We start from the raw sequence: 141,372 nt of genomic DNA, 5'->3' as shown, positions 1-141,372 counted from the left end.
CCATTAGTACTGCAGGCATAGCCACAGCCCCACCTGCAAGCAATCTATTTGTGTGCAGGCACAGGCAAATCACTGTTCAAATGTTCACTGATACAACAAATATGTATCTGTAATCACAATGCATCCAACCACTTCACATCCAACCCCAGCAGCTTCTAAATACAGTACTTAGAATTCAAGTGCAGGAGGTTGGTTGCTTCCATAGTCAGCATGCTGCCACAATTCTGTTGTCAAGCGAGAGTGTGTCATATAGAATCCAACCGTTGCTACATTATGAGCAGTCTTGTTTAAAGTTAATGTTCTTAATATTAATGCAATAGTCTATTTGTAATATGGTTTAATTTATGGTAATGTAAATATTATATATAAAAAAGCTGCATTACACCACTTCCATTATTTTTGAAGGTGATGTAATAGTGTGTGACTAATATTTCAACCTATTTTTCCATAATTGTGCTTATTTTCCCATAATACCACAATGCACAGTTAATTCACGACTGACCCAGGACCTCATATCCCATAAAGCCCTCACGTAATATTGAGAGTTCTAAATTATTGTCTTTCCACACAATAGTCTATACATAGGATGTTGTGCATTGTTTTTTTGAGAACCCACTGAGACCTAATGCTTATTTGGCATAAGCTACTTGAGTGGCTAGTTACGAGGAAACAGGCAAGATGTTGTGACATTTGTTTGCAGTTAATGTTTAAATGATAAATGTGGAGGTTAAGGTGACGTCACAGGACCACATTTACAACCCCTTACATATGATATAATTAATGGGTTCGTGGTCTTTGTTTCACTTTACAATTAATCAATTTGACCATGACATTTTTAAATGTTCAGAGCAACTCCGGAAAGTATGAGGTATTATTTTCCTGATGGCAGATACACACATTTGTGTGGACTGGCAGTAAAATACCACATTTCCATAATCGCCAGGCTTTTCACCTCTTATTTCTACATTTGAAGCTTTCGTGACTGCAAGGATTCATGCTCTTAGGTTTTTTTAGGTAAAGTCACGTAGGTAAAACATATTAAAAGTAAAATAATAATAATAAATTAAAATAAATAAATTAAATCACGACGTTTCGGAGGCAACACAAGCTTCCTTCATTAGGTGTAAAAAGGCATAGCAAAATAACTGTAGCGCTACAGTTATTTTGATTGATTTATTTTCATTCATTATTATTTTACTTTTATTATTCTTCACCTCTTCCCTCACTTACCAAACACCCCACTTAAAATCCCACTGGATTAACCTAATTTGTATACATGACGTAACAGCAGCACGTATCACCTTTAGGGAGGTTTTAGAGCAAAGTTAAGTCATTGCTTCCAATTTAAATTAAAGTCTGAGACATCTGCAGAAGAAGAACAACTCAGGTAAGGTACACGATGGAAAAAGGCTCCCTGTAGAATACGGAACACGGCTCCATGGCCACCAGCAGCGGTCTCGGCTCAAAATCTCTCCTGCCTGACGTGATTCTGGCCAGAAATAGAACTTTCAACCCCACCAACCCCAGGAGACTTGTCACCATCGGCTCAAAATGGGCCCGACAGCAGGCTTCTAATTCCAATGGCAAGGCCATCGCGCTCTTGCTGACTTCCTCGGCTGCTTCTCCCAGCACTGCTATACAGAGCAACGCTCGTATCAGCTCGCGTGACCCTAGGGCACATTTCGTGTGGGGGGGGTCATAGGAAACTCAAGTAGCCACTGTCTTAATGGTTATCATGAACCTTGGTCAAGCCACTGCTGGATGAAGGTGCTTGCCAAGCTGTCATGATGCTGCAGGGTAAATAATCCACTGAACACCTGTGCACGTAGCTACTCTGCCTGTCCAAAACTATGTTCTGAATTTTCTTTACGTCTTAATTCTCAAAACATTGGTTGCCACTTGCATTCACATGCGATTGTGGCAGAGGTACGGTTGAAGTAGTCGACGTCTGACCATGATTTGGCCTTAAGACCTTCTCATGTTGACTTGCCCAGATAAGGGTATTATATAAAGATACAGTACATATTAAAAACTCTAAATCTGATGTTGCTTTCGAAAAGTTTATCAACACATTTTCTTTATAAGGACTAACTTGGTAAGGTTAATTCCTGCGATATTTTTCATCCAATGGCAGGGCCACCTGTCTGTTACCTGTGTTGCTCTCGCTATGTATCTTGGTGATATCTGTCTGCTAATATGTCTGTCTATAGTTTTCTGGTTAGATTTTATGTCGCTATTTCATTATACCTGATGATGATTGCTTGTGTTGCAATCGAAACGTCGTATTCTATTATTTAATTTAATTTATTATTTTATCTTTAGACGTGACTTAACCGAAAGAAACACATAATAATTCCTGCAGTCACGAAAGTTCTAAAATTAAGATTGATTCCACTGTCTGCGTTTGACCAGGACAGTCCAGGAATTGGAATGTGTGGCATGCGGCAGGAAATGATTTGTACCGAAATCTGAACCGGTATCGTGTTGAACTTGATTACACTGCACTGCACAGTTTTGATAGATCCAGGCTGAGACATGTCCGTGTTTGTTCTGTGGAAAAGGTTGCAAGTCTGGCCAACGGCCATTCAAGAGACACATTCGGACACACAGTGGAGGCATGGGCAAGCTTCATCTTTATGAAGGCTCACTAAAGAGTCACGCTGATAATGTTCTACTATGGACATCAATAGTGATATAGATGAGACCATAGCTAAGCAACGGGGCCTCGCAGAGGTCTAGTTACTCTAATAAATTGCCATATTGTTCCTGTATTTAACCCTCAGTCGGTGTGTTTTACAGAGGTCAATGTTTAAGATGAAAATATTAGGAAATATAGATTTTTTATTCTTATCGAAATTGATTGAACCATTTATGGGTTGTTGGATTTTGGTAAATATTCACATCTCGGAGAACACTACAATACAGCATACACGGTATAACTAATGACTCTATGATGCAGAGTGACCCACATTTTACCACACCACCTAGTGGCTGAACTGATGTAATTTTCAATGGAGCTAATGAGGCCACCCGCTCACGAGTTTCAAGGATTGCCTTTTCACAACAGCACCCGATCGAGATGATATTTCTCTTTTCTCCGTGGCAAGATTTTGAATTAGTCCTCATGGCAAACATATGTGTGTGATTTATACTATCTAATTATTTTAAACCGTTTCTGAGCACAAGAAATGTCAAGCGGTCAGCAACAAACATCACTCACTCTCAAAGTGTCGTTGTAGTAGTAAAAGTTAAGAGTTAACACGTTTGTTAATTTGAGGGGGGGGGGGTTATAAATGCTTGGGAAAAGAGAAGATGGGAGGAAATTCCAAAGTTGAACAGGAAGAAGAAATTAGTGATTTGACCTGCAGTGTGGTTGGTTGAACGCAATGTGGATGAGACGAAACAGTCTGGGGGAGACCAAGACCTCAACATGGGTGGAGGAATCAACAAAGTGAAGTTCGTGGAAACGGTAAACATGGTTAGTTGTGGTAATAGAAGAGGAACAAGCAAATTCATGATCCATTACGTACGATTGCAACTGTATTTGACATATATCCTCATCTCTTTACACACTCGTGCAATATAATTAGCTTACATCCATGCTGACTTTCGTTGCAGGAAAATAATTCACTTTCGATTTATGTTTGTTCGCTGTTTTCGATTTCTTCCGTGACGCAGATGTTCTTTGCTCCAATTTTTATTTTTGGCTGCACTTGCTCTGATTTCTGGTTGCTTCATTGTTGCACTTTTGTTTTAACGTGACACAGATCACTCTTGAAAATAGGACTATCCTGGTCTCTTGAATTTTCATCTGGTTAACAAATTAAGCTGATCTCCAGCTGGGATATATAGTACATTTTAGTTTTATTAAGTGTTGCTTATCATTAACGAGTTGATTGTGAAACATTAACGTCAACTGAAACCGTATTATATACACGACCAGCAAATTATTGGGATGCATGTGACCTTATTCATTGAACACAGACACAATCTACTACATAATATTATAGTCGCTGTAGCATTACAGTATCGTGTCCCACAATATGCTGCAGTGAGATCGTAAGACCTCAGATCTGGAATGAATACATCTAAAATTGTCATTGAAAGGCCATACGTTGTGGTTTGTTGTCTCATAAGAGAATGGAGACTGCTCAGTGGGACTATTTTTTTATCCTCAAACTTGACCTGGCATCTTACGCACTGCTTACCATGTACTCATTCTCCAATATCGTTGAAAATCGGTAAAACTACACTCAAACATTAACATAGTATGATGAGGTATTATGTGATATGATTATAACTCTTTTGAATGTTGCTGACTGAATTGCATTTTATAAATCGTTGTGGGCACAAGCGTTAATGTAAAAAAAAATTGGATTTCAAAAGAGATTGGTACAGTTGTACTATATTTCCACCACAGCCTGTAAGGGAATTCACGAGTATATGACCATGCAGATCGGTTTGCTTTGGCAGCAATAATGCAGTTTTTTCTCTAGTGAAGCAATCATAATTATGTTTTCTACACGAGTAAAACAAAAATCACTGTAGAGCAGCAGCCAAAATAACATTTGGGAAATCTCCCAGCATGTAAAAAAATGTTAACACAAAAGCAAATACAGTATCTCAGTTCCCATACAGGAACCGAATGAGAAAACATTGACAGAATAAGTGAGTTCAAAATTATTCACTTTTTTCCCAACACGTGGGGTGCACGTATAATTTGCAAAAGTGTATTACCTAAATATATATTTATGGTTTCGTGTTAAAACTTAATCCTTATAACTTTTCCACAGTCCCAGTATCCCATACCATACCGAACTCATATTTATTGTACAATTAATTGTCTACACGAAATATGACTTACAATACATACTGCACACATGTTAATGCATTTAGTTAAGAGCCACCAATTAAGATGTGCTGTTGCCAAGATGTACTGTTGTTAAGTATTCACATTTGTCTCTGCCAATTATCAAGCATCCTGTGTATACGAGACGTCATCTTGATAAGGGCCGTGGTGTTATTCTGTTCTAGCCTTGTTTTGATGTTTATTTTTTCCCCTCCATAAAAGCCACGACACAAATCAAAACTTTTAGTTAAGGGAAAAAATAAAAACTTGTTTTCTTTGAGGATATATACAATTATTTTTGGAGGTTTTTCATCTGAAGTAAAAGCTTGCCTTGTCGATGCTAAACTTTCCCAGATCTTCCTTACAAAAGAGAAACTATCTCCACACACTTTAAGTTACATTGAAAAGTGCGTGTGTGCGTGCTTTAACCACTGCGTGGGGAGTGGTAGTGTGGTGATTAGCGCGCTGCGCTACGAACCCGGCGACCCGAGTTCGATTCCCGCTTACGGCCAATACCAGTGGCGATTATCTGAATCGGTCCTGGGCCTCCCCTAGGTCGACTCAGCCTCAATTGAGTACCTAGTACTATATGAAAAAGCATTGCCACTAGGGAGACAAAGGTGGCCGGGCATAGTGTTGGCCACCAACCCCCTCGTGTGCTGTAGCTGGCCTTCCTAGGTGCTCGCTGACAGCACTTGCCCCAATAGTTTGTTTAGGCTATACAGGGGATTTTTGTCTTTGTTAACCACTGCAGTGTGCATGTTTATACACACCACAATGGAGTGCTTTGCTTTAATATTCTGAATAAGGAATCATGGCAGGATTTTCCCGGTGCCTAACATGGTCAGCAAATGTACCTCGGCTACCATCGAGATTTGCACTGACGGTTCTAGCTGCAAATCAAAGAAGAACTCCTCCATATTGCGAACTAGATCTCAGCATCACCAGTGCGACACTTAGAAGACCATGCAGAACAGCAAATGCAAAGTCAGAGGCACTGCCCATTCCTCATCTGTTCAACATGCAGTGATACTCTGGACATTGAACACATTTTTAGCAGAGCACCATCATGTAAAAAAACAAATACATGTAGAAACCAACAGCATCCATTATCTAGCTACTGCTGGATGAAGACCTCCCAAAGCCATCACCATCTCTCACGGTCATGCAATGTTAAAAAAGGCGAGATCCGGATTCCTTTCAAAAGCTATGCTCTATAACAAAGATTATGATGGTACTAAGTTACTCATTTCTCCGTGAATGCAGGGATAGTAACAAATAAACAATTTTGTAGGTTGACTCAATTCACTTGCATAACATTTTTTGGGAGCTAAAGTGACTATTTTCGCAGTGTACGACAACATTAAATAATGTAGCATCTGTCTCTGTCTCTCTCTTCTTAATCATGTATAACATGTTCGGAAAAACACAGTTGCTGCCAAATGTGCAAAGTCTATTTGAATGTGTGTGCTTATATCCCTTCCAGCATTCCTTCACTTTAACTCCAGCTCAGCAGTTCAATATATTATGAGCTGTTCGATTTTAAAACATGTCATGTCCATAATGAAAGTGCACATCTTTACTCATTGTGCCATTGCTATTTTGACATTTGCTCTTTCTGCAGGTATCATAATTGTTACCTCAATAATATCTGTACAAACTATAAAAATAGCTTGTGAACAGTTAACTGTATATACAGATATGACCAACATATATTAATTGAAGTACGTATAAAAAGATAACTCATATCCCCAGATGGCACATTTATTTCAACAACTTAACTCAATGCTACGTAGAGTGCTAAAACAAGTCTTCAAATTAGATTTTTGTTTCCAGGGCATCTGATTATAAAATGAATAAACTGATTCACAATATTTTGATTTAAAGCTTTTGTGACTGCAGGGATTCATATTCTTGGTTCTTTCGGTAAAGTCACGTAAAAGGGAAATAATAAAATAATAAAAATATAAAACAATATTTTATATGATTCACAATACTTGTCCCAACCCAGCCATCATCACAACTAACACACAATATGCGTGTTGTAAACGTTTGTATGTAAACTTTTTCAGTGCAGTTTCATTCGACGTATAGAAAGTGTGTAGGCCGATGAATGGAACGTGTCTGAGAAACCATCCACCGAGGAGACGGAGCAACGAAATCAGCGCGTTGGTGCCAATTGTTACATCACAGGATCGCGGGAGCCGTTTGGCGGCTTGGAGTGGCCTCCATCCAGCATTGGATAGACCACAACTGATTATGATGACGATGAGAGTTAACCTTGTACTATGACAACAGTAGGTGTACTGGTAACTTAGTCATCATCTTCTTCTTCTTTCGGATGGCTGATGTAGATGCAGAGCATCAACCACAATTTCACATTGAGGTGGTCGAGGCAGACAACCGCATCACGAGGAGCGGGGTGTAATCGCTGCGATGTCTCCGTCGTATTTGTGGAGCGGGCACTGCGTCGTGATATGTTGTGTGGTCTGTTCTGGACGCCCTCACTCGCACACTGTAGAGTTTTTGATCGACATGTGTGCATCAGGTGTCCGCATATGCCATGGTTTGTAGCGGATGCGATATAGGGTGGACCATGAGCTTCGTGCAAGATCAAATCCAGGGCTCTTCTGCTGTTGAGTGTGGATATTTTAGTGATACGATATGTTCAATTATTTCTCAACATTTGTCGTTTTCTTTTTTCTCTCCAAGTCAAGAGTGTAAGACGTGGACGTAAACAAAGAGGTCTACTATCAGTTACATGGACACATGCTAAAAGCACTAGTTCTATTTTCGGTTTTGTGACGTTTCTACGACTGCATCAATGTCTCGTTGAAATGACACTGAGATCGTGAGTGCTTTGTCAGTTTATGCTGGAAAGCAGTTTTGAGGACAGATGTTCAAGTGTGTTTACCTTTTAGCCCAGGGGGGGAGGGAGGGGAAGGAATCGTAATCAAAACCCCCTGCTGTAAACAAAACCAATCAATGCTGGGGCATAATAATTCCAAGAAAAGTAAACACCAACCACAAAGAACAAGTGCAATGTTTATACGTATTGTGTATCAATGGGAATGTTGCCGTGGTGCAATAGCACATTGGACTTGCATTTCAGAGGTTCCCGCTTCATCGGATTTCTCCGGAATAAATAAATAAAAATCTGATTCTGATGAAATACTATACCTTTTTTGGGGTGCGCTAAATGCAGCAATGCTGTACAAAAATTAAACATCGTTGACTCAAATTTCGATTTAAAACTTTCCTGACTGCAGGGATTCATATGCTTGCTTCTTTCAGTAAAGTCACGTAGAAGGGAAATAAAATATTATTTTATTATTTCCCTTCTACGTGACTTTACCAAATATTCTTTTATTATTTCCCTTCTACGTGACTTTACCAAAAGAACCAAGCATATCGTTGACTCAGTTGTGAAAGAAACTAACAATAGCGATTTGAAGCTTTCGTGACTGCAAGGAATCATATTCTTAGGTTTTTTCGGTAAAGTCACGCAGGTAAAACATCAAAATTAATGAAAATAAAATAAAATTAAACAAAAAATCACGACGTTTCGGAGGCAACACAAGTCTCCGTCATTTCGGCTGTGACGGTCCCACCTGATGACGGAGACTTGTGTTGCCTCCGAAACGTCGTGATTTTTTGTTTTATTTTATTTTATTTTCATTAATTTTGATGTTTTACCTACGTGACTTTATCGAAAAAACCTAAGAATATAACAATAGCGACTTTTCTGCAACATGTTTTTTTTTTGCGAGCCAACGCAGTTTAGCGAACAGCCATGAAACTCTCACTTAATATTTTCACCAACACCGTTGACCACATTGTCTGCAAAGAGTATATTAAACCCAGAAATAAATCCCATCCCTGAATTACATTTCTGAACAGCCAAAGGTTAAACTGTATTTCCAGTGAAGTGAGCTTTAGCTTGAACGCAAGAAAAATATGAATAGGCTAAATGTAAACGTTTCCACCAAACGCTTCTGTCAGACATAACTCCAATGACATACTTCCCTTGGCATTGTATTATTTAAAATATACTTCATTTGACCATATAGACTCCCACAGGTCGCTTCATTATTTTCACAGTCATACGCTGAGTAATGTTGTGCACACTATATATAGATAAATGAAAGAGGCCATTCATGCTGTCCTTTGGTGATATATTCGAAGGTTATGCATAGTTGTGGTATATTATAAACACATAACAACATTATAGAGCTGTAACTGCAATAGTTTTTTTTAGATCAGTCTTACTGTGCCAACACAACACAGGGTGTCGCATATTCAACGTGTTCTTGATATTATCGTCTGCAACGTACATGGTCAGACTCATCTCTGGGAGTAAACAAAGCAGATCACTGAGCTTTGTACCATGCCTACTCACCAAGTGTGCGTCGAAACCTTAGAGTTGACGTGTGTTTTCATACGTGTGGTAACTGACCATATTCTCTCTTCAGACCAGAACTCATTCTCACTCCTAGTTCTCCTCGACCTTTCTGCCGATTTGGATACCAGAGATCACTCTATCCTCCTTGAGTGCCTCCATGACCATGTGTGTGTATCTGGCACACCTCTCTCCTGCATCAGGTCTCAGCTCTCGAACCGTTCGTTTCACGTTTCCACACAATGACCTCTTCATCGCATGAACCACAATGCTATGATGTCCCAAAAGGCCCTCTCATCAGTCCCATGCTCTTCTAAATGTATCACCTCCCTCTTGGCGAACATTTAATCAAGTTTGAATGTCGACAATCACTTCTATGCTGAGACCCGGGTCAAGATTGTTATCGACACCATAAACCCATCCTCACTGTCCTCTGACATCTTGTTTTGACACAGTCTCATCTTGGATTGTTCTCATTTCTTCCAGCTAAATGTTGCAAAAACCGAAGCATTCTTCATTGGCAAAGGTCCACTTTTAGCAAAGACTCCAATTTCATATTTTAGAAATCACGTATTTACATATTTTATCAAACGTATATAGAAGCCAAGTGATGCACAGAGATGATTCTGTGCCTGTACTTAAAATCAACAATCATTTATTACCAGCTCGTAGACTTAAATTATAAGGTGACAGGATTCCAATATTTTGACACGAAAGCAAAGTTAACTTGAGAGGCATCCATTAGTGAATGCATTTTTCTTTCTCCACACTATACTTCGTTTTTTTTCTCGTGAATATTTTAGTTACTTCCTCCCTATCCCGAATCTTTTGACATGCATCAGCAGGGCTGGATGTGGAGAGGAAGACGCGGCAGGGAGGAAGTTGCGTTTCCTTGACACGAGTGGAGGGAAGTGGATAGGAGGGGAAACAAGGAATAGCGTGGCAGTCCCAGAAAGTACTGCTGTACATGGAAAGTGTCTGCCATGAGAACAATAGCAGTGCATGGTTCAGGTTGCCCCACCAAGAAAGGCTGCGGGAGCAACAACTTTAACAGTATTGGTTCTTTTTTTTAATTCCTCGAAAGAACTAAGTGTTTTTTTTATATTTTACACAATTATACTTAACTCCATGTGTACCCAATAGGACAAAAACCAGTGTTGGAGATGGAGTGATGAAATCCATTCAAGTGCAGGATGGTGTTTGGCATGGCAGAACTGTGAAGGGTGGCGACAGAGGGTAAACCTTCATCTAGCAGTGGATAGAAAATGGCTGATGACGACAATTATGATTGCTTGAAACTGAAACACTACATTACAATTATGAATGTGAAGATGTAGATTTATATATATAGATGTTTTTTTTGTAAATGCCTTACATTAAAATTCAGTGTGACAATGCGGTTAGTCGTGGATACATTCCCAACAATATTCCAATTTTCACAGTTTTCACGCGAAAATAATCGTAGGGCAACAGTGAAATGTTGATATGTTTAACTTGACAAGGGCTCAACATGAGTGCTGTAAAGTAATATGATTTGTAATAAGCACATTGTGGGTGGTCTTGAAGCATGCCCACCTCTAAGCTAAAGATATAGCGTTTCAAATGCCTGTCGTGTTCGATAATAATTATAAATAAACACTGGCCAATTATTCCCAAACCATAAATAATCTGCTCTAACATTTGCAGTGATTAGTATATGAAGACTCAATGGGAGAAAACGTAATGGCACTAAACCATGCACATGTGCTTTCAACGTTCAGGCGAAAAATCCAGACAGCTGTTCAGTTTCCTTTAATTCTCACTCTAAATTCCCCGCTAATCCTCTCAAAAGCCTCAAAATAAACAGAAAATGTGAAGAATTCTCATTGGACTGAAGAAAAATACAATATCAATCCAACTACCTTCTTCTGATCTTGATTAAGGCATACTATAGGCTGCCAACAAATGCACACATGTTGAAAAGAAACATATCTAACATTCTGCTTCAGTAAATATGCGTAGATGATAATATATTACAAAATTAAAAATATAAAGAGATGTACAGTACATTTTCAAATGTCGGAATTACACAGCGTTAAACCCCCTTTCACTTGGCGCACTGATAAGTCTTTAAAGTGACAGCAGTGAAAATTATTTCCATCAACAAATGAGCTCGGTCCTCATGGTTCTAGACCAGGGGTCGGCAACCTACGGCTCCGGAGCCGCATGCGGCTCTTTACGGGCTGCTTCTTGACGATATGTACGTATGTACAGTATGTACATAGATGCATTGCGGCTCTTGAAATACTGAATTTTGTACCGAATTGGAAAGAAATGGCTCTTCTTGTTATTTTGGTTGCCGACCCCTGTTCTAGACTAATGGTGCCCCCCCCCCCCATACAACTAGGCCAGCACACTGCAGATGTACTGCGTGGAAGACACGGTTGGCTACGTACGGTGCGAAAGAAGTCGAACATTCATACACACACGATGATGCATGCATACTGAATCAGTAGGAATAGGGCATTTGTTTTTGAATAACCATGTATGCATTGGGGCGGTGTGCATATCCACTGAAATGTTTAACTCAGTGTTGGAAATTCCACATTTTCAGCATGACAAAGGCCAATAGCTTCATAGGACGACCAAAGTTGATTTGCAACAAAGTTGTCACACTTTTTTATAACCTTAGTAGGGATGATGGACTTTGTCGAGTGTCAAGCATTATTCTCCAGTTATTAATGTTTTACAATTGTACTCATCTGTTGATTGGCGAACAAGGGAATCTCATGGGGAAGTTTCATGATTAGAGGCTGTGAATAGGATGGTTTAAAAGAATGTGAATTTCCAGAGAACCTGAAATAAATCACCCATATTAACTGTCAAGAGCAAACAGGAACCAAGACGGATGTTTCATCCCACTAATTTGCTATTCGGAAATGTGGATGTATCTGTAGATCATTCACCATATGTTTAAATAGCTTCATAGCAACTCAAGGAGCCTTTGGATGATAGCTGTACTGGAGGGCTCATTCATGTGGCTTTTGGGTAAAGTGCTGCTCTTATGTCATTCATAACACAAGGCTGTAGAGAGTGCATGGTGTATTCCTCTCTGGTGTTATAAGCGCATTACACGGAATCATTACAAAGAATGTTTACTTTCCATTTTAGCGATAATATACATGGGTTAATTGTTTCAATATATTCGGCAAAAATATATGTATTATATGCTTCAGTACAAGTATCCCTCCCAGGACGTGTATAATATTGTGTCAGATTGACAGTCTTGGATTCAAGGCCAGAACCCACGCGTCAAATTCCGAGATCAATGCTGTAAACCTTTTAGGTCACGGTTGAGGCCTGTGTCAAGCCCAGTTGAGGCCGGATTCATCAATGTCGAGTTCGGTGTCAAGGTTGTCGCCACGAAGCCAAGTCCTCGGACCGAGGTCACAACCACGAGGCCAAGGTCAAGGACAAGAGCTGAGAAATATCCTGGTTGAGGCCTGTGTCAAGCCCAGTTGACGCCGGATTCATCGATGTCGAGTTCAGTGTCAAGGTTGTCGCCACGAAGCCAAGTCCTCGGACCGAGGTCACAACCACGAGGCCAAGGTCAAGGACAAGAGCTGAGAAATATCCTGGAGCCTCCTTGGAGGCAAGGACCAGTCTCAGGGACTCGAGGCTGCATGTGTAAGAAATTTAAAAAATGTGTCCGTGCTTATGGTTCCCAAATATCCTTTTATAGTCATGTCTCAGCTTTAATGTGTTTTGTTCACAAGCATTAATAACACCGGCGAACATTCAGCACACGTAATATGATATGAAAACATGCTGAAATGTTGATAATGCCAGAAATTTACTCTGAGAAAAGCACGAAGGAACCTGGCAATCAAAAACTCTTCAAGTTGTATTCCCCAGTGGTAATTTTTGTCTTGAGTTACAGCTTATAAAAAAGTATTTTATTATAATTATTGCCATGCTGCTGAAATTATATTTGTTCCCTCTTTGGCCAAAATAATGACTGAATACTTTAACTGAGATACACTTTTTTATTGCCAATTTATACATATCAATGTGGGAGCAGTTGTAGATGTTAATGCGCTATGCTATGATCCCAGTATCCTGAGTTTGATTCGCAGCCATGGCTAACATTACACTGCAGAGATGTCAACTACCTCACACGGTATACAGGAGGTCGTGGGTTCGATTCCGACCCTGACGCCTGTATTTCGTGTAGTTTGCATGTTCTCTCCGTGGTTGTGAGTATTTTTCTCCGGGTCCTCCGGTTTTTGCCTCCACATTTATAAATGCGTTTAGAGAATTTGGCTGCTATAAATGTCCACGTGATGAGCCACTTCATTGGGCTATCATATGTGGCCAGGTCGCTTCTGAAAAACAGCTATATAAGTGAGTGGGCCTTACCTGGTAAAATGAAAATAAATGTAATAGTAACATCAGTGATGAGTGATATGCAAATTAGTCATGAGCCTCTCTTAAAAAGCCTGCACAAATAGAGCTGCCAGTTGCGATTGATATTTACACTTTTGAATAGTCAATGAAAAAATATATGACTGTGATTGAAACCACAATCATGTATGCACTGTAATCGTATATACAATATCTTATATTGGGAATATAATATTGTACTGCACAGCTTAACATCGACGCATCTTACAATAAGCCCCATGGAATTAATTTAGAGATATATATACATACACTGGTATGAGAGAACAGGAATATTCTAACGACTATTTTAGCAACTGACATAAAAGTGTCTTTCATTGTTAACATTGGTGTAACACAACGTTTATTTTGCTCTTAATTGCCTTCGACAGAAGGGGCCTTAAATGTGCAAACTCCCTCCCGACTGCTGGAGGGTAAAGCAGCGATGCATGAGCCTTCTGCTCATCCCACACATACCAAAAACAGATTTTAATTAAAGTGTACATTTGGATTAAATGCACGCTTTTATTATTGCCATTGTTATTTCTATTCATATGGTAGCCTGGCAGTTGTCAGTCCTGTGCCAACATGCTATCTGGCCATGCTAAGATTCCACAGATGAAAGCAAAAGCAAAGTCTACTGCATATGTCACTGGGGATTATTACAATTGTATCAGGAATCCAGGTTTAAATTGCACAATGCTTCCTTTCTGGAAAGCCAGATTTTTTTTCCTTGTGTATGGAATGGAGTGTTCAGACCCGACCTCTTAAACATTGCCAGACAATCATGCAAATATTGAAAGCGGTAATCCTGCTTCCGGCAATCACCGCGTCTCATCATATTTCCCCCTTGCAACTTAGGGAAAGCGACATCACCACTGGTGGCAGAGTCAGTGCACACAAAACGGATTGGGGGTCTCCACAATACACTTAGTCGCAAAACACAGGACAGCTGTTGCACACCATGATATGTTTACTTGTATGTAACGGCACTGATGCTCTCGCATTTACCCTCCCACCACATCCGCCCCGCTTACTAAATTGGGTCAGCATCCTCTGCTGTGTTATCACATCACCAGCGGGTGACCCAGCATCAGTTACAAGTGCTGATACACGAAACAGGCCCGCTGTTCACGTTGGGTTAGGATTTCCCATATTTGGTGACATAAGGTCAAAACAGAAACTCGGAATGAAATCTTGCCTTAGTCTATACACGGCAATTTATCAACAACGCTTTCCTTCTCTGTGCCTAATGGAAAGCTATTAGCAGAAACGTTCTTTAGCTGATCGTATCTCATAATCTCCGCATGCTTTTAGCGATATTAAGCTATGTGTATAAAAAATTTACATTGAAGTGAAATGATTAGCATTATTTTAAACTGTTCCTTACGGAAATTGCTTTCTGCTTTTGTCATGGCAATGCAAATTTTCACGTTAATTTATTTGTCTGCTTCTAAGCTGACAAAATACCGGAAATACTGTGAGTGTATTAACCATAAAAATGATTCGTCTGCTTCACAGTGGATGCAAGAGACCCTTTGACGTCATTAAGAAGAGGCTGTCATTGCATGCCAGCGCAATGGTTAAATCTTGACAATTTTTTTTTATTTCCCGTAAATTACCCCATTGGATATACACAGCAATCGCCACTGCTCCTTAAATGCAAAAAAAACAACTTGGCAGGACTCTCCTGACAAAAAGTCAATAGACTGTGAGGCTTTCCTCGGTAAAATAAGCGTACAAGAAATATCATCCAGGGCTTACTTTCTAACTGAATATCGTCTAGGTGGCTATAAGATGGCAGTAAGGCATCCGACGAGTAGCCACAGTGAAGAGGTACATTTTATGTGGCATGCCCGGGTGCAAAATAAGCCGTGTACCATTACAATTTGTATTATTATAATACTTATGCTTGTTTACCCGGGAAAGGATCACTGAGGCTCAAGACTCGTTTTCAGGAGGGTGCTGTCACGTTTTCGCAGTGGGGGGGGGGCGATGTTGCTAAGTGCTCTCCCAATTGTGTAATGTGCATGGAATTTTTCAACATGGGTTTTATTTTTGGGCCAATTCCAGATACAGTGGTTTATTTTTTTTTGGCTATGGGAGGAAACCGGAGAACCCAGAGGGAACCCATGCAGAACAGAGCCAGAACATGTAAACTGCACAAAGAAAGGCAGCCCAAGTTGGGAATCAAACCCAGACGCTTCTGGTTGTAAGGCGCAAGTATCACGCTGCCTCCCAATATTAATCGCAAGAGATACGTAAGTGTGTGTTTTGCCTTTCAAAACAATACCGCAAAATGCATCCTGCTAGGTCCGCCAGCTGCTGTATTACAAATAAACAGTGTAGCTAGCAGCAGTCTCTGTGTGTACGGAGGTCTGCCCAGGAAAAGGCCAATTTACACGACGGTAATTGATTTTTATCAGACACGGCAAGGAAGTTGTGCCTGCGTGCTGTTGAAAAAAAAAACCAGCGAAATAATTTTTTTTATTTGCAATATGTGTTTTGCCTGTTCAGCAGCCTTCTGTCAACACAGCAAATGGTACACATCCAGGCAGATAGCCTATGTTGATGAATTGTGATGTAAACATAAATACGTTCATTGCCAACTATGGAACCCTTTGGGATGCTAATTCTGAAAGTGCTGCATTGCCTCGTGCTATATATAAGTATACTATCATACTCAGCATCAGACAATCTGTAAAATGTATACAGTATAGGATATAGGGAAGTAATCATTTCTAAAAAGATTGGTTGAATGTGGTCATCAATAGATATTATTCACATTTTATCAAACTCGACACGATTAGATCCACCCACATGGCATATTTAAAGTTTGTTGCATGTCGGGAAGTACGCTAAACATTTTGAACAGACACACATAATCACATATATATGGAGATATCATCGTGGAGGATACCTACAGTATCAGTCGTGGCTTGTGTTTGTCGTGGTAAAGTTGATGTGCTGAGTTCGTTTAGTACTTCAGATCTGTTTAACACGTGGGCTTTCGCGACCATTATTATCAATAATAGAGGGGTTTTTTGGGTGACATCGCGTAAATATCTCTTTCAGAGCTTTTTATGAATATGTTTGCCTTGAAAGAGACACAGTTTAACAACAAAAACTGTGGATGTATTTAATCCTACTATTGGTGTGTCTAATACTTCATAGAAGATTGCTGATAATAATTAAATGACAAATCACTAGGGACCAATTAGATCATTCTGAGAGCTATGTTGAAAAATAAACATCTGGCAATACCATCAGGGGACTGGTGAAGAATGTGGGGACGTGAGATTTATTAAGCGTGTGTGCCGAGGTTAACAATTGCAAGAAGTACAATGATGCACATGCAATAGAGCTATAGTTTTTGGCAATCGCGATTGTCTTAGGATTGAAAGGTCTCAAAGAAGACTTTTGAAAATGACATATTTACTTTTTATTATGTTTAATGTTTATTATTTTATTATTTCCCTTCTACGTGACTTTACCGAAAGAACCAAGAACATGACATATTTACTATTTTTTGCAGTGTTTAGACCTTTTAATAAAGTACATATTTACATTAGAATTTATACGAGGTGATGTTTAATGGAATGGCAGCCAAGGACTTGAACGCGTCCAAGAGGACTCCGTCCAGGAGATGGAGTGATGGAATCAGCTTGTGTGCAGGCACTAGCAAGGTGGATTATTACATCGCATGAGAGAGGGTGACGCGCTTGGCAAGGCCTTCATCCAGCAGTGGATTGATCATCGCTGAAAATGGTTATAAAGTAATGTGTATATTTGAAATTCTAGATTTGAAGCTTTCGTGACTGCAAGGATTCATATTCTTAGGTTTTTTCGGTAAAGTCACGTAGGTAAAAACATTTAAATTAATAAAAGTAAAATAAAATAAAAACCACGACGTTTATTAATTTTAATGTTTTTACCTACGTGACTTTACCGAAAAAACCTAAGAATATAGTTGAAATGTTTATGGTGTGATTACCATAGTCTATGTATGAACAATTGTGTAAAAAAAGAATTTGCTATTAATTCAATCATGCATTGCGATTACCAAAATTATAATAATATAACGTTCGTATTATTCATCGGTTCAAGTTGGACAACTACATTAAGTGGACAAAATTACAGGAAAGCGCATTAAACATTTTAATTTTGTATAAACACTTCCCCGGAATTGGTGCAATTACGTGGCATTTACGAGAGCAAAATGTAAAACTCTCGAAAGCACGTCAAATTGCATTTCACCCTCATCCACAATGACCGAGATATGACCAGAGGCACAGCCACACGTACACTTTGCTTGTTAACGGTGCACAGTAAGACACGAGACGATATAGCTTACATTGTACCGATAATGTAAGCAGGGAAGTTCAATGCCCCATGTTAAAACCCACAAAGCAGTCTGTTCTCCTATAACGCGGTAGTTGCGTTCCTGAAGAAAACCGCGTTCTGGAGAAACTGCGTTATAATAAATAATACGTAATATTGGGCAAAGCACAGTCTGCAATAACACGTGAGATGTCTACCCAGGCTTAACAAAGACTGAGGCGCGTGGGGTAGCATCTCGAAGCATCCAGCAGCATCCTGCTTATTCCCCGCTTATTCCTTCTCGTGTTGTATCCAATTCGCATCCGCGTTATATGAAAAAAAAGTGTTCCCAAATGCACTCGTCGCGTTATATGCGATTCACGTTTGCGAAAACGATGCGTTATACGAGCACAGACTGTAATAGGTTTCTACAAAATCTCTTGAGCTCAAACATACCAGCTGAAACATGTATGTGAAATTAGACCACAAAGCTATACTGTAAGGTTGCATGCTACACATTGCTTGAAGGTTACTCTCTGGAGACAAGGTGTCAAACCCACAGACTGGGCACGTGAAGAGACTTGTAAGCAAACAGCCAATCAGCCAATCACAGCCAATCACTCAAGACATTTCGTGTGGTTTTTTTGTGTGTTTTATTGTCACGTATTTGTGGATAGCTGTAAGCTGCGAGCTGTAGAAAATGCATAGCATTTGAAGTATACATTTTTTATGTGTTCTATTCGTAGACACTGGCTTTATTGCAACAAAAAAAACCTGTATGTTTCCCTTTTGAACAAATTAAAGTGATTTCATTTGAGTATTTTTTAAGTCTTGTGAGGCTACATTATCCACATCATACGGCAGAAATATTTTTTTCCACTGGATTTAAATTATAAGACGTGCGATTGCATCCTAGCGTAGCATTGGCTGAGATGATTAGGACCACATACATCTCCTGACGATGGCATTAACCATCAACATTTTGTCTTGAGCTACAAAAGTGACCTAAGACCCAATCCAACGTTCTTCTGAAACAACATTTCAAGCTCTTGACCTTTAAAAAGTGGCCGTTTGCTGCCAAGCCTTAACACTGTGGCATGAATCACTTCGAATCTGGCACTGTGTTATGCACATACGATGTAATTGTGTAACTTACAACTTTCCAGGGAGCACTCAGTTGCGTGGTGACTTGGCTTTCGGACAGCCCCAATGCTGGTCATTATGATTTAACACTCAAAGACCATCGTGAGCCCCATCCGACAGGCACATTTAAACCGAAAGGTCAAAACGGGCGGTAGTGGCGTAGTATGGTTGACATGGGCCCTTGGTGCAAGGAATGCAAACGGACTTCCCTGTCCAATGTCACCCCCCTCTTCCGAGCCCAGGACCTGGGCCCCGGTGCAGTTTCACCGCCTGCACACCCCGATAGCGACCCCACTGTACGCACGGTCAATGGCCTTGCAGCGGAGAAAGGCAGCGCTCGCAGCGCGGGGCAATTTGAACAAAGGGCGACTGCAGAGAAAGCGAGTGTCGCCTCAAGTCACAGCACGCGGACAAGGAGAAGGAGGAGTGAGATGAATTGAAGCGGCGCATTTCCCTCGGCAGTGTCATCGGCAAATGAATAGCCTTTGTCAGCGATGGATTGGGAAGGCTGGCGGGTGGTGAATGATAAAAGAGAGAACGAGTCGAAGTAGCGGTTGACTGAAAAAAATAATGAGGTAAATTAAATGGCAAGGTCTACTCAACACTGCGCCATAGCAGAGTGCATAGTTAAGGGAGGCAATTCATGTTTTTGTTTGCGATATCACACAAAAATTAACTGCCACGTGAAAATAAAAAAACAGTCATGCGACCTCATTTCAACATTCAGGATACGGTATTAAGGATTAAGCATTGAACATTGCTGGTGACTGCAAATTAAGTCATGCTTTCTAAATGTGTGCAAGTGCACATGGTTGTAAATGTAATGTAGTTATTTTTTCAGAATCATTACTCCATTCTGTTCTCGCCAAAGTATATTAATGCCAAGACGAACTGAATGGGGGCTCAAAGAACGAGTTATCAAGCCAAGTCTGTAATGGAATGGGAAATAATTATTTGGACGGGGAAAATACATTTCCCTTGAAAATTACAATTTAATATGTTACAGTCACGCAAGTAATGTAAAAAAATATATATATACGGCATTTTTTTACGCAACATTGGTTTCCTTGTAAAATACAATGTAGGGCATTTAGCTAAACAAGTAAACCAAAAAATGTAACATTTGGCGCGTTGCGAAAGGGCGTTAGAAATTCTCACGAAAAAAATCTAAAACTCACCATTACATGTTAACAGTGTCAAACAAGAAATCGAGTTAACATAGCAATTATCAGCAATCAAATGACAATAAAAGACACATTTTAATGATCAACCTTTTTGTATTCAATCGAGAAGTCGCATGTAGTCAGATGTGGTTTTGCTGGACCTTGAAATATGAACTAAATGTTTCATATTCTCCCTGCATCTTGTCACATTTTTTTTCCTTAAACATCGTTTCGGCTTTTGCTTATCTTGGTAATTGTGTCCAAACGTATCTTGTGCTACATTTTCTGCATGATTCCATACCTTTTGTCACATTATTCACAACATTGCCAGTCATTTCCACACTTTGTTTTCAGGAGACGCTATATTCGGCGCTGTGTTGACACAAGACTGCCAGATCAGATATGTCCAGCATTTCGACTTAATGGCTCTCCCGCACGCTTGGCCGTGCATTATGGAGCACTGGGCCAGCACAGGAAACACAAAGTTTGACACTGCAGCAAACCCTTGTTTTTTTTTCCTTGTAGAAAAAATAATATATCAACAATCAATGCCAGTTTCCCATTTCCACCAACTTAGACAACAAAAACAGCCCCCGTACATTTTTGATCGAAAAGTTTTTTAATGTAACACCTTGTGTCAGTCATGTCCATTGGTGTATATATAGTCCTCTACTTACCAACACGCGCTTCCGAGTCGGCTTCCATGAAACGCTTTTTTTTTTTACATTGACTTATAACGCGAAATCCCACTTGCAAATTGAACCACGGCACTATTTTATTCAGCTGAGCGATCCCACTGCGAGATGTAATTGAGTCGGCCTCGTGCTGGCAACGAGCGTTTGTGTGTGTGTATGGGCATTTAGAAATGCAGTCGATTTCTGTGCTCCAACCTACGAACCGTTCGACTTACGAATAGGCCCCAGCAACAAATTGTGTTTGTAAAGTTCAGCACTGTCCGTAGTTCCGAAGCCAGGTGTACCGAGAGGTGAGATAGCAGGACTCGGTGTGCCCAGTTCTGGGCTGATGGGACCTGAGCATGTGGGGCTCTCATCGTCACCCTAAATCGGATTCCGAGTTGATACGAGCCGATGCCTAAGCGTTGTAAAAATGTAACACATTATTTTGCTGCGTTGGCAGTGGTCCACAAGCACAAATAACGACAAACAAACAAAAACTCGAACACGTCCGTCAATTGCACGGCCTTAAAAAGGGACAGCATACCCGGGTGAACGAAGGAGTTTGTGCGCCCAAAATGTCATCCGTTATATACTTCCCCTTGTAAGGTCGTTGTTATTCACGAATGCGTTTGATTTTTCGTTTTTTGGTAAAGCGTTGTCGGATCTGATCGGCCGCTCAAGTAAAATATGTTATCCTGGTCAGGTTGAAATAGCACGCAATAGTGTCAGTGGGTTAGCCACCTGCAATTGAGGTGCAAAGCGCCCGATTAGATACCCAGTTGAAGTATGTTTGTTGGTTAATATTCTTGAACAATAACAATTTCATTTATTTCATTGTATACGTATATTAATATATGAGATGAATATTTATAATAAACGTATTTTGGGCTAGATCGCATACATTTGTCGTACACCCACCTCGACCCAATACAGCGAATTAGCAAAAACATTTTATTAAAAATATGCAAGTTGTAATACTGTCAAAACATGTAACAATTTAAACAAACCCCACTTCGGAATTAAAACCAGAGAATTGTATTGCAGCAGGAGGGCGTATGTGTAGGCCTCTACACAAGAGCAATGCTGACTGCTGGGGCTACTTTGAATGAACAATTCTCACGGATCCGTAGATGATCAGATTCATGGTCCAATTGTTATTTTGTAAAATTCTGATCCATGCACAATTGGTCTAATCAGCCAATATAAACCGAATGTGTGTCATTAATATGTAGATGAATTCTAGAATCTTAGGTTTTTTCGGTAAAGTCACAACATAAAAAAGTAAAAAAAAATGTTTTTCATTTTATTTTACTTTTTAATGTTTTTTACCTACGTGACTTTACCGAAAAAACCTAAGATTATGTAGATGAATTATAATTTACACTACGCTACGCACAAACTAAGCGCAATGCAGATGCCACTGTAAATTATGTTGAGAACCTCTCGGCAAACGCGGCGTGTTATCATCGCCATAATGATCATAAAAAAACTTAATTTTAAATAAAGCAAAGGCTCAAAGACACTACAAGGACCATACTATAAACTTGGCTAAATGGCAGACAAACATCCATTGGCAGCTTCCTCGCTGTTAGTAATGGAGACATCCACATATTTTTGGTCAGAAATTTTACGTGAACTTTTGCATGGAATATTTTCAAAACTATACTCTATATGCAGAAAAGGGTCTTGTACAAAACGTCGCATCACCAACCCACTGGGGACTGAGGCATAGGCAGATATGTGAAGAGGTTGTATGAGTGAACAGCTTTAGAAAATGGCACTTACAACATGCACATATAGGTGACTGAACAAATTAAACTAAAACTATTTTTTTTGTATTTTACTAGGGAAGGCCCACTGAGCTACATAGCTCTTTTTCAGAAGCGACCTGGCCACAAATGATAGCTCAACGTCGTGGCTTAACGCGTCGACGTTTATAGCAACCAACTATTCTAAGCGCATGTTTATGAATGTGGAATGGAAAACCGGAGGACCCGGAAAAAAATCCGTGAGACCACGGAAGAAGGAGAACAAGCAGACTGCAAATATACAAGCGTCAGAGCTTGGGATCGAACTCATGACCTCCTGTATACCAGGCGAGGTAGTTAACATCTCGCCACCGCCGTGCAAACTGCTTGTACACATGGGAAATTATTGACTGCACTTTAGACGCACATTGTTGAGAATACATTGCTGTATGTGGAATGCTTAAACAAGTGAACATCGATGGAAACAACGATTGCTTCCACCATACATAAATAATGTACTGCTCAGAGTGTGGGTGGTTAATTGGTCAGGGCAGAAAATAATAATTTTAAAACATTTCTAAAGCGCCTTCCACTAATGTCTCAAGGCACCTTGTAAGAATAAGGATAAGGAAATGCCAAGGGAGAATGAGAAGCTAAATCGAATATGCTGACTTAAAAAATGTACTCTTTAGAAATAAAATAAAACAAATCACGACGTTTCGATTGCAATACAAACAATCTTCATCACCTGATGTGACTTTACCGAAAGAACCAAAGAGTATGGATTCCTGCTGTCACGAGAGCTTCAAATCAAGATTAAGAAAATGTGTGTTTAAGACGAGACTTTAAAGTAATCCACATCATCGGTGAAACGAATTTCCAACGCTATGGAATTCCACGACCGGTAGCACAGTCACACCAAGTGGCAGTTCACCACAGGAACGCAGCCGGGATCGAGGGACGCACAGAAGGGCAGAGTCTGCAGGTCTTAGCGACCTTGAGGGAGTGTACGGATGGATCATCTCGTGAGTATAAGATGGTGGTACTGGCCCATGCAAGGCTTTAAAACCCAGTAGAGGGCTCTAAAACTCTACTCGTTTCAAGATCGGAAGCCAGTGTAATGATAAAGAGATATGTGATGGTTGGAAATACGACATTGTACATACTGTATAATGACGTAACATGAAACGTTTTAGAACTAAAAAGCATTGGATTTATTTTTTAGAAAAAACGACTCATTGTCTGTGCCAAAAACAGACTGAATAATAGACGATAAGTGCAAGACCGCAATGTAAACCGCACCTCTGCATAAACAGAACCTTGCAGGCTGGGTGGTCCACACACGTGTTGTCAATGTTTGTTGAAGACAAAGCGGTCCAGTTTATTGACAGGTAGTCGCTGCCTTTGAATCTTGCTCTTCGTCTCTGCCTCTGACTGGCCCAAATGCCATCAGCTTAACTTTGAATGTGATACACCTCAGATCATTTGCGAAAATAGTATCACCGTAAATGAAATGGTTATATTTATATTATCCCCATTACATTAAGCTTGCCTTGACAGCAAACCCATCTGGTTTGAAATGAGCCACGTGATTTCCACAACAGTCATTGGGCCGAGTAGATTTCATATTAATGTTGTAGATGATATTCGTATTATAACTATATCTTATCACTATAACACAAATACACAATTAAATCACAGAATATTGACATCCACTTTACAACAGATGGCTCATTTTAATGCCTCATAGTTATTACTGCCTACAGTCGGATTTAATCATTCAAATGATCAAACCCTTTCACACTGCTTAGTCTTCTAGATTATTTAGTAACTTGGCTACAATCAGCCAGTTGTAGAAATACATTAAAAGAATATTGTAAACTTTCACATTTACATGCTTATAATGTGCCGTTACCACATGATACTTAATAAAGTAAATACAGTGCATTTTGCAATTAAAACTATTTCATTAGAATAATACGATTTTAAATAAATTGTTCAAATACTCAGCGAAGATACAATGCTGTTAATCACTTATTACATTTCTCATGGGGAAGGAGGGGGCGGGGCACGAGAATAAACAAATGTATAATAGGGTAAGCAATGCATCATTTATGTTTGGGTCAGATTGTAAGTATGTATGTTGAACTTCTTTCACACCGTACGTAGCCACCCGTGCTCATCGGAGGCGCGGGGGGAAAGATCACGTGCCAACAATCGTTGGAGAGCGATATCAGGGCGGGGGGGGGGGGGACACAATTGTGTCCGACGTTTCACTGAGAGTTACAACCAGCAACGTCAGGCAGTGAAGTGTCTCTGTTGCGTCACGGTGTGCTGCAGCGGTAATACATTGGCACCTTTGTTCAACACATCGGCGTGTTTGTTTGGCTGTGTCAGGTGGTTGGGAGGGTTTACGACACGCATTTTACCTCTGCGATCTGACCCGAAAAATTGGTTACCAATCATAATAATTGGCCGCGAAAGCCTACGTGTTATGTTATGTGGTTTATAATAATAGTTTTTTTACCCTTTTATCTGGCGCCAAAAGGCCAAAAGGCATCATCTGATCCAACACCATGTGAGACTAGGCTCTAAAAAAAGCTGTCTCGGGTGTGGACCAATCAATTTCAAGGACAGTGCATACATTATCAGAGTTGTATTTTTTGTTTGCATTCCGACCGCAGGTATTGTGGTCAATGCAAACATGACTCCTTGTAAAAAAAAAGGTGTCCGTTTTGTTGCCAGATAAAAGGGTAAAAAATTATTTTCATATTTTGCTACTGGCAAAGTAGGTTCCAATAGTGTTGTGGTTTATTTATTTGCTTTACCTCAAGGTACATTTAACATCAGAAATAATCGTTGAAATTACAGTGTATAGACAAGTAAAACATCTATATATATACTTGCACTGCCCATGCATTTGCGTGGGATATTTTCTGGCAGTGACAGCCAAGGTTGGCCAAGTCTTCATGTAGTCATTAAGGTTCCCACATTGATGGATCAGCTGGCACAATTCATTCACGCCAAGTGCTGCCACGGGCTGAAAGTTTCCACAAACACCCTCCTTGCTACTCGCACATCCGATGAGCACAGTTGGCTACTTAGGGTGGGAAATAAGATCAACAAACATACAAATGGTCTCAAGGATGAAGCTTATCAGCAGAGGTGGGACAAAGTCATTGTTATGCAAGTCCAAGTCGAGTCGCAAGTCATCAAATTCATGACTCGAGTCTGACTCGAGTCCAAGTCACATGACTCGAGTCCACATCTCATAGGTGGGACAAAGTCATTGTTATGCAAGTCCAAGTCGAGTCGCAAGTCATCAAATTCATGACTCGAGTCTGACTCGAGTCCAAGTCACATGACTCGAGTCCACACCTCTGCTTATCAGAATTACCATTTGTTTGGCCCCATGCACTCAGATTTCACAAATGTTTTACTGCATTTACACTGTTACAATGACCCCAATTCTGTATGCCATGCAAATAACAAATAATAGGGATTTTATGCGGTTATTTTAATCAAACTGGTGCCCAGAAAATCTTCATTTTGACGAATGATTCCGATATTTCAGAATGTTGGGAACTCCAACTCACAGGATTGACTCCTGATGCCCTCTTACGTTCCTTGTAGTCTTATGGATATACTCCAAAGCACTCCCCATCTCAAGATGTACAATAATGCATGAACACAATGTGTCTCTGTTTTACTCTGGAGCGAAGGAGGTCTCCTCTTCAGGTCACTGACAGAACAACGGATAATCTTTTTTTCATATCAGCGAGAACAAAACTTTCAAGCAAGGTGAGATGGGTTTCATACGCTTGTTGTGGACGGCACAGGCTTCATTATAAAACACTCTGGCACAGAGTTATCCTCTCTTTGAACTTTTGTTCCAAGAGAGTCTCTCTTCCGTCTGCTTTACTTACTCAGAGCCTACACAACAGTGCGCCTGTCAGATCTTACCACAACAACGTACAGTGCGATTTCTTTTTAGACTGTTAAAATAAAACGTCTGCTGTGCACTGAACTGGTATATAGTTAATCATTCAACAAAGATGAATTAAATATTCAATAAGGAAGGTAAACTGTGCCCACCAGGCATACAATATTCAACATTCTGTTGTCCAGGGAACATGAGGGTTTTTTTTCCTGGGAATGGCAAGTGTGATGACAGCCAAATGTGTGGACCGTATCGAGGTCCGAACAGAACACATTCCTGCGGAGAAAGCTGGTAGGAACGTTGGGTTGCTCGGTCAATGGGCAGGGTCAACGGCGGCGTGGTGTATTCCGCAAATATGGCCGACTGTGAGGGCGGGCACAAGCCGGCGTGAGTAGGTTAAACATTGAGTTTTATAAGGGCACCACGGGGTGACCAGCCCCTCCCCACCCAGCCCCACCGCTCCCACCCCCCACCCAGCCCCACCCTCCCCACCCAGCACCTCCAGACCCTCCCCACCCACCCTCCCCACCCAGCCCCTCCCCACCCTCCCCCACCCAGCCCCACCCTCCCCACCCAACCCCTCCCCACCCTCTCCTCCGCCACCCAGCTCCTCCCTCCCCACCCAACCCCTCCCTGCACGACGGACGGACGGACACAGTAATCCCCTGTGGGCTGGTGGAACCAGTGGGTTCCTACCAGTATAAACTCATGGCTAGCAGTCTCATCTGCTGACAAGGAGTCCCACAGATCATCACTTTAATTACTATGGAGTTCCATGCAATTGTGCTCATGTGTTAGCATCGTCAAAGTGGCATTGGGTTCTGACTCGTGTTGCTCGGCACGACGTTCGACGTTTCGCTCCATGCAATGTTGGCTTAATCATGTCGGTAACTCGTTAAGCAGATATAACACACCTTCCAATTTGCAGTACTCACATGCCTGGCTCCGCCCTATAACAACGTGTCAATCATCCACTTCGTAAATATGTAGAGTATGTATGTTGAATTTCTTCTGCACCGTACGTATCCAACCACGCTCATCGGATTTAAAAGTGCATAGCTCCAGTGGCTTCCTAACATCGGAAGGGAGAGCGTTCCAGACGGCCGCTGAAGCACATCTGCAAGCGTTTGATGCAGTGACGATCTTTGTTCGATGGCAAGGCAAGACATCATCACAATATGTTTTAAAAAAAAAACGTTCCTGGCTGAGTGTGCAAAGTCGTCATGAACTCCACTGGTTGGTGTTTATCCGTGAAGTTGTGTGTGGATAAAACTTCCCCAAAATCACAGTGAGTTCTTGACGCTACTAACACCTTCTCCTGCTCTCAGTTCAGACATCTCTCACACCCAAGACTTCTTCTTGGTTATTTCGGTAAAGTCACGTAGAATTGAAGTAATAAAATAATAAAAATAAAAATAATAAAATAATTCTCACGACGTTTCGGCCACAACGCAAGCAGCTGTCCTCAGGTGGAGAACAGGTCTTATTTTATTATGTTTTTTTATTATTATTTCCATTCTACGTGACTTTACCGAAAGAACCAAGAAGATGAATCCCTGCAGTCACGAAAGCTTGAAATCGAAACCCAAGACTTCCTTTATCAAGCACTTCTGTAAATATAACTAGTTCTCAATCCCAATGACAGACTGCTTTTATCAGCTAATTTCTTTGAATGCCGCAGAAAATGTACATTTCTCTTTTCCAAAAATATATTTAAAAAATGACAGAAACTAGATTTGAAGCTTTCGTGACTGCAAGGAATCATATTCTTAGGTTTTTTCGGTAAAGTCACGTAGGTAAAACATCAAAATTAATGCAGCTAATTCGGCTGTGACGATCCCACCTGATGACGGAGACTTGTGTTGCCTCCGAAACGTCGTGATTTTTGTTTTTGTTTTTATTTTATTTTCATTAATTTTGATGTTTTACCTACGTGACTTTACCGAAAAAACCTAAGAAAATGACAGAAACGTTTCATGATTGACCCCCCCCCCCCACACAAAGTCTCCAAACATCTCTCCACGCGGACCTTGAACACAGACATCGAGACACAAAAACACGCATTGACACAGACTACCCACTAACACACAGACTAGATGTACACGCACACATACGGCACTGTATTTAATATTGAGCATTCGTCTGGCTCTAAGAAAGGTAAGAGACATCATGCTGACAGTTATAGTGTGTCATACGTGCAGCAACAATGTCCATTTCCTGCCAACTGCATAAAGGAAGCTCTGTCACATTCACGAATCCTGTTCTGGTCACATCACTATCTACCACAGTGATTGTGATGGCATGGGACTTCCGCTCCATCAACCAAGTGGCTTAGTTAATACCTTGGGTGTTCACACACTCTATACTGTCAAAAAAATAAGTCAGTGCATTTGCAATTTGTACAATTCTTACGACATGAGGATATTACGAGGACCCGACGTTTCGCACACATAGTCCGCAGCAGTTTAACAGCTAGGGGGCGATGTCGCTGCGTGCAATCCAAATTAACTCATATGTGAGTCATTTGATCGCGTTTGGCAAATTTACACCACGATACCCGCACACGATGTCCCACTCATTTCGAATAACGTCAGGCAATTCTTCCGCGGCCACTGTTAAGGCCGATGTTGCATACTTTATGGTTAATACTCCCGCAGTCGTTCCCAGGGCGACCTGCCCGTGTCGAAACCTCGAACCTCTGCAGTAAGCGGTGAACGCACGAACACTCGGCCATGTCGCGCTCAGTACACACAAAGTGCTCGCCACGAATGAACCACGATGCCTCGCTGAGCTCGTCAAGGAGCATAAACCATCATCACGCAAACTCCGGTCCATCCTCGCAGCAGTGGCTTATGTCTGGCCATCGAACAAGGACGGTAACCGCATCGCGCGCTTCCTGATGCGCTTCTGGAACGCTCTTCCTTCTGATATCAGGAAGCCACTGGAGCTATGCACTTTCAAATCTAAATTGAAAACTAATTTCTTGAGAACTGCTTTTGGTGTTTCGTTTGCTGTCCTTCCCTCCGCACCTCCTATGAGCACGCTTGGCTACGTACGGTGCGAAAAAAAGTTCAACATACGTACATGTCACCGCCCAAATACCGTACTGCGTCATAAATGAATCACTAATTTGACCGACGATTACTTTATTTCGATAATACCTATCCGCATGATGCCCTTTACTAAATTTCGATCACGACTAATGAGATTCTAGGATATGTACCTCTGTTAATATCATCACTTTTTCATCAGAGCTAAATGCGTGTTAAATCATTTGTGGATGCCTCTTGGCAAAAAAAAACAATACAAACACATGTCGTCTGCTGCTTTGTTTATCATTCATTAATGTAACTAGATTTGATTAGATAAAGTCTAGTGTTCTGCGCTAATGTTATTACTGTAATGTGGTTAATTTTTTGAAAGCTCAAATATCTAATTAGACCCTGCAATTTGTTGATAAGAAGCATTTTAATGCTGAATTCTTGGATTTCACAAGCATGACTGGACCCAGCTCTGTCGACCTACATTTAGCAGCAGCTATTTTTATGCCACTTTGTAAGTAATGCTGGCAATTGAAACCTTTGACACATCATATTGATTGTTACCGCATGTCACCAAAATGGGTGCTCCAATGCCTTTCACTACATTTAAACCAAAAATACATTCTATTCTGAGAACTGGTTAATATTTTAACAATAATGATGGCTGCTTAGCAAGGATATTTACACATGACCAACAAATCATTGGCGTAATTTTGTTACTAATCAAATGTGTTGTTCTTTCCTATTTAAATTTCAAAGGACATTACATCATTTCACAAACATTCACAGGCAGTACTGCAATATGTTATGAGTATTAGGTCATTGCAAAAAGAGCTGAGTTCTGCTGTGGACAGATTTATATACAGTCCTTAAAAACAATGTACTAAACCATTTCCCCTAGCATCGCAGGATATAAAATCCGCGTCGTCGCCTTCTGACTCTTTGGTGTGATGTCAAGTTTTTTTTCCCTCTCTCTCCATATTCTACCGCTGTATTTCCATGAGCCACGGAGTACTACTTTGAGTTGTTTCCCCCGGCAGCGCGTTTTGACACATGTTTTGTCAACTCAAGTTGGCTGCCACTTCGCGCTGTGGGGTTCTCATTGTCCAGGAATTTTTTTTTTGTTTCTGGTCCGAATTTTCCAACATTACGATTTGGGCAGAGAAGCCAAATGCATCACTTGAATGTGTTAGAATCCAACATTTTCGCGTGTTTTTCAGCAATTCATGTATGCACCGTTTGCTGTTGTAATGTTCTGACCCGCACCTACTGGACATCCAGTATAAATAAATATTCAGATTCTATGTGTTGAATTTCTTTGCACCATACGTAGCCAAATGTGTTAATCGGAGGACCTTTAACTTGCGTGGGTTTCCGACAGAGACCTGCCCAACTGACGTGAAAACTCAATTACTGCAAATTAAAAAAAATCGTGGAGACACCACTTTTTATTAACCAACTTCAGTTGTCCTTCATCTTGAGTTCTGGCTGACTGGCATGTGTTTGAGTCAACCCGAGTTAGCTGTTCATGGAAAATAGCAATTTTTTTTTTATCAAGCTTTCAGTGGCAATTTCAAGCAAAGAAGAGAAATTAGTATATTTTAGAATTTTTGCCGTGTTTTATGTCAACCACATTCATTTAAGACTTAACAAGTCCGTTTTTAGACCAGTTATATCATACAAATTGCACGTCAATCCAATATCTATTTCGAATACTTGCAATTACTTCAGACAATAAGAGTAAGGTGCTCAAGGTAGGTGCATGTCTACAAAACACACACCCCTGAAGCAGCCGCCATGGCACTCTGGATGCCCGTAAGGTCAAAGCGAATCCAAGGGAGGTCGATCTTTTAGCAACAACAAATTAAGTGGCATGTAAAGCCCTAAAAATATCGAGTTCGGCTCATTCACCATTTTTCATACACACATTCGTCATCTGAATACCATCGACTTACTTTAAACCATTAAGAATAGTGCCCAAACACACTTTCAGTGTTGACACAACCGCTCTAAGATGTAGAGTGCATGGCCTCCAAATGCGTTATTAAATATTCAGACTCCGGTTGCCTGCTTTTGTGTGGGGCTCCTAAAGTGAGCACCTCTTGAGGTTTCGTGTGTCCTTGCTAAACTCAATTCACAAATGAATAGGAATTCTAAATATTTTTCACGTATCAATCTTTACAGCTGAAAAGTGAATATCTAACATCACAAGGACAAACATTTTTTAAAAAAGTTATGGAATGCCCGAATCAAAACATGTGTTTTATTGATATGGCTCTTACCAGAATATAACTTGTAGCGGTTTACATATTCTATGGGTCTTTCGGTAAAGTCACTAATCGCATTGTTTACAATTGCGATTTCGATTTGAAATCGATTAATCGTCCAGCCCTAGTCAAAACTGTTGTGTTTAAACATTTACGTAATAATAGACAACATTTTCAGGACACAATAGGCCTTGTCATCTGTATGTAAGCAAAGTTAAAGAAGGTAGCAATGTCAGGGTACTTCAAGCCACTGCATTGTTTAAATTAATTAAATTAATTAGAGGGCTGCGTTGTGGTATACACGGGTAAGTTAATCCCAATTTCGAATTCAGTAAAGGTTCAACATCTGTTGGTGTTCCTGAGTGAGTTGTGAAAACTCTAAATTTCCTTTGGTGGGAACCCAGACAACCGTTGACTCCTGCTGACTTTGCTGTATCGAAGAATTCACTCAATAATTATGACAACAATAGTCTTCGCAATATTGCAAATGCAAAATGAGTTCAATCGTAGGTTCAAATAAATCCGCATTTTCATTGCCTCAGCACTGTGATCCATCCTGCACAACAACGAACATCGTCCCCTCCATCGTCACCGTGCTGCCATTGTGATCACGCAGTCAGACAAGAAAACAAAGATCCACCGTGTAGCCTACGCAGTGTTTAGTCTGTTGTCCCCCCCCCACCCGCAGCTCCACTTATCACGGTTGGCTACGTACGGCACGAAAGAAGTTCAACATGCATACACAGGCTGATGGGGCGAATATTGTTAGTCAGCATCTATGGTGCACGAGCGGGCGGTGTATGGGCAGAATAATGTTCGGCCGCGAGGGCTAATCTTTTCCACAGATGTTTAAGGCTGAGTTGACCTAGGGAAGGCGCGGAACAGGTTCAGACAATCGCCACGAGAAGACTCGTCCCTCACGAGCCGTCCACAGATATGCACGTGCGGACACTGTGCATAGGAAGAAAAAAAGACCCCGCGGTGACGGGACGCACAGCAGCGGTGCACTCGAACGGGTTCAGTTTTCAGTTTCATTTATTAGGTATAGCCCTGTGAGCCATTCGGCTCTTGAATCGGGTGCGACCGCAACAAACAAAAAATGAACAAGAAAACATCTTAAAGTGACTGTGTGACTAAGCGCAAACAGAAAATCCAAGAAAAGACGGCAAAATATTGCAGTAAAAGCACCGTAGACCAACGCTGTGTGTTCAAAAATCCGAGTGGGATGCAAGTCACACGGGACAGCGGTGTCGGCATAGAGGAACACGGGGTGCGTTTTATTTTTAAAAAGGCATGCAGATCGTGGAGCTGCTGAACATTGATATTGACCTTGACAGCTGTTACCCCACAGTGATTGTCACGGGCTGCAATTGTTACACCAGTGGCATCCGAGTGCGATGCAGACATCATTATAACAGTTGTCCAAACAATTTATGTTCATTGAAAATTATGTTTTTTTTAAATCGATTAATCATGGGAGGGGGGGGTCATACGACTTTATTTATATACAGTACTGCAACTGTAAATATTTAAAACGGTCCTGTATTTGATTAAATATTTAGACAAAAAATGAAATGTCAGAAAACTAAACCGCCGTTGTGGAATGCCGTTGTGTACGTACGAGTTGTAAGAATATAGTGCACAATGCATTTAAAATACAGCACATGCTATAATGTACATGTGTATTGTGCACCTTAATCTGTGCTGTGCCTACACGTGTAAGCCATTGTGTGGAAAAGGAAAAACAAGCGGTATATTTGTTGTCGTGTGGTGGAGTAAAGTGTGGGTATGCCTACCTCTTTCAAGGGTGACGAGGGAGGATGGAAAATGGGTGATGTGATCAACGTACGTACGCATGAATGTTGAACTCCATTTGCACCGTATGTAGCCAACCGTGCTAATCGAAGGGGCTGTGGGAGGACAACAAAGAGTTTTAAAAATAGATGATTAAAAAGTGCATAGCTCCAGCGGCGTCCTAACATCGGAAGAAAGAGCGTTCCAGACGGCCGCCTAAGCGCATCTCAAAGCGCAAACGACGCAGTGGCCGTCTTTTGTGGGATGGTTAGCCAAAAGCCGCTGCGAGGGTGACCGAAAGAAGAGCCAGACAAAAAAATGACCTCTAGAGCTCCCTCGAGTAGAGGCCCTTCCGCCAGCAATGATATGGGCAAGCAATTGCAGGGCTGCACCTTTACCTTTTAGCTGAGAAACGAGGGCAAATGTACCACGCGAAAACCTGGGCCTCCATGCCACACGTGTCAATCAGTGCACTCATTACTAATTTTCCACTGGAAACACATTTGGTTCCTGACTTTTGACACCGGTCATCGATTTGAAGAATTGTTCACCGGTTTTCAACGGGCCGGTTATTTAGCAACTATTGTAAACGGCACACACCCCCCGCCTCCGTGCCCCACCACCAAGGGTTTCTGTGCTCTCCCAAATACATTTACCCAGTGACTGCCACTGCTCGATACGTTGGGAGTCTGTTGATGATCACCTCCTTCACAATGAAGCCTCCATCTGTTTTCCGAGACGCGTGAAGTTTTTACATTTAAACATTAAATATCGACAATTCGCCGAGGAATGTATACGCCATGAATGACAAGATTCCATTATTGCCAAGGAATGATTCTGACTGACACATTATTTAGAACCAAGAACTGGACGAGGAAGAATACTGGGAATTCGATTTCATTAGTGTTGTCCGTATTGTGCAGTGGCGTGTGTCATCGGACACGTACCTCAAGAGAATGTTCTCCCACTGTAACAGTAAAACACTCTGCAAAATTTATAAAACGGTGGAAAATGGGTTGCATTAGTGCATGGTGCCATAACTAAGTGCAAAGGTCTTGCAGGAACTGAGTGCACCATCCCCTTCAAACTCCATCACCCATCTTCCACCCTCCCTCATCACCCATCTCCCACCCTCCCTCATCACCCATCTTCCACCCTCCCTCATCACCCATCTCCCCCCACCCCTCATCACCCATCTCCCACCTCCCCTCATCACCCATCTCCCACCATCCCACATCACCCATCTCCCACCTCCCTCATCACCCATCTCCCACCCTCCCTCATCACCCATCTCCCACCTCCCTCATCACCCATCTCCCACCCTCATCACCCATCTTCCACCCTCCCTCATCACCCATCTCCCCCCCACCCCTCATCACCCATCTTCCACCTCCCCTCATCACCCATCTCCCACCATCCCACATCACCCATCTCCCACCTCCCTCATCACCCATCTCCCACCCTCCCTCATCACCCATCTCCCACCTCCCTCATCACCCATCTCCCACCCTCATCACCCATCTTCCACCCTCCCTCATCACCCATCTCCCCCCACCCCTCATCACCCATCTTCCACCTCCCCTCATCACCCATATCCCACAATACCACATCACCCATCTCCCACCTCCCTTATCACCCATCTCCCACCCTCCCTCATCACCCATCTCCCCCCACCCCTCATCACCCATCTTCCACCTCCCCACATCACCCATCTCCCACCTCCCTTATCACCCATCTCCCACCCTCCCTCATCACCCATCTTCCACCTCCCCTCATCACCCATATCCCACAATACCACATCACCCATCTCCCACCTCCCTCATCACCCATCTCCCACCCTCCCTCATCACCCATCTTCCACCCTCCCTCATCACCCATCTCCCCCCACCCCTCATCACCCATCTTCCACCTCCCCTCATCACCCATATCCCACAATACCACATCACCCATCTCCCACCCTCCCTCATCACCCATCTCCCACCCTCCCTCATCACCCATCTCCCACCCTCCATCACAGGGCCAGCGCTAGGCCGGTGCTGGGTGGGTATCCCCGCACGACCAAATGTCCCTTTGGCCCACCCAAGTTCACTCTGCTTAGCGGTGACTATCACTGTCATTATGGTGGCTCCCCCGCGCGATGGCTCTATGTGGGATACGCATTATTCAATTCTCTTTCATGTCGTTTAAAACATTTACGTCTTTACAGAACAGTTTATTTTACATGATATATGTAGGAAATTCCAAACGGTGGACGTTACGGGTTTTCAAATAGCAATAAAACAGACTTATGGTGGCAGAGTATGCAAAAGAACTTAAGTTACCACTCTGGAAGTGAGAAAACATATTGTCAGATTTAACAGTGGATTTCAAGGCTTGCTTTTTTCCCATTGTCTTTTAAGTCTATGATGAATATTTTTTTTGCTCACGGATGACAGTTGTGTACTAGGGGGCCGAGCAGTTTCTGGAAAAGGTATGAATGATTCTTCAGGGAGGTGGGATCGTTTACATCTATAAACAAACGTGGCATTGCAGGCCTTCAATGGAATGGTTTCTGGGGTCATGAAGCAGTAGTCAAGATGTGGAACATGAATGCAGATAAGTGAAGGAGACAGATCCCTATTGGGGAGGAATAAGGTTTGTGGAGTAGCAGCAGATGGCCGAGGTAGGGAAAAGTAGACATGAGGTGGTGGTGGTCACTCACGTGCCAGGCAAAATAGTGGTGAGAAAGGTGGACATGGTGTCAGAGATAGACAAGACCATGGGAGTGAGTGCGAGATGAGAGTAGTTGGGAGGGATCCGTGAACTCTCATAATTAATTACGGGAAAGTGGTTGAGAAGGAATTAGATGGACAGCCAAAGTGGAGAACACCTCCATTCTTCTCACTTACCGGACGTATTGGGAGAAAACGCATGCATGTTCAATTGGAATGGTCTGATGATAACACTATGTAACACGTTTTTTGTTCCTGGGTAGTAAGTGTTGCTTTCTAATTGCTTATGCCTCAAAAGTATAGAAAATGGCTGTTATTCCCCACAAACTTTGCTTTTGTGACCAGGACTTTATGTGAAGGAATGACACAAATGCACACCACGTTTTCTTATTGAAAATATATACATTTGTAAATATCACTGTCCTGGTCACAAAAGCAAAGTTTGTGGGGAATAATAGCAATTTTTCTGTACTTTTGAGGCATAAGCAATTTGAAAATAACACTTACTACCCAGGAACAAAAAAATCATTGTTTTGATACACAGCGTTATTAGTGATGGCACGCCCCCTGGTGTTGGAACCAATGCGGCACTTTGTGACGTTAGGAGCCTCGTCCAACGCTGACTTCCGGTGGTCGGTGTAAATTTGTTGTTGTTGCTGTTCTGACACTGCTGGACCGAGAGAGATGGTGACAACGTGAGGAGGGCTGCGTCCAACAGTGGGAAAGAACATGGCCGATGATGAATCGAACCAAATCCATGTGTATGTTTTTAAAGGTTACTTCTTAATCCGAACTCACAGCCCTAGAGGGTGGCAGTGAAGTGGATGGGGAAGGAAATTGACGAATATAGGAATGTAGTTGGTGGAAACAAAGCCCATGAACCCATCCTTGGTGCGGTTCCTTGGACCAGACCTGGATCGTTCATGAGCCGACAGGCACCAGCTCTTAGTGGAAACAAGGCACCTCAGATTCACACCGTTGGAATGTGCTTACTTGTTAGAGAGTCTCTCAATGAAGCAACCTTAGTATGGTGACAAGCTGCTGGACATCTGTTACTACTGGACATATGTGAAAAAGAGTCTTTGTAGCTCATCGGATTCCTCCAGAATAAAGATTATGATTCTTATAAGTGGCGAAATTTAATATTGTTATTTGCAGGCTCCTTACGGATTAGGTGCAGTTGTACAATGATTGCTCGCGGTTATTCTTACATCTGTAATAATTCTCCGGAGACGGATTCGGAATCGGTCTTCTTTATTTTCACTTCACGGTACACTTGTTCCCACACGCTCCGTTGCTGGCAGACAACGGAGAGCGGCAGACTCCCACAACTCCCACCGCGCACGTGGCACCCGGAGCCCCGTTCGCGCGTGGCTCTCACCCCGTTCAGTTCCCCGTCTCCTCTCGATCATCCCTCTCTCCTCCCTCTTAATCCCTTCGTCACGTGGTCCCCCCAGCCAATCCTCCATGGGCAATCTCGACCGTTCTCGATGGTTCCCTGTCACTCCCGGGACCACGCCTCTTATCCGGATCCCCATTAGCTGGGGCCCCAATGGCTGGGCCAATCACCCCTGATGACATGCCGTGATCACGCCGGCCCCACGCTCCCTATCTCGACCCTTATTGGCTACAAGCAGGACCGGCAAGCCAATCCCCCACGTGAACCCACTATAGCTGTTATTACACATACATAGCAGCACCTTGTGTTTGTGCTCAGCTCAGTAGCTTTGCTCATGTGGGACAGGAAGTGATACAATCCATAGATTTTTTTGTAAGTTCAACGATTTGCACTTTTCACCAAACGATATTCTAAAACAGCCGCTGTTCTTTGTCAGATGATAAATAATACGATGATGAGTGTCCCCCATAATTATACAAAACATAATTATACAATTACAGCATTTGAAAGCAATTTCATGATTCTAAAGATAAGGAATATGTAAACAGGTACATTGATATAATTGCACAAACATGTTATTCTAAAATATTAATTACCTGCCTTTTTCAAAAGACATTACATTTGCAGCGCTTTAATTTTGTTTATGAACTGAGTAACAAAACACAAATTTTATTACATTGCAATGTATAAAGTAGTAGAGTAGAAGCAAGCTGAGGATGTAAAGTCTTTCTTTTATTAAGTGAGACAACTAGCTGACCTAAAGAGACTTTAAAAAATCACCCAGCTAAAGATCAACATGTAGATGGACAATTCTCAAAATTTGCAACATCTTATATATATACCACAATGAAGGGTGTTTAAAGCTTAAGGAAAAAAAATTCTGAAATCTGGATCGCCCAACTTTTTATATATTTTAAAGGTAAAGATTTAGCCCTGCGATGATAACACCTGCCCATGCCACTGTTCGCAAACGGGCCTCCAACTAGAGTGGAGCTCGAGAGAGTCCCTCTGTCAGGTATTTGGCCTACTCTTCCACGCTGACCATACATTTTGGATATAGGTGGACGTGGCCCCACTTCACCCCACCGCAAACGACTTTGCCAATCGACGAATTGTGTTTTCCCCATTAATACTGCCACACCTGCAGCACGAACCGGCAACCTCTGTATCGCAAATCCAGTGTGCTAACCATTACACAGCGCCCCTTGTGATGCTAGCAGACGTTTTGTTGGAATGTAGCCAAAAGAGAGAGGAGATGCCGGAGAAGATGTGGAGCATCGTGGTGTGAATTCGTGTGCGGAACGAGGTGTGTATTATGACATGGTAAGTCCGTGAGGATGGCGAGGGTACCGTCCTCAAGCAGTGGGTTGATCATTGCCGCTGAAGACGATGATGTAAAGGATGACTGTGTGCAATGTGTACGTGTGCATAGGTGTTCGCTAACAACACTTGTCCCTCCAGTCTGTACAGGCTATATGGGAGGATCTTTGTCTTTGTGTCTGTTCAGGGTCTACAAACAACAACAAAAACATGCCATCCCTGCTCCAAAGCCGGTTATGAAATCATAAAAGTAATGAGAGAGGCATTCGATGTTCCTGTTTAGATTATGTTTGAGCGTTTTTGTAAAGCGTGTAGTATTGCCCGCACTGTTATAAATACTGCGGTGACATCTCATTCGATGTTTTCTATCTGCAGCCACGGTAATCAATCGGTCTGTTTTTTTTTACGATTTGTGTAAACCCAATGTACAAATGCAGTTTTAGCCACATGGGGGTGAACGCCACACACGCACACGGTGCAGTAACACCACGCACGGTTCACACGTTCAGTGACACGTTCATGCGTTGTGGGCACGCTTGCCCTTTGTGCAATGTGTAATGTGATGGTACCATTGGAAAACATTTTGCAACAATGAAGTTGTGCTGAACAATGCTTTGTGCGTACATCCCTCTGGGGATTTATATAAATGCAGCCCAGCTTTAAAACAAGAATAATAGAATAGGTGATGAAAGTTTTTTTTAAAAATCCTTCATTATTTAAAACAGGAGCACAGGTATATATAGAGGCAGGGCAACACACCTGTGGTTTGTTGTGTATCGATAAAGGTGCAGCGCTGAAATTGCTTACTCATGCCACTGCTGGTGAACAAGCCTCCACTAGCGGGGAGTTATAGAGTCTCTCTCGAGGCTATGTTGGCCTAGTCTTCCATTGTGGCCATGATGTCTTGCAAGATGTGACAGTACCCACACTTTACCCCACCACACACATGCTAGCGATCGACTGCAGTGGACCTATCTATACCACGGCAGCGTCTACGTGGTTACATATACTCAGAACCGGCCCTAGACCTTTGGGGGCCCTAAGCAAAATTTGGTTGGAGGCCCCTTTGATGTATGATTTTTTTCACCCACTCGCTAGCAGTGACTCTAGGGGGCCCTCTGCTGGCCACGGGGCCCTTTGCAATTGCAAGGGTCGCTTAGTGGCTGGGCCGGCTCTGCATATACTCTAGGTATTCTCTGTGAGTCTACGTCAATTAACTACAGTGGTTCCAACCGGTATCAAAGCACCGCGTCTTCGTGCTCATATAAGCAATGAGGTTTCGCTCGTCTTATTTAATGAGCACGAATGGTAGACATTGACATTCCACCCACATTGCCTTTCCATCCATAAGTTGGTCTTTCCATCCACAAGACAACCGATGATAATTTCCTACCAAGAGGTACTCATTTTATCTACCTGCAAAGATGATAGGTGAGTCGACCCCTGTCTGGGATTTAAACTTGTACCCTGTGCGATGCTTCAATAAACTGTACTCATTATGCCCTTGCAGATGGCACAACACACACATGGTGTAAAGCCATTTTTGCTATTGTGGCGATCAAGGTTTGTACCTAACATAACTGCCAGATCATCATCATTAAGTTTGTCCGCTGCTGGATGATTCTTGACATCGTGTCACCATCTCTCGGTGGCCCTGCGGTGCCACAATGATTCTAATTTCCGTGCATAAACCGATCTCATTGCTCATTCATGCGGTGGTTGTTTTCCATACTTTGGCTGCCATTACGTCTTGTCTCTCACCCATCATGACTGCGACACGTGTCCTTAGGCAAGCCTAATTGCTTACATAAACAGTTAATAAGATGTCTCTCAATTCAATGTGTTCCCTAATCCACGTGTTTATGAATCACACTGAAAGACAACAATCTCTCACCACGATGGCGCTATTGGTGCTTTATTTTCTTTGATCAGACACTGATGCATGAAATCTTTGGTGACTTCATCAATTTCCTTCGAGTCAAAATTTTTCACAAAAATTACACGCATAATGGCGCTTAATACTCATTTATTCTTTCTGGAATATGATTAATTATATGCATGTTCTCTATTGTGGCAAAAGCTTTCCAAAATCGAGCTTGCTCACATTGTTGGTTGGCCAATTTAGGTTGCATCTTGGTTACATCCTGGTTGCATCTTGCTTAACTATGGATATCAATGTTGTAGTTTGTGTCCCTTTAAAAACAGAACAAAATATTGAGCTATCATTCTCTAATTATTCTTTTCATTTTTGTGAAAAACAATTAGTAAACCATCACCAGCCAGTGCCGGATTAAGCTAGTGTGGGGCCTGTAGCATGGCCCTAAATACATGAATAAATAAAACATGATTATTAAAATACACATATTTTTTACTTAAATGGTAAAGTAATTGTATTTTTTCATTTGCTATACAGCCAGATAATAGGACAAATCGCTAACCTTAAACACCCAGTCGTTCATAAAAGCTGAAGGCAGTATAGTACTATAGTAATAGAGCGAGTGCAGAACCACTGAATCAAAATTGATAGCTTGAAAGCATTGTCGCCATCCTTCTCGGTCCTGGAATTCCACAATCCAACTCACTCCTGCTCATTGCTCCATCTCCTCTGGAGTCATCCTCTCAAGCGCTTCCCTCCTTTGGCTGCTATTCCATCATCGGTATGTCCTGCCCAAGCCTGCTTATTTTCCTGAATAAGAAGTTTCTATTATGCAATTAGTCAACGATCCATGCGTTCCCCTTTCTGTTTGTCAATGGCATTCCCAGCATTTATCTCACCGTACCTATACACACTTTTCAGCTCCTGTTTCCACGTTCTTTATCCGACTTTATATTTCTGATAAATGCCACGGCGGATAATATGCAGGGAATGAATCCTGTTTTTCTTTACGCACAACGATGTCGTTGCTTTTAATTGTCAAATGTAATTTTCCAAAAAGCACTCGACGCTGCCATTGGCTTGCCTCTTTTATTTCATCACTTTGATTCCAGTCGGCCTGCAACACCGTTGTGTGTTTCCAGAAGGAGCCCTTAAACATTTTTTTTCTTGAATCAGTGAACATGTTTAATCAGTGACCATGATCATGTTTATTTTCCGCACCTCCGATTAGCACGGTTGACTACGTATGGTGCGAAAGAAGTTCAAAATACACGTTATACGTCACTTAAACCTTGCTTATATTTATCATCTTCAGCTCCACCTTACAGCCTTCCCTGTCAAGCTCTTTAATCATGTTTTGTTATACATTCCATTATGCATTCTATTAAGTACAACACCAATGAAACCAACCATTTACCTTACGGTCATAAAAGCAAATGCCTCACCGGTGTGTGTGAGAGAGAGAGGGGGCGGTAGGGGGAGGGGAGATGGGTGGGTCGGCGTTGGGTGATGAGCTGGGCTCTGGATACGACGTGGAGGGAGTTACAGGCTGAGCCAGGTGACTCTGTGATGAGGATGATCTCAGGTTCAGGGCTGTTTGGCCTCGCCACCTCTCCCAGCTCTGGGCTCCTGTGCTCGGCACCCGGAGCGAGAGAGTCATTGACCATGCCATGGTGTTCCAGCGATACGCAGGGTGGCTCCCAATCCGCTCGGCAGGTGAGCACGCTTCCTGTCAATCGATCATACCGGACCGTGCGACTGGAGCTGCGAAATTCGCATTCGCGTTTGCATCAGAATGTATTTGTGAGCTCACAGCGTTCAAAGGTAATTGCATGTCTGGGTTTCGCATGGCCAGCAACACACAGGGTGGCTCCTAAGCACGCTTCCTGTTGAACAATCGTGCTGGACCCTGCGACTGAAGGTCACTAAACGTGTGTTCACATTCGTGATAGTGAAAACTATCAAAGTACATTAGAGTTCGGTGTTAAAGCCATTAGCCTTCTAATTAAAAAGACAATCCTACCGGACGTTTTTGTTTTATTTACAAAATAAATAAACGCTTAAATGTATTTGATTTGAAGCTTTCGTGACTGCAGGAATCACTCTTTGGTTCTTTCGGTAAAGTCACGTAGAAAGAAAATGAATTGAATAATAGAATACGAGGGTTAGATTAAAACATAAGCAATCGTCATCGGGTAGAAAACAAATCTATTACACTTAGAAATACAATGTAATATAACACAGAGAGTCGGCTAACACAACAGTCAACACCCTACCTGGTTGATTACGTTCTTCCAAAGATTGCTAAATTTGAGAGAGAGAGACAAAAGACAGACACGGAGACACACAGACAGACACACAAGAGTTTAGGGAGCAACCCTCTGTATTTCTGCTCCCTAAACTCAACAAAAAATGCCACATACCCCCCCCCCCACCCTTATATTTGCAACACATTGTAATTTTGAACACTGTTGTGCTTTGAATTTCTATGGGAAACATTTAATTTAAAACAATATTGTTGGGGCTTTATATGTAAATGCTGTACAACCTCTTTAAGCAATTTTTCAAGACTTGTGGTATTTGATAAATGAGTTACCCTCTATTAAATGCAACATCGAGCAATATAATGATATAATTACTAAGACAGTATTATACTCATATATATTGCACGCAAATGTACCTAAATGCAATGTACTAAAATTAATTACACGGATTCCCTATTCACAGGTCTGACGAGCATTAAAATGACAAAATGGGGAGTATGATCCTCAGTTCCATGATCCAGTACGTGCTGTTCGTACTGCTCAGCGCCAGAAGCACTATCAACGCTCTTCACGGGACTCCCGTTCGCCAGTGCTTCAGCGAATGCACGTGCTTCCAAGGTGCAAAGTTTGTCAACTGTACGTCGGCAGGCCTCTCTGCCATTCCGAGTGACATTCCTCAAGACACGGAGCACGTGGATTTTTCCAACAACAACATCACCCGCATCGGTCCCGGAACCATGACCCTCCTGCGGAGGTTACACATCCTCGTGGTCAGAAACAGCAACGTGGCGCACATCGCAGAGAGCGCCTTCCAGAACCTGGACAACTTGCGGAAGCTGGACATGAGCGGTAACAGAATACAAGACCTCCCGAATGGATTCTGTTATGGCCTGTCCGAATTGACCGAGCTGAAATTCACCGACAATGAAATTATGAACGTATCGTACGCGCAGTTTCATTGTCTGGGGCAGCTGGAAAGTCTAAAATTGGACAGCAACAAGATAGCACACGTTGAAGTGGGTGCCTTCCGTAGTCTGACTCGACTTCGCCACATGAATCTCAACAACAACTACCTGGAGGTGCTCACAGATGGGATGTTCTCGATGCTGCAGCACTTGGAGGTCCTTGAACTTCAGAACAACAGCATTTCCACAATCGAGCCCACCGCCTTTGTGTCTCTGCGCAGCTTGATCATTTTGGATCTGAGCCACAATAACATGAGTGACATAACATTTAAGGTAACTGAAACTGTGTGTTTGCTCTGGATAATCAATGCAACACCTTTGTAGAGAAAAACTAAATCTGTGCTCACACGTGGCATGATTGTTTATGGTGGAAACATCCTCAAGGAATATACAGAGAGCCCAAAAGTCAGGGGACAGAGTGTTATTATATTTTAACAAATCACAAAGGGTTATTTCATTTATTTTAACCAATGCTCAAACTGACTTCCCTTAACATTAATGCACGCATGAATTCCCTTTTTAAATGAATTTAGGACTTTTTTAAGGTTACAACTGGCTTCTTTAGCATAAATGAAAAAACGAATTTAATTCGTTTTTCTTTAGTGAAATTTCTTTCCATTTTTAAATGCAATTTGAAAAGGAACAATACAAATAGATATTAATAATGATAAAGATCAAATATTAAATGTAAAACTACACTATTAAAATGTTTTAATGCTAGGTGTTCTTTCTTTTGGGTCACTGTTTATTAAAATACATACATTCTTACTCCGCTTGCTACACCTTCAGATCATGATATACAGTATACAATGGAACATAGTTTATTACATAACATACATGTGTTTGTCTTACCTAATAAAACACTAAAACCACTTTTATATCAACTTGCCTTTGGATCTCCTTGACCCTTGACCAGTGTTTTCCAGAGTCTGTTTAAGCAGGGAAACCTCAGACTGGTTTCAACTTTAACTGAGTATCATCAGCAGAGTTTAGCGTGGAAAACATTGGTCCAGAAGGCCCATACGCTGATGGACCAAAACCTTATTTTCTTCCATTGCCTACGACTCATCAGCACAACAAATAAGACATTTTATTTCCAAATTTATATTTTCAAATAGCTTAATTTGACTTTTTTAAACCTACACTGAGAAAAAAAAGTACCCATTTAAAATATATTATCGTTAAATCAAACCAACTCCTTACAAAAACAACCAATGTCATTTATTTCAGTGAATAACCGCGCTGTGGCTTTAAAAGTTCAGCTCACGTGTGAATGCCAGAGTGTCTCATGCCTGCCCTGTCCATCGCTACGTGCCACGCAGGTGTTCGTGAACATCGACACGCAGGACACGCAGATTCAGCTGTCCCACAATCCCTGGGCGTGCGACTGCGAGCTGCAGCGAGTGTTCAACAAACTGGAGCAGGTGCGTCGCCTGGCCATCGAGGACTATGGCCACGTCGAGTGCCACTGGCCCCCGTCGTTGCAGAACAGGACGCTGGCCAGCATGGACAGTCAGCTGTGCGTCGCCGAGACGGCCACAATGCTCATCATAACCATCACCGTCGCCGTCGCCATCGTCGCTGCCATCGTCGTGGCTGAGCGCAACCGCAAGAAGCGCACGGGCAAGCATTGGACGGAAGACAACGATATGCCCTGAGTGGACATCCCCAACAGAGGGAGGTTGCATTCATTCTAGATTTGAAGCTTTCGTGACTGCAACGATTCATATTCTTAGGTTTTTTTCGGTAAAGTCACGTAGGTTAAAAAATAAAAGTTAAAATTATTTTTATTTTACTTTTATTAATTTGAACTTTAATTTTTTACCTACGTGACTTTACCGAAAAAACCTAAGAATATGAATATGAGGTTGCATTATTGTGCGATATATCTGTCTCCGATGTGACACGTGTTGTTGGGAATGCTGTCCCGGCATTTTGCCCCACATGCCGTAAAGCTTCTCGCGTGCAACCAGACAACACATTGGAGAGAGGGGGGTTGGTTGTATTTGCTGTTTTCCTCAATATCCAGCTCTTTAATAAGTTCGGGGGCACTCGAACCTGAGGGGTCACAATGTAGTGGCAGGGTGCAGTCAGTGCCAAGAGGGCTTATTGGTCAATGTCTGGAGTTTGTGCTTTGCTCATGAATAGGCTATGAATGCACACCCTATAGATGTACGACTCTGAATCTATATAGGCTATCATGCTAGATAATTGTGCTGGTATTTAAAAATGAATTTTCTTTTAATCTGTAAGATGTGCAAAAACAAAAGATTGAGTAAATATTCCAAGAAAGAAAAATAAGTGAATTCAAGTAAAGCAATCTTTTACGTGATGATACAATTGTACGAAATGGGATTTGAAAATGGGTGAGAGTGTTATGATGCTTGTAATTGTATTGCATTTTAATAATGGAGACTGTTTTTAGTGGGTTATGTAGAAGAAAATATGAAAGCATGGGTTAATTGTATTATGTTTAACAAAAATAGTTTCCCCATACTTTTGTGAGTAGCTAACGCTAGCGTTGTGTTTTATGAATGAAGACAGCATAAACAGCTTCGTAATGCAGAATATCAATCCTCAGGGGGTTTCACTTTGAGACAAAGAACATCTATATTGTATGCATTAAGTAGATTTTAGCCACCGAGGCGTGCTGACTGGCAGTGATAATGATGAATAACTTACACGGACTTTTTCAGTCAAAATTATGATTCACGATTTACGTTTTGGGTCGCATCACGTAATGATCTGACCAAATTTGTGTTGTGAAAGATTCTGATTTCCTGGATTGTCGCTCAAACTTCCTGGGTTTGTCCTGATGATGTGTAAAGTAGTTTCAAACGAGACGTCGTATCCCATCACCAAATTTCATTCTGATGATTGTGAACCAACTTACCGGTCAACTGAAACAATAAAAATTGGTGTATTATACACTTACACATGTGTGTCGGGTGGCTGAGGGTTCTTAACGACACAAATTGTATCATATCGTTACATGGCCTAACTCAAATATCAATTATGAATCATAATTACGCATATTTAACACAATTCCTTTGTTGCCCTCTGTGCACAATTACACAAAACTGTGGACAATATATTAATAATATTTTATATTCTTAGGTTTTTTCGGTAAAGTCACGTAGGTAAAAAATAAAAATTAATAAAAGTAAAATAAAAATAAAATAAAAATCACGACGTATTTTTAATTTACTTTTATTAATTAAATTTTTTTACCTACGTGACTTTACCGAAAAAACCTAAGAATATGAATCCTTGCAGTCACGAAAGCTTCAAATCTAGAATTAATAATATCTTAATTGCCCATTTATTCAGCAACTTCAGCCACCATGAATAATGCAATATCAGGCAAAGCAATCGAGCATAGGTAGTTCACAATATCAGGTGCGGCCATTGATTAGAGATAGCTATCAACAACATCTACTTAATTCCCTCAAAAATACTGTACAATAAAGTATTTAACTGCATCCGCATACATTTTAATTAATTTTCATTTAAGTCCAATAATATTTCGGAAAGTCATATCTTCGGTATGTGCAAAAGAAAAAATGGGTAGGCATTTAAGACAAATAATTCATCTGATAATGTCTTCTCCATGTTTTTAAAAATATATAAATAAACCTCTGACTGTTGCATTCCCAGTATATATTTTATTCTGAGCATTACTGGTCTTGTGAACAGCTCAACAGGCATGTTGCCATGAAAATATTTGGTTGAAAACTGCTATTCAGTGTACAGTACTCTTATATTCTATTTCCTCATTTTATTTTTATTCACAGCCGTTTGTCAATCCACTGTTGAATGAAAACCTCCACGCACAGTGTCAGTCATGGGGATTGTTTGACCATACTTCATCATGCTGACGGGTGCAAGTTGGTGAAGGAAAGATTGGCAGGACCAGATCAGATATCGCTCACCACTTATGTTAACCTTGGCTGGGAATTGAACTCAGGTCACCAGGTTTTTAGTGTAGCGGGCATAACCACTGCGCCGCCACTGAATCTATTTTATAATCGAGCCCTTCATATTGTACTACATTTTAAAAGAAAACATTTTCATTGTCAAGACGGAAAAAAGTAAAATGTACTGTAAACAAACATGTAATTCTTAACTTTTATCAACAATTGCTGTAAAAAAAGTGTGACAAATGTGTCATTGTTTTCTGTTGATTAAAGATGGTGGATTCTCCAAATGCAGTAGTTCACATCAGTTATGATTATTTACAGCGGATTAAAAACAACGATCGTTTTCCGACATTTCAAATCGTGCCATTAACTGTTGCCCTTAACCAAAAATCCGTCATGGAGCTGAAAGGAAATGTTGTAACGCAGGAGAGAACGCACGCACGCGTGTGGGTCTCAAAGGCTCACACTTTGCGTGTGGCACAATATTTAAGATGAACCGCCATGGCCATCGATGACGGATGCGAGAAAAATAGTTTTTTTATGATGACAACACTGAAATAGCACTGCCAAGTCTTGTGCTTCCACCACAATCAGAGGGCCACAAATAGAATGTCTGAAACATCTGCGGTGTGGTCATACGGTGCTGCATTACTCAATGTGGAATTATTCTTATTTTAAATCTTTAAAAAAAGAATCTTAATAATGGTATTTAACCCAGCCATCTATCTGCCGCATTGGACAAGAATCCCATTGTCGAGTCAGAAATTATACTGGCTTCGCATTACCTCGCCCGGATGTTATTGAACCCTATAAAGGACAATAGCAGTAGCTTTTCATATAGCATCTCAGCAATTTACAAAAAACATGCAATCATACTCTGCACTATTATGCAACTTGGTGCATTTAGTGAACAAAGCAAATGAGGCTAAATACCTACTAAGGTGATTGTTCCATTTCCTGAAAGCCAGTTAATGATTTATTGCAGCAATTAGTGTGAATAATACATGAATGGAAAGCAACGTTTGGCTCTTCCCACAATAACCCCATCCCTGTAAGCAGATAAATAACTCATTTTGATCACCTTACATTTACCTCGACAACTCACAACTACAAAACAATATTATTCACAACGCGGTCCAAAAGCTACAGTAATGTTACAATGCCCTCAAAAGTGCAGTCGTACTTAATTGAACTTTCGCTTGTATACAGTAATACGATCAGAACAATGCACATTTAAAACTATTGTATATACAGTAATACATATGCTAAATACTGTATGACTCAGGGTGTATTTGTTAAAATAAGAATTTAATCTTATTATTTTTATCCTGCACTTCAATTTAGCAGAACTCCAAAAATCCGCTTTGATGTCGGGGAACCGTGCAGGTGAAACAAAGAAAATGTAGCCCAGCGAGGTGTTCCACGGGATGATGTGAGGAATTAGCTGCATACATTCATGCCGTGTTCCCCTGGAAATGCAATCTGTGATAAAATCGCGAATTACAGGGGGAGCACGGCAAGCGACTACCAACGAGCACAAATGGTGGATATATATTTTTCATATGAGTCAATAGTAAAGGATTGTTTTTTACTGGGTATTTAAAAAAATCAAAACATCCTTTACGAAACAATTCACATCACCACAACTAGCTGTGCAACGTAAACCACTTTTTTTCTAGGTGATCCACGTTTTCCCTCTATGGCTCCACCATCTCCCCTATACAGCTCCACCATCTCCCCTATACAGCTCCACCATCTCCCCTATACAGCTCCGCTATCTTAACAATTACAATGTTTTAATAATACAGTATTCATAATGTAATGGCCTCTTAAAGAAACACTGTTTTTGTGTGTATACGATCAAACAATAATCCGACTAAGGCTAGAGCAGTGGTAGAGTAATTAGCACACCGCTCTTTGAAACTCGTGACCTGAGAGTGATTTTTGACTTTGTCGTTGGTTCCGTGTGACCAGCAGAGTGAAGTATGATGAAGACAGATCGTGTAAATGACCAGCGTGGAATGGAGAGGCCTTCACCCAGCAGTGTTGTCGGCACAGGGTCTGTAAGTTTCTGTATTAGTTTAATGATATAATCCCTCTGTAGAAACATAAAGTGCATCAGACCAGTTTTTTTTTATCCCGATTCACTGTAGTTGTATCAGACATTTGTGAAATCAGTGTTTTGACCCGTTAATATTAAAACCTGAGGTGTATTATAAATACGGCTGATGTTTTAGCATGTACTGCCTTTTTGCATTTAAGTTCTCATTTGAGTGTAATCCCAATGTGTCGGATTAAATAAAATCTCCAAATACAACTAAGCAAACATTACTGTATGTATATATAACAAAGCCGCTTACGACGTTTGCTCAGTTTTTATTCATTTGATCAGAAGAAGCAAGGTTATTCAATTTGACATGTGCATTGAAGTGAAACAAATTAATAAGATTACTCCCCTTAAACAGCATTGTACAATTCAATCAAGGACTTATCTTGTAACATTGCAACGGTTTATTTTACTTTACTATTTTTACATCCCATTTTAACTTTTTTCTTTTTTTAAACAAAGACATTCCTAACCCCACTGCCTGTCCATCCAGACATTCACAGCAAATGTATACAACCAGTCATTTGACAAGGCTCATGTGGTAAAGTGTGAGTGGTCGTGGCGCGGTTAGCACCTTGTGCTACGAACCCAGCGACCTGAGTTCGATTCCTTTCCATGGCTAACACGAGAGACAATTACCCGAACTGGTCCTGGGCCTCTCCTAGGTCAACTCAGCCTCAAATTAGTACAACCTTGTGGCGTTATACATATATTTCCATGATTCCCATCACGCTCCTCAACCAGGTGTGCCCTATCCTATCCCATTTTTTCAACTTCTCTCACCACACCCCACAACATAACACACAACGTGCTTGCCACAAATGAACCACAATACCTTGCTGATTTCATAACAGAGCATTAACCATCACGCACACTCCGGTCATCCTCGCAACAGCTTTTGGCTAGCCATCGAACAAAGATGCTTCCGCGGACGTCTGGAACGCTCTTCCTTCCGATATTAAGAAGCCACTGGATCTATGCACTTTTAATTCTAGATTTAAAGTGTTGCTTTTAAACTACTTTTGTCTTTAGTTTGTTGTTCTTCCCCCGCACCTCCGATTAGCGCGGTTGGCAACGTACGGTGCGAAAGAAGTGCAACATACATACAAACAAAAGCCAACTCCACACACTCTCTTATATCCCCACACAAAGCTTGCCAGGCACTTCTAGGTCTCTAACGCCATAATATCCTCCAACACTCACACGTGCAATCATATTGACTTCAACTCTTGATGATATCCGCAGTAGTGTAAAGTATAACTACGCCTCATCATCATTATTATACGTGTTTTAGTAAGCACTCATGAGAGATGACATGCCACATAAGGCAGGCGCCAAGAAAACTATTGCATTTACCAGCTGGCTGGAGTGGTCACTGCAGCGAGTGCTCATGTTTGTCAGTCAGCAAAAAGGAAAGGAAACCTAGATTTTAAGTCTGTAGCAAGTTCCAATACCGATCACAACTAGTGCTCATATTTGGGAACATGGGCCCAATTGCCTGAGGCCCATTGCACAGTATGCAAGCTGCCAGAGTTAATTAGGAAAGTGCATGGAAAGTTGCATCTGAATGCAAGCCGAGGGAAACGTTGGGATTAGGGGCAGCTGCTGAGAGACAAGATGATTGATGCCTTTGTGTGCAGATGATGACCCTTCTAAGCCAATGACAGAACCAGTCCTGACAGCTTCCACCTTAACTCTTGCCCCTATATTTAGTGGCTGCTCACATTAAGAACAAAGCCTTTCACAGAAGCGGTTTCCTCCATTAATGATACTGTAGTTGGGCATTCACTGCATGCACTCAACCCGCTATTGCAGTCCCATTAATATATTTACTGTATAGATGAATACTTGTTGGTAGTAGTCATCATCGGTTATAAATAATAACATCCAAAACACATATTTGTACTTGGGGTTTTTAAAAATGCATATTAGTTTTGCTATTTATAATTTCGCAAGACACTTTCTCCCAAACTAAGCATTACTCACAATTACATTAAAATGACAAACTGCTCTCATTCATCACCGTCAGCCATGATCTATGCGCTGGTGGATGAAGGCCGTCTTATACTGGTAGGAACGAAGTGGACCAGACCACCAATAGATTATATCGTCCGTCCGTCCGTCCGTGTATCAACATCGCCCCCTACTGCAAACACTTGGCATGACCCTGTCCGACAAGATGGCCGCCCGCTCCCCCTGCGATCTGTGAATTAAACAAGATGGCCTTCGCTTCCGGCGCCTCACGGCGAAACTTTTTGATCGACTGACTATGGGCGAACTCATTTATTCTGGTGGGTGAACAGTGGCGGGGAGGGGTGGAGGAGGAATTGATGATAAAAACAAACTTGCACCATCGTTACAGCTGCCGCGACGAGAGATGTGGGAGGAGAAGCGGCGACCGCTGCCTTGCAGGTGAGAGGTGCGTGTGTGTGTGTGCGCGTGTGTGCGCGTGCGTGCGTGTGTGTATGTGTGTGCGTGTGTATGCGCGTGTGTGTGTGTGCGTGTGTGTTTGCGTGTGTGCGTGTGTATGCGCGTGTGTGTGCGTGTCTGTGTGTGCGTGCGTGTGTGTATATGTGTGACTGTGTGCGTATGTGTGCGTGCGTGTGTGCGTGTCCGGCCCACTCGAGCGGCGTGATGAATGGGCGCTATTGGGCTTCGGATCGTTATTCACGGCGAACTGGAAGCGTAGCAACACAACTTCATTACGTGTGCGTGTGCGTGCGTGCATGTGTGTGTACGTGTGTGTGTGTGTGCGTGCGGTGTGTGTGCGTGTGTGTGTGCGTGTGTACGTGTATGTGCGTGTGTGCGCGTATGTGCGTGTGTGTGTGCGCGTATGTGCGGTCGATATCCCTGTACCGGTACAGTATTAGTATTATTCCTACCAGCCCACCCCGCAGGGTCCTGTTAAATGTCACCATCACAATGCAACAATCCCTCAAACTCCTGCACATGGGCTGATTTCATCAACTTTCTCTGCAGTGGATGTTTTCTAGAGTTTTTTTCTTCTTTGGCTGCCACTCCATCAACGGTGACATACATGGGCCATCATCCCATGCACTTCCCACATAGAAATAGATCTGGGGTTCTTTTTTAAACCACTCAATCAGCCGATAATCTTTCTCTCTCTCTCTGAAGTTATGGATTATATTATATCGACTTGGTTGTACAACTCGATGTAGTTTGCAGAGTCTGTTCTCCTATAGCACGTGTTTTCATAACGCTTATTTGATGTAACGCGATCGAGTGAAGAGAACTACGTCGCGCGAGTAGTAACAGGCGGTTGTACGACTGCTTCGGCATAGCATCACACAATGTGGGATGCTGCTGGATGCTTCTAGTTGCGTCCCACGTGCCTTGGTCTTTGTTCAGCCTGCGTACGCATCTCACGTGTTATCACGGACTGTGCTTTAGGGGCCGTCCATAAATTACGTCACGCACCTGGGGGGGGGGGGGGGTCAGACATTTTTGACGATGTGTGACGAGGGGGGGTGAGAAATGTGACTTCTTCATCAAAATGCGCAACTTTTAATAAACATAGACTTTTAAAAACATGTTTTCTCCTACAACATCAGAGTGCAGCGCCACATTAAATACGCACTACAATGACAATAGTTTAAAGCGATTTGAAGCATGTTTTATTTTCAAAATGGAAATATGGTTTTGTGGGGGGGGGGGGGGCAGAGCTTTGTGACGTCATATTTGAGGGAGGGTCTGACTTTTTGTGACGCCGTGTGACGAGGGGGGGGGGGTCAACATTGTAAAAAAAATCTTAAAAGCGACTTTTCCATAACGCGGTGTTCATCAGGAACGCAACTACTGCGTTATAGGTGAACAACCCGTGTTTGGTTTTGTATTCAGTCCTATATTTCCCTATTTGTCATCATTACTCTGTCCATCACCAAACTTTAAAACATGTCCAGCTTCCCGCCCGCCTAGTGTGGTGAAGTATGGTCATACAACCCCGTGATAGACACGGCGAGATAAGGCCTTCATCCAGCAGTAGATTGCTGAAGTCATGTCAACAACGAACGTGTTCTGGAGGTGGAGGTGGCAGGCAACGCTTTGGGATGCTTGCCGATTCTTTCTGAGGATTGTGTGATATGTGGGGGGGGGGGGGAACTGGAGCACAGTGCCTTACTTTGTTGAAAACAACACACGTGCATACATGCGAAAATTAACATATCTATAATGTACATTCTTCATTGTTTCGCGCTTTGTCATGTCGTATTGTACGTTATGTATTTGTAAACATATTTAAATTTGCTGCTTTGCTCTACTCGCTCAAACCCTAGATGTCCCTTGCAATAGACAGTACTGGTCTCAATGGCCTTTTAAATTAATCTGGTTATCAATAAAGGGCTATTCTCATATTATCACGTCAATTATTGACTCCATTGCGATACTGTGTATACAATTTTGATCCAAAAACAACTTTGAAAAGCTTGCATCCAATGTTCCATTGTTGCGTGGCATATTTCATGTTTGATCAATACCACTGTCATTCACTGCAGTCCCGAGTTTTTATCTGAGCAAAACAAATTGCCGTGGTAAATGTGGCGTACGTCAAAATCTAACCAGCAAAATTAACACATTTCCGTCATCCACAGGCAAACCGTAGTGTACACGCATCACAAATAATCTGCTGTTTACTGAGAATAAATGCAAAAAGTTGTTTTAAAAATGTGTACACACACAAATGCATGCACCTGCATGCGTACTGCACCGTTTTTGTTGTTATCTATGCCATCATCTGTCGAAGTCAATTCCCGAAATTGACGTATTTACCGGAAATTATGCCTGTTATTGTTGTGGGAATTCGTAATGCAGGGAAACTACGGAAAATATCAGCAGCATTGTTTACACATTGTTGCAGATGGCTCGGTAAAAGGTTTTTTTCATGTCTTCCACATTTTATTGACTGTATTTTTTATTTTACATCGTATTTTTCCACACAAAAAATGTCGACAAGATGTACATTCTTTATTTGGCATCACATATCTCCTTGAAAAATATACTTTTGTTAAAATTGTGTAGACATTGCTATCCTTATATAGTACTGTATATACATATGCTTTCGCGACCAATATTATCCCCATAATCGATGGTTTTGGGTTAGATCGCGTAAATATAAATGTGTCGTGAAATCCGCCACCACCCGACACAGCCAATTAGTAAGGTTGGTCACGTAAACAAAACATGTCAATTCATTACTAGTTCAGCACATCGGTGTGTTGGAGAGTTAACCAAATTTTAGATGTTGTTGGTCGGGTGGTGTCAGGTTTAACGACACATTTATACTTACGCGATCTAACCCAAAAACATACATTATGGATAGCACTGTATATATGAAGTTTCATTTATTTACATTGGCGGTAACTTGTATACAAATCGTACACACAATGTACACGTCAAATTGTATCCAATCTCGTGAGATCTCGCAAGCTAAGCAAAATTGATCGTAAATAGTGCTTGAACGGGTGACCACGATGTTTAGAGTATTTGGCAGCTGATTTTAATTTCCGCACAATAAGACACTTCATTGAGACATCGCTTGTGATAGTCAAGTAGCTTCTGAAAAATCGCTCCGAATCTCAGTGGGGCTTTACCTGGTAAATAAAAAAATATTTATATTTTTAAAAGATGTGTAACATGGTGTTGTGGGCAGTAGAGGGCAGTGTTGTACATCACGTATTGTGCTCAGCACTCCCTTCGCCTGAATTAACCCGCACTGACTGGCCAGCATGGTGAAGTATGGTCAAATATTCGTCATGGCTCGCAAAGGTGCAGGGACGCCGTCATCCAGCAGTGGAGTGACAGGGCGGGGGCTCTATGTTTTACTACGTTAAAAATGAATCAATTAGGCACATTGTCTTTAAAGGGCAATACTGCATTCAGCTCACAACGTACAGATACAGTTGATAAGATCATGCCAGTGCACAGTTATTGTGGACGAAACTAAATGTTGTAGTTTTTATTCAGTTCAGTGTATTTTTCCCGAAGGTGAATTGCAACCTTACAAATGGATTGTGACACTAAATTATACACGTGTAGTGGGCACAAACGAACACTCAGTCGTACGGGTTGGAGGCAACGCAATTATTAACCAACGCCTAACACGAAGGGGCAACTTGCCCCTTTACCAGATGCTGAACCTACCATTTTTGACCCCCCCCCCCCCCCCATCGTCACATGGCGCCACAAAAAGTCAGACCCCCCCTCAAATAGGACGTCACAAAGCTTTGCCCCCCCCCCCCACACAAATAAAACATGCTTCAAATCGCTTTAAACTATTGTTATTGTAGTGCGTATTTAATGTGCCGCTGCACTCTGATGTTGTAGGAGCAAACATTTATTAAAAAGTCTATTTAATTAAGTAGAACGTGTTGTCTATATTTATTTAAAGTTGCGCATTTTTATGTGGGGGGGGGGGGCAGAGCTTTGTGACCTCATATTTGAGGGGGGTCTGACTTTTTGTAACGCTGTGTGACGATAAGGGGGGGGGGGTCAAAAATTGTCCAAAATCGCGTGACGTCATTTATGGACGGCCCCTTACACCGCACGCCGTGCCTCTCTAGGGTCGGCACTGCACGTGGACATCCTGCACATGACGTCACTGCACTTGTAATCCGTGTAACCGTGTAATAGCCACCACTCAACACGACTGGAGAAGTGCAAAAATGCTATTCCAATACAGAACGGGTGGGGGCGCACAATCACAACGTGTCACCTCTGATTACGACGAAGTCTTCAAACAGGCGCCGTTCATTCGGACGCTGTCTTTCACCTGAGGACGGCTGCTTGCATTGTGGCCGAAACGTCGTGAGAATTGTATTTTATTATGTTTTATTTTTATTATTTTAAATCCATGCAGTCACGAAAGCTTGAAATCGAAATTTAGGCGCCAGCTCGCTCCCGGCGTCGGCTGAACGAGGGAGAATCTGTGCATGACTCACGCGTATAACACTGAACACATTTCCAATGGAAAAGTATACATTGCTCAATATAGATTCGTGTGACGCATGCCCATGCCACGAGAGAACTTGAAATCCTGCGTGTTTACTCTGTTTGCATACAAGGAGTGATGCGTTTCATCAACATTTCGCACCAATAGTTTCGCACACATGCAATCAGTTTTGTATTTAAATGTGGACACTCTATCATGTACACTTTACATTCGATTCCCAGGGCTTGTTAATTTCATATGCTTTTTATAATTGTTCTTAAATATGTGAAGTGCCTAAAATGGCCTCTGGTATGTTGGCAAAGCCACTTGAATCAAAATTTTGCTTTGCTGTGTTACATTACAATAGTTTACAATAAATATAAAATTACAAGTATAGTATTACAAGTCTATTGTTATTATATCTTACGGTAAATAATTGGCCACATTCTTTGAATGTTCAACATGGCATATGCCACGTGTTTTTTTCCTGCTTTATAAATCCTGCACGAAATATATACCATGATAAAATTGACATCACTTAATCGTAATGAAATCAAGTTAGTCACGCCATTAAATGTGTCCCTATTTTATAGACTCAGAGCTGGAAGCGCACTTACGCTACATGGCACAAAGCAAAATTAACTCGTATTTTAAATCGTTATTTATGCTGTCTTTTGCACTTGAATGTTCTCAGTGTGGTGGTAAATCCATCATTGTCGCATTGCATCCACCAGGAGGGATACAATGAGGAACCTGTAACCCTCCACAATGCAATAGTAGCATTAGAATTATAAGGTACACGTGCAGCCCAGCAATTAATTGTTCACGTCACTGCTGGCAGCAATTTACTCGGGGGCGCTCTAGAGATCCCCCCTAGAACACATTCCTGCGGAGGGAGCCGGTAGGAACGTTGAGTTGCTCGGTCAATGGCCAGGGTCAACGGCGGCGTGGTGTATTCCGCAAATATGGCCGACTGTGAGGGCGGGCATAAGCCGGCGTGAGTAGGTTAAACGTTGAGTTATATAAGGGCACCACGGGTTGACCATCCCCTCCCCACCCAGCCCCACCCCTCCCACCCCCCACCCAGCCCCAACCTCCCCACCCAGCCCCTCCCCAACCTCCCCTCCCCACCCTCCCCACCCAGCCCCTCCCCACCCTCCCCACCCAGCCCCTCCCCACCCTCCCCACCCAGCCCCTCCCCACCCTCCCCTCCCCACCCAGTCCCACCCCTCCCACCCAGCCCCAACTTCCCCACTGTCCCCTCCCCACCCTCCCCTCCCAGCCCCTCCCCACCCTCCCCTCTCCACCAAGCCTCACCCCTCCCATTTTTGGATGCACGACGGACGGACGGACACAATAATCCCCTGTGGGCTGGTACAGCCAGGTGGTTCCTACCAGTATCAGAAGTGTAGAGTTCGGCATAATAAGTACAACTTTTCAACTCAACAATGTTTTTATTCTACCAGGTAAGGCCCACTGAGCAATATCGCTATTTTTCAGAAGCGACCTGGCTATAAATGATAGCCCAATTAATTGGCTCATCATGTGGAAATCTATATCCACCAAATACTCTAAATGCATGTTTCTAAATGTGGAGGGAAAAAACCGGAGGACCCGGGAAAAAAAATCCACGCGACCACGTGGAGAACATTCAAATTCCAGGGTGGGGATCTAAACCACGACATCCTGCATAACAGGCAAGGTAGTTAACATTTCGCCACGCAGCTTTCTTTATTATAAATAAAGAATGTGATCACATTTCCACTTGTGCATAAACACAAAATGTGTTCATTTGCAATACATTTTCACCAAATACTGGACAAATGTCAATGAAAACATGTGCTCAAGACAAACGCGATGTTTGCTCTTCCTATCGCAACATTCAAGGAATATTGCATAAAAGGTGGGTTCAATTAATCTCCATATATATAAAAGGCAAAGTTGTGATTATGTGTGTCTGTTCAAAATGTTTAACGTACTTCCCGACATGCAACAAACTTCAAATTTGCCATGTGGGTACTTTCCAGACTGTACACCATGCAAAAATTATAACAATACACTTTAGTTTTTTTTTGGGGGGGGGGGAGCTCAATAATGCATCTTTTTTTTGCACGGCAAGTGAGCTGTGACATCAAATCTGTCACGTGCCCCGCGCACGTGGAAGCGTAACGCATTGTAGTGTAGCGGTTAGCGCGCTGCGCTACGAACCCGGCAACCCGAGTTCGATTCCCATTCACGGGCACCACCGGTGACGATTATTTTAACCTTTCCTAGGTCGACTCAGCCTCAAAGGAGTAACTGGTGTGGTGTGTGAACATCGCCACTGGGGAGACAAAGGCGGCCGGGCGTGGTGAATGCAAGTCCCGGGCGAAGCCGGGTAGTCCAGCTAGTGAGGCGTATAAAGCCTAAAGATGCCAGCATGTTATCAAGTAAAATGTAACCACCGGCGTTGTTATCAGCGCGAGAATGAACCCGCGGTATCGCGAAAGGAATGTGTGGGAACTGTTGTTGAAAGTCGGGTATTTCTCTGGGGAAGAGTTGCCTGCGTTTTAAACTTAAGGACGTGCTAACTGAAAACTTCCATCGCCCCACCACACTTGCAGGCATCGCTTTTCCTGCAGCGTTCCATTGACCTGGTTGTCTGTGGTTCGTACACTTGAGCAAACTGTTTTTGTTTTTCGATTTAAAGCTTTCGTGACTGCAGGGACTCATCTTCTTGGTTCTTTCGGTAAAGTCACGTAGAAGGGAAGCAATAAAATAATAAAAATAAAACACAAAATAATTCTCACGACGTTTCGGCCACAACGCAAGCAGCCGTCCTCATGTGAAAACCAGGTCCGTCGAGGCGACAGACTCTGTCGCCTGGTTTTCACCTGAGGACGGCTGCTTGCGTTGTGGCCGAAACGTCGTGAGAATTATTTTATTGTGTTTTATTTTTATTATTTTATTGCTTCCCTTCTACGTGACTTTACCGAAAGAACCAAGCAGATGAAACTGTTTTTGGTTGCTTGAATATGGCTTTGCAGGCAGGTATACAACTATTTAAACACGTTCCTTCGGAGTGGGCAGGTAGGAACTTGATTGGACAGCGCATTCGTGCACGACAGACAGACAATCCCTGGTGGGCAGTGTGGAACCTGTTGTTCCTACCTGCAATACACTCGTGCAGTAGGGGTGCGAGACATGCAGGACTTTTTTAGAAGGTAAATCATGGAAAGACAAATTAAGCACGTGCACGTAAATAAAGCTACTTAATTTCATCAAACCTCTGTATGTATTAACATTATTTAAAAAAAATAGAACGATTGAGAATCAAAGGGGTGCAAGGCTGCAGTAAAGGTTAAGAACCACACGTCTTTAGCGCCGTACAGACTAAAAACAAAAAGCAGTTCTAAAGAGTTGAGTTTTCGATTCAAATTTAAAAGTGGCTTCCTAATTTATATGCGCAAGCTTTGTAATGCAGTGCATTAAAACAACACAAACCAAATAATTAGACACTGCAGATTGGCGTAATGAAACATACTTAATGTAACTACTGAATGGTTAGTTAATTCCTGAAATTAATCCACACGTATTCACATAGTGTACGTGTGTATAAAGGGCCTCGACACAGAGGCGTGGTTTCTCTGTGTGCCTATGTATGTGTCTCTATGTATCTCTGTGATATCTGTCTGCTTATATGGCTGTCTATATGTCTCTGATTCTGTGTTTTATCTCTCTCTCAAATTTAGCATTCTCAGGAAGAACGTAATCAACCAGGTAGGGTGTTTGACTGTTATGTTATCCGACTCTCTGTTGTATTACATTAAATTTCTAAGTATACTAGATTTGTGTTTCTATTTCATTTATACCTGATGATAATTGCTTGTATTGCAATCGAAACGTCGTATGCTAGTATTTAATTTATTATTTTCTCTTTATACGCGACTTTACTGAAAGAACCAAAGAGTAATTCCTGCAGTCACGAAAGCTCCAAATTAAGTTTGTATAAAGGGGTGTTTGAAACGCAGACTCCAGTGTAGACTGCAGTCCAATGTAACGTCAGTCATTGAGTCTTTTTTCAAATGAGACGCCAAAAATAAACCCGTGTGTTCTTTCTCCGGCGTACATTGGATTCATTACACAATCACAGCCAACAGGTTGTTCTTCCCAATTGGCATTCTTTATTCTGAGCAGTGACTAACTCTGAGTTGTAGAAGGGTTGCATTAAGGTTAGGCTGTTTTTACAATAGCATATTCAACATTATCTTAGCTGAAATTATAACTATCATTCAAACATTACAACATCCCTTCAATGGTAATTTTAAGTAAACACAATTATTCCTGAACAAGGGGGATAACGTTAAGTGGCATAATTCACGGCCCTCTGTGAATCCACTGCTGGATGAATGCCTCCTCCCACACCATGCCAGACATGAGGGCTGTTTGATCACACTTCATCACGATAGCCAGTGCGGGTTTGTGAAGTGGAAAGAGGTCCCTAGGAATAATTTAGACATGAATTACCACTGACGCTGCTAGTCATGGCCGAGAATAGAGCTCAATTTACTCAATCCACATCCCAATTTCCAAACCACTGCCCCCACATTTCCCTGCTCCTCTCGATGTGCGTTGATAATGTAAACAAATTTAAACCTTCTTTGTGTAAGAGGCAAAGTGCCTAAGCTCTTGTGAATTGAGTAGGTAGAAGCATACACAGCGGTAACAAACCACTTTAGTGTATGCACTCCTTCAACGGGGGAACAGCATCAGCACACATTCTCTCCTGAAACCCTTTCGTGGCAAGCAGACCTTGACACTGGACTTTAACTCCTGAACATACTGCTATACGCAAGAATAATATTGTTAAATGAGTGTTGGCTATTTCACGGAGCAAAAAAAAAGTATATTGATGTCTTGTAAAAACAATATTTATGCACGTGTATCATGCTGCATTGGGTTTAACAATACTCTGTGTGCGGAACAACTGGAGTGACTTTTGCAAAGTCACACCAATAGGTGTGTGCCGAGAACATGTTTATTTATAATGCAATGAGTGCACTTGTTTATATTTAAGATACAAAAGAAAGCACGTTCCCTTCTCTTTCCCGGCGATAGCCACACTCGTTAGGGAGACATTTCAAAAGTTCAAGGACAATAACATGCGAAAACAGTGGGCCCACGGTAATGCCCATCGTCTAAAACGTCTTAAATCACTGCTGTGGGGCGTGGGGGGGCTGGTTGTTTTTTCAATGTTCCTTTATTTCCAATCCTCTCTGAGAACTCTACTGGCGGTTTACTTTAACTGGGGCCCCCCGGCCTGCTGAACAAACTGAATTCTGACTCTTTGTACTCTTAGGTTTTTCGGTAAAGTCACGTAGGTAAAAAATAAAATAAAAATAATATAAATAAAATAATTATTTATTCTATTTATTAAAAATAATGAATTATTATTTTATTTAAATTATTTATATTTTTATTAATTTTTTAGCTACGTGACTTTACCGAAAAACCTAAGAGTATGAATCCTTGCAGTCACGAAAGCTTCAAATCTAGAATCTGACTCTTTGGTTTTTTCGGTAAAGTCACGTGGGTAAAACTGAATTCTGCCTCCGTATTTCGTAAACAGGGGACCGCCTAAATGTCTTCTGTCACGTGAAAACAACACTGACTCACTGTGCCGTGCATAGTAGGGTCCTTCAAAGCCCACACCCCAAACCTGCAGTGGTTGGCTCACACTGCATGCAGCAAAAAGGTTACGGAGATAATGATGCTTTGTGGATGTTTTTTTTTCCTTCCTCAGGATGTACGAATGTTGCACAAACCTAAACCACCGCGGTGTTTGGAACTGTGTAAAGTTCAACGAAAACAAACAGGACAGGTGTTTCTAAGCATACCGCATCATTACTATTATTATTAAAAACAAAACAGTGTTGTATATTTACTATGTCATCATCATCACGATCCATGGGCAAATAGCACGTAGGTGTCCATTGCACATTTCGTCATTTCCTATGTACTATGCGAAATTACAACGCAATTTATTAATGCTATGTGTTTTTTTAGCACCAATTGTATCACAAGATGTCATCTGAATGGCAAGCAATGATCTTAGTCTACACGGTGTGATGTGCAAACTGTTACTATAAAGGTGGCGTCACTTGTGCGATCCAGACGGGCCCATCAACTGTGCCTAACCGTCCACATATCATATTTTCACAGTGAATCCTCTACTTACGAACATTCAACTTACGAACTCTCCAGTTGCCTGTTCGGACCGAGAGTCGTAAGTTCAACCGCCACACAATAAATGGCGGTTGTGGCATCTACATATGCAGAACATTAAGAACCAGTGCCATCTACATCTACAGGCGATGATACAACTTTTAAAGCCATTCCCCGTGTTTAGTGTACATGCCGCACAACATATTTGGAATCAAGAGGAGTAAAGTTGGACTTCCGAACAAATCGATTTACGAACAGACCTCTGGAACCTAACTCGTTCGTAAGTAGTGGAGTCCATGTATTTGAAAACAAAAATGCTTGCTGGCTTTTATGTTTTAGTTTAACTCTGTGCTATGGTTTAAATGTTATGGTTTTTCATAACAATTGAAACACCCAGAGCTAACATGAAAACCAATAAGATGTTTATTACAAATTGCGTTTCAAGTAGTTGTGGTTAATCCAGATGTTTAACGTGGATACTGGAGTAAAGCATTTTGTTATTCAGATTAATTTTAAAAGTGTATTTTTGTGGCAATTTAAAAATGAATAATAGTTGTAATAAAATGCGGTTACAGACAGCAACATAATTTGGCGCAGAGTATTTTAGATCACAATGAAATTTTTACCAAGGCCATTTCCTGTACAGTATTTTTGTGGCACTTCAACTAAAAACGGAGATATGGTTCAGCCATAAAATACTGAATCATAAAATGTATCCTCTAAAGAGCAGGCCCTCTTCCTAAAGTGCGGGGTGTTAAGTGCAACATTGCACTCAACACTACTGGACATCTGTAAAGAAACGCTTCATAGCTCTTCGGATTCCTCCAATACCTAGAAATAAATATTCTGATTCTATACCAATACCCGAAGCCCACTGTTCCCACGTAAAAAGCCAATTTGATCACACATTTAACGTGGAAGAATTAACAGCGATTAAACAGATTATATGTTATGAACATGACTGTATTTTAAGTGATTCGGGTGACGTCCATTCATTAAAACCAAGAACATGAAAATGTGAGAGAAATTATGTACAGTACATACAGTACTGTATTTTGTTTTTATATTCAAGCAACGCATTGTGACACAAACGCTCGACTGTGAATGATAATTAACAGGGGGCTTTAAGGTAATTCCTCGAATCTTACCGTTTCCCGAATTACATGTGCAATACTGTAATGCTTTTTTTAAATACATACGAAGAGCAGGTACGTCTCAAAAACCAAACCATGCCACCAGCCCTGCATCTCGCAATACTACAGGGGCTGATTGCTTCATCTCCAAAAACGATTACCACATATGTACTACAGTACATGGCATTTAACCACAATGGTTGTGTTATTTGGCATGACACCCCGAGTTATGCAATACATATTCGACAATGTTTATACTTGCCGCACGACACCACTCTTCTAGGCACACAAATGCAGCTCCTTCGTCTCAGGGTTCCATGCACCGTATTTACGAACCCTTAAACAACTTTAAATGATGGGTGTCGTCTTTAATTCTACTTAAGAGCCATACGTTGCGGAAGTGAAGTGTGTATTCCCCTTTTCATTGAGGTATACACTACAGTGGCTTTTAAGACCGGGCTATAAAGATTTCCCACCCACAAAGTGTGTGCTGTCTGGTGCAACGCGCATTGAGAGAACACGTGTTTACAGCTCAATACTGGGTGGTGGCGTCAGTGAGCTGTTTTGCATGCAAACCGGTTTGGCTTTCTGTGGCTGCATTTGCAGTGAGTCACAGAAAGATAGTGAATGCCATTTTCTGCAGACAGGTCCCACCGAATGACTTTTTTTGTGTGTATTGGCCGGATGGACAAATCATTTACCCAGTGGCTAGACATAAATGTGGACTCAATCATTCTTTAAGTTCGTTGATTAGCCCCAATATATGCAGGCGGATCTTACAATGGGCAAATCAAGTCAACTCAATACGTAGCGGAAATATCGCAGGTAAAAATTGTGCTCAAAGTATCCCCAGAAATTCACCCCTTCTGCGAACACCACGTGACTGCCGTACACCGGCAAAGCCATATCCAGCGTGTGTAACCATCACACTTTGCTCACTTCAGTGCTTGATGCAGAGCAGCAGGTAAATAAAGACATAGGACGCGCATAACTACGTAGGTAACTTCAACGATAAATAATCTGTCGATAGAACTTATTCATTAAAAAAAAAGGTATATTCTTGCCAAAAGTGCCTGAAAATCGTGTGCACGTAGCACATCCAAACATGTCTGCAGGTCAGTTAGTCACTGTCCTTTATTTCACCATGAGATTTTATAAACCCATTGAGACACATGAAACATTGCCTGTTTAGTTAGGGCGATCTGGGTTATGTTGATGTGATTTTAACATATTCATGTATTACTGCTTTACATGAATGGGCAGGCCCCAGGTTTCCAATGAAGTGCGAAATGAATTCAATGACAAACAATAAAGGTTCACCGATAACTAAACTGAGCTTTTAATTATGGTTCACGATTCACCTACAAACATTCAGGGTTTAGGGGCACATACGACTCCCGCTTTCTTCCCAACATCATTATTTAGAGTACACGCACAATTACAGGCAATGCTTTCAGACATTTTTTTTTAGAACGGCATGGCCTTCAGCCTATTATGGGGTTTTTCTCCGTAAAACTCGTTCCTATACTTTCATGAAATAGGCATGACACTACCACATTCCAAACTACCAACAGATCAAAGCCTTACAATTAATTATAAACAAGCGTTTAACTAGATTATTAACTTATAACCGTGTAGTGACAATAGTGATTACAAGGTGCACATTATAATGCACACATACAATGTACAATTACACATTAAAGTGATATTGTTTTAATTTGATGTGCATTCAACTACATTTCAAGCCCCTGGATAGGGGACAGGTTGAGGGATTACTCTTTGGTTCTTTCAGTAAAGTCACGGAAAAATATAAAATAATAAATTAAATAATAGCATACGACGTTTCGATTGCAACACAAGCAATCATCATCAGGTATAAATGAAATAGAAAACAAACCTAGTAAACTTAGAAATGTAATGCAATACAACACAGAGTCGGCTAACAATGATGATTGCTTGTGTTGCAATCGAAACGTCGTATGCTATTATTTAATTTATTATTTTCTCTTTATATGTGACTTTATCGAAAGAACCAAAGAGTAATTCCTGCAGTCACGAAAGCTCCAAATTAAGGTTGAGGGATGGTAATGCATGGGAGACTTCACACCCACAACCTGTAAACGAAACCATATCATCCCAATAATCCAATCCGGGATCAATTTCAAGATCACTCACAATCAAGGTCATCCATGGATGTGTCCCTGAATACCTCTCTGCTGCCATCTTATTCTACTCCCCTCCACACGGTATATTTGAGCAACAACGTATTTATGTCAACCGTCGCTCAGCGGGAGAGGTCACTCATTCTCCTCTGCTGCCACCATGTCTGGAATACCTTTATTATTTAACTTTACCTATGACCGACTGCCTCTCTCAAAAGTAAAATCCCATTGTCTGCACAGTGCCTTGAAATGTGGTCGAATTTAGATGCTGTACAAAACCAAATTGTTTTCTTATCGTATTGTGTGGCAAAGAAGGCGTGGGGGGTCATGCTGAGGTATGGCCTGAGGCCAACAAGCACTGGGCAGGAAGCAGACTGACCGGATTCAGAGCAAGAGGGTATGTGGACATAACAGAAACAGGTGGTGGCAATTGAGATCCAGGTGCCTATGGGGGTCCTCAGGGTAAGCTGAGGCCAGCAGAGGTTGAGGGAACATGAACCAGGAAGAGGGTTGAGGCCACAGTGGCCTATGGCCAATGAGGCACAGGAGCCAAAAGGCCGGTCGAGTCAAAATCCAATAATATGGGATGAGCAGATGCGAGGTGTTGGTGATGAGCAGCAGCAGCAACAAGGATGGGAAGTCGGGAAAGAGGTTAGCTGGAAGGTTTGGGAAAGTGCTTCGTAGCGAGACAGGAGAGAGAACATGTATAAGACAAAAGCGATGGAAGGGATAATATGGTATACTGCAGAAAATGTAGGGTTGGGCAGTGGCACCTTTCTCTCCAAATAAATAGTTTTTTTAGACATTCCATCAGCCACAAGCAAACTCTGGACCGGTTTTGACAATCAGTGTCTAATCAGTAGTCAGGCTTACTTTCCCCAATGCTGCTCAATTACCAGAGTTGTATATGGATTCTAGTTTGATGTTAAACTCTATAATACATAACAGAAAATCATCATGAGTGCCAGTCTAGTTTGGTTTAAAATAGCAACTTCATAGCTTCCTGAATGAAAAAATATATATACTTCAAAAAGTACTTAATGTACATCTTATGAATAATAAAGCACACTTAAAGCGCACATTAGTAATACCCACGTGGTAGACAAGTGACTATAACTTAAAACATTACCAGAGAACAAATTATCCAAGTCACCTCGGGACAAACAGAAAGTTAATCAGTAAAAAAAAATTTCACCAATGAACAACTGATGAAACCACAACAGAACAAATACAAGGCAAGCTTAAATAGTAGAAACACAGCAATGACCTTCCATTGACGAAAACAACTCAAATATGCAACTGACCATGATCTTGGTAAATGTGCACTTTAATTAATGAGAAATACAATCCATTTCAGTGAAAACAATCAGGTATATATTATAGCTCAACATGTCATTAAGTATACTACTTGTCACAGGAAAAGTAAGAAAAATATTACAAATATTAACCTCAATGTGCTCAGATTGGCTGTGATCTTTGAATTGACATATTGAATTGAATTAATTAAAATACAGTATCTGTACTGCATTTGTGACGTTATAGTTAAACATTATTTGAGTGCTGGTGAATAAAAAAACGATTGTGTATTTTACTTAACTAAATAAACACCGATTCAGAAATGTACATTCAGTATTCTGCTTTTGAAAGGATCAAAGGTATTTTATTGTTTTGTAAACATGGAATCACATGTACAGCACTGGGATTGCCGTTGCCAGTACAAGAAAAGCATGAGTTGTATATTGCTGTTATTTGTGATTTTTTGTTATTTTCTTTGAACCTATCTACGTGACTTTACCAAAAGACCCAAATAATTTGTATATTGCTATTTAAAAACGATTTTGTAAATTCAACTGTACGCAAGGAAACTAAAGTATTAGGTAGAATTCTGTAAAGAACAATGCTTTCTTTGCTATCTTATGAAATGCATTTGGTAGTAGGGTTTTAATTTGCTTGGATGTGGCCATATATGGGATTTGGTCCTTATATATAATTAATGTACACCATTATGGGATGCTCTTAGCATGAATGACGATATATAAAATGAAAGTAGTATTATCTCATCATACTATTAAAGATGTACACAAAATATACATTGCTAGATTGCCTGTGGCACAAACCCATGTGCAGTACTTAATTTCTTATAGGCATGGGACACATGCATTTTCATAACATTTGCTTGCACCTACTGATACAATGCTTTAATTATAAGTCCAACAACATTCATATAACTGAGCTTACACACAACTTTGAGCATGACACATTACTGTGTTTTTCAAAAATATTCGCACGATCAAATCAATAAAGTATTCATTGGATCGAATGCATTCATGATAATAAGTTCACTCGGTGGCGAGGATAAATGAAAATAAGAAATAAAAAGTCAAAAAAAAAACTGCCAAGTACAATTTGCTTCATATGTACTCATTAAAAAAAAATACTTGTCGGTGCTTTGAAAATCTATTAAATATAGCACAGGTTGTTTGGCTCTCAAGATTGTGGACTGAAGCTGAAATGAAGGATAAAGTACTACATGAGTTAAACACCTAATTCACGCACAAGATAGAACCTCGCGTACAAGGCAAACATTAAATTACGGTGGGGACCTTTTTTGCCAGTATCAAAGTGATGAAATAACAATAGGCTTTACCCTTTCTGGCAATTACTATAAATTCACCTCAAAAACCAAACAACTAAAAGCACTATAACTAAAAATACTAATTTGTCATAGTCTAGGACCAAGTCAATTAGCATTTAGCAAGGATAAATAGTTGAAAAACAATTAATATTACTCGTCATCTCACTGTTAATAGTGCCTTTATTGAAAATGAGTTGAGACAAATCTTGATTACCGAGTTTAGACAGAATTGTATTACATAAAGCACAGTACTGTATATTAAAATCCCCAGCAGAAGCTGGTTCAAGCTGTTCCACGAGAAAATGCACGTGATAAAAAACACCAACACGTTCACCACAATTGGCACTTATCTTTCACAAGAGGCAATGCTTAGGTTAAAACTCGAGCAATAGGTGGAGAAATGTGACAATGGATAAAATCCACACCTTAGCAAACAATTAGACTATACTTTTGATGTGTAACATACATAATTAAAACATTTACTAGCAGTGTTTATACTACATAGGACGCATGATGCTAATTCTACAGATTTCTGATGTTAACATGCAATCGTCTATAGCTTTATGTTCAAGGGTTATATCTGACCTATTTTATAAATGAGCATACAACTTGGTCAAATATATGAGCCAGCTGTCGCTCCAACGATCCATACAATATTACCATATGTTGTACCCTGTAAGCTTGTACAACATACCCCATATTTCAAAGGAATGTACAATTACAGCAGGCTAAATATATAGATTTTTCTGTCGCTTCTATTATCACTTTCAAGGCCACTGTTATGTACAAATATTTATTTTAAAATACTAAAAAATATATATACAAACTGGCAAGAATAAAAATCTATTTCAAGAGTTAAAAAAATAACTAAAATGAATAAATAACTGTTTCTATTCAAATGCAGTCATGTCGAGCTCTGGGTAAAATTGCAGAATTTGTAACTGGTAAATTTGGTTTTAGAAGACAAGGGAAAATAGCTTCTTTATCAGGTTTGTTTATGTTTTTTTAGATCCACATTTTCTTACCTACATTGCAATACATCCACATTTAACACTGTAACAATATAGCAGCACTGCACAAAAAAGAGCCTGTCCATACAACCGGATAACCTTACACATCATTATCAGCCTGATATAGCTGGCGCTGAGAGTTGTGCAAATCAATTTAACACATTAGCACAAAACTAGTTAAATCTTAGCAAATAGTCAATCCAGTTGTGCTTCGGCAAAGAGGGAGTTCCTTTTGACAAATGCGGGACAATGCAATTATGCATTGCAATGACCGCTTGATTCCTCTCCAGGTGTTATATTACCTTAATGTGACACCTGTGAAGAGTTGTTTTCTAAACATGAGTAATTGATACATATTTACACTTTTGATCACAATGCATGTTAATATGTCAATGTTAAAAATCGATAAATGTTACAATTAAGTGACAATCGTTTCAAGAGAAAACCTTGCTACAAGTAGTCACATACAGTAGTTATAAATAAAAGAACATTAAATTGTGTCAACCTTTCAACACATTTGATATTTTTAAAACAATATTGCCAAAGTCCATACAAAAGCAAAAGTTAAAAACAAATTATCAATAGAAAAATAGCACTAAGATATGCAATATTTAAACTATTACAGCTACTACGTGTAAGCCTTTGTACTTGTATGGGTATATTTAAGTAAAAATATATAGTCTTAGAGATTTTCACTGATTTTTGCAAACTAGTTAATCTGGACTGCAACAGTGCATAAACCCAACATGTTTTTTGGTCCTGGCTAACCAGCCTCAAAGTCACCACACGTTAACACAACACAACCACTCCACATTCTTCTGTTCTTATGGAATAAAATAAAAAAATAAAATAAAAACCTCACTTTTCACCACCGCGACCCTTAAAGAGCAGGCCAAATTGCGTGACGCCGGCTCACGCACTGACGCATCAGGTCGTGCTGTCCTCCAAACTCGGGGAGCTGAAGGCGGCCCCGCGAAGGATGTCCATGGTGTGTATGAGGAGGAGGGTGCCGGTGAGGTGGCGCCACTGCTTGGTGATGGGGTTCCTCATCTTCTCCAGTGCGGCGTGCAGCTCCTGCACCACGTCCCTGTAGCTGTCGCCCAGCCTCGCGCTCCACGTCAGCAGGAACGCGTACGCTGGCTTCCACATGGTCTAATCACCGAGACAGATGCACGATTAACACACACACACATACACACTGGTTAGCGCCAATATAAATGCTAGAATACACGTCTATCAGAAATTAAAGAGGTTCCTGGAGAGCGGAACAAGTATAGTGTCTTATGAATTCACCAGATATTGTCAGCTTGCCACATTGCTCACATATTCAGATGTGTTATTTTGTACATTTCAAGGTAGAGCTGTTAACACTATAAGAAAAAATAGGCGTGTACTGATTTTGTGCATCATATTGCAGTAATATATGGAGAATTCATTTCTTTAAACCTACTTTTTGTGTTTAGTTTGTTGTCCTTCCCCTGCACCTCCTATCAGCACGGTTGACTTCGTACGGTGCGAAAGAAGTTCAACATACATACGATGAATGTGCCGTGGGCAAGTGCACTTGCCTCATCGTCAATTTCTCCATTCTTGTCACGGTGAGGGACCTCAAAGGCGTCCATCTGCTGCCGCGTCGCCTTGGAGAGCTTTTCAGCGAGCTCCCTCCAACGGGTCCCGGCCTCGACCGCTGTGGTGAGCAGCACAAAGTCCTGCAGGAGGCGTGCCACCAGACCCTGGCAGTCGATCTTCAGCAGGGCCTGATATGTCAACACATGCACACAAAACATTGAGTTAGCAGACAATGGCGTTTGCGCTAATTCTCCCAGTCATGCGAAACATTCATCTCGTTAAAGATCATTACCGATTTTAAATCACTCTAGCATGGATGTCATGGAGATTACAGTAAAAATTTGGAAAATGTTCTTTGGCAAGGCATTCCACATGATTTAGCCTTTAATATGGAAGGTACCCGGAGTGTTTTGGCAGTAAGCGTTATAAATTGTTTTAACTTTAATTGCAATTTTTGAAGCATTAACATTTGTAAACCCACATATTATTAATTTAAAGTTGTAGTATGACATTTTATGTAGTTTTACTATTTACTACTGTTTTTAAAGTGAATAATGTACCTATCATTTACATTACAGGTTTAACCTAAGGAAAACTTTAGTTCATTTTGTTAACATTATACATAAACCACTGATGGTGCTCATAGAAAAAATATTGAATCTTTCTACTAGAAAAACTGACTTTGCAAAGAAGTGATTAATATTAATGTATACACGTTTCATTGGTTCAGGAGCACGTTCAACTATTTCATTAAGTAGATGGTAATAGTGTGTGGTTACACAGGTTGAATTATGTTCTCAACTTAATAACAATGCAGCATGTCACAATGCACAAAAGGAAAATAACCCATCATTCTAGATGACATATAATAGGGAACGTGAAAGAGAAACAACACATTTTCTCTGAATGAACACAGCAAAAAATTATTTTGACCAAAAAGGGCTATAAGTAAAAAAGGGAAGTCATAAAGCTGGCACAAGACCTGGAACAAGTGGAGAGATCTGATTCAGCCCCAATGTCTCTTAGGGAAGAGAGGTGGGAACTAAATAAAATTATTGCAAACATTCCGAAACATTTAGCCGGGAGATTTAACTTACCGTGAATAGCTCCTTCTGGAAAGACTTCTTTTTCTTGGACTGTAAGGTGCAGTTACAGTCCTCCTTGAGTTTCTCGAGCACACACGCCACCTTCTCTGCTTCATTTTCCACTTCCACCCGACAGAACTCGCTCAGTGGTACCCCAGCATATCCCAAGGAATCTGCGAATGTTCTCCAGCTCCCAATGTTCTCCATTAGCTGGGTACGCACCGAGGAGTACACGTAGGTCAGGAATTTGCACGGCTGAAGCATCTGTTCGAGCAGCACTGCTGTGGTAAGCTTCGGCCCAGGTGCGAGCCCAGAGCGGTCTTTGTCAAGCTGTAGCACGTTCCGGCAGTGGACGAGACCCAGCTTGCCATCGTAGAAACCCACAAACCAGTCTTTGTTGCGAATCTGCCCACGCACACGCACCCTTTCCTCACTCAGCAACACCATCATGTCCCCCTTCTTGTACTCGAGCAGATACGGATGTTTTTGCTGCCGGGTCACGGTCTTGGTGGCTATGGCGTACTTTAGGTTTGGCACTAGTCTATCCTGGAATGTTGGGTATTTGGCGGTGATGGCAGTCGGGGACAGCACGATTTTTCCCACTTCTTTCTTCTTCAGGAACCTCCTCTGGCCCGTTTTTATTGCCGGTTTTGGTGCCACTTGAGGTGTTTGTATGCAAAACTGAGACAATAGTGTATCTTTGTCATCCTTAAATTGGACACATAGGGTGAACTCTTGCATGTCTTCCTCATTTATAACATTGACAGAGAATGGAATACGGCTCACCATACCCAGCTTCATCTGGAAGCCTCGAACCAAACTGTTCTGGCCAGATCGCTTGACTTCAAAGTTGGCATCATTTGAGAAGAGGCAAAAGCTTACATCTTGAGGTTTCTCTACGGGAAATTTATACTTGCCCCAGAGCTGCAACGCCAACGGAAGGCCAGTGATTTTCCCTTTGGTGATTTCATTCAGCGTGAGAGATTTTGGTGCACTATTGTGACCAAACATGGCCACAACAGTAGTGAATGAAGGGTGAATGTGCCGTGGGCCGTACACACCAACAGTGAGATGTTTGGTTATACAGTCCCAAATTGTGGATGGATGTTTCAGACTTGAGGCTTGAGCTACAGCCACAACATAGGTACATGGTCCCAGGTCTTCCAACTGGACTTGAATGGTGTTGCCATACGTGTAAGTAGTTGGGATATTTATGTAAGAGCTATCTTTGAGTGAACTCCTCATGCAAACTATTTTGGCAGCTTTGTCTTTTATTTCTGTATCGACACTCATCTCTAGCGTAAAGAATTTATGCACGTCCAGATTATTGAGGCGTATTTCGATGAGCGGACTGACCGTGGTACATCTGTCACTATTCAGCTCCAAGGGTGGCTCAAGCAATGCTTTCACAGAGACCTCTTGGTCTTCTCCAGCATCTACGTGGCCTTCGGGGATGTGAATAACAATGTCTGTGTCTGGCAATTGAACGACTCCCCCAGAGCTGTCCAGCCTACAAATCATGTGTGTCTCTACGGGCTGAGTCTGTCCCCACCCGGGACTTTGCTCGAGGGCACCCAAATCATGGCACGAACGTGCCAGCTTCCGTCGGTTTAACCAAGCGGTTCTGAATGCATCTCTGTCATTTTTAAAGCTCTCAATGTCCATCGATTTAAAAGTCGACGTGAAATTCATCTGGCTAGTTTTACTTGGTTGTGCCTGCTCCTGCAACACTGACAGTTCAGACATACTGTAGCAACGATTTTTGCTGCTTGTGAATGGGTTGCCTCGAGTAACTGGACGCTCAAAGAAGTCCAGATCTAAGTCTGTTGCGGATTTATTGTTGTGTTTTATACTGCTGCTGGGTTTTAGAGCATCGAACATAAACCATTCAGTTGACGATATTGGTTTTTGCACTTCATCAGCGCCGGTAGACATCAGAGATATATCGTTAAGGAAGGGATTAGAAGCAGATAGGTTTGGCCGAAAAGGATTGCCATTAACAGCGACCAAATTAGTCTGCTTGCCAATGATTTCTGGCCAACCGCTGAGCAAATCCATTTCCTGCTTGTAGCCATTACTCTCAGGAATGTGATCCACCATGCCACTATCACTGTAGGTGCTGGTCAACGAGCCAACAGGTCGCACATAGGAGGCCGGTATGTAACCCATCTCCTTGTTGTTGTGAGCGTACCACCATTCAGACCGAGAGTTGTCCATCACGTAGAGTCTTTCGCCTTTGGAGAACTTCAATGTGGTGAAGCTATTGGGACAGTAGTCCTTGATGGCCACGACCTCGTGGGCGTTTTCCATCGTAAGGGAGCCCTTGTCAAGCAAGCCATTTGGAGAAGGCACTACAAAGAGAGATTACAAAACAATTCACTTGCAGATAGTTACCAACATGAAATTAATTCAGCACAGCAAATGGCAACTGTGGTATTGTTATTTTATAACAGTGCTAGTACACAATTAAAAGCTAGATCTAAACTGTAGCCAATGTTATTAGAAATATAATACGAGATGACAAAGTGTGCTATGAACCAATTTTAGCACGCATATGTACCAATGTAAACAACTTTGATACACATGGGATTCTACGTTTTGCTTATTTTAAAGTGAACAATTTTAACAAAAAAACACAAATGGCGAATTATCTAACGTAGGATGATGTGTATACTGATGTACACTGTGTACACTCCAATATTTACAATATGAAAAATATGATAAAAAGATCAGTTTTCATGATATACTCAATCAAATAAATAACATATGAAAATCAAATTATAACACCGTACTGCTTTGCGGTGAGAAAATACATTCAGCTTTCTTAAGAATGTTATTATACACATAAAAGTGAACTTTCAATGAAGCCACTTTCCTCTATTCTCAAAAACATTTTTTGGCTCTGAGCAGCGGTTGTGCTTATTATCACATTTGACACCTTGGCACAAGAGAAGTGAAGAATTCATGAGCGCACGACAGCACAGCTAAAATGGAATGTGAAAAGGGTGTGTAAAAATTTTACCCACCATCTAAATCATGGAAATTTGGCTCCGATGGTTGATCTTCCAGGTCAATAAGAGTCCCCTCTGACTTGCACCTGGGCAAGCCTCCACCAGTTGCAGCACGGATTCTGTTGGCTGCCATTATGTCAGCACCAGGATCTCATGTCACTGTGGGATAAAAGTCCGCAAATGTAATCCAGTCCTCGACACTCAAGAGAAACCTAATGTGGCATTTTGCATTAAATTAGTGTTCACTTATCTATCTTGATTTGATCTTGGTTTTTATCTAGTATGTATGCGCAATTAAATTTGCATCAAAGGAATTATAAAACGTCAAGGTGGAATCGCCCCATACCACTGCAGTGCATTTAGAATCTGTAATAAAACTTCAAGGAATGAGTGACCTGAGGCCTTCTTTGATTTTACCCTCAATCAATGATTTCGGCGAGTCTGCTTTACCTTAAAGATGTACATAGGTCAGCATCAAAATCACAGGTCCTTCTGATCAGAATGAGTAATTAATTAACTCTGCATGACAAAGAATACTCAAGTGTTGTGACTCAGACTGCAGATAGTTACTGTATTCTGGTAGGTGGTGTTTCACATGTAAATGAGAACAACAAAAGGATTGCATTTTGATTTAGGGTCTTTCTGCATTTCGTTTTGGAATTAAAAGTTAAAATTTACCGTAGCTTTCTTTATAGAAGCATGAATGTTTTGATTTATTAAAATACACATTTTCCTTTGCACAAAATATAATAACTCTATAGGGCTCACATCGTTAAATAATAACATAAATACAATACATAAAAACTGGAAATTGATTTAAAAACACGAGCCTGTTGCCCATCCAAGGATGGGTGTAGTGCAGTAAATTTGAAACTTGCAAGCGAAAAGCAGACCGCGACGTGATATTCATTGCATCAATTCGTGTGCAATTTGTAAGGCCGCGGTGACACAGACATATTTCATCATGACGTCCTTGTTACTTCTATGTCTCAATAGCGTTTAGGAGATAGCGTGACGTGAGGGTTCTGCCTTTGTAGTGTGGGTTGTAAGTTGACGCCGAGGAGGGGGGAGGAGGCACCTCGTCCCCCCCCCCCATGTGGAGTGACGTCACCCGCTAATTATTATTAATGAGGGGGGCTGGCCAACGTGTAGTGACGTCATGCGCGGGACACACAGACATTATTGGCTCATTATAGTAGTAAATTGGAAAAGGTTTGATATATGGTCTTGTTGTATAATCCACCAAGAGTATTCAGTAAATCATGGGCTTCATAAAATAGTTTAGAATGCTCAAAAGCTTACTTCTTTGCACGAAAAAGACAGCATGAGTGTGGAAAGAAGAGCAGTGGAAAGACACCTCATCACCTTTGCTGATAAACAGTAGATATTCACTTGTCCCGGTTTACTCATCAATCCTTTAGGGCACTTGCCATAACAGCCCATCAAAACACCTCAGCCATAAAACTAAACTGTTTAAATCCAAAAGGCCGACTTACGTGCCAAGCATTTCAAGTACAAGCATTATCTCGTTCAAAATGAGCAGCGCATGTACTGCACCATAGTGACTTATCTGAGAAATGTAATCAACATTCTCTCGCAAATATGAGTACGTGGCAGAACAGCCACAATACATCGTACTGTATAGTACTCTATGGTATCAGATGTGCGTGCAATATGTAGGTGCCAGGTTTAATTATTGAGCCAGATTAAGCTTCTGTGGATTTGATTTCTTTAATCTACACGTGTCTCCATTCACCAGCACTTGGATATTGTTCTACAACTACAGTATGTACCAATACTGATACATGAACACATCCCTTGTTGCATTAACCTTTGAAAAATCACTGCTATATTAAGGCCTTCCCTAAACCATACAGATAATGGGAGTTGTTTGACCATACTTTACCCCACTGGTTTGTGCGGGTTGGGCACCAAAACTCGGTTCAGACATCATTCGCCAACTGATGTTTGTCTTTGCCGGGCCAGGAACCAAACTCAGGTATCCAGGTGTATGGGGCAGTACAGTACAGTACTTACTGAACTTCTACAGAGATTGTTTTCCATCGTAGGTACATTGGTAACGAATGGCTCAAGGCCACCAAAGAAGATAAGCACGTGAAATAGATTTTTTTTCAGTGTGTATGTATACAAGCACAGGTACACACAGCACAAGGCTGGAGCGATGACACAGTGGGGTCAACACTATGAATCCGACCATTTGCGTTGAATTCCCGGCCATGACTAACTGTTTTTGAACCGGGCCTGGATCCCCACTTCACCAGCCCGTACTGACTAGCGTGGTGAAGTATGGTCAAACAAACCCCCTGACCAACACGGCTTTGGAAGGCCTTCATCCAGCAGTGAATTGACAAATAGCTGTGAATGATACTGTAATTCTGATTACACGCAGTATATGCTTACATACTTGGGCCTGTACAACATCAGACCACCAAAGCAAGCGTGCCTCTGCAAAAATGTATCCAGCCTGATTGCAAAAGAAGTCCAAGAATGTCAACACCGTTTCACAAATTGCTTATTAAAACAGATGCTGTCAGATGTAGGTCTGAAAAGTTAATAGACTGACGGTATTAACAAATAATCTTATGTGGAGATACCGAACGGATTCAAAGGAGCAAAGGGCCACACGAACTCTAAACATTAAATGCCACCAAGCGCAACGGTATCTCATTATGCATAAGTTAGAGGTCACACGCGGGCACGAGATCCGGACAGGTCCAGGTCCAACACAGCGGAGATAAAGACAAAGATCCCCTCTGTTCTGACGTACAAACCACAAGGGGGTTAACTGTTGGCGAGCATCTATTGAAGTCCCGTGGATAAACACCCCCAAATAGATGCATACATACTGTTGGTGGGGGGGGGGTGAATGTTGTTAGCACTTAGACCGCAACAGTGCACGAGCGGGTGGTTGTGGCCAGAAACGCCCAGTGCCGGCATTTACACACCGCTTCAGATACAGCACTCATTTAAGGCCGAGTAAACCTAAGGGTGGCAACAGGACTGGTTCAGGATAATCGTCACTTGTGTCCGCGATAGTCGCATATAGAACTCGGGTCGCCGGGATTGTTAGGGTATCGTTGCGCTAAGAACTACGCTACTACACAAAGGAGTTGCTTCCATGAAACAACTAAAAACGCCACCCCAGCCTTGACTGGAATGGTGCCACGAAGTGAGCTCAATCAATGATCGGCAACACAGGCGCGGGCTAAAATCATTCAAATTATAATTTACTGGAGACGTTTACTCCGGATACACATGACCAATTACTTCGAAGCGTGCAATTTTGATAGCAATTACAAACGTAATTGAATTGCCTATTTTAATAACAGGTACTTCGTTTGGATCGTGACCACATTTCTGGAAAACGCACATGTTTCTTGGCGGCTGGTTTGAAAAAAGCATTTTGTTGTACGTTCTTTCGCACCATACGTAGCCAACCGTGCTAATCGGAGTTAGAGACTCTAAACAAAAGCGAAGTGAGCTACATCTGGACCACCAGCCTCAAACAGCACCAACAACCGCTAATCTGATCAACAACAGGTCACAGGGACAACAGCAGGGCACCATAATTGCTCACTCCCTAACAATAGTCCCATGCATTTGTGTAAGTCAACAACACTAATGCTGGATACGGAAAAGGCTGAAGCTGGTCTCGTCGCTGGGATTAGTCGGCATATACATCGTCGTGAAATGTTAAAACTGCAGAATTTCTATTGCTACCAGGTCAGGCCAACTGAGCTGTGTAACTCTTTATCAGAAGCGACTTCTCCACGAATGACAGCCCGACGAAGCTGCCTATTTTGTGGATATTTATAGCAGCCAAACACTCTCAACGCGTGTTTCTCTAAATGTGGAGGGAAAACCCGGAGAACAATCCACGCGACCACGGGGAGAGACACGCAAACTCCAAATATACAGCGGCAGGCGTCAGGGTCGGGATCGAACCCACGACCTCCTGCATACCAGGCGATGTAGTTAACATCTCCTAGCCACCGTGATGATGAGAGAGACGCAAACTCCAAATATACAGCGGCAGGCTTTAGGGTCGGGATCGAAACCACGACCTCCTGCATACCAGGCGATGTAGTTAACATCTTCTAGCCACCGTGATGATGGGAGAGACACGTAAACTCCAAATATACAGCAGGCACCAAGGTCGGGATCGAACCCCACGACCTCCTGCATACCAGGCGAGGTAGTTAACATCTCCTAGCCACCGTGATGATGATGAGAGACGCAAACTCCAAATACACAGCAGCAGGCGTCAGGGTCGGGATCGAAACCACGACCTCCTGCATACCAGGCGAGGTAGTTAACATCTCCTAGCCACCGTGGCACCCTTGTTGCCAATGACCCCAAACAACAAGTGGGTGACCCCCCCTCCACATCTCCCTGGTGTGGCACCGTTAAAGCCATAAAGAATATCACCTCAAACCACACAATGATCATTCGCGTCGTCGTGCCAAATATTAACGCAACATATACGCATATAATAGGCCACCCTCGCATATCTTCATGCCCTTCCACGTGTAAACAAATATTCACATTACTAAACAACAGCTCGATGCCAACGAGCCCGCCCTGAGCGCCCCTCACAAGCCCCAAGACAATCACGGCGCTCACCAAAACAGCCACTGGTTGTTGTCGACGGTGATGATGCCCCTGGGATTACAGTGCGCACGTAATGAGAAGTGGAGAAATGCTGATGATGATGGTGTTGGTGATGGTTAGTGGCGAGGCACGCACGCACCTGAGCCGGCCACCCACGGACACACGCGGATCCACGCTCACTCCGGCAGGGCTTCAACGCAACACACGCGGTGTTTGGTGGGGTGGGTGGATGGGTGGAGAAGACTCCTCGAGATGATGTCCGTGTTAAAACAAAAAAACACACAAATCTGTGATGGACCACTGCTCCGTAAGAGAAGCGTGCGAGAGAGACGCGAGAGCGAATGCGGGAGACGGAGCGGCTCCACCGACACCACCGCGAACAGCAGCAACAGGCGGCTCGCTCCGCGCGTGACGTCACGCGCGTCTGACCACGCCCCTCCCCCACACCTCCCCCACACCACCTTCACGCGCCCCTCCCCTCCCTCCCAGACACCTTCACCCCCCCCCACCGCGTGCGCGCGCGAACCTCCCCCCCCTCACCCCCCATCACTCCCCCTCCGCTCCCTACCAACTCTCGGTAACCCCGCCCCCGCGCCGTTCGGGATTGGCTGTTTCACTCGCAGCCACACAGGGCCACGCCTACCTTCGTATGCTGACTCCGCCCACACACCAACCCAAGCCACTCCCCCACCCACTTGATTGAGCCAACGACTCCCGCACCCTCGCTCCTCAACTTGAAGCCCTCTAAACTCATTATTTGGTGGTTACTGCGTTTGGCGGTGTCGCACAAATAACACAAACTACAACAAGTTCGATAATTAGTTTTTTTACCCTTCTATCTGCCAACAAAACTGACACCTTTTTTACAAGGAGTCATGTTTGCATAGACCACAATACCTGCAGTCATAATGCAAACAAAATACTGTAATAATAACTCTGATAATGTATGCACTGTCCTTGAAGTTGATTGGTCCACACCCGAGACAGCTTTCCTTAGAGCCTAGTCTCACATGGGTTGGACCAGATGACGCCAAAAGGCGCACTATGCAAACATGACTCCTTGTAAAAAAAGGTGTCAGTTTTGTTGCCAGAGAGAAAGGTAAAAAAAACTATTATCATAAATTTTTACTGGCAAATGAGGTTCCAATCAGGGGCGGTTTCTTCATTAGGGCGATTGGGCGACGCACCACCAATGTCATTCAACCACAGAGCTATGCTAGCCGTTACTGTGCCTCTGGATATAGTCCAATCAGCGTCATGTCACGTTCTGTGGAGTACCGCCTCTTTTTGGGCGATTTCACTCCGGCTGAGAATCGCCCAGAGTGGTCCCATAGACTTACATTCAAAGATGTTTTTTTTCGAACGGGGGGCACTGCAATGCATTCTCTATGGCTTCCAGGAGGGCTCGCACTAACGTGCCTACGTCATCATACGTAAGCACGTTTCATCCAACGATATTATTTGTCGCCACCTAGTGGAATCTTTAATAAAAGAAACTTGAGTGGATTGTATTAATAGTGAGTATAGAAACAAACAAGATGTATTGTAAGAATCACTTTATTTTTCATTAATATTAAAGAAGTGAAGTTGCCTTTACATGCTTAAGCTGTTAATGTATCCTTTGCATGGGTGGACCTTATCCTTATAAATCATCCAGACATTTGCCCCCCCTGAGAGATTTTGCAGGAGCCGCCACTGGTTCCAATGGTACAACACGTTCGTCAATAACACTGGCTTTAAAATGCTATTTTATAGACGACGTTCCGGGCAATGGGCCTTCTCAATAGCAGAATGGCCCTTATTTGGCTGCTATACATTTCCACATGATAAGCCGCTTCAATAAGATTTCATTTGTGGTCAGGTCGCTTCTGGAAAAGAGATAAATAGCTCAGTGGGCCTTACCTGGTAAAATAAATGGTTTCGTTTAATCCATTTCCTTGGTCATTGTAATGAACCTAACGATTAATCTGTTACAAAACAAATCCCTCAATTGTAGGATATTTAGAATTACATTAACATTTGCTCGCTGCATCCTGAATACTCGACACAATATACGGGTCGTATGTTTAATTTCTTTGCGAATAGGATGCATTTTTTGTTGCACATATCTAACCGTCCTGCCGATTGTTCGAATAACTTTAATCGGAGTAGACGGAATGTATTTGCATAGAAACGTGACTTGGAAACCCAGTAACATATGCTTGTGAAACTGTGTCTTTGTGATTTACTTTCTTGTTAACCATTCACCCCCCCCCCCCCTTTCACAATTCCGTTGAATTGCGAGTTCAGGTTCACCATTCCTTTCAAAAGAATATTTTTGGTCTTCGTGCATGTCGAATCTACAGGATTCCCATACACCAATCACATACATTATACTACATATAACACATACTACCAGGGGCGGTTTCTTCATTAGGGCGATTGGGCGACGCACCACCAATGTCATTCAACCACAGAGTCACGCTAGCCGCTACTGTGCCTCTGGATATAGTCCAATCAGCGTCATGCTGCGTTCTGTGGAGTACCGCCTCTTTTTGGGCGATTTCCCTCCGGCTAAGAATCGCCCCGAGTGGTCCCATAGACTTACATTCAAAGATGTTTTTTTTCGAACGGCGGGCGCTGCAATGCATTCTCTATGGCTTCCGGGAGGGCTCGCACTAACGTGCTTACGTCATCACACGTAAGCACGTTTCATCCAAAAATATTATTTGTCGCCACCTAGTGGAATCTTTAATAAAAGAAACTGAGTGGATTGTAATAATAGTGAGTACAGTGATACCTCGGTTCACGAACTTAATTCGTGAACTGACTCTGGTCGTGAACCGAATTGGTCGTGAACCGAGGCACATTTTCCCATAAGGTTCAATGTAAATCCGGTTAATCCGTTCTGACCTTTTTTTTGGTTTTTGAAACACAAAAATATGAAACAAATGACAATACACATTACTGTAGTACTGTACAGTATAGTCATGTATAAAGAGAGAACACTAACCTTGCTTGAGATGACTTCTGGCATGGAGGAAGGCAGGTGGGAGGCGGGTGGGAGAGAGTAAGCACTCAAACGGGTGAACTGTACAATACAGTAAGTACAGTATTGTACAGTAGTACAGTACTGTATGTGCTAAAAAGCACACCAAAAATCAAAAAGTCACTGAAAGTGTCTTCACAGTACTCACAGTACTTCTTTCTGTGTCTCTGCTTCTCTCCACGATCTTCCTCAGGAAGTCACGACCACGTGACAGCCTGGAATTAGCATAAAAATGGCTGCGGCTCCTGTTCGTGAACCGAAGCGGAGTTCGTGAACGGAGCATATTTTTATGAAATTTTCTGTTCGTGAACCGAGTTGTTCGTGAACCGAAGCATTCGTGAACCGAGGTATCACTGTATAGAAACAAACAAGATGTATTGTAAGAGTCACTTTATTTTTCATTAATATTAAAGAAGTGAAGTTGCCTTTACATGCTTAAGCTGTTAATTTATCCATTGCATGGGTGGACCTTATCCTTATCAATCATCCAGACATTTGCCCCCCCTGAGAGATTTTGCAGGAGCCGCCACTGCATACTACACACATTCGTCAATGAAACTGCCTTAAAATAAATATATATACAGTGATAAGCGACGTTTTGGACAATAGCCCTTCTTCTTAGCATATGCCATGAACGAATGTTTAGGGTTGTTTTTACTGTAGTACTAAATGTTTTTTTTTATCGACATGCCTAGAAGCTACACCGACACTCACATTATTCTGACCCAAAATATACACCCTTTTACTCATCCTGTCCTCTGCCCTTCTACTCGTCCACTCACCCTGCCCTCTGTCTACCTAACATGTGATCATTTCAACTCTCTGGGATCATCCACGTATGCGATATGCTTCTCCGCCTTCCACTCATCGCTTCTTCTGCTACCCCACCACTCACCCTGTGGCTCACTCATCTGCACGATGACCCCCCCCCCCCCACTCCAGAAACCCAGCCAAGGTCCTCTATGGACAACTAAAAACAAATTAACCCGTAAAAACAAAGTTTTTCACTATAAATCCTTTATATGCGTGGCGGCTAGAGTCCTCTCGTCCTCTGGCTTGAGATGGCTGCCACCTATGGGTCAGATGATTGCATTGCACCATTAAGCAATTGGTAATTAAATATAATATTTTTGTCCTAAAAAGTGTAAAATTTTGAAAAAAAAATTTCACGAACATTAATTTTCACGCACAACGAGTCTGTGTGGAAAATGTCAGCTCGATTGGATCACGGGAAGTGGGTTAAAAAACGACCGAAAGATTTGCACGGTTGTAAGCAAGCAAGCGAACTTAATATAAAGGATTTAAAAACCTGGAGTGGAATAGCAGTGAGGGAAACGGGGGGTTCTCAGAGGTCTTGCATCGGGTCACCTTTAAATTTTCTTTAGTACAGTCGTGTTTGTGTCCTTGTTGAGACGGAAAGAATATACTGGAGTAAAATTACATCGCGTAAGAAAGTACATGATGTTTTTATGTATGCCAAACACATCAAACGTTTGATAAGCAAAGTGTTATGTAAACAGATGCGTCAATGAGCTTCAAACGTTGTGCTCACTACAGTATATAGATATTCAATGTCTTGCTGGGGGCATTAGGTATATAATCTCACCTTATATTGCTTTATACATCTTGTATAAGGCGACCTATGCCAGTTTGCCTTTAGGGCATGACTGCCAAATCCTGTAACTTAAATCATGAGGGTCTTGTTTAAACATGTAGCATTCTTTTCAAATCACAAGTGATACTTTACCAGAAAGTGTTGAACGTTGACTGAGCATCTTGCTGCCTTGTGTTGTACATTATGGTAACCTTTTGAATGGTTTGGATTAATCAGGTTACAGACAAACTTGACATGTTAATAAGCGTCACCTTGCACTGATTTACAAGACCAATTTGTATGTACGTACTACAGTACTGTCTAAACTAACTAACTTTCACCTCGCTAACTAGCTTTCACGTAACTATATGTTACTTTATAAAATTGGCCTTTAGCTACATAATCTTAGCAAATAATATCAGACAGGGCAGTGGGGTTGTACAATGTTGGGTTGTGGCATTGTGATTAAAAGGTTGGTCTTATGAGGACAGACCGAGTGTAAGGGGAAGATAACCACTGTTATGAGAAGTTATTTTACGTTTTAAAGGCTTGGGGGGACCTCTCAAGATTTTAAGGTGGGCAATGCGTCATTTTGACCAGTGCATGGCGTGAGATTTAGTGTCGCCAGCAGTCAGATCAAAGAGAGAGGTGCTTATACTGGTAGGAACCTCCTGGTTACACCAGCCCACAGGGGATTATTGTGTCCGTCACAATAATCTGGGTGGGGCTGGGTGGAGAGGGGAGGGGCTGGGTGGGGAGGGGCTGGGTGGGGAGGGTGGGGAGGGGCTGGGTGGGGAGGATGGGGCTGGGTGGGGGGTGGGAGGGGTGGGGCTGGGTGGGGAGGGGCTGGTCACCCCGTGGTGCCCTTATAAAACTCAACGTTTAACCTACTCACGCCGGCTTGTGCCCGCCCTCACAGTCGGGCATATTTGCGGAATACACCACGCCGCCGTTGACCCTGGCCATTGACCGAGCAACCCAACGCTCCTACCATCTGCCTCCGCAGGAATGTGTTTACTGGCTGTAAAGTGTGAGCAGCCTTGGAGGGAACTTAGGTGGTAGCTGGGGAGACATTTTAATCATTTGTTTTATTCTATTATAGTTCAACCAGACTTGAAGTCACTTGATGTCTATTGACAAACATTTTGCGTTCGCAGTAAGTAGGCAGTCAAAAGTCAAAGTGATCACCTGCTCAAATTATCTCATCTCCCGTTCATAACCCTGAGCAAGTGGTGAAACAATCACATGTATGATACGCGAGTCTGTCCACAGGGCAAACCACTGTTGACTTTCTTTACCAAGTGGTACTCAATCATTATTGTGTCGGAGAGTGGGATGATGGGCTGATAACCCCCGTCCAGCATTTCAACTCGGAACCTCGTTTCGAATTTGAGCCGCTTCACCCTACCGCTGAGCCACCACATGGCCGATTGATATCTGAGCGTAAGCACATACAAAACAACCTTAATAGATAAAATATATATATAAAGTTCGCGACGTTTCGGACATTGTCCTTTCAAAACAGACGGGACATTGCGGTTTTTTTTATTTGTGCTCGTACAATTTTTTTTAAATATATTTGCTATAATATATTTATATAAATGGTATCTCTCCTTGTTTTACACAAGACATTGCACGCCTCCCGAACAAGAATGTGGAGGAGGATGTTGGAGGTGGACACGGGGTGGGGCGGGGCGGTGTGGGCGGGGGTGCGTCACGTGCTTCGCTTCCGTTGCCATGGCCATCCGAGGACGCCCGCGCGCGCGATGACGTCACGGATCCACGTCACCGGTTTTCGAGGCGGAGGCGGCGGCAGCAGCAGCAGCAGCGATGGCGGCGCTAACGCGGCTTCGCGTGAACGCGGCCCTCATGCGCTTCGGCGCCATCGTGCTCACGCGCTTCCCCTTCTGGAACTGCTTCAGCATGCTCATGCTGTTCGCCGAGCGCGCCGACAGCAAGAGGTATATACGCGGGCGGTGCTCCCGAGACGAGAGCTCCCCCCCCCACCCAAAACCCCATTGAACGCCGCGCGCCGCCCCATGTTGAATAGCGTTAATAAGCGCACGAGGCGCTTTTGCAAAGTGTACCCAATGGAGCTTCAAGTGCCCACGTCCGATTGGACCGCGTGCGCGTCCTTAGACACGCCCCCCCCCCCGCTCGCTATCTCGGCTCGTGATTGGTTGGTTGGTGGGGTGGTTGCACGTGGCTATCAGAGGGTTTTTTTTTAACCTCTGGATACCGAGACCCCCTTTTCGTTAATCAGCCGGGAGTCAATCCTCTTTTGTTACCCGAGCGATGGGGACGAACACGATTGTATCGCCCGTTGCCATCTTGTGTCAGCGTCACGCGGCTTCGTGGTTAATCTCCACAGCAAAGGCCTTCATAAGTTTTAGCCAAATCTTTTACGCTCTTGAGATGTATAACCGGCTGATTAATCGCCCCGTCTCTTCTTCTCTAGAAGGTCCATTCACTTTGCCTGTCACTCCGCATGATCATTGGTCATCAGCCCTTATAACCACGCATAATTTTGGTATGCAGGGTTATTGCATTCCTTAAAGGTTATTGGACAGATTTTTGGCAAAGCAATCGGTCATATGTTACGAATCTCGAGGACTTTAATTGAGATCTGTAAGGTTTTCTCTGTTGTCTGGAGACATCTTGCAGAATTAGCAGACTTGCATAGGAGGCATACATAATCTACGGATGTTGACGTAGGCATACTACACCACTTGTTTATGGTTATCAATTATGGTGGCTGATTTTTAGGACATTGTGTTAGTACACAAGGAGCCAAGTAGTCATTTGCCACCAATGACAATTACTTTTAGGATGGTTTCCAAAACCTTTTGTCTGGTGTTAAAATTGTACTTTTAAACTTTGAAAGCATTTGCAGAAGTAGGATATTGCGTGCTGGTGACATTACCCAAAATTTTAAGTTTGAAGAGTGTACAAGCAATAATCTTCATTGTAGTGTAAAATGTATTTCAATGGGAATTTCTTTAAGTACATTCAATTAAGTAGGTTAACCGCCTTAACCCAATTTGTAGCCAAACTAAGTATGGCTATGGTTAGGGTTAGCAACTGTTCTGTCCCATTGCAACTGCACTAATCATCCACTTTGTGTACAATAAAGCGATTTGACCACGTGAAATAACAATGGTGTTCTGTTTTCTTTATCAGGAAGCCAGATCTGACAGTGCCATTGCTCTATGTGGACCTGGGAGTGGCTGTGCTGTGTGCCAGCTTCATGTCATTTGGAGTGAAGCGGCGATGGTTTGCATTGGGGGCTGCGCTGCAGATCGCCTTCAGTGCCTATGCAGCCCACATTAGTGGGCAGGTTCTCTATGGAGAGTGGCTCAAGGTGGGGAAATATGTTAGCATATCACACTCGCCACACATACAGTTGTATATACTGTTTCACATTTAAGCATACTGCGCATATGCTATGTACACAACAGTATAGAACTCTTACTTTTCCAAAATGAACTATGTGAGGACCCATTTCACTTTTCTAGATTCGGTTAGAGCTCATTGTAGTGGTGACTGGGTTAGGTTGTTATTTATTAAAATAATGTATTTTATCATGAAACATTTTAAACATGTACAACATAAGCCAGCACACTAGCACTCAACTAAATTTATCCTCGTCTTGCTTATGTCAAGATTTTAAAAGTCGACTTTACCACGGTTTTTTTTTGCTGGTAAGAATTCACAGCATTGCCATCTAGTTCCGCGTCTATTCAAACTGTCAAGCATTCCAACGCTCACCGGCAACTGTGATCACGACTAATGTGTTCTGAACTAGATGTGGAGCACCTGTTTATTAATTGGGATTTCCATACAGTGGCTTAAGCCTTGCATCCACGTATGCATTGTGAAATACATTGTCTAACAATGGGCTCTCACCTAGTTCTGCAAAAAGGAAGTGATTGCTGTACTGTTTCCCTATAACTATTAAAATCCTTATTTGAATGGATGTGCACTTAATATTGTTGAGGTTCCAAACTTGCTTTATGCCATAACCACACAGATTCGAAGATGAAATTGAATTTTTCAATGGGCAGTCAAGCTTGGAGGAAATTGCTCTGTAAATAATTTTACCCAGATATTTATTTATATTCACAAAATTAATTGCTTATTTTTTTGCCTCAATTGGTTATCAATGGATTTAAATATATTTAAAGCTCATGCACAGCCAACACTGTTGATTGGAATGGTGCAAACTTGATTACAATAACTCATAACTTTTCTCCTAGTCAGCCTCGTGCAGTTTTTCATTAAATTGATGGTGTGTACCAATATAATCCGTGTATAAATATCCATATTTATTATTGCAACATATGTTCATTGCAGAACATATTACCGAGAAAGCCTCGTTCTACATATTTTTTTAATGTAAACTTGAATTTTAGAAAGTGTATACATTGTGAGTGACTCTTGCATCAGAATACACACGGCGTGCGTTGAACTTGATGTTTTTAAACGGAAAGGTTGTGTTTGCCTTGTGGATTACAGGTAAGGATGTACTCTCGGACAGTGGCGTCAGTGGGAGGTTTCCTGGTGCTGGCCAGCGGTGCTGGGGAGCCTTACCGCCAAAAGGCCCGAGCCAGGTCTCTTCAGACGATAGGCCAAGTCTTCCTTGGCATCTACCTCATCTGCCAGGTGGGAATCTTGCACATGCGAACATTGACACGACTGGTACCTCAGAAAGTACCCGTTCAAAGTTTACACCAATGCTACCAGCTGTGGAGATTTCTTTAAAAAGGTCTGTCCTCTGGGAAAACGCATTTAATGATCACATGCAATGTATCGACCAACCATCAGTTTTAAATATGATTTAATTTAAAGTTGCCACCAGTACTATAATATGTACAGTTAGTCTAATGTCTTGTGTAATTTCCAGCTATGTGGTTCATGTTGGCAGACTAGAAACCGATGTAGCTTGTTGTGAAATTTCTCCAAGCTAATGAGTTGCCATGCTCGTGGGAAGACAACCAGTTTGTCAGGTCTGTCATAAGCTTCCTTTTTTATTTTTGTGATAGCTGATGATAGTGTTTATATGTGCTGGTGCCATCTACTGAACCATTAAACTTAACTTTTTATTTCAAACATGATTGCCAAATTACCGTATATGTCAATCTTCTGCTGGGTGAGGGCTTCCCCATGCCATGCAGGTCATTCGATGATATTTCAACCATGCTGGTCAGTATGGGTTGAAGAAGGGGGGAACATAGATGGGACATAATACAGTATGAAAAAATGTTTTTGCTGCACTGGTCAACAAATCGGACAAAAGATTTCTTTAAATGTCAAATGCGCATACTGTGGTGCAGGTGTGCACGTGTAACCTGATACACTAAACAGCCCTTGAGTCATCATGACATGCTCAGTCATACCTGTGGCTTCGAAACCGCTGTTACTTCCCTTTGCACAGTTGCATACAGTTCAGTACGATGCATTGCAACTCTAAATATTAGTTTGTATAAGCGGCACATATATTAATCTTGCTAATATGAAATTTGGCACGTAGACTTTCGCGACCAATATCCATAATGCAGGTTTTTTTTTGGGTTAGATCGCGTAAAATATCTAAATGTGTCATTAAACCCGCCACCACCCGACACAGCCAATTAGTAAGGTTTTTCACTTAAACAGAACAGGCAAATTCGTTACTAGTACAGCACACCGGTGTGTTGGAGAGCCAATCCACAACATTTATAATCTGAGTACGACGTTTCGCCAATAATTGCAACTAGCTTCAACAGGCGACAGCCAGAATTTGCGCGGATCTAACCCCAAAAAAAATCTGTATTATGGATAAAATTTGGCTTTACCAGATGCTCCCAACCAGAGCTTTCTGGATCCCAAGATGGCTGCAATCTTAATTGAGTGGTCTGTAAAGTAAAATTGTTAGCAGGGGTTTGCAGAGGACCAAGGTGACTGCATTCGGAGCAAGGAATGTAATTTTTGTGTTGGATGTGACTAGTACATTGTTTATCACTGCACTGGATCCACAAGGTTTGCATTGTGAGCTGTGGTTGCCAACTGCTGTTGTGCCATGCCGTGCATTTGTGTAGCATTCACCTCTAATTAATGTTAGATGCGTCAACGAATATGTCACCTTATTTGCAGTACAACCACCGAATAAATGGGTAAATTGAACATACAAACATTTATTCACAGCACGAAGATAAATTAATGGAAATCTACTTATATATATGACAGTTACCTTTGACACTCGCGTTGAGGTTCTATTGAATCAATATAAATAGATATCTAGCTTTAATCAGGGTGTTAGAGAAGTTACACATTTTAGGTGTCTTTACAGTTTCTACTTGTACATTTGAAAATATTTGACTCTGCATTGTGTTATATTGTGTAATGTTTTAAATTAATTAAAAATTGTGTTCTTTTGAAAGTCATATATTCTTTGAAAGTGCATGATTGCACCAAGAAAATATATATAAAACGCTGTTTTCATCTGACTGCAGGGAAGCCATTTCAATGTTCAAACTCTGAAATATATGGCTGGGTTCATTAATTGTTCACAGAATGCCTGAAAGGTAAAGTCTATATAAAGGAGCTTTTGACAGTTAACAGCTAAATTATTCATGGAATTGTACTCTCAGATAATTTCCCTTGTCATGATATATTCTGCATACTCTTGTTGAGTGGAACATTTTCCTCTTTTTCTATAATTAAATGCTCAATCTAAATTGAAATCTGACTGATGGATATTTTTTTCATAAAAATTGTATTGTTAGACATCCCATTTTTATCATTGCTAAAAAATGGTATGATACCTTAGCCTTGCCCAATTGTCTTCATTATATTGCTGTCATGAAATAAATTACATTTTTATATAAAGTTACAAATCAAAAATTGTCCTACTTCAATATTGAAAATAAGTTCACGTTTACTTGGCTTCTGCTGAACTCGTTTATCCATGGAAACACTTTGAAATCTGCTTGTGGTAGCTCATAGGTCTTAAGTGTATTGTGCATGAGGGGTGTAATGTTGCATCCATTCATAGTGTGATAATTTTGGAGCTCAAGCCACACGCAATTGAATCGTGTGTGCACAAATCATTTGGTCTGCCAGTGGGGTTAAACCTATATTTATGCTCAAATTGGACAGGATAGGCAGTAACAAACAAAACCTGTATTGAATGTATCAGCCAGTTGTCTGGAGTTTTATGGTAACTTACGAAGGTCTATCATATATGTTGACTGACCAATGCAAATCTGTCCACAAAATACAGGGCAGGTGCAGAGCTCTGAACGTGTACCCTGGTTACCAGGCAATGCATTGTAGATGAACGTGCATTATTACGAGTACGCAGGAATGGCACGGTTAAAACTGATGCACTTGTTGTTGTTAGTGGCCCCAAACTGCAATAAACACTTGTTCTTTTGTATCGACACTCTTGTATAGGAACACGTTTCTTGTTAAATATCGCTACGTGTGATCTTTAAATGATACATTCATTCCTATTTAAATACACTTGCTTAAATTTGCTTGGGGCTCAAGGAAATACTGTAGGAATCAGGGTGTGTGCCAACAAGAGTTTTAATGGATGAAGCTGCTTTACAGTTCAAGATCAGGTTACACAAAGGGCTGTTTCAGCTCTTCGAGATTGCGCTGAGCCTGCTGGACTCCTGCTGACAGTGGCAGGTGTATTTTGCAATCGTCTTCCAGTCGTGTGTTATAGTGGTAAGGTGATGCAGTAAATTAATGGGCAACACTGTGCTCAGACTTTATTTGCAGCCTCACAGTCAGATATCATTTGTGCAAACGCCCCTAATTATTTTACATTTTTCAACTAACCCAATAAACTTACTGACCACAATGGCAAACAATTTCGTATCAGTTTGTGTTAAAATATGTACACATATAGCCATGTTGACAGGTACATTTTACTTTAGTGCAGTGGGGGAGTTGCCCTGTCTCAAATGTTTAGTATTTTATTCATCGTGTTATTTCATTGGAGCACTTGCCAACTATTCCCGCATAGTATTTTTTATCTGAAGTCTGTAATCAGATATGTAGAGTTTTGGTGAAAAAAACATCGTTGATTGCATATCTGCTTCGTTTCTTTCCACTATGATATGGTTGAGTGCCTCTCAATGCTGTTGCATTCGTGTTAACTATTCTCATCCTCGTCTCAAACGCTATTTCTTAACCTGGCCAATTTATTCCTCTTCATGTGAAATTATTATCCTCGCACTTGTAGCAGCCGCCATTACCAGTGACCTCACTCAAGTGTACTGCTGTTGGTTGTCACTTGTTCACATTTGCTATATACAGATAGTCCCCGAGTTACGATGGTCTGACTTATGATATTTCGACGATCTTACGATGGCGATAGTGATACGACAAAATTGTAAAATATTTTCAATTTTGCGCGGCAGGTAAATGCAGCAGCGTACGAGGTACGATACTGTACGTTGGGACGCTGCCAGGATGTACGCATCTCTCGCCTTGTGTGATGCAGATAGGATTGTTTCCTGAAAAAAACTTTCTATTAAATTGCAGTAAATATCGGTAGGCTAAGAATTTTCCTTGTTTTTTTACTTTACATTGTACTGTGCAATATAGTATAGTAATTAATAAATACATACAGTATATAGTTTATACAGTACGGTACTGTAAATTGCTCTGTTTTGCTATATTATCACCATTCTTTAAGACTCCTGGGTAGGCTAGGCCATCTTCGACTTACGATATTTTTGACTTACGATGGGGTCGTCGTAACGCATCTTCATCGTAAGTAGAGGACTACCTGTATTCCCACGTTTAATTTTGCACGTGCTTAGATGTGTGTTTTAACTAATCTCGTAGTTGCTGTTAAACATTAAATAATTATTGACGTTATTCTTCATTTAGAAATACATCATAAGCCGTGCGAATGCAACTGGTCCATAAGGGCACATAACTGAATTTAGCTGTTAAAATCGTTTTTGTTTCCCCAACGCATTAGTTACAGTCCAAAATCCACCGTTAATCATTGGCATTATTTGTCTTCTGCTCTATCACTCTCACCCTGCTCACGTGAAATCCGCGTGCTCTCACTCAGGCCTACTCGCTGCAGTACAGCAAGGAGGACCAGGGAGCTTACCTTGCACACATCGCTGGTGGTGAGCTGGTGCTGCAGGCATTCTTTCTCCTCTACGGTGTCCTGGCGCTGGCCTTCTTGTCTGGGAAATACGTGCGCCGTGCTGCCCAGCTACTGGCCATCCTACTGCCCATTCTCACACTGCTCACCGACGGGAACCTGTCCTACTGGCACAGTCTGCGCAAAGTGGAATTCTGGCTGCAGTTGCGTCTTGTCGGCCAAAATGTAGCCATCCTAGGTGCCATGTTGCTGCTGGCCACAGATGGATAGGAGACTCCAATCACTCCAGCTGCCTCACTCATGTGCCGTCGTGTAATGACAAATATCTAATTTAGTTTTCTTGCTGCACATTTACGCTCGTGGCATTAAGTGTGCTGAACATACAATAAAAGAGACAATCATTGCAAGCCAAAATGTGTTCATGTTACTGTGTTCAACATTTTTTGTAAAAGGGAGTGTTTTGACCGTTTTGTACACATATGGCCTTTTGTCAATCCACTTCTGGTTGAGTGCTTCCCACCACACCGTATGGGTCATGGGAGGTTATTTGGCCATGCTTCACGCTGGTCAATGTGGGTTGGCAAAGGGCGAGAAGCATAGATGAGGGCGCATACAACTACAGTACAACAATGCATTTTTGGTGCATTCCCCTCCGCTGCCCAGAATGTAGTCCCATAATTGACAAGTGGTAGTGGTTGTACAAGCCCAAGCATAAAACTTGCCGTCCAAACATAAAAAATATATAGTACACTAATATTGTGGGTAATAGGCTATCAGAGCAGCCCTGAATAAGGTGGCACTTTTGTTTGGATGTAATAGTTGAAATTGATGTTGAGCTTATTGGCCTATACATCTGCCTTCGTGTTCTCATTCACAATTGTGTATCTATTTATTTAATTAAAAGTTTTGCTTCACCTGGCAAAAAATGCATGTTCTGGAGCACAGCAATTTCAGAGTTAACCTGCCAGTTTGAATTGTGTTTGGGATTTTTTTTACTCGTGTTTACAGATATGAAATCCTGGCAATGTTTTTGTTGCAAATTCATATTTAAATGTTTGTTACCCTTTAAGCCATGCTTGTAAATAGGGTTGATAAAAAATTTGTATTGGAGATTTTTTTTCTAAATTCACATTACACAATATGTCTAAATATAATTAATGCATGCCTGCTATTTTAAATTAAGCTTAGCAGGAAACAATTGATTGTACAAGCACAACAAAAAAGGCTGTTATACATATGCAGTGGGGTGCATGGCAATCCTTGAGAAATGTGTTAATTAAAAATAATTGGTGTTTAAACTAATTAATACTGCAGAAACCTTCACATTGTTTGTACAAATGAATACAGATCGAAAACGATTACATTTATGCATGCTGTAGTTAATTGTGTTGAATGAAGTTTTCTTCTTGGAAAGCTTCACATTGTTTCGTCTCCTACTGCCACATATCATTTACATTGTCCCCTACATGTCGAACTGGCAAAGGATTTCCCAGCAACACTTGAGTGAACAACATCACGGCAAAGCAGTAAACTCGCATCATACGCACAGTTCCAGCCATCAGCATGACTCGAGTTACCACCCCTGTATCATGCTATCGTAGTGAGGCTATTTTATGGCCTTGTCTTCCCTTCATTAATGTTCATGCACTGGCATCACATTATTATCTATCCTGGTTGTCAGGCCTGTTCAATCATGAGGTTTTAGTTGAACTGTTTCAAACATGTATCTTGCCATTAATCGTATCACTGTGCTACTGTGGTATTACCTGATTTGACTATAAATGGTATTTGCACACACATATGCAAGAGATCTAGAACAAAACACTGGAAATTCCTAATTGTGACATGGCCTCTTGGGTTGATGTGGCTATTTAAATTTAATGAAATATGGAATAAAATTGGTTCACATGCTTTACAAAGGTGTAGAATAATGTAGCTTACGTTTTTGTTTCGCAACCTGTTATGGATAAATCCATTTATGCGATTCAAATTATGGGAATGCAATGAACATTCTTACCATGTCTTGGCTGCTGCTGTCAGCTATGATGTAGTTTTGAGTGCTACGTAACTTGTTGCATTTAAATGTTTCCTTCACCATTTTTACAGTATGCTCATGACATTTCTACTCGTACATTAAAATTGCCTGTGTTAATATTATTAAGGAAGCGGGTGATGTACATTTGCTCGAAATTGTTGCGCATGAAATATTTAGTGAATAAAGTTTGTTATTTTTAAGAAATGTGAGCTTTATATTTCATCATCTTCCATCATCCATTGTCTATTCACTGCTTAGTGAAGGCCTGCCCATGCTGTCAACATCCCTGGCGGTTTTCTGATGCCACAATCCATCTCCTGCCCATGGATTGATCCCATTGCTCCATCTCTACAGTTGTCATACTATCGAGCATGTTCTCTGTTGACTGCCATTATACTGGTAGGAACCTCCTGGTTACACCAGCCCACAGGGGATTATTGTGTCCGTCGTGCAGGGAGGGGCTGGGTGGGGAGGGAGGGGCTGGGTGGGGCGGGGTGGGAGGGGTGGGGAGGGGCTGGTCACCCCGTGGTGCCCTTATAAAACTCAACGTTTAACCTACTCACGCCGGCTTGTGCCCGCCCTCACAGTCGGGCATATTTGCGGAATACACCACGCCGCCGTTGACCCTGGACATTGACCGAGCAACCCAACGTTCCTACCAGCTCCCTCCGCAGGAATATGTTTATCCTTCATAGTATTGTGCCCTGCCAAAGCCCACTCTCCTTAGACTGTCTCTAATTTGCATACCCTGATCTGGGTGCTACCCTCTCTCTGTTCTCATTTTAAACACGATCCACGTTCAATAAAACACATTTTTGCGATGTTTTAAAGTTTTTTTTCTCCAATGTATTTCGTCAGTAAACATGCAAATGACGCAACCCATTGTTACGAATATAATGGTGCGTTAGTATCACCTCATAACCACTCCAGTGACATACCACAGTTATTCACATCAATATATCTCTTCTGAATATCTTACAGTTGTCAAATAAGGTCTTTGCAATAGAGTGGTGGCAATGTGTGTAACGCCATGTTAAATACAAGCTCTGTGCCAGGGTTTGCAAAAGCACAATGCTGCATTTTGTAGATCTTGCACCAAAAGCGTAGGAACGGTTTGGAAGCTGAATGTGTCATCATAAAATGCAATTGCTCAACAGCCACTACTGCAGTGAACTGCAGTCTGCTTATTACATGTTGCAATAGCATGACCGCACCTAATTTAATCCTTTGTGGGTACTTATATGATTTCTGAGACCAAAAAGCCATTGAAAACTTGTTTTGTGTTGGATAAATGTGATATTTTCTGCGTGATAAGTGTATTTACCTGAGTGATCTAATCCTGAAGGTGTCCTCCTCCACAATATTTTACTTGCACCTTACATCACGTGCAATTGCATAATTTACATAATTAAAAGCCTTCCATTTTAAAGTGGTAGGGCTTACGTAGCCTTGCACCTCTGACTAGGACAGTTGACTACGCACGGTGCGAAAGAAGTTCAACATGCATACGTCGCCTTCATATGTGATTTATCAATTTTATAAATGCTGTTCCATATATTTCATCTGGAATGGGGGGGGGGCGATGGCTGTTTTGTTTCGACTTGCTCTTCTGTTTTCGTTCATTCGTGCAGTCATTTTAAGAATGTTCGCCAGAATGCTTAACCGAGATGCGGCTCGCGTTGACGGTGGCATTTGGGGGGAGGAACATGAAACGACGGAACATAGACAACGCCTAGAGGAGGATGCACACGGAAACTGGCATAGCTATTGAAATAAAACATTACTGAATAAATGCATACGTACTGCTGCGTACGTTTTTTTTGCTACTCTCTTGACGTCCTTTTAGGTTCTATCGCGTGTTGTTCGGCATGTTGTCTGACGTTGTGCTTCACGTGCTTGAGCTTCGTTAGGAACCGAAGAACACACGGAATAATGCAAAAACACACCAGAGAGCTATTATATAATACATGACACGTGGTTACAACTTTGGAATGGCCATGTTTAAATTACAAATACTGTACCTTGAAGACTCTTCCCATATATTACACTTATAATCTTGTGCCAACAAGAGGCAACATAAGCTAGAATTCACTACAATTTGTTTAAGTATTTACCAACTTCTGAACTATATTCTTGGTTCTTTCGGTAAAGTTACGTAGAAGGGAAATAATAAAATAATAAAAATATAAAACAATACAATTATCACGACGTTTAGACTGCAACACAAGCAATCATCATCAGGTGTGAAATCCACGGCAAGGCTTCAGGAGAAATCCACAGCAAGAAAATTTTCTTGCTGTAGATTTCACACCTTATGACGATTGCTTGTGTTGCAGTCGAAACGTCGTGATAATTTAATTGGTTAATATTTTTATTATTTTATTATTTTCCTTCTACGTGACTTTACCGAAAGAACCAATAATATGAATCCCTGCAGTCACGAAAGCTTTAAATCAAAATTTTAAACTCCTGAACTGTTGCTATTCTAACAAAGGCAAATACAAAGATCCCCCCACATAGCCTTAACATACTGTTAGGGAAAGTGTTGTTCGCTCGTACCTATGAAGGCCAGCACAGCACACAGAGGGGTGAGTGACCAGCACCACCCCAAGCCGCTTTTGTCTCCCCAGTGGGAGACAAAGGTACTCATTTAAGGCTGAGTCGACATAGGGGAGGCCCAGGACCGGCTCATATCGTGATTGGTGTTGGGAGCAGGAACAGAACTCAGGTCGCCAGGTTCGTAACGCAGTGCGCTAACTGTTAGACTACCACTCACAGCTGATATTCTAACGAACACTGATTCGCAAGCAATTTAGTGTGGTCATGATGTATAATGCCATGTTTCATGTCCAGAAACAATTGTATGAGTCGACAAATTGTGCACCCATTGATCATTGGAAACGTGCAATTATATTGGTAAACAAATGTGACGAACATGCAGATAATTATGTTTAACAAAAAAAAATTGTTCCTGGGTAGTAAGTGTTATTTCATAATTGCTTATGCCTCAAAAGTACAGAAAATGGCTATTATTCCCCACAAATTTTGCTTTTGAGACCAGGACAGTGATATTTTGAAATTTACCTATTTTCAATGAGAAAACGTGGTGTGCATTTGTGTCTTTCGTTCACATAAAATCCTGGTCACAAAAGCAAAGTTTGTTGGGAATAATAGCCATTTTCTATACTTTTTAGGCATAAACAATAAAAAAAATTGTGTTACATAGTGAATGCTTAGCGATTGTATTTATTTAAATCCGAATACAATTCAAGGCTAAAAAGTAAAACAAAATTATGCTTTATTAGCAACATGTGTCTGGTCAATTTCTTATTTTCGTGTATCTCCCTTGAGCTTTATCAACATTTATCTGAGCAGGTTTTTAAAAAAGGTTTGGAATAGGGACAGTGTTTCAAATGTGCAGAAAAAAACATTGCATGGCCAGTGCCTTGTGTAATGGTTTCTGAAAAAATAAATGGTCCGCGATAACAATGAACCTTTTGTGACACAGCAAGCACACTGGGCCTGCCCTGAGAGCTTCGTTGTCAATGGCGAAGGCCATGCAAGTGCACGTACAAAGATTTTGTGTTTTGTTTATATATCACAGAATTGGTATATAATGGCGCTGGCAGACATGCATGTTATTTTGAAGCTGCGTCTAAAATTAATTCAACTCGCTACACTTTCGGAATAGGTTCATGCTACACATTTAATAAGGCTGTAAAACCTTTTATATTTTGATCATTTGTATGTAATTAGAAGTACTCATTTCGTTGTACCTGATTAAAATATTTAATGTAAACAAAACAAATTTCAAGTCGAAAGGCCAGATGAAGATTTTGGCACGATTGCTACAACGCGTTCCTTTGTGACATTCCACAAGTTGTAATGAAGACATTTACACATTCTTTTTCAATCCAAACTTTAACATTCCCTAGTAGCACACATTAAAAACTGGGCCCAAAACATTTCCACGTTCCCATGGGCAAATGACCATGGGAACGTGGGGGGAGAGGGGAATCCGTGCGCCCAAGGTCGAACGAGATTCGGGTGGTGGCCTTTCTCCCTCGATGGCCTTGAGCCAGGGGTGGATGCAAATTCGCACATGATAAGTCTCCTCATAACAAATCCACTGTCGGCTATTCTTCAAGCGGTGATCACTTTGGCACTGATCTATCAGCCCAATGATGATTGGGCTGAGTAAACATCGGCCAAGATTTAAACTCACAACAGCCGTCCATTCTGCCAACTGAAATCTAACCTATCCTGAGCAGGGAGTTTCCCAACTTTGGTATGTTCACATTTGACGTGTAGTGAAGGGGGTTTGTAATGTACATTAGGCAATGTATATATTATATTTGTTGCAAATTAACTAATAAGCTAATTATGGCTTAGTGGCAATTGAGTAATATTCAAACCCTCATTGCTTAGCTCCAAAAACATGTACTTTGTTAAGTGTCTGCTGATAGTAATAAAACAAAAGTGTTTCGAGTGATTATAAAAGGATTAATTTTTGGGTTAAGGCTACAATGATTTGGCCAATTGTTGTTGTCAAGCCCCTCCACCACCAGACACGGGCACACATTCAATTGTCGCGTTGTATAACGCACCAATGGTTATATTGTTTCAGCTCACCGGTAAGTTTAACAACAATTCTCACAACCAAATCTAGCAATTATGTTAGACGTTACATTTGAAACCATGTCAAACATCTCTAGGAGAAGATCGAGCCAGCCATAATACAAATCCGGGAAGTCTGCCTTTCTAAATTGTGGAGGGTCAAGATCTTTCCGTGGGATAGCCGAAACATCTATAATTATTAATCATAATATTGGCTATGTGTTAAGATACAAATGGATTTTAAACTACTGGAGAAATTATGTGTCCATGGTAACTACGTGATTTAATACTTTGTTGACTACCATGACGATGTCTCTCATGATAGACTTTCGTCACGAAAGTAATGTACTCTAAATCAGGGTACGAATATCAGCGCAGAAGTTTAACCAACTATTTAATGCGAAGTGCTGCACAGCATATTTTTTTTGCTTCAAGCACAAACCATTGTATGTTTGTATTTTTAAAAAATGAGGGTTATATTCACAAGATAAACAAGTGCATCTGAGGCTGTGTCCAACACTGCTTCGTTCTCAGCTATGCAAAGAGCGCCCAGTGTTTTTAATGTTATACAAGACATTAGCATTTTCCCAGAGCCGCACAGACGCTTCCCGCTATGCCAGCCGTTGCCACGGCAGCAGTGGCGACCTTGTTTCAAAGTGTGAGCGACGGTAATGCGGCACAAAGCCCTGTTCTCATGGTACCTTTAAGAATAAATGCCAACATTTTTATGTCGGCACGTACAACTACATAATCTTAAATCCATACGAGCAGGCCATATTCATTCACCGGCTTAATCAAACGGCGTCTTTTGGCTCCCTAGGGAAGGACTAAGGGCTACTGAAGGCACCTGGAACACACTCAGCATGGATGGCACCAGCCTAGCATAAAAATAGAGGATCGTGCAGCAGGCAGTGAGATCCTAAACGGTTTGAAGGAAGATATGCAATGCTCAGATCATCTCTGCGTTCCCAGGTAGAGGCTCTCTTCCACGAGTTCTCAGGATCTCCGAGTCTGAACATGATTAAAACTCGTCTTAAATCTTATCCGCACACTTCCATTTATTCAACTTGTCGCTAATTCAGCAAACGGATTTCAGCATTAAATTTATGATTTTGCCCTTTTTCTTTCGTTTCATGATTTATTGTCATGCTGAATATCTGCTGTGTCATGTACAGCACTTTAAGATCCTTAATGAAATGCGATTCATAAATAGGATTATTATTATTATTATGCAGAAATAATTATACATGTATGTACGTATGTATGTAACGAAACCCAAAGAGCAGTTCTAAAGAAGTGAGTTAAGTGTAGGAAGAATTTGAAAATGTGCATCATGGATGCTGCTACTGTATGTCTCACAAGAGATACTTTAATCTGCCAAAGTGAAAGAAGTGGCTTTTACATCTTAACATTTCCATTAAAAACTGACTACATTGTAAGATCGTGAGTTTTCGACGGCTTGGGAAGGCCTTCATCCAGCAGTAGATTGATTATAATTGTTGATGATGAATATCAATAAAGTGTAAAATAGCAATAAAGAAATCTACACAGTATAAGACTGCATTTATGTTTTTAAATACTATTAGCCATAGGGTAGCATGACATTAATTGCCGCATAGTGAGAAAATAGATGAAAGAGCATGAAAGCTGTAAGAGCAAATGCGTGATGTGCTGTCAGGCTTTCAAAAAGAGACCACCCACCTAGCATCAGGAGGCAGGTCACAGCAGTAGCCGCAGTGCCACGCTGCGTCTCTATGACAGAGGCCGAGATCGCATTCGGTGACATTATCGGCGTGGGATTGACAATCGACCGCTTGTGTTGCGATCGAAACGTAGTTTTTGGTTGTTTTCTTTGAACCTATCTACGTGACTTTACCGAAAGACCCAAATAATACACCATAGCTAGGGTTAAGGTTAATTATAGTGCACATGCCTGGGGTAAACTTAACTGGCCTTGTACCAATGCATTGCCAACGCTAAGTAATATGGAGTAACTTGAGACCGAGTGATGCCTCGGAGTATTATCCTGCTTTTTGATGAGCCCACTGGAGCAACGTTATCTGCAGTTAAATGGATGTGAAGAGACCGTGTGATATCATTCATGATAATTGACCATTTGTGCCGGTGCCATACCCAATATCCAGAAATGACAAATTACCCAAAATTAAATTGCATTTGATTAAGTTGCAGCCAGGTAATGGAACACCTCCGAGAGGATAGCTTCTAAGGAGATGGAGCAATGAAATCAGCCCGCGTGCAGGTGCTAGGTGGATTGTTAAATCGCAAGGATCGTGAAAGATAGCGATGCATTGAGGAGGCCTTCATCCAGAAGTGCAATCGTCACCGCTGATGATAATGACGATGAATTTTACATGACACTTCAACAACGCTATTTTGTAAATAACTCTGTCATGTATGAACGAAGGAATAACTGGAAACATTAAGGTTAACAACATCACGGAGTTAAGCTAGGGCCAATCATTAACAGTCACCAAAGTTCATGAAAATTGGAGGAGGGTGTTTGCAGACATCTTCATTTTGCCTTTACAACCTGCTGGTTATGACACTAATATATATGTTATGTAAAGTACATATTGATCTTTCTTGCATGATCGGGCTCACCCGGACAATGAATGGCTGTGTGCTTGATGCTCTCACACAGTTAAAGGAAACTGATATACTATCTGGCTGCAGACCCTTTGCAGATGCGCTATGTGATAAACCTTTGAAGAACAGCATGCAGCACTTTGACAGGGTTGTCTCTTATTACAATCCATGAATCAAAATGCTCAGTTGTGCAAACAAAACATACGAGGAAGTTGTATTTTTCCGACCACAAATAATGCCACGGGCATTCATTGCAAAGAACATTGAAGTGTTTAGACTAAAATTGCCATCGTCCATCAAGCGGAGTGCGATCTGCCAACCACCTTGGGGTGTCGCTACTTTCGCCTTGTGGGCGCAAACTTTTACAAGACACCGATTTGTGGTTTTTGCCCACGGTATGCCAAAAAACCGAGTGTCCATAGTGTGTGGTCAAATCCAGCAAGGATTCTCCACTGGCCGGCGCTCTGTCACCAAATATTCGATGAACATTTGAGACGCACTTTAGCTGTTTAAAGTGATTCTAGATTTGAAGCTTTCGTGACTGCAAGGATTCATATTCTTAGGGTTTTTTCGGTAAAGTCACGTAGGTAAAAAATTAAAATGAATAAAAGTAAAATAAAATGAAAATCACGACGTTTCGGAGGCAACACAAGCTTCCGTCTTCAGGAATCTTGTGTTGCCTCCGAAACGTCGTGATTTTTATTTTATTTTTATTCTGTTTAAAGTAATGTTCAAATACAATCGTCAATTCGGTCAAGCCTACAAACGTTGAGCTCACGTGGCAGTGCCATTGAGTGTTAGCGGCATAAAGGATTTATCATATACATTTTATGGTAACAGCGTGGCTGTTAGAACTTATAATTACTGATATATTCATGGGATAAATCATCCGCGTGAAAATGTTCTTCTACTTACCCCAAAACGTGTACCTTCTTGCCTATGACCAGTGTACCCAGAAGTTGCCTGGTTCCACCAGAATGCCACCGCTATGCATTCTTCTTCTTTCGTATGGCATTGTGAAAAGCAACAGGTTTTTTTTTTATTCTTAATGACCGTCACTGCTATGCATTAAACAGATGTTATAGACTGCGGCAGTGCTATGTCGTGATCATCAGAGGGCAGTGCAGTAAAATTATTATTTGACTTTCCTATTCTCCAATAATTATGTTTGCTACTTTCACCAACCCACACTGACCAGTGTGGGGAAGTATGATTAAATAACCCGCACACCACGCGTGGTGTGGGGAGGTCATCATCCAGCAGTTGATTGACAGAAGGTAAATACTTATACCTGTTAATATCCAATACCAAAAGTATTACCTTGCCTTTCTTAACCATTCAGTGTTGTTTGATAAATACAGTACAATACACCTGTTGAATCAAGCGACAGTTTCATTGACGGACCATGAGTGGATAATAATTAGGTCACTATGATTTCACACTCTTTACTTTCCCTGAACAATGAAAAGCAACGCCGTGTTGTAAATGTGACTGATCAGTCTAAAGGACCCACACTGAGAGTCGGCCCCAGCTAGATAGGTGTATATTTCAATGTTAGATTTTTCATACTCTTTGGTTTTTTCGGTAAAGTCACGTAGGTATAAAATAAAATAAATCACGACGTTTCGGGCGCAACACAAGCGTTCGTCATCAGGTGGGAAAGCATGGTCTGCTGCATCAGCAGCATCAGCAGCATCAGCAGCAGGCCATGCTTTCCCACCTGATGACGAACGCTTGTGTTGCGCCCGAAACGTCGTGATTTATTTTATACCTACGTGCTTTACCTAAAGAACCAAAGAATATGGATTCCTGCAGTCACGAAAGCTTCAAATCAAGTTTGAGTTTTCCTTTTCAATGGCAAGTGGTGGAGCCACGATGACCTATTCCTCTTTGACCGCTTCCCTCTTCTTACCCAGATCGATTGAAGAAATACTGTCGTAATAATTGATTGAATTACATGCGGTCGTGAGCACACGAGGTGAAGACTTTGCATGCGAATACGCGTCATATCCATATAAATTGCATGGACAATTGTCACACATGCCCAGTGGGAGAGCTGCATTTGGGCAGGTCGCTATGACATTGCTTATTACAGTCAACAGAGGAACATGATGTTTTTGCTGAACTACCTCATAGCTTGCAAGCGTGCCAAATGCCTGCCAGGGTATCATCTGTAACAGCCCAAGGGTGACTCGGCCATTCCCATAAGCCCCAAGCGAAATATTTCAGGTGAGAGTGGGCAGCAGTGAGTGACAGTCGCTGGAACAATTGTGCTGATAATGGTTTTGGCTCAGCTGTTAGATTTGTTTTTGTTACAATATAGAGAATGTTTTAGGCTTGAACCACGTGTTGTTCAGCAATAACTCAATTCAAGAAGCTCCCACCACGTGCAGCGAAATCATCGGACATCATGGCAAACAAGACTAAGTCCATCTTGAAAACACGTTGGAGAATTATACAGCACAACTATCACAACCTACGCAGAAAGAAAATTAATATAATCACTACCGTGATCACTAACGTGATTATCTTAATAGCCTGAATGCAGCATGTTCTAGCGATGCCCTTAACCTGAAATATGTGAGTATGCTGGTACTCAGTTCACAGAATAACAACGTATTATAGCAATATTATATTTATTTTTCCGACTGTGATACTCAAAGCGATTTCCTGTTTAAATGAGCATTGAGGCAGCGATCATCTCCTGTTTACAGCCCTGAGCTAGTGGTGGGGGTGATTCTCTTGTTAGGACAAACACTTTTGGCATCTATGGGACTTTTTTTGCCAGTATCCAAATGATGATAAATGAGGTCTTAACCTTTCTGGAAATTAAACAGATCTTCAAACACCAAATAGCTACATTTTGCAAGGCATCAAGTCTGCATTAATTACACATGCTTATGGCAAAACACCCAAACATACATGGTCTGATAATTATAATAGACGCATTGTCTTTGAAACTGATTGGCCTACACCAGAGAAAGCCTGCTTCATGGCCTTTTGTCACCAATGTTGACTTCCCCACGAAGTGAATTTAAAACCTTCCATTGCTTGATTGTGTTAGCACAACTTGTAAATCGTGAGGTTGACGGTTCGAGTCTCTGTCCAGCCAGCAGTGTAAATTGGTTCACCAGTCTATCAGCAGATGGTTTGTGGTGGAATAAAGTGTGAGCACTCTCACCCCCTTCCAAGATGTCTTGCCGTCGTCGAAGAGTAGGCCAAATTCCCTCTAGATAGGATTTCTAGAGCTCCCATCTATTGGAAGCCCCTTCTGTCAGTCGTGGTGTGAGTAAGCAATTGCAGGGATTGCGCCTTTACCTTCACCATGTTTACGGATACGGCTGACTACTCACACAATGTCAGAGGACACAGCTGCAATGCAAGCTCTAACCTATTAGATATGAAGATTGACGTCGTGCCTGCTGCTATGAGACATGAGTGAAATGTGTGTTTTTTAAATATATATTTAGCAGGGGTACTTTAACAGGATGTTCCCAATCTCGGTCTGAGTGCTTCCTTGATCCATTGCTAATCCTGTGATCTACCTGGAGTGTTTACATTGTATAGAGGGCAGCTCGATTACTTACAAGATATGTTTCATTGCTGCCATTTTGTGAATAATGTCGCTTATAAAAGCGTTCACGAATTTCCTTACGCGGACACGGATCAATAGAATAAAAGTAGACTCGTATTAAACCAATGATTCATTACTATTGCAGGCATTGGGTTTTAAATTGATTGTAATCACAGTATTTCAACAACAACATCAACAATAATGTCAGCCTTGAATTTACACACTGTAAGATTACGAAATCCATTTCCTGTGCTGGAGAATACATGTTGTGTTTTCGATCCCATAAGCGCAGTCTTTGATTGCGCTCAATTAAGTGACAGTCTTGTTTATGACCTCCACAACAGGAGATGAAAGCCTACATTAGTGAGCCGTGATGTCCCGCATCTGCTCAACGATTACAAAGACGAAAACAATGTCAACAGCAGAAAAGTCCTTGTGTGTCATCTCGGGTTCTGTGTTATTTTGTTTTTCATTGCAGCTTAAAGGGCACACATTCCTGGCTTCGAGCACATTCCTTTTATCCCTGGGCATGCCGCCAGATTACAAAAGGTTGGCTATAACCTTTAGTAATATACCATTACTCCCATCCAGAGTGGTTTTTAGCTCTTTAACGAGCAGCAATTATAATTAGACTGTGTGATAAATCAACACACTGAGTCGCTGTTTAGCGGTACAATCCGAATGAGCTTAGTTTGCACAAACAGGATTGTCTGATGTATTTTTTGTGCCTCTACTATACGTGGTGAATGTCATCATGTTTAAATATAAAAATACTCTCCCTCAACCTTGAGGAATCTCGACTTACACACCGTACATACACGGGGTAGCGTCCCCTAACGGTAGGCTCAACCTGTCAGAGCTAAAAGTCTGAAACCATCACAGCGCTGTAGCACAGTTTTGGCTAGGTATGGTGCGAAAGAAGCTCGTGGTTGCAACCATGATGAAGTACGAGGTGTAATGGGAGAGGTACTCTTCATTTATTATGTTATATTCCAAAATACTGTTTTCTTTTGTATTATTCAACGGCAATGGAAAGCAGTGGGAACGTGGAACCCATTGTAGAACCGGGGATTGACTGTTACAGTCTGAACGTGGTTCCCATTGTAGAACCGGGGGTTGAGTGCTGCAGTGGGAACGCGGTCTCCATTGTAGAACCGGGGGTTGACTGTTACAGTGGGAACGTGGAACCCATTGTAGAACCGGGGATTGACTGTTACAGTCTGAACGTGGTCCCCATTGTAGAACCGGGGGTTGACTGTTACAGTGGGAACGTGGTCCCCATTGTAGAACCGGGGCTCTAGAGCTGCAGTGGGAACGCGGTCCCCATTGTAGAACCGGGGATTGAGTGCTGCAGTGGGAACGTGGTCCCATTGTAGAACCGGGGATTGAGTGCTGCAGTGGGAACGTGGTCCCATTGTAGAACCGGGGATTGAGTGCTGCAGTGGGAACGTGGTCCCATTGTAGAACCGGGGATTGAGTGCTGCAGTGGGAACGTGGTCCCATTGTAGAACCGGGGATTGAGTGCTGCAGTGGGAACGCGGTCCCCATTGTAGAACCGGGGATTGAGTGCTGCAGTGGGAACGTGGTCCCATTGTAGAACCGGAGATTGAGTGCTGCAGTGGGAACGTGGTCCCATTGTAGAACCGGGGATTGAGTGCTGCAGTGGGAACGCGGTCCCCATTGTAGAACCGGGTGTTGAGTGCTGCAGTGGGAACGTGGTTCCCATTGTAGAACCGGGGATTGAGTGCTGCAGTGGGAACGTGGTTCCCATTGTAGAACCGGGGATTGACTGTTACAGTGTGAACGTGGTTCCCATTGTAGAACCGGGGGTTGAGTGCTGCAGTGGGAACGTGGTTCCCATTGTAGAACCGGGGATTGAGTGCTGCAGTGGGAACGTGGTCCCATTGTAGTACCGGGGGTTGACTGCTGCAGTGTGAACGTGGTTCCCATTGTAGAACCGGGGGTTGACTGTTACAGTGGGAACGTGGTTCCCATTGTAGAACCGGGGATTGACTGTTACAGTGGGAACGTGGTTCCCATTGTAGAACCGGGGATTGACTGCTACAGTGGGAATGCGGTCCCCATTGTAGAACCGGGGGTTGAGTGCTGCAGTGGGAACGTGGTCCCCATTGTGGAACCGGGGGTTGACTGTTACAGTGTGAACGTGGTTCCCATTGTAGAACCGGGGGTTGACTGTTACAGTGGGAACGTGGTTCCCATTGTAGAACCGGGGATTGACTGTTACAGTGGGAACGTGGTTCCCATTGTAGAACCGGGGATTGACTGCTACAGTGGGAATGCGGTCCCCATTGTAGAACCGGAGGTTGAGTGCTGCAGTGGGAACGTGGTCCCCATTGTAGAACCGGGGATTGACTGTTACAGTGGGAACGTGGTCCCCATTGTAGAACTGGGGGTTGACTGTTACAGTGGGAACGTGGTCCCCATTGTAGAACCGGGGATTGACTGCTGCAGTGGGAAAGTGGTCCCCATTGTAGTACCGAGGCTGCAGCTCCCGCAACAGTCATGCTGTGAGGGCCCTCTCCGCCACGCTGTTTCTCTTGAGCACGAGCCACCTGCTTTCATTAACTCTGCCTCTGCTGGTCGCATAATCTCCCATTGAAAGCTGCTTAAGTCAAATGCATCGGAGAGGGCTCCTGTCACGCGGTTATTATTGAATACTGCTGCACCAATAAAAAAAAATGTTAATGCACATTTGAAATCTCTTTCGATGTTGAATTGCGATGATAAAGATGATGCGTCGTGATTTTAATCATCGTTATGATGACAATGTTATATTTGAAAGAAAAAACATTTCTTTGGAAATTAAGGGGCATGTACTGGTAGTTTCGATAAGTATAGTAGTGGCGATACAGTGATTGGGCGATTTCGGTTCGTTCTTCGATCAAGGGTCAACATCAGTGCATTGCGAGATCTGACAAAGTCTTGGGTCTCTGCCTTCACCAAGGCACGCTGACAAGAGAAATGAAGAATGGCAAAAGACAAATCCCCCACATCTAGCCGAAACAGAGACTGTTGGGGCAAGTGCTGTTCGCGAGCACCTATGAAGTCCGGAACGGCACACGAGGGGGTGGATGGCCAGCACCACGCCCGACCGCCTTTGTCTCCCCAGTGGCGACGTTTACACATCGTCTATGCAAACATGACTCCTTGTAAAAAGGTGTCAGTTTTGTTGCCAGATAGAAGGGTAAAGAACCAATTATCATATTTTTACTGGCAAATGAGGTTCCCATAGTGTAGATGCTTGCCCCGAGCTCTCATACTCTGATGGTGCATTGTCCTTGAGTTGTGCGCCTTTTGGCGTCATCTGGTCCAACCCATATGAGACTAGGCTCTAAGGAAAGCTGTCTCGGGTGTGGACCAATCAACTTCAAGGACAGTGCACATTATCAGAGTTATGTTCTTTTGTTTGTATTATGACTGCAGGTATTGCGGTCTATGCAAACATGACTCCTTGTAAAAAGGTGTCAGTTTTGTTGCCAGATAGAAGGGTAAAGAACCAATTATCATATTTTTACTGGCAAATGAGGTTCCCATAGTGTAGATGCTTGCCCCGAGCTCTCATACTCTGATGGTGCATTGTCCTTGAGTTGTGCGCCTTTTGGCGTCATCTGGTCCAACCCATATGAGACTAGGCTCTAAGGAAAGCTGTCTCGGGTGTGGACCAATCAACTTCAAGGACAGTGCACATTATCAGAGTTATGTTCTTTTGTTTGTATTATGACTGCAGGTATTGCGGTCTATGCAAACATGACTCCTTGTAAAAAGGTGTCAGTTTTGTTGCCAGATAGAAGGGTAAAGAACCAATTATCATATTTTTACTGGCAAATGAGGTTCCCATAGTGTAGATGCTTGCCCCGAGCTCTCATACTCTGATGGTGCATTGTCCTTGAGTTGTGCGCCTTTTGGCGTCATCTGGTCCAACCCATATGAGACTAGGCTCTAAGGAAAGCTGTCTCGGGTGTGGACCAATCAACTTCAAGGACAGTGCACATTATCAGAGTTATGTTCTTTTGTTTGTATTATGACTGCAGGTATTGCGGTCTATGCAAACATGACTCCTTGTAAAAAGGTGTCAGTTTTGTTGCCAGATAGAAGGGTAAAGAACCAATTATCATATTTTTACTGGCAAATGAGGTTCCCATAGTGTAGATGCTTGCCCCGAGCTCTCATACTCTGATGGTGCATTGTCCTTGAGTTGTGCGCCTTTTGGCGTCATCTGGTCCAACCCATATGAGACTAGGCTCTAAGGAAAGCTGTCTCGGGTGTGGACCAATCAACTTCAAGGACAGTGCACATTATCAGAGTTATGTTCTTTTGTTTGTATTATGACTGCAGGTATTGCGGTCTATGCAAACATGACTCCTTGTAAAAAGGTGTCAGTTTTGTTGCCAGATAGAAGGGTAAAGAACCAATTATCATATTTTTACTGGCAAATGAGGTTCCCATAGTGTAGATGCTTGCCCCGAGCTCTCATACTCTGATGGTGCATTGTCCTTGAGTTGTGCGCCTTTTGGCGTCATCTGGTCCAACCCATATGAGACTAGGCTCTAAGGAAAGCTGTCTCGGGTGTGGACCAATCAACTTCAAGGACAGTGCACATTATCAGAGTTATGTTCTTTTGTTTGTATTATGACTGCAGGTATTGCGGTCTATGCAAACATGACTCCTTGTAAAAAGGTGTCAGTTTTGTTGCCAGATAGAAGGGTAAAGAACCAATTATCAATTGTTCTATCTTTTTCCCAAATGTATTGACGTCATGTAATGAGATGACGTGTCCATTTTGATGTTTCACAGAGCAGCGCCAACCCTCCCTCCTTCACGCGAGAGAACGGTCCACAGAATGAGATCTCACAGAGCCACTTCTCACGTTTCTTCAAGCAACCTTCCACACAGTGGGGGGCAGCACTGTCCCACCCACGCTGCTGCTCCATCAATCTTGATTTAATGTGCCAATTTCGCTCTCAATGAAGTCGTGCATCGGTGCCCACGAACAGCAGAACGGGAACGGTACAAGGAATGAAAAAAACCCGTCACGACCTCAGCGCGGCTAACACCGACTGAACGGAGGAAATTGCAACCGCGCGCAACGAATCGCGTAAGAATATTAACGCGTAAGTTCAAATAAACAAAATAAACGAGAAGTAAAGATAGCAGTTTAAAAAAAAAAATGTTGATGAGAAGGCAAGTCTGAATAGGTGCTGTCTGTGCACAGACCGCGGAATCGAGAGACACTGGGCGCGTTCGGGATGTCCCGACGGCCGCAGGCAGGCAGGCAGGGTTGAGGGTGTTCCAAAATGTTTTGGGGGCTGCGCTGGAGAAGGCCCCGTCCCGACCGTCGGATGAACAATCATGGGCTGAACCAAGTCTCCACGTCGTGGAACGGCAAGACTTGGGACAGCCCAGGAACGGCATGACATTCAAACTGAACGTAAGTTGCATAGCATTTCTTTGCATTTTCAGAGCAGAAATTTTGCCAAATTAAGTGAACCGTGATTTGAAGCTTTCGTGACTGCAGGAATTAATCTTTGGTTCTTTCGGTAAAGTCACGTGGAAATAAAATAAATTAAATAATAGAACACGACGTTTCGATTGCAACACAAGCAGTCGTCATCAGGGAGAAGTACATTTGTCTCCCTCTCTCAAATTTAGTCGTATTCTATTATTTAATTAACTTTCTTTCTACGTGACTTTACCGAAATAACCAAAGAGTTAGTGCACTATGTAGAACATATATAGCGTCATGGCTCACCAACTGATTACAGTTGAGGACGCGGCTTAGCAGAGGTGTGGACTCGAGTCATGTGACTTGGACTCGAGTCAGACTCGAGTCATGAATTTGATGACTTGCGACTCGACTTGGACTTGCATAACAATGACTTTGTCCCACCTATGAGATGTGGACTCGAGTCATGTGACTTGGACTCGAGTCAGACTCGAGTCATGAATTTGATGACTTGCGACTCGACTTGGACTTGCATAACAATGACTTTGTCCCACCTATGAGATGTGGACTCGCGTCATGTGACTTGGACTCGAGTCAGACTCGAGTCATGAATTTGATGACTTGCGACTCGACTTGGACTTGCATAACAATGACTTTGTCCCACCTCTGCGGCTTAGTCATTGGCAGCTGCCTGGATCTTCAGTGGAGACTGCTCAGTGCTCTGACCTCTGAGCCACCTCTGGTCACCGCCCAATAAACACAATTCAATGTTGTGTACACAGGGACACACGGCATCACCGAAACCGTTCACAGGTTGGCTTCGATAAGCATGGAATGGCGATGCAGTACATATATTTGTTTACTTTTTACGAGGTCAAATAATTGTCCTAACAATATGAAGGCAGATTTAAAGTTTTCGTGACTGCAAGGATCCATACTCTTTGGGTTTTTTCGGTAAAGTCACGTGGGTGAAAACAAAATAAAATATAACGACTAATAAAACAACGTCGTGATTTAATTTAGTTGTTTTATTTTGTTTTCACCTACGTGACTTCACCGAAATAATCAACGAGTAATATGAAGGCAATAAGAGTTATGTTATATACAGTACATGTTTTTCGATGCTATAACTGCAGTTCAAGTCTCATTTGCATTCAAAACATCTGATGCAGCAATAATACATTGCTGCTTGTGCAATCACATTTTTCATTACCTTAAATTACTTTCGTATCGCACGTTTCTCAGTGGTATGCTTGATGGTTACATTTGATGCATACATCTTGGTTTTAATATTTTATCAACAGTGTGCTGGATTGTTAGAATGATTGTGTAGAATCACGAGTTCAACGTTTATAACATTATACACCCATAGTGCTCAGTATGTGTAAAATTGTCTGCAAGCAGTCAGCCGCATCTGTTTTTAATGTTAGGATCTTGTGCATACTCAATAATCCACGGGCTTAGAGTCGAGATTAGTTTCATGGAATCGATGAAATAGTACAGTTATATCACATACAGAGAAAACAAATACTTGTATTTATGGGGAGCTGTGCCATAGAAGTTATCCTTTGGCTATGATCCTGGTTACCTGGGTTCAATTCGTAGACATATGCATCGGTGAGAATTGCTATTTGCACCAGACACAGATCTTCAATAGGTTGACTCAGCCTGACATGAGTACCTGGCAGGGACGTGTTCCTGATTTTCAGATTAATACAACAATATATATCTGAAAAAAGGACTTAGGTGAGAAATTTAGGATGATCTGATTTTCTCTTGTTGACATCACAGGAAATGACGCCATTTGTAACCCATCACTTCCATGATTTGTATCGTTCCAGGTGGTATCACGTGGCATTGGATGATATCATTTTGTGAGCACAAAGACATCATTCAATTGCTAATTATGTCCATGATTCGGAAACAGAAACATCTAAGGAGATCGCGAAAATGTCCTTCAAAAAATCCGATAGATGAATCGTTTTAATCTGAAACTCATCCCAAGTACCTGCTACTGGTGTGTAAAGATTGGCACTGAGAATATAAAGGTGGATGATGGTCATTGTGCTTGCCGACTCTAACTGGTAAAGGCAAAAAGCACTTGCCCCGGGAGTGTATTAGGATTTATTAGTGACTTTAATATATTCTTACAAAACTAAGTTTTGTCTTAGATATTAGCTGCTACTGACTTGTTGTTGTTTTCATTGATCCGTGTTTTTACTAAGTTCTTCTAGGATAAAGACGGACATCCTGAGAAGGATTACATCTAGAGACAGCTGCAAATGCCAACACAGTACTATATGTGCTTCATTCCCTGTCATACAAGTGGACAGTTAAGCATTGTAACATTGAGATACCCACCATGGAATTGCAGTTGTAACGCATATTAACCACAAGACCATATTGGCAACCAGTTACAATCTTTTAGGATGAATGACAATTTTTGCCCTCCAGTTTCCACGGCAGGTGGTGTTTTATTTCATTATTTACGAACATTTGTTTCAAGTCAGCCACTGGTACAAGGGGGAAGATGGCAGGCACAATGTGAGGATGCTGGGGATTTTTTTCTTCAGAATGCAGACATATCCACGCAGCCCAAGCAACAAAGTGTCTCACATCCCGTTCTTGTCCACCCGAGTCATTTAGTCTGAAATATATGCTATGTTTCAACAATAGTAGATTTACTGAAGAGATTTTGCAGAACAAACTGACTTCATACCCATCATTATCAATAACAGCTCACGGGCACAAAAGTCTATCACTTTGATACAACAGTAACAACAACAACAAAACACCACTTGATCTCCGCAGTTGTTGAATAGAAAAAAAATCAAAACGTTCACAATTTTCACTTTTGAGAGAACAGCATTCATATAGTTTACACGATATGCAACTACAAATTGCCACATGTCATGTTATTCATTCTCTAGGTTGTTTACCCAGGAAAAGCCTAAGCTAGGCTAAAATAAAACTCAATCTCATCAGGGTTTCACTCAAGATGCTGTGGCCATTTTCCAATTTTTTGTCAGCACGTTTGCACGTGAGAGCAATGGCATGACCTGGAGAAACTCTAACACATGAGAGAATGCTCAAACCCCACGCATATAGGTAAAACATACCCTCTCATCAATGCCTCTTACTGACACCGTTTTGCCATGTTGATAGGCGTCTCACTCGGCTTCAATATCTTTTTGACTTGTCTGCAAACTTTAAGAATTCACGACTAAAGCACATTTTCCAGAGCATTGATATGTCTCAGTGAGAGCACAAACATCCCGCTGCTGTTATTTCATTGTATAAGTTAAATTAAAATCTCAACTTCGCCAACATACATTGCCCGTTTATCAGTGATAGACAACGACAACCTCGAAGCCAATGCATTGTGGGTGTGTGCCCCCCACATCCGGCAACATTTTACTGCGCGAAACGACGAATGGATGCTGGAATGGCTCTGAGGACACGGGGACTTCTGCGGGTACAACGCGACAAGAGGAAATGCCGTGACTTGGGAGCAAGGGTGGAGAATGGCATGCCGCTGTGCCACAGCCGTTGCTGTGATTGCTGAGCCATAATAACCGCAGCTCAAAGCGGTTCATTGCAAGGGTGGCGGCATTGTTAAGCTGCTTAAACAGAGATGTGGAACTCCTGCGGCCAGTTAAGCCATGTAACATTATTTCTCCTTGCGAATTTAAATGCAAATGAAGGGCATTCACAAGGTTTTCAGAAAAATACAGCTGCAGTCAAACTCTATTTATCCGGCGTAATCGGGGGAGACTGGTACCCTGGATACAAATATCCGAGGTCCCAACCGGGGATTCACTTCTATATTCCGGGAGACGTGACCCCAGATAATTGGGAGTTTTTGCCTAAAATTTTTGTTGAAACATGGACTTGACTACAGATATTTTGATGACCCATTCCCCCAAGATAGTTGGAAGGGAGAATTGGGTTTTCCTGACTCCGGATGAACAAATTCACGTGTTAAACAAATTCACGGTCACCAGTTTAACTGTATATTAAAGCTCACGCTGACATAATACTAATCCTGATCCTCACCCATAAACGAAACTACATCGGCCCCAATACTCAGATGCCTCCAGTGGCTTGAAATCCAATCCCAGATCAACGATAAGTTTGCCCTCACTGTCTCGAAGATCCCCTGTGGTCTAACCTCCCCTCCCCACCTCTACCCTCTCATCTTGCACTCCTCTCCATCCCGTTCTCCCGCAACCAAGAACTTCACAGCTCATCTTTAGAACTGCTTTTTGTGCTTAGTTTGTTGTCCCTCCACAGCACCTCCAATTAACACGATTGGCTACATACGGTGCGAAAAAAGTTCAACAAACATACATTCTATTGAAACCTCCAATCACGTGTTGCTCAATGGGAGGTTGCTCCTTCTCAGCAGTAGCTCCGGTGCGGTTTGAAACTATGGACATCCCTCCTCGAAAGTGAGTTAGACAGCTGAGACCTTTCTTCCGTTCAAGACCAGGTTCAAACCCTGGTTATTTTTTCTCACAGCCTCTTACAGTTTTTCCTTCTCATGAAATGTCTTCACTCGCAACTTCTTCTGCCCTGTAATGTGCCCCAAGATCTGCAGTCCTCTATATAGTAAGGTGTTTTCAGCCAGTGTTTTTTGTACATGCGAGATGAAACCAGGGTGCCCGGAGAAAAGCCACTCGTGTGAGGGGACAACGATCTACCCCATACTTTGCCTCACCGCCCTCTCCTGGTGTGCCAGGGTACGGCACCTTGACGCTCACGAGAAGGGCGTCTCCCAACATTTGTGCGATCCTCAAACAATCGCATCCGCGGTTGTGGATTGCAGGCGCGTGCGCCACCACTCATTCTTCAAATGATCCTCAAATCACTTCCTGTGGTTCATTTACATTGGCACTTGCAACGACCACGTGTTCAGAAAATCTGAGATTGTAAAACTTGTTTTTCTTTCCCATTAACGGTCACGGTGTTTTTTCCCCATTCCAGTCAATACGAATGTCAACGCGAATCGCCTTGGTAAGAGCGAATATCTCTTTTTTTTCCCGACTCCTTTCGTTATTTGTCTGTTGTTACTTTCTGTGTGCAATTTCGTGCGTGTTTGTCTCGCTCGAAAAGGTAAGCCTGATTCCCTTCACAATTATACAAAAGGAAAATAAAACAGACCAGATGAGAACCTCTTTACTCACTCTCCTCCAGTGGACATTGATCTTAAGAGCATCCATTAGGGTATTTAACCCCCCCCACCACCACCCCTTTCGCCTTCTCCTACAGGGGTAGCAGAGCTTGGGAAGACACCCAGGGGGTTGTCGAGTTTATTGAAACGTGCGATCTAGACAGGTTTCCACTGCACTCTAATCCGTGATGTGTGTTGTGCTGGTGTCAGCCTCCTTTCATATCCTCTGTGTTGTGTACCTGAATCGTCTTGTGAATAAAATAGTTTTGAATTTAAAAAAATGGAATAATTGTGAACATAATCAAAGGAATAGGAACAATTATTGGATGAAATCAGTGGAGCTATGTATTACATGTATGTAGAAATGTGAAATTCCTCAGCTGTGGAATGATGTCTTTTTACTGGACATCTGTGAAAAAGAGCTTCATAGCTCATCGGATTCCTCCAATCTAAACAAAGATTTTGATTCTCATTTAGATGCAAGGAGAAAAACACTAATTTAAACATTTACACACCCATTCGTCCTTATAGCAAAGATATATATCTCAATTATTCTCAAAGATCAAAAATTCTAAGAGTAATGGTCAACTTAGGGGCCAACCGATCACCCAAAGAAAAAGAAAACTGCTACCACACGCATACCAGTGTGTTCCTGTAAAGACAAATTAATATCAAATACCATTGTGCCAGGCTTTTAGAGACGTACGAATAGACATTTGACTCAACGGGCACTGACGCAGTCATCCAGGCTCTCACGAACCAACGTCTTGATAATAAATTTACAAACTGTGAAGCGTAGCTTTTCTCATCTTGCAGCGGTTCACTGGCAAACAAAGAAACAACAACGTTCATTCGACGTCAGCATATTGATCCCAAATAACATCACTCCCTGTGACAATTCTCACGGGCATTGCAAACGTTGATCTTTCACACCTCCTAAAAATATTCCGGCTTGATTGTTTTTGTTGCGGGCGGTTTAAAACTGTGTTTTTTTTTCTGACCTTATCTAAAGGTTTGAGATGCGTTGGCGTGGCCTGGTAAATAAACAGAAATTGCTGGTTGCAGAGTATTGCGAAATAACCCTTTGGCATTTGGATTTGTAAAAACAATCAAATGCGAGACGAGGTAACTCACACTTTCAGAAATTGTTTTGTTTAAATTCAACATGTGGTTCAAGAGGTAAGTAAACAACAAAAGAGAGAGGTTGCCTGTGGATTAGAATCCATGAGCAACTACCCATCGATGTCACCTGAAATTGAAATTTGTCAAGATCTGGCACTGTTGCAGCCTTTCCAATTGTGATAGAATAGCTCAATAAATAATTGACTACGCCAATATATGATATGAAAACTACATTGTTATTAGTTTATCCTGCAGAGAGCTTATATATTCAATCAGGGATTTTATATATATGTGTGTATCCAAATTTTCTTTAGCCGCACATTATCTACAAAAAGGTTTATAATAAATGAAATGTCTTCATCTCCAGTTGTGAAATGTGGACATTTAAATCCTGCACATGTAGGTAATTTTACATATATATAAATTCACGTTGAACAAAAAATCCACAATTCAGGTGACGGCCAAAAAAAGCAAAAGTGTCTGCTAAGAGCAATGTAATGAAGGTCCCGCACCTCCAATTAGCACGGTTGGCTACGTACGGTGCGAAAGAAGTTCAACACACATGCACATGTCGCGTGCAGAAACACGGGCATGCGGATAATATACTTCTACTATTAATAATTAGGCGAAAAATATAAAGAACTATACCGAAAGAAGCAAGAATATGAATCCCTGCAGTCACGAAAGCTTTAAATCAAAATGTATACAGGAAGGGTTTACTTTCATACCCATTGTATTATTTACAAAGTGATGATCAGTGCTGGTTTCGTGAGTCAACGCCAGGCCATGTTTAGCCATTTAAACCCAACATATAGTCATATGTCTTCGAACTAAAGGAACTTATGTTCCGACGAATAGCGGTGCTTTAAGTAATTCTGCATGCCTCTCTATTGATTATTGCATAACACACTTGACATCGTCATGGAATAATAGCCCACAATGATACATAGCGATCATTGCTACCTGCTTTCGAGCTGTCTGATAAGTTGATCAAAATAAATGATGTTATTTAACTCAGGGGGTTAGGTGACCAATGGGGCGAATCAATGGCGGATGGAGGGGTCAATCCCGCTCAGCACCAGTTCACAGATTATTCAACTCGACCAGCCAAGTTATTCTGTAAAATCCCTCAACCAACCGATACTCAATGGAGGAGGGGGGGGGGGTTGCTCCTTCTCTGCTGCTGCCTCTGCAGTCTGGAATTCCTTCCCTCAGACCTCGGTGGTGAGATGTTAACTACCTCGCCTGGTTTGGGTTCGTATTTGAAGTCTGCGTGTTCTCTCTCCCCGCGGTCGCGTGGATTTTTCTCAGCGTCCTCCGGTTTTTCCCTGCACATTTAGAAACATGCGTTTCTAGTATTTGGCTGCTTTAGATTTCCACATGATACACCACTTCGTTGAGCTATCGTTTGTTGGGTGGTCGCTTCTGAAACAGAGCTATACAGCTCAGTGGGCCTAACTTGGTAAAAACATTTTTTTTGTAATTTAACACCCAGCTCCTGTTCAAGTCCAGGCTCGACACTTTCTTAATCTCCTCCCCCCCATCGATAAATTGATTTCCATCGCACCGTACCGACCCTGGCGATGCCTGTTGTATATTTGGAGTCCATATGTTCTAGACCGGGACCAACATCATCGTGAAGCCGCACACGCCGTTAGGCAGCACTCAAGAAGAAGATGTTCTTCCCGTGGTCACGTGTATGCTTGTTCAGGTGTTTCCCTCCACATTTAGAAACACGCGTTTAGGGGCCGTCCATAAATGACGTCACGCACCTAGGGGGGGGGGGGGTCAGACATTTGTGACGATGTGTGATGAAGGGGGGGGGGGGTGAGAAATGTGACGTCACATCAAAATGCGCAACTTTAAATAAATATAGACAACACGTTCTACTTAATTAAATAGGCTTTTTTTTATAAATGTTTTCTTCTACAACATCAGAAGGCAGCGCCACATTAAATACGCAATACAATGACAATAGTTTAAAGCGATTTGAAGCATGTTTTATTTTCAAAATGGAAATATGGTTTGCGGGGGGGGGCAGAGCTTTGTGACGTCATATTTGAGGGGGGGGGTCTGACTTTTTGTGACGTCGTGTGACAAAGGGGGGGGCGGTCAAAAATCGTCAAAAATCGCGTGACGTCATGGCTGTGATACATTCCCACTAGTGATAAGGTCGCTTCGATGAGCGATCATTTCTGGCCAGTTAGCCTCTGATAAAGAGCTAAAGCTCGTTCTAGATTTGAAGCTTTCGTGACTGCAATGATTCATATTCTTAGGTTTTTTTCCGGTAAAGTCACGTAGGTAAAACATCAAAATTAATAAAAAATAAAATAAAACAAAAATCACGACGTTTCGGAGGCAACACAAGTCTCCGTCATCAGGTGGGACCGTCACAGCCGGATTAGCTGCATCAAGTGAGGCAACCACATTCTGATGAGCCCCCACCCTCTCCTCCCCCTCAACTTGCTTTTTAAGGGATTACATCTTGAATCATTGCCTCACTTGATGCAGCTAAAGCTCGGTGAACTTTAATTGGTAAAGAAATAAAATAGTTTAATGCTGTAATACGTAAACACCTCTCTCTAATCCTCATGTTGCATGTTCCACCCTTTGCACAGCAGCACAAGATGGCGTTTCACCGAAGCCGCTGTATTTACATCCAAATTCAATCTAGATTTGTCATCTCACTTGAATGATATGGTATCCCATGCTGAGGCTTCTCCCTGATACAATCTTAGCCCATTCTGCCTGCCATCAACAGGTATTCTGACGATCGAATCCATGCCTGTGCTGTCACAAAGTCTCTCTAGTTGCAAAACTTTACCCGCTGCAATCTTGTTCATTATTTTCAACACAAACTGTGTTCTTTTCATTTCAGTCAAAATTAAGGTTGACTTATGATGCTTAAATATGTGTTCGGCGAATGCTTTGACGAGTGACTTTCACATATTATTTGGGTCTTTCGGTAAAGTCACGTAGAAAGGTTCAAAGAAAATAACAAAAAACTACGACGTTTCGATCTTAACACAAGCGGTCGTCATCAGGTTCATCCCCTGATGATGACCGCTTGTGTTGCGATCGAAACGTCGTAGTTTTTTGTTATTTCATTTTAATCTATCTACGTGACTTTACCGAAAGACCCAAAGAATACGAATTCCTGCAGTCACGAAAGCCTTAAGTCAGGATTCGACTTTCACATAGTTCGAGCACCAGATAAACACGAATAAATATATAAATGAATATTATGTTTTATGTTATGGTCGTGGACGTCAGCCCAAATAGCCACCGAACCACGTGACACCCTTCATGCACGTGGAGGGCAACCAGCACGCCCAGAACGCCCCGACGGACTTGACAGCTGGAAACGATCGTGAGCCGTGGTCTCCTGCTGCCCACTTAAAGAGCATGTGCTCTTCAAGAAACGCATGCTTGATGCACAAGCTACACACTTGTGTGGTGAAAAGATCCGCAATTGGTAATGATTCTGAGTTGGAATGTTATTTATAAACGACATATCTCGTGATGTAATAATAACAATGACCATTATCATCGGTCATGGGCAAGGTGCTCCTGAACAACAGTAACTCTCAGGCCTCCCTCCCCAAGTCTCCATCACATCGCACATCGCGTGATATTGCTCAGTTATAATCCACCTAGCACCTCCGCACGGAATTATTGCATGGCTCTATCTCGTCAGTGGATATCGACGGATGGCACATTGTAACACGGCAATGTTGTTGACATTTTAATCAGAATGGGAATTTTTATACTGTAGGAATCCATCCAATGAGCTATTAAGTTCCTTTTTTACAGATGTCCAGTAGGTGGGGGTAAGTAAGTTACACCAACAAACAGCACAACAACATGATAGAGTGCAAAGTACAAGAAAGGTAAACAATACAAGAAAGGTAAACTATGATAATTTCGATTTAAAGCTTTCGTGACTGTAGGGATTCATATTTTTGGTTCTTTCGGTAAAGTCACGTAGAAGGGAAATAATATAAGAATAATAAAATATTAAACAATAAAAAAATTCTTGCTGTGGATTTCACACCTGATGATGATTGCTTGTGTTGCAGTCGAAACGTCGTGATAATTTTTATAGTTTTATATTTTTCTTATTTTATTATTTCCCTTCTACGGGACTTTACCGAAAGAACCAAGAATATAGTGATAATTTTATGACATTTCAATGAGATTCAGCGCAAAATATCAAATGCCAATTCCGTAACTGGAAATACTGCTGCTATTACCACAAATCATCGCATTTATCCACGATGAGTTTCTTATGTCCCATCCTTCCTCCGCATTGTAAACACTGCAATAAAGTTTGAACCTCTCCCTTGCGTTGCTGAACAAGAACGGGACGTCAAGAATGTTTTCAATTTGTTAGTACACTTTTTGAAATGTATGGTATTTAGTATTCTGTTAAAAAAAAGGGTTGGGCCGACACACACGACTGCCTTTCAATAACCAGTTGGCGCATACGAATCTGTGAATCTTTGCAGTCCACTTTTTGACGACACCATAGGCTGGATTCTTTTGACATCAGCCCAATGAACGAAGGGTCGTTAAAACCCACGCCGTTCAACAAGAACTATTTAATAATACATGAATACTCTGAATGCCTGTCTTTAATGTGCACTTCATAGATGTTTGTGGCCTTGCATGTTGTGTACATTTGTTTATCCGATCCGTGCCGCGAATAAGCTAGAGGCATCACTCTAACATAACTCTCTTTTCATTCTTGAAATTCTCCAGGTGAGTGGGCTAAGGACTCCCCCGAAAGGGAATGTACCTTGACTACTCGCCTGGAGAAACTCGTAAATGTGCCTCCATTTTTAAACCAAGATAGCGCTCCCTGCTGGTTTGTGGAATGAATATTCACTCAGAACATCTCGGTCGTAAAACAGAATAAAGGCCCCGTGTCTCCAACACAATTTATTGCAGACACCGTTCGATTTGGAGCATGGGATCAAGTTACGCAACGATCAGCGGCTAATCCAAGAAAGTCATCTGCTCCAATGTCTTGTGGGCTGTGCTGCGCGTTGTTCGGTGTGATGTCCGACGTTTCACCCCATGTGCTGGGCCATGCCACGAAGGCAACATGATGCAGGTGTGATACTATGGAGTTCCATTGCACTATATTATTTCTTACAAGTTTTAAAAAATATATATATTTTCAGGGGACGTCAACCGTGGAGATGGAGTGCTGAAATCAGCTTGTGCACAGCTGCTAGGTGATGTGTTACATCGGAGAACTGTGAGAGATGGTGGTGGCTTAGGGAGGACTTCATCCAGAAGTGGGTTGACCATGGATGATTATGATATATCTCTCTTTTGCATATCTTTTGAAAAAAAACCTGCCAAAAGTTTACAACCGTATGTTGAGTTTGGTATCCATTCGATGGCATGAGGAGTTGCTTAAAGATAACATCTTTATCGTTGTCTTCCCTGTCACGTGTGAAAACACGACATGCCATCTCCCCAGCGCCGATCATCCGCCGATCGTTTTTTTTGGCATCTGGGAAGAAATACATTTTGTGTGCTGCCCGTATATCTCTTGAACCCAACTTTGCAGCCCTCTTTTCTCAGAAGTTCTACAACCATTTCCTGTAGTCTATTCGATTGGTCGCTATAATTAGGAAGTTAATCTGAGGTGGTTAATCGTTTCTTCACTTTACACGTATGCCTTCATTTCTGACATATATCTTTTTGAAAAATAGCTTCTAAAATTGCATAGCGCTCAAAAAAGCCTAATCATATCACTCTAAGCCAGAAAGAAACGAATCTATCTACTGGTTTGACTTATAGAACATTTTATTAAAAAAGCACATTTTTTAGTATTCATTTCGTGTGCTATTTTGTTCACAGAGATGCAGCAACCACTCACCTGCCTGAGTGTCAATTATGCCTGCGACTTTGAAGATGCATCAAGCACATCTGTGTCATGCTGGGGCTGGAAGAACCAATTGGAGATTATGAAAGCAGTCGCATGTCACGAGAAGTGGATGTTCGCCTGGGGTTATTTGCTGTCTAATACGCTTGCCCCTCTCACCACACTCAAACGAAAACAAACTCAACACATTGATAAATAGCATTGTGGCCTTAAAACGAAAAGTATACCGGTGACGTTTTGCGCAATGACCCTTCTTCATTGCACGTAAATAGAGGCATCTGCATTCACATTTGAAAGAAAGTGGTTTAAAAAAAAATAGGGCCAGGAAATGGTAGTACAGGAATGGATAATTGAATATCTGTGTTATCCCATTGTACGTGTGGGTTTTCTCAAGGTACTCCAATTACAATCAGTTTGCTAAACAAGCAAACATAATTGTTGGATGAGCACAACTCAAAAACACAGCGGGACACGTATGCATATGTAGAACTGATGCGATTGAGTAATAATAAAAATTACGAAACCCTAGAGATGAGTGATAGCTGCATGCACAGTAATTCAATAACAAGTGATAATTTATAAGTATTCTATTTTTGTTTTTGCTAACACTTTACAATTTATTCCAACGTGCGCTTGAAACGTAATCGCATTTTCGTTTAGCAGACACCCCCGTGGACTTGACAGTGTGAGTCTGGGCTAAATTGAAAACGCTCGTCTTGCGTGAAAGGAAACACAACGCGCAGCTCCATGCGAGCTTGCATGTCACAGCAGCACACGGCCACAGTACAGAGGCTGCCCCAGGGACAGCTGGGACATGGCCAGTGCTGCACGTTTGGAGAGAATAAACAACTCCTTTCATGAGCATATGTGCACTCGTAACGGCACCACTTTTGCTGGGAATAGCATTTCTTTCATTCCATTTCGAACTTCCTAATGTGATAAAAAAAATGTAAAAAAAATAACTAAGTGGGAAAACTGTCAGTCTCAGGGGACAAATGCTATTCAGGTTTTTTCGTGTGTAATTTTAGTAACCGTTTTAAGGTCGGATGCTATATACAGTAGGGGCATGCAGATAGATGGAGATAGTCGAGTTAAAAGCACATGTGAAATGTCTTCTTGTGAACGTTGTTTAGTTTTATGTCCACAAGCCATTGGAGAAGAAGAAAAAAAAACCGAGGTTCATATTTGGCAGTTGCTCCTTAAAGGGAATTGATCATTCTAAGAAATATATATGCATAAACGCTACCGGATATAAATATAAGTGCGTGATGTCAGACCTTGGACGTTTTACGGTACAGCACAGCTGTTGTGAAACCGCACTGAGACCGTGTATAATCTACGACGAGGAGGGGAGGCTGCTCACTCACGCTACTATCTGTGTCTCATAAAGGACATGGACCAGCAACTTGGTGCATCCAAAACTCAAGTTGTCTCGCTGACAATTGCGGTAAAATGTTATTAAAATAGAAACGTACAAAGAAGTAATTTAAACCATGTAATGGAATTACATCACCCGTATGATACGGATAGAAATGTACAAAATGATCGTCAGAGATTGGAAACGTATATTTTAGAGGTAAGAATATACGTAACTTATTATTTATGTTTGTGCTTTTGTTATAACAAGTGAAGTTTGTTTTATATTGTTTATAAATTATTATTTTAACCCTGATTTTTTAAAATTAGGAATGTTTAGTGCTAACAGATATTCAAATTATTCAAAGCAATCAGCTACGAAACGTTTTGCGATCAGTGATGAATGATATAAGGATATACATTTTTCAGCATGTGTTTTTGCTCAAATCTCAAAGCAATTCCCCAACATCCTGACTATATATAGTAAGGAGACTCAAAGGGCATGCTTGCTCAACAAAGATTTGTTTTGTGAATTTCCATGGAAACTATGCTGTAGGCATCCAATGCAGTCCAATGAACTCCTTGGTAACTTGTCAATGGATGTGTTTTGCATATTGCAGGCATCTTAATTTGTTTTTCGTTGGCTACATTTGTTTGTATATTCTGTGTTACATTAGCGTACTCTGTAAGTGTCCTGCGTCGTTTAACATCTTTAGTAAATTACTTATGTTTTGTAAAATGTACGTGCAGTGTAAGTGTATGTGCGTAAGTGTACATTATATTAGAAACCTGATTTTAAGATTGGAGCCACAGTCTGTCTCATTAAAATACCACACGTCTATATTTTTACCTGAAATTATACCGCGTAACTTTATTCATTAACACCTCTCTCCTCCCTGCCAGTCTCTCGGAGGGCTTCCACTCCGCAGAGGTGAGGCAGGAAGAGAAAGTACGAGGTGTTAATGGATATCACACCGTTAGTGTGCGCAATAAAGTTGCGAGTGAAATCCGCTCTCTGTGTGTCGGTGGCGGGTCAATTTAACCGCACTGATCCCTTCTGTCACCCCAAAAATAAACGAAGTTACGCGACCTGCAAGGAGACTCGTGCGCATCTGCACAGGCAGATTATTTTTTTGTTTGGAGTTTTAACATTTGACGGAGGCATTAAACCCCACCCGACTAAACTACGCGTGTAAAGCAGACACTCTCTACTTAGCGTCTTCCTAATCAGGAGCCTTGATGAGTGGGGAGCAGAATGAGAGAGTGGCTGGAGGAAGCTCGTCGCTGGCTACCTCGGGGTAATTGGGTTTCGTCCCAGACGAAGCCCATAGACGACATCGTTCGGCCTACATCGGACACCAGCAGCAGTAGCAGCCGACAGACGCCATAAAATCGAGGGAGAATCCGAGCGGCCCAATTCAGCTCCCTCTGGAGGCTCCCAGCAGCTGGAGCGAAACGTCGGACATCATGCGGTACAACCCGAAAAGACATCAGCAAAGTGCTCCCAGTGTTGCATTGACCTCCCCCATCACCACCACCACCACCCATTCCTCACTCTGTCAGCCAGTGCCCTCCCACCACACGCCCATCGTGGGTGCATTAGGGCAGCAGGTGTTCCTTGGCTTTCCCTCGGTGTGACCCACACAGATGAAGCCGTGACCTGTGCGCGCATGCATGTGCGAGGGTGCCTGGCTACGCCGGAGCTCTCAATGGCCCTTCGCAGTGCGGGCTGAATGGTCCCCCACTTGTCCCGGTCCCCTTTGCCAGCGTCACGTGAAAGCCCAAGTTACCACGGCGACACAGGCACTCTGTGCTCATGAGGATTCACTGCAGCCAGCCTGCAAGCGATGCTAAATATTTATTTTTGGTGCTGTTGTTTTATTGCTTCAAGACAATGTGTTTTTGTTTGTTTGGCACGCGCTAACACTGAAGGCGTGGAAATGCTTGTACACGTGTTTGTGTGTGTGTGCCCCGCCTGTTGACATGGTGTGGATGATATGTACGTATATTTTATGAAATCTCCCATCAATGCATGCTCATATATGAACTACCGTATAAAAGTTATACCGTTATCAAACGCCGATGCTAACATTCATATCAATGAGACAATTACAGATCTTACGTTAGTAATAGTGGGCTTATTTTTCAACTCAGTAATGCTTTTTGACTTTTTTTTGCCCAGTAAAATGTAACAGGAATCTGGTCGGGCGAGCGTGGCTGTTTGCAGATGGAGAAGTCTATGGCATTTGGTTGTATTCAATGGGCATGACAAAACCGAATTATGTTTAACTCTCAGTGAATATGCTGCTCAGTGTGGTGCACAATGCATGAGAGACATAAAGCCCCTCGGTTCTCAAACACATGCTAATGTGCCTCCCCCACACCAATTCAACAGTTGGCTCTTTCCATCACCGCCCATCCCCCAAATATTTGCTATGCTCATAGCACACAGGGCCACACACACCCACATCTCATCGACAAAAAGAAAGACAACGATTCCCCGTATAGCCTTAACACTGTTGGGACAAGTGCTGGTAGCGAGCACCTATGAACGCCAGAAACGACACCACACCCGGCCGCCTTTGTCTCCCTAGTGGCAATGTTTACACATTGTACCAGGTACACATTTGAGGCTGGGTCCACATTGGCGGGGGCCCAGGACCGGTTCAGATAATCGTCACTGGTGTTGGCGGTGAGTGGGAATAGAACTCGGGTCGCCAGGTTCGCAGCACGCTAACCACTACACTACCGCTCATCTAGACACAAACACATGCCCTCCACGCAGATCATATGCCATTACTCAGTATTCAAACCTCACATATATACTTCATTGATTTCAATAGCGATCAGCAGCCACTCTCAGCTGAAAGATTGCACATCAGTTTCGAATACGTATTTTGCTGAGATGTCCTCATGTTGATAGTCACCGTTCGTTCTCGAATTACCATAAATTCGTACTTGTTCACACCTATCAATGCTCAATATTATAATAAAGAAATGTCACATTCGGTAGTGTTGCGCTTCATCATAATTTATTAAATATAAATCAAAGAAATCACCTGGCTTCTGCTCACCATGTTGATCAATCAGTGCCATGTAATTAATCAAGCGAGGACCAGCTGAGTTCCATTAAATGCGTGCAATTTCGCCTATTACCATTTCCCCCCCTGCCCGTCTCAGTGCGCACCCTTCGCATATCTCTCCTGCGCTTAAATAACAACCAACGACCTTCATTCAGAAGAGCGCGTTGTTGCTAATTTACTTCTGTTTCAGCAGAACCAATTTTTGCGAATTAGTGTAAACTTTTTTAAATTTTGATTCCGTCCTGAATGTGACCCTCAACTGCTTGAAAGTCACTATTTTATATTATTTTCATCATCATCATTAGATCTCCCCACGTTTTCACCATCTCTTATGGTCCTGCGATTCCATAATCCATCTTCCTCCTGCACATCAGATAATTTGATCGCTCCATCTCCACAATGATTGTTCTGTTTGGCTTGTTTCTTCTTGTGATCACCAGTCCTGCCAAAGCCCGCTTCATTTATTTTTTAACAGTCAAAACGACGTTCTTCAATGTGCGTTCGTTCCCCTCTGCACGTTTTCCTTTTTCGTTCGCAGTATTATTTTCAGCACGCTTCTCGCCACGCTTGTGCAATTTTTTGTTTGTTGTTTGTTATCGTGTCCTCATCAGTGCTCACGTTTCCAATCAATGTCCAAGCGGCAAATATATGCAAGGATTGAAAACTTTAGGAATATTTACTGTCACGATCAAATTCAGTCTTCCAAAACCATTCAAACATGCTCTCACTCGCCTTCTCAATTCATTAGAGAAGGGAGGACAAAGGATTTTGTACAGATGGTATTGCGTGTCGGCGCTCAGTGGATTCTGACACCATTGGGTCATGAGAGGTGACGATGGCTTGAGGTCATCACCCAGCAGTGGATTGAGCATGACTCTTATGGATGATGATGAACAGGCATTGCCACTAACAGGCCTTACTTTATATTCTTGGTTCTTTCGGTAAAGTCACGTAGAAGGCAAATAATAAAATAATAAAAATATAAAACAATAAAAATTCTCACGACGTTTTGACTACACCACAAGCAATCATCATCAGGTGTGAAAACTACAGCAAGAACATTTGCTGTGGATTTCACACCTGAAGATGATTGCTTGTGTTGCAGTCAAAACGTCATGAGAATTTTTATTGTTTTATATTTTTATTATTTTATTATTTCCCTTCTACGTGACTTTACCGAAAGAACCAAGAATATGAATCCCTGCAGTCACGAAAGTTTTAAATCAAAATTAGACCTTACTTTGTGATGTATAGGGCCAGTTCTGCCACATTAAATAATTGTATAACACCACAATGTCCTTTAATTTCCAAACACCTTTCTGTAAATTCTGCAAATTAAATAAAAAAAGAGTATGTTATTCAAAAATATATAATATGCTGACATTCACTCGCAAAACACTATGTTTTCATCTTGCACGCCTTTACCTTTGCACAAGGAATGACCTTGAGGATGTATATTTAATGTCGTGTAAGCATCTACATTCAAATGATAGATGCAAACGCTACGGTACATAGCCATTAACAAGAAAGGTACACATGTTCCATTGTATTTATGATGTGCACTGCATACGATAGCTGCCATTCAGTACTTTCTCATGAAAACCGCATAACTTATTAATATCAGATCTATGAACAAATAACATTTTATCATTATCAACACGTAATATTGGAGGGGAGCGTTGAAGTCGTGGTGGCTGCACCCCACTATGAACGTCACGGTATTTAGTTTGATGCCTGGCCCACAGCTCATATCATTGCCGAGTGATATCTGAATCGGTCTTTGCACCCATAAATTCATCGGCCCTCACAAATCAGTGCGGTGAGGTATGATCAACCACCTTGCCAACACAAAATGGGGAGCCCTCATTCACAAGTGGTTTGACAAAAAACTGAAAATATACAATGAAACATCTCATTGTTTGATACATCTCATTATTCTTTTAAACTGAGCCTATTTAACCGTATTTATTAGACTTATTTCGTAGTATTTCGATAACTTATTTTGTTTGCTTTATATTTTATTTTAAAACGGTCTTCGTATTCAGTGCAGAGTGAAAAACTGCACCATCAATTCGCGAGTGTCAATGTGTGACGGGGCTTCATCGTCCTGCTCCCTGCTGTCCACCATCAGCCTTCGTGGATGTGGCTCGTGCAGCCCACTTAGTCTATGGCGCTGAGAAGAAATTGGTCATCGCCTAAGGCAGAGTTCTTCAGTGCAAGGCCCGCAGGCCACTGGCGGCCCCTGGTGGCCTCTAGTGCGACCCCTGACGTGCGGCCCCCGACAACACACAACGAGTGAAAACACCACCACCCCCATCATCATCATCATCGTGCTGCTGTCAAACACCCCCAGTGGTTTCACAAGTGTGGCGGCCCTCACACACCCTGCTGATGTCTTGTCGGGGAAAGTGTCTTCCCTCTTAAAATGAGTGAAAAACACTGACCAAAGGTGACAGAACTGGAATAGTAGAGGTTGACTTCAATGCCCAATATCTGTGCATGTGTGTTAGACTTCTTTCGCACCGTACGTAGCCAATCGTGCTAATCAGAGGTGCAGGGGGAAGCACAACAAACTCAACACAAAACGCAGTTCTAAAGAAGTGAGTTTTCTGTGTAGATTTTGAATAGAGGCAAATCATTTGGTAACTTATTCATTGGACACGGTTACCGCATAACTCACTGTTGTTGACCAAACTACGAAATTGGAACCGCTAAATTAATTCCACTTCGTGTGGCACTGACAAGTTCGATATCTGACCTAGAGCTCTAACTTCTCTATTGTCTGTAGCTGTGCACTCTGACGCATAATCTGTATGATCAAGCACTTTCATAATATTTGTAATTGCGGCACCCGTACAAATGCAGATTATTAATTTGAACGAATTGACTATTTTAGTGGCAGTTCTGACAGACAGCTGAGTTGGTAAAGCAGTCACGTGCTCTGAAAGAAATTTAAACCCTAGAGATGTAAACAATGGCTTTGAGGATGGAAAAACGTGGATTGCTTAATTACTTCTTCGAGAGGTTATGCCCCTTTTAAAATGAGGCTTCTCAACCCCTACCCTTCACCAGAGTGTCTAGTGTTACCGTTGCTGCCAAAGTATAATAATACTGTACAATTGACAAAGTAGCACATTTAATAAGACTGTTCTGAATTGCAGTCAGGTTCCACATTCAGACTGCAATTGTTACATGTGCGTGCCGAAGGCGTTGTAATTCAAATAAATTCCACCAGGCGGCGTAAGCCAACTAATGGGGCATTTAAAAAAGAATATCACCTACTTGAACCCAGTCAAGCCTCACCGAGTCAGTCTCGTGCAGTGTTCTTTACTCGTTTTCAGAGTGGGTAGGGGGGGGAGTCACTTTCACCGATAAGACATCATCATTGTGAGGGCCGCCACACATGTGAAACCATTGGGGGTGATAATAGTTTTTTTACCCTTTTATCTGGCAACAAAACTGACACCTTTTTTTCGAGGAGTCATGTTTGCATAGACCACAATACCTGCAGTCGTAATGCAAACAAAAACATAACTCTGATAATGTATGCACTGTCCTTGAAGTTGATTGGTCCACATCCGAGACAGCTTTCCTTAGTCTCACATGGTGTTGGAGCAGATGACGCCAAAAGGCGCACAACTCAAAGACAATGCACCATCAGAGTATGAGAGTATACCATTGGGGATGTTTGACAGCAGCACGATGATGATGATGATGGGGGTGGTGTTGTCACTCTTTGTGTTGTTGGGGGCCGCACTAGAGGCCATCAGGGCCCCCCAGTGGCCCAGGGGCCTTGCAATAAAGACCAACTGGTTTAAATTACTACTTTTTTTCCAGGAGGCCCCTGCCAAACCCTCACAATAGGGTGCGATTATTGCTCTAAATACTCTACGGTATATCCCAATGAAGACATTTTCGTTTTTTTTTCTTCCTAATTGGCAAATTTAGACCATTTCAGCAGCCTGCTGCTGCGAATCACGTCACGGGATCTCTGACGTCCGCTTGTGAAATAGACAGCGCGTAACTTTAATGGTTAATACAAACACAATATTTGACAAAGATCACCCGTGTAACCTTAACAGGTTGTTGGGGCAAGTGCTGTTAGCGAGTAGCACCCAAGGAAGGCCGGCATGGCACGCGAGAGGGTGGGTGGCCAGAACCACTCCCGGCCGCCTTTGTCTCCCCGGTGGCGATGTTTACACACCGCACCAGGTACTCATTTGAGGCTGAGTCGACCTCGGGGAGGAGGCCCAGGACCGGTTCAGATAATCGTCACTTGGTGTTTGCCGTGAGCAGGAATCGAACTCGCCGTGGGCCGGGTTCATAGCGTAGTGCGCAACTTGAATAGTTAATATAATATACACATACAGATTGTCCATTGATTCATCATAGTAATCATCAGCCATGGTTAATCCACCGCTGGATGAAGGCCTCCCCAAGCCACCGTCACCTCTCAACGTGTGTAATACTGGTAGGAACCACCTGGTTCCACCAGCCCACAGGGGATTATTGTGTCCGTCCGTCGTGCATCCAAAAATGGGAGGGGTGGGGCTGGGTGGAGAGGGGAGGGTGGAGAGGGGCTGGGTGGGGAGGGGAGGGTGGGGCTGGGTGGGGGGTGAGAGGGGTGGGGCTGGGTGGGGAGGGGCTGGTCACCCCGTGGTGCCCTTATAAAACTCAACGTTTAACCTACTCACGCCGGCTTGTGCCCTCCCTCACAGTCGGGCATATTTGCGGAATACACCACGTCGCCGTTGACCCTGGCCATTGACCGAGCAACCCAACGTTCCTACCAGCTCCCTCCGCAGGAATGTGTTTTATACTGAGAAAAAAAGTTAACATTTGTGAATGTTTTTTTAAATAGTTGTCAACGTGAGGTGTGATCGTATTATCAATATCTACGAAGTAATTGATCCGATTTCCATATAAACAAATGCCAACAATTTGTTTCGAGAAGGAGCTCAATAAATGCATACACTTAACATAACCACATTTTTTTCTTGAGGTGAATAATACCAATGTAGATTTGCTACATTATTCAGCACACGCCAAGTTGACCCTGAAACGTGCACGGCGACCCCCAGCGGCGACGTGCAGGAACTGCTAAAAGATAAACATTTGGTTCAACACGGAGTCGTCGGCTTTCGAGACCAAAAGCATCCAAAACAATGTCAGATTATACATTTTGTGAATTTACTTTCCAACACACCGGTGTGCTGAACTAATAACTAATTGGCATGTTCTCTTTACGTGATAAACCTTACTAATTGGCTGTGTCGGATGGTGGCGTGTTTAACGACATATTTACGCGATCTAACCCCAAAAAAAATCCTCTATTAAAGATAAACATTTACTAACCCGTACGGGGGCATTGTTAACGAGTCGCTGAGCAGCACACCATTCGTAACCTTTCCCCATTCATAATCTTAGCAGATACATTCTGCGACATTTGTAAGTGCACTTAAATTACGTCTTAAAATGCCGCAAAACATTGTTGGCGCACCTTCCAAACCAACAACACGCCTAGCAAAATACAATTACTTGTCGATGGGATTACAACACCGATTATAGCATCGGATCCAAGCTCCAGTAATTACAATAATGCCCAATTCTTTGCCCAGAGAATTAAGGCCTAGCCTAAGTCTCGAGACGTTTTCTTCTGCATGGGGTTCTTGCGGATGCCGATGTTTGGGCCAATTGCAAACGTTTTTGTTGTTGATTTGGCCAAATTTGTTAATGCAATAATCAAATTCTAAAAACCGTTATTGTAGAGTCAAGAAGTCTGTGTCACATAATGTTCTAATTTGTGGTCAGATTTTGTTTCCACCCCCCCTCCCCCCACCAAGTTTATAGAGATGTGTATAGTCACATATTTCATTACAAGTTGCGGTATAAATCTATTGACTGGCTTGGTCAAGAACTGCAAATATATATTTAAACAATCTTTATATCCAGTACGGTATATCCCGAGCGTAAGCTGTATGGTTGGACTTTTAATTGACGTATATTTATACCTTTAGTAGACCTATGAACGTTCCCCGAAAGCCAACTAGTGCCTGTAATGGACCACTATCAGTGGTCGGCATATGTTTTAAATAAGGCCATATTATATAACCGTTTGTGCAAGTCAACGTTTCACTTTGCTTGAGCATAGAGGAACACACCCGTATCAAATTATGCGTAGGTTTGGATGCCAATAAAATAACTATACTGGATGTGTAGCATGGTACATGTGCAGAGAGTTCTGTGAAATGCGTTCTAACTGGTAAACAATCATTTGATTGGAGATCAGAGGATGGCCTGGCTCCCGCCATAGGCACATGGAATTTGCACGAGTAGCTAATTATCTCCAACGGATGACTACTTGCTCAAGAGGAAAGCCAATTGATTGCTGTGTCCAGGTACACCAAAAGTTTAAGTCTTTGCATAAATGAGCCGATGGTGATGCTCATCTGCGTTGGTGGCAGTGAACCTAAAGTCAAGGTTAAGAGGTCATCACAACCAACGATGTTGATGCCCCCGAACCTCGGCATCAACTTCCTTCCTTCTGATATATCTTGCAGCTCTTTCAAAGGCCACACCAGGGCCGGGGCTAGGCGGGTGCTGGGGCGGGCCCTGTACCACTGAATGTCCCATTGGTGCCACCCAAGGTCACTCTCCGTGAGCGGTGAATCAATGTTACGGTGCCCCCACCGACCCCCCCCCAGCTCAAATGGGCCCCCTCAAATTCGAGAGGACCTGGAGTCACGTCTGACCCACACGCGTCATTTGAGGTCTGCTCTCATTATATCACATTGCCACCATCCGTCTTTAGATCTTCCCCCTTGTCCACAGACCTCTGGGGTGCCTCTCCAATGCCCGTCTCCACAACATCAGAATCTTCAGTCGACAATCATTACGAGCCACGCTCTATTCCAAACTTCCGAGTTGTTTACCCAACTCTGCCATTGCATTCCTAGCGTCTTCTGAAATCAGCTGTATTCAAAGGTCAGAAACCTCTTTGGTAATATCCAGTAATAGAAATGTCACATTCCCGTAGCAGTGCCCAGTGTGTTCATGATGCCTACTAAATATTGTAGATGTATTCCAGAATAACTTACTTTATTGTACGCAACCAGTTGTGTCCCTCCGACAGATGTCTCCAACTGTTTAGCGGATTTGTTGTACGCAATCTTTGTTTTGACAAAGTTCATTTCCGTTGGTAGTTTGCGTATTGTATGTAAATTGCAAATGCAACCCGCAATAGTCACTGATCGTGGATTCTGCGGGTTCCCACGCACGTCCGTTTGATGGTGGTGGTGGTGAGAATGATGATAATGGTGGTGGTGAGAATGATGATGGTGGTGGTGGTGAGAATGATGATGGTGGTGGTGGTGAGAATGATGGTGGTGGTGGTGAGAATGATGGTGGTGGTGAGAATGATGATGGTGGTGGTGGTGAGAATGATGATGGTGGTGGTGGTGAGAATGATGATGGTGGTGGTGAGAATGATGATGGTGGTGGTGAGAATGATGATGGTGGTGGTGGTGAGAATGATGATGGTGGTGGTGGTGAGAATGATGATGATGGTGGTGGTGAGAATGATGGTGGTGGTGGTGGTGGTGAGAATGATGATGATGGTGGTGGTGAGAATGATGATGGTGTTGGTGAGAATGATGGTGGTGGTGAGAATGATGATGGTGGTGGTGGTGAGAATGATGATGGTGGTGGTGGTGAGAATGATGATGGTGGTGGTGGTGAGAATGATGATGGTGGTGGTGAGAATGATGATGGTGGTGGTGGTGAGAATGATGATGGTGGTGGTGGTGAGAATGATGATGGTGGTGGTGGTGAGAATGATGATGGTGGTGGTGGTGAGAATGATGATGGTGGTGGTGGTGAGAATGATGATGGTGGTGGTGGTGGTGGTGAGAATGATGATGGTGTTGGTGAGAATGATGATGGTGGTGGTGGTGAGAATGATGATGGTGGTGGTGGTGAGAATGATGGTGGTGGTGGTGAGAATGATGGTGGTGGTGAGAATGATGATGATGGTGGTGGTGAGAATGATGATGGTGGTGGTGGTGAGAATGATGATGGTGGTGGTGGTGAGAATGATGATGGTGGTGGTGGTGAGAATGATGATGGTGGTGGTGGTGAGAATGATGATGGTGGTGGTGGTGAGAATGATGATGGTGGTGGTGAGAATGATGATGGTGGTGGTGGTGAGAATGATGATGGTGGTGGTGGTGAGAATGATGATGGTGGTGGTGGTGAGAATGATGATGGTGGTGGTGAGAATGATGATGGTGGTGGTGGTGAGAATGATGATGGTGGTGGTGGTGAGAATGATGATGGTGGTGGTGAGAATGATGATGGTGGTGGTGGTGGTGAGAATGATGATGGTGGTGGTGGTGAGAATGATGATGGTGGTGGTGGTGAGAATGATGATGGTGGTGGTGAGAATGATGGTGGTGGTGGTGAGAATGATGATGGTGGTGGTGAGAATGATGATGGTGGTGGTGAGAATGATGATGGTGGTGGTGGTGAGAATGATGATGGTGGTGGTGGTGAGAATGATGATGGTGGTGGTGGTGAGAATGATGATGGTGGTGGTGGTGAGAATGATGATGGTGATGGTGGTGAGAATGATGATGGTGGTGGTGAGAATGATGATGGTGGTGGTGAGAATGATGATGGTGGTGGTGGTGAGAATGATGATGGTGGTGGTGGTGAGAATGATGATGGTGGTGGTGAGAATGATGATGGTGGTGGTGAGAATGATGATGGTGGTGGTGAGAATGATGATGGTGGTGGTGGTGAGAATGATGATGGTGGTGAGAATGATGATGGTGGTGGTGGTGAGAATGATGATGGTGGTGGTGAGAATGATGATGATGGTGGTGAGAATGATGATGGTGGTGGTGGTGAGAATGATGATGGTGGTGGTGGTGAGAATGATGATGGTGGTGGTGAGAATGATGATGATGGTGGTGAGAATGATGATGGTGGTGGTGGTGAGAATGATGATGGTGGTGGTGAGCATGATGATGGTGGTGGTGGTGAGAATGATGATGGTGGTGGTGGTGAGAATGATGATGGTGGTGGTGGTGGTGAGAATGATGATGGTGGTGGTGGTGAGAATGATGATGGTGGTGGTGGTGAGAATGATGATGGTGGTGGTGAGAATGATGATGGTGGTGGTGGTGAGAATGATGATGATGGTGGTGGTGAGAATGATGATGGTGGTGGTGGTGAGAATGATGGTGGTGGTGGTGAGAATGATGATGATGGTGGTGGTGAGAATGATGATGGTGGTGGTGGTGAGAATGATGATGGTGGTGGTGGTGAGAATGATGATGGTGGTGGTGAGAATGATGGTGGTGGTGAGAATGATGATGGTGGTGGTGAGAATGATGGTGGTGGTGGTGAGAATGATGATGGCATCGCGAAGTTGACTCACGCGCTTCTCTTGTGCACACACCACCCGCCTCCTCCCCACGAGTGTGCGTCCATTGTCTCACACCCACTCAACGACAACAAAAATACAAAGATCCCCCGTTTAGCCTTAACAGACTTTTGGGGCAAGTGCTGTTTGCGAAAACCAATGAAGGTCAACGCAGTACACCACGAGGCTGGTGTGACCAGGACCACTGCTGGCCGCCTTTGTCTCCCCAATGCTGATGTTTACACGCCGCATCAGGTATTCGTTTGAGGCTGAATCGACCTAAGGGAGGCCCAGAACTCACCGGTCAGGATAATCGTCACTGCTTTTGTCCGTGAGCGCGAATCGAACTCGTATAGCCGAGTTGGTAGTGTAGTGCGCTAACCACTGCGCCACCGCTCCCTCCTCCACAAAAAGACAAAGATCCCCCCGTATAGCTTTAACAGTCGGTTGGGGCAAGTGCTGTTAGCGAGAAGCACCTATGAAGACCGCCACAGCACACAAGGGGGTGGCCAGCAACACGCCCTACCGCCTTTGTCTCCTTCGTGGCGATGTTTACACACCGCACCAGGTACTCATTTGAGGCTGAGTCGACCTAGGGGAGGCCCAGGACTGATTCAGATAATCGTCACTGGGTGTTGGCCGTGAGCGGGAATCGAACCCCCCCACCCACCCACACACATAAAGACACACACACACACGTGCACTCTTTTGGCGGTAATTCACAATAATTCAGGCGGTATGAGCACAGCTATAAAAGTGCGTGTGCATGTAAGTTCACTTCCAGCAACAACACGCGACTTAAAAAAAAAACACCCCGCTCGGGCTGGGATGAGAACAACATTTGGCAAATACAAACTCATTTAAACCCCGTCCTCAATAACTAATGCATCTAACGCGTATGATGCATTCTCCAGATTATAATACGCAAGTTTTATTTTCAAGCAGAAGTTATGGTTTTGGGTTTTTATAATCCGGTCGGTGTGTGTGTGTGTGTGACCAGGTTTGTTTCCTGTTACAGTATATCTGGGTGTGCGTCTTACTTTCCAGAGCGTCTTATATTCCGGAAAAATACGGAATATATCGCACTCTGTATCATCTTACGAACGGCATGCCTACTGCGAAAATAAATGATCCCGAGAGAAACTGGTCGCCTGGTAATATATCCGCAAACCTTTACGCAGATCGCTTCCCCGCATTTTGCGAATTATTTAGACGGCAATATAATGACACGGCAGCGGGTCGACGGAATATCTAAACTCACTATCATCATCATCAACCACTGGTCAATCCACTGCTGGACGAAGGACGTTCTCCAAGCCACCCATTATAGCCCTCCACGTGATCCGAGGTCGTTGTCCTCATCTCCACTGTCGTTAGCATCGACCACTGGTTAGCATACGGGTGGCTGTGGACTAAATATATGCACGCACACAAGATGGACCCATTTAGCCTGGGTATCATAGGCTGTTCGGAGCAAGTGATATTGGTGAGCTCCCTATTAAGGCCCGCACAGAAGTGATGCGGCCAGGCAGAAGTCTGCGTGCATCTGCTATGTCCATTTCTGTTCATGACCACACCGCCACAGCAGCCGAGAAGCGATGAGTCAGAATCAGAATGTGTATTTATACTGGAGGAATCCGGTGAGCTGCAAAGCTCTTTTGCACAGAGGTCAAATAGTTGTTTTGCAGAGTCCATGTTACTAATAGTAATGGCGTTTGGGTTTATTTGTGGAGTTGACGCTCACTGGTTTGCGATCGCTACACGGAGTCACAGGTCTCGTTCATTCATACTCGAGGGCGGAGTTCAAAGACATCAACAAACACACGCACACATCTCTGCCGAGAGCAGTGTGGTTCTCATAACCTTCACCGCAGCCTTGCACCGCTTCGGTTCTCAATCGTAATGTTTTTTTTACATATATAATGGTAATGAATACATCGGGTTTGATGAAACTAAGTAAGTCGTACTGACGTGCCAGTGCTTAATATGTGTTTCGATGGTTTTACCTTCGAAAAAAATCTGTCCGTGTCTCGCACCCCCAGAAAGGGCATCTCGCTGCAGAGAGATGCCCCAGGTGAAGGACCACCGGTTTAGACGATAGCAGGGAGTTGACACGCAGTTACACGTACACATCTGGCTTAGTTAGGAGTGGGGGGGGGTAATAGCTCTAAGGTACAGAACTCTGTGTGTTCCTTGCGTTCAATCACTCTTCTGTCCGCACAGCTTTTATTGTTCCGTTCTACCGCGCTTTCCAATTTCAACCGTGGATTACGTGAAATGTGTTTACATGTACAAGTCCTCTCTTGAGAGCGCAGTTCACGCGCGCGTATCCCACTCTCGATTTGCACGCTTGGCTGCGTACGGCGCGAACAAAGTTCCACGTGCACAGTGGCTGTACAAATACACCCCGCACTGTCGACGAGGTTTCACGTACACACTGGCTCGTGGCGAGGCTTCACACACACGCGGAGGGGTTCGCTGACCAACACAATTCCCGGACGCCTTTGTCTCGCCAACTGCTGAGTTATACACCCGCACCATGTACTCATTTAAGGCCGAGTTGAACTAGGAGAGG

At 42.3% G+C, this 141,372-nt stretch overlaps 3 protein-coding genes and 1 long non-coding RNA gene across 5 annotated transcripts; 3 read left to right on the top strand and 1 right to left on the bottom strand.

Annotated features, from left to right (window-relative positions):
- Nucleotides 1-43,703: 43,703 nt before the first annotated feature.
- Nucleotides 43,704-45,999, top strand: LOC144733396 (uncharacterized). Its single transcript, XM_078615306.1, has 2 exons — nucleotides 43,704-44,568; nucleotides 45,618-45,999. Exons 1-2 carry the CDS (start codon nucleotides 43,819-43,821, stop codon nucleotides 45,951-45,953), a joined length of 1,086 nt encoding a protein of 361 aa, XP_078471432.1. The 5' UTR covers nucleotides 43,704-43,818; the 3' UTR covers nucleotides 45,954-45,999.
- Nucleotides 46,000-70,389: 24,390 nt separating this feature from the next.
- Nucleotides 70,390-81,098, bottom strand: SH3BP4 (SH3 domain binding protein 4). Of its 2 annotated transcripts, none has more exons than XM_078604425.1 (5): nucleotides 80,846-81,098; nucleotides 76,090-76,233; nucleotides 73,076-75,414; nucleotides 71,978-72,166; nucleotides 70,390-71,561 (listed from the first exon to the last, which is right to left on the bottom strand). In XM_078604425.1, exons 2-5 carry the CDS (start codon nucleotides 76,205-76,207, stop codon nucleotides 71,337-71,339), a joined length of 2,871 nt encoding a protein of 956 aa, XP_078460551.1. In that variant the 5' UTR covers nucleotides 76,208-76,233; nucleotides 80,846-81,098; the 3' UTR covers nucleotides 70,390-71,336. The 2 variants fall into 2 exon arrangements, with proteins under 2 accessions (XP_078460551.1, XP_078460562.1); XM_078604436.1 differs by lacking the exon at nucleotides 80,846-81,098 and adding an exon at nucleotides 80,719-80,803.
- Nucleotides 81,099-87,101: 6,003 nt separating this feature from the next.
- TMEM101 (transmembrane protein 101) lies at nucleotides 87,102-96,682 on the top strand. The gene is made up of 4 exons (XM_078604411.1): nucleotides 87,102-87,289; nucleotides 88,509-88,689; nucleotides 89,844-89,990; nucleotides 94,405-96,682. The coding sequence occupies exons 1-4, from the start codon at nucleotides 87,159-87,161 to the stop codon at nucleotides 94,711-94,713; spliced, it is 768 nt and encodes a 255-aa protein (XP_078460537.1). The 5' UTR covers nucleotides 87,102-87,158; the 3' UTR covers nucleotides 94,714-96,682.
- A 27,048-nt stretch (nucleotides 96,683-123,730) lies between these two features.
- Nucleotides 123,731-127,386, top strand: LOC144733391 (uncharacterized). Its single transcript, XR_013588351.1, has 2 exons — nucleotides 123,731-124,151; nucleotides 124,910-127,386. It is a non-coding gene; the product is annotated as an uncharacterized LOC144733391 (long non-coding RNA).
- The last annotated feature ends 13,986 nt before the right edge of the window (nucleotides 127,387-141,372 follow it).

Source organism: Lampetra planeri, chromosome 2, assembly GCF_965212315.1.
Source record: "Lampetra planeri chromosome 2, kcLamPlan1.2.h2, whole genome shotgun sequence".
Classification (NCBI taxonomy): Eukaryota; Metazoa; Chordata; class Hyperoartia; order Petromyzontiformes; family Petromyzontidae; genus Lampetra; species Lampetra planeri.
Note: the sequence above shows the minus strand (reverse complement) of the source record. Positions and strands in the feature narration are given on the sequence as shown.

Coding starts and splice junctions, on each gene's coding strand:
- LOC144733396 (XM_078615306.1), top strand. CDS start 43,819: ATGGGGAGTATGATCCTCAGTTCCATGATCCAGTACGTGCTGTTCGTA. Junction 44,569..45,617: donor TGAGTGACATAACATTTAAG/GTAACTGAAACT, acceptor CGTGCCACGCAG/GTGTTCGTGAACATCGACAC.
- TMEM101 (XM_078604411.1), top strand. CDS start 87,159: ATGGCGGCGCTAACGCGGCTTCGCGTGAACGCGGCCCTCATGCGCTTC. Junction 87,290..88,508: donor GAGCGCGCCGACAGCAAGAG/GTATATACGCGG, acceptor TTTCTTTATCAG/GAAGCCAGATCTGACAGTGC. Junction 89,991..94,404: donor GCATCTACCTCATCTGCCAG/GTGGGAATCTTG, acceptor GCTCTCACTCAG/GCCTACTCGCTGCAGTACAG.
- SH3BP4 (XM_078604425.1), bottom strand. CDS start 76,207: ATGGCAGCCAACAGAATCCGTGCTGCAACTGGTGGAGGCTTGCCCAGG. Junction 75,415..76,089: donor AAATTTCCATGATTTAGATG/GTGGGTAAAATT, acceptor CTCTCTTTGTAG/TGCCTTCTCCAAATGGCTTG. Junction 72,167..73,075: donor TCCAGAAGGAGCTATTCACG/GTAAGTTAAATC, acceptor TTGACATATCAG/GCCCTGCTGAAGATCGACTG.